The following is a 144,179-nucleotide window of genomic DNA, read 5'->3' as shown; positions in this document are numbered from 1 at the left end:
ACCGATAGACAGGGAGCTGCCTTGTATTCAAAACAGCCACAGTGTCGAATGCCTGTTTTTTTTGTTGTTAGGTACTGAGTACTGTGCTGCCAAGGTAATTTCCATATTCCCTGGTATACTTTTCATGGATCTCAGATGTCTCTGAAATACTCCGTTGTCAGGCTGGGGTTTAGCACAAATAAACTCAGCTTATCCTGTCGTGACCTCAGTCTTAAAAAGCTCCGTTAACCAGGACAGGTTGCTATTCAGAAGAAGGAGAATTCAAAGAAACACGTCATGGAGATGTGTCCTCGCCGGGTTACATTTCAGCACGATGTGGAGGACTTACCCTGTCGTAATGCTGCTCCAGGAACTCTGCACTCAGAATCTTGTGTCTCGTTAGCAAGTCCTGGAAGAGGAAAATATACAGGTATTTTAACCAATGAGCTAAAAATGCAGGCCCTCTATCTAGGTCCCAAGAAACCCACGGTCCTAGGGGGTCTGAGATACTAGGGGGTCTGAGATACTAGGGGGTCTGAGATACTAGGGGGTCTGAGATATTACAGTTCTGAGAAAAACGGCAGTCATTTTGGAAAACTCACTTTAAAAGTGGCGAATGCGTCTGAAGCGATGTCGAACGTGGACATCTCCACGTATCTGAAGAAGTCGTAGAACTGCTCGGCCCCCAGAGTGATCTTGGCCAGCGGCTCGTGCCTGATACACTCCCTCAGCATGATGCCACAGTTCAAAGCGATCTCTGGAGACTCGTACCTACCAGGTGGACATTTGAATAGGAAGGAGGTATCCCGTTATTACGACGCAAGTAGGGTTGGGCGATGTCAACCTTAGTCCTAATGTAATTATGTACCGATAAAACATTGACATACAATGCTATCGCCCCCTATTGGCCACCCCCCCAACAGGTATATAAATATTGAGCACACAGCCATGCAATCTTCATAGACAAACACTGGCAGTAGAGTGGCCCATACTGAAGAGCTCAGTGACTTTCAACATGGCACCATCATAGGATGCCACCTTCCGAACAAGTCAGTTCGTCAAATTTCTGCCCTGCAGGAGCTGTCCCGGTCAACTGGGGCACAAGTGCTGTTATTGTGAAGTGGAAATGTCTAGTAGCAACAACAGCTCAGTTGTAAAGTGGTAGGCCACACAGAACAAGACCGCTGAGTGCTGAAGCGCAACACTCACTACAGAGTTCCAAACTGCCTCTGGAAGCAACGTCAGCACAAGAACTGTTCGTCGGGAGCTTCATGAAATGGGTTTCCATGGCCAAGCAGCAGCACACAAGCCTAAGATCACCAAGCGCAATTCCAAGCATCGGCTGGAGTGGTGTAAAGCTTGGCGCCATTGGACGCTGGAGCAGTGGAAACACCTGCCCCAATGCATAGTGCCAACTGTAAAGTTTGGTGGAAGAGGAATAAAGGTCTGGGGCTGTTTTTCATGGTTCGGGCTAGGCCCCTTAGTTCCAGTGAAGGGAAATCTTAATGCTACAACATACAAAGACATTCTAGATGATTCTGTGCTTACAACTTTGTGGTAACAGTTTGGAGAAGGCCCTTTCCTGTTTCACTGTGACAATGCCCCCGTGTACAACACGACATCCATACAGAAATGGTTTGTTGAGGTTAGTGTGGGAGAACTTGATTGGCCTGCAGAGCCCTGACCTCAACCCCATCGAACACCTTTGGGATGAATTGGAACGCCGCCTTTGAGCCAGGCCTAACGCCCAACATCAGTGCTCGGCCTCACTAATACTCTTGTAGCTGAATGGAAGTAAGTCCCTGCAGCAATGTTCCAACATCTAGTGGAAAGCCTTCCCAGAAGAGTGGATACTGTTATAGCAGCAAAGGGGGACCAACTCCATATTAATGCCCATGATTTTGGAATGAGATGTTCAACGAGCAGGTGTCCACATACTTTGGTCATGTAGTGTAGGTTATAGGACTACATCATGGGCTGGATAGAAACAGTCTACCGTCTTCACAACTGGATAATAATTGCCTCATAAAATAGGAAAATAAAGGTTGTTTCTTCTATCTATCATAAAGCGGTGATTGAAAATAGCCTATGCCTAGTCTTAGGCTATAGACTTTCATTTGTGTTATTTATAAACACCACAACTTTAGGACAACTCCTTGGTAGGCTAGAATATTTGGGAAATAAGCTGATGTTCCTAACTTTAAATTGTCGTAAAGCGTTTAAACCTCGCTTGGAGGGATATTCATGGTCTGCACTGATCATTTCTTTCTTAATAAGCTTAAACTGGTCATTAGATGTTTCTATAGGATATTGATATGCTTTGTTCTCCCTCATTATTAGTCCTCTGGCTAACTTGTGTTTTTAGGCGAGAAAAATGACTTTGAAATGGAACTCCTTTACATTCATTGTTTGATCAGGAGAAAGCCATACATAAAACTATGAAGCATTTCCAACAGTCATTCATATAGCCTATCAAATGGAGAAAGAGAAGAGAATACAGGCTAAGCTTTTTAAAAACAGCTAAGCACAAGATAGTTCAGGAGTGTCCGGTACTTTAAAAAATAATGATCCATTCTGACTGTAAAAACACCAGAAAATCAGTTCCAAGTGATTTTACTATAAGAAATCTGTTCAAGTATTCCCACACATAATAGAGACACATCGTATACAAATGTAAGCAAGGTTTGAAATGATTGTGTATTAGTCACACACATCTGTTTGGGTTTCTTTCAGTAAATTTGCAGTCTACAAATGATTTGTAATTATGTTCTGGCCCCCGACCATCCACTCAATAAAAAATAAAGAAATCTGCCCATGGCTGAATCTAGTTGATGATCCCTGATATAGGACATTGTTAAGTCTCCAGTTATTACTATCAATATCTGCTTTCTGTCAACTTCTGCAATAGCTATCTTTCTATTTCGATGCATTTCATTATTTTGTATTGAGACAATGTGGTAACCAACACAAAAACATGACACCCCAACATGGTAAATGACAGGTTGTAGTGTGAGTTTGGGCACCCCAGGCCTCACCCTTTGAGCAGCATGAAGAGGATGTTCTGCTGAGTACAGAGGTACTCCACCGTGGGCGTCCGCGTCCCGATCTGACGCCTCAAGATGTTGTTGAAGATCTGAGCCACATCCTTCTTACCCTGATGTTGTACAGAAATGACATGAAGCAATGTCAGAAAAGTGTTCAAAATCACAAAGGGTCAACCATAAAGTTTTTCTGAACCTAAATTCTGAATTCAATGTTCTTATACATGTTATGGTGATAAAAACATTCACGTATTAGCACCATTGGTGAATCGTAACATTTCATATTAGTATCATTGCGTTGTTTTTGCACCCATTATCAATTTCAGCCTCCCTATAGCAGGAATAGCTAAGACAGATGTCTCTTCTGATGGGTGAGAATGACCCAGACCAACTGAAGGATGTGGAGGTTGAGCGTGTCAAAGAGGAAGAGGAGAATCACACCACACTGACTCAGTGAAGTCTACACACACACACACACACACACACATTGCAGTGAGGGAAAAAAAACATGTCCCTGTGAAAGCATGTCCATGTGCCAGTAGAAGAGACTGAACACAGTCAGTCTCGACTCTTTCTGTACAGCGACACAAATCGGTCTCTCTCATCTATATCACTCCTCCCAAAGGAGACTCACCTTTCTAGTCAGCATCTCAAAAGAAATCTCTCATATCCCTGCATCTGTCCCAAAGACAAACAAACACAGTGTAAAAGTGTTTCACCTCAAAGTCGATGAGCTGCAGGTCAGCTACGAGGGTGCTGAGCAGGCCGCTGTTGTAAAGCTCCTGGGCCAGCTGGGCCACCGCCTCTGTCTGGGGCTCCTTCTCATTGGTGCCGTACAGAATCTCCTTCATCGCCACGAGGCTCTTAGACACCTCCTCCGTGGCCTGGACACACACAGAGCCAGACACAGATGAAATGAGCTCTCTACATTATATAAGCTAGCTCTCCATCAGTCACCATACTGTTTCCTCTGACCTGGCTAACCCCTAACACGCACCATCCCATGTTGTACTGAGATTATCCCATCATACACTGACCGTCCGGTAGGTTCACACTCCAACCCTGTTCCCAGAGAGCAACCGTCCTGTAGGTTCATGAATGAAAAACTACAGAAGGGTAGCTCTCCAGGAACAGAGTTGGAGAGGCCTGCCTATTCATTTATTTACACTGTAGTCAATTCAAACTCTTAGAGGGAGGGTTTTGAAATTCCCCACTCCATCGCTTCCATAGAATTTCTGAGGTCACTAATCAAGTTAAGAGTAGTGGGAGAGAGGTGTAACTAGGAGGTACTGTCTGTATGTCTTTACCTTCTCAGCCTTCTTGTCAGAGATGTCGTGTTTCTCCAACACCGTCATGTTGTCCTTCAGGTTCTTGACGATGTCCGCCGGCGACTTGTGGGACTTGCCAAAGGGGAACGGCATGGTGGTGGTGGTTACCGTGGTTGACCAAGCAGCGAGTGCACAGTCCTACCTATCCACAGGAAAGAGAGAAAATATAAACTGGAGATGATAAATGAGAAAGAGAGAAAGAAAGGGCTCTGCAGAGAAAGACTAAACCAAACTGTGACAGTTGTTCAAACTGCATCAGTACAGACTCAGAGAGCTCAGTGAGGAGGAGCCAAATCAGTAAAGGCACTAACAATGTGACTCACTATTCATCATGTATCTTTGTATCAGTATGATTCTACTAACTCACAATTCATAACCTACTGACTCACAATTCATAAGTCATACTGACACCAAGATTCATAGTGCTAAGAAACAACAGGATGTAGAGGGGCAGGCTAAACAGATTGATCTGAAGACAGGAAACAGTTAAAAGAGGTGGAAGCAAAATGTTGATCCTCACCCTCATACTGAGATTTGATATTAAGCATTACTCTAATTGTGCATGAGGTTGTTGAAAGGGCAGGCTAACTGCAGGAGTTGTGTTTACTTTAACTATGGATCAAATTGATTGGTTTACTGACCAGTTGCATCATAAGAGGAGGTGACATGGAGACATGACTGATTGGTCAGTGGTAGTCAATGATTACAGAGGTAGAACGTCCACTGCCCTACCCTACTCCAAAGGGGCCTCTACATGACCCCTTCTAGTGTTGTTAAGGTCACAGAAACCTCCATTTACCGGTACTTCTCCCCCTTTCCAGCCTCTCCCCACTAGTGTAAACAACACAAACCCACCACATATCCACCCACCACAAAATGCAGAACTAAGAACAGATACAGTCCTTGGTTCACCCCAGACCTGACTGCCCTCGACCAGCACAAAAACATCCTGTGGCGGACTGCAATAGCATCGAATAGTCCCCGTGATATGCAACTGTTCAGGGAAGTCCGCCAATACACGCAGTCAGTCAGGAAAGCTAAGGCCAGCTTCTTCAGGCAGAAGTTTGCATCCTGTAGCTCCAACTCCAAAAAGTTCTGGGACACTGTGAAGTCCATGGAGAACAAGAGCACCTCCTCCCAGCTGCCCACTGCACTGAGGCTAGGTAACACGGTCACCACCGATAAATCCATGATTATCGAAAACTTCAATAAGCATTTCTCAACGGCTGGCCATGCCTTCCGCCTGGCTACTCCAACCTCGGCCAACAGCTCCTCCCCCGGCAGCTCCTCGCCCAAGCCTCTCCAAGTTCTCCTTTACCCAAATCCAGATTGCAGATGTTCTGAAAGAGCTGCAAAACCTGGACCCGTAAAATCAGCTGGGCTTGACAATCTGGACCCCCTATTTCTGAAACTATCCGCCGCCATTGTCGCAACCCCTATTACCAGCCTGTTCAACCTCTCTTTCATATCGTCTGAGATCCCCAAGGATTGGAAAGCTGCCGCAGTCATCCCCCTCTTCAAAGGGGAGACACCCTGGACCCAAACTGTTACAGACCTATATCCATCCTGCCCTGCCTATCTAAGGTCTTCAAAGCCAAGTCAACAAACAGGTCACTGACCATCTCGAATCCCACCGTACCTTCTCCGCTGTGCAATCTGGCTTCCGAGCCGGTCACGGGTGCACCTCAGCAACACTCAAGGTACTAAACGATATCATAACCGCCATCGATAAAAGACAGTACTGTGCAGCCGTCTTCATCGACCTTGCCAAGGCTTTCGACTCTGTCAATCACCATATTCTCATCGGCAGACTCAGTATCCTCGGTTTTTCGGATGACTGCCTTGCCTGGTTCACCAATTACTTTGCAGACAGAGTTCAGTGTGTCAAATCGGAGGGCATGCTGTCCGGTCCTCTGGCAGTCTCTATGGGGGTGCCACAGGGTTCACTCTTTTCTCTGTGTATATCAATGATGTTGCTCTTGCTGCGGGCGATTCCCTGATCCACCTCTACGCAGACGACACCATTCTATATACTTTCGGCCCGTCATTGGACACTGTGCTATCTAACCTCCAAACAAGCTTCAATGCCATACAACACTCCTTCCGTGGCCTCCAACTGCTCTTAAACGCTAGTAAAACCAAATGCATGCTTTTCAACCGATCGCTGCCTGCACCCGCATGCCCGACTAGCATCACCACCCTGGATGGTTCCGACCTTGAATATGTGGACATCTATAAGTACCTAGGTGTCTGGCTAGACTGCAAACTCTCCTTCCAGACTCATATCAAACACCTCCAATCAAAAATCAAATCAAGAGTCGGCTTTCTATTCCGCAACAAAGCCTCCTTCACTCACGCCGCCAAGCTTACCCTAGTAAAACTGACTATCCTACCAATCCTCGACTTCGCATGTCATCTACAAAATTGCTTCCAACACTCTACTCAGCAAACTGGATGCAGTATATCACAGTGCCATCCGTTTTGTCACTAAAGCACCTTATACCACCCACCACTGCGACTTGTGCTCTAGTCGGCTGGCTTTAATATTCTAGACCCACTGGCTCCAGGTCAAAAGTCCATGCTAGGTAAAGCTGGCCTTATCTCAGTTCACTGGTCAGATGGCAACACCCATCCGTAGCACGCGCTCCAGCAGGTGTATCTCACTGATCATCCCTAAAGCCAACACCTCATTTGACGCCTTTCGTGTACTCTGCTGCCTGTGACTGGAACGTGCAAAAATCGCTGAAGTTGGAGACTTTTATCTCCCTCACCAACTTCAAACATCAGCTATCTGAGCAGCTAACCGATCGCTGCAGCTGTACATAGTCTATTGGTAAATAGCCCACCCATTTTCACCTACCTCATCCCCATACTGTTTTTATTTATTTACTTTTCTGCTCTTTTGCACACCAATATCTCTACCTGTACATGACCATCTGATCATATATCACTCCAGTGTTAATCTGCAAAATTGTAACTATTCGTCTACCTCCTCATGCCTTTTGCACATTGTACATTGTATATAGACTCCCCTTTGTTTTCTACTGTGTTATTGACTTGTTAATTTGTTTATTCCATGTGTAACTCTGTGTTGTCTGCTCACACTGCTATGCTTTATCTTGGCCAGGTCGCAGTTGTAAATGAGAACTTGTTCTCAACTAGCCTACCTGGTTAAATAAAGGTGAAATAAAAAACACAAAAAAAATAAAATAAATATCCTCTCACACCCCTCCCCAGACAAACTGTAAGGTGCTTATAACCGTATCTAGAGCAGTGAGAGCCGGGGGAATACATGAGCCCCTCAGTGGGACACGTTAGACCTTCTCTCACTGAGCTTTTATCTAGGGCAAGGGATGGGCAACTGGCGGCCCTCGAATTCCCAAATTTAACTAGGCAAGTCAGTTAAGAACAAATTCTTATTTCAATGATGGCCTAGGAACAGTGGGTTAACTGCCTTGTTCAGGGGCAGAAAGACAGATTTTTACCATGTCAGCTCTGGGATTTGGGTTACTGGTCCAACTCTCTAACCACTAGGCTACCTGCTTCCCCGGTACTATGCTGTATCACCGCTGTTCAAGGTGTCAATCTGACATCAGTGGTGCTACATTCGTTGAATTAGGCAGGGTTGAACTCACACCACAGAGGGATGGGTGCAGTTTGTATGTAAAGGGTGCAGAAAGGAGACTTACTTAAAATGTCCCCCATTTTAGAACATCCATGACAATGCAGCTAGTCCAAAATAGCTGAGGAACACTCAAGTCCCTTATATTATGGAGTTGAGTTATTAATAACAGGTTGCGTGATTTGATAGCAACACCATTGAGTCCCCTCAGTCGATACTTGTAGGCGTTTTTAAGAATTTAGATTTTTACATTTACCTAAGTTTGTAACTAACTGTGGTTCTTTCACAGGGAATACTGAAATTCATACTTTCATTGAATACAACCTACTTTCTCCTCGTTGTTGCTTAACTGGAGACGCAACAGCCTTGATGTACTACGTAAAACAGATTCAGTTGGCACAAGCGCTTTCACACGGAGTTGAGCAACACAAATCTGGAAAGTAGGTGGTTGTAGTCGATAAAAATATTGATTGATGGCAACTCAATGTTGTTGCAGTCAAATCACACAACCTGTTATCAATAATCAACTTCTCCTCGATATAAAAGAGAAGAGTTGAGCATTCCTCAGCTATCAAAACCCAACATGGATTCCAATAGCACTGTTATGTGTACAGCCAAGACCAGTGAAGTTACTCCCAGAATGTAGTGGATAATGAATGAGACACAGGGTGATGTACCAGACCAGTCAGTCAGTCTACTTTGGCAATCTGTTTCCAGATGTGATCTTCCCCTGACCTGTGAACCCAAACTCTGGCACAGTCTTGCTCAGTCTCTGACCTGTCTTGGCATCTACATTTAGAATTAGAACCCAGCACTGGAGCCAAGAATATAACCAACCAGCACTAAAGCAAGACCTAGCCTGGTCATATCTGATGTGTCCCATGTTAACAGATTAAAATAGAAACACAGACACCCACCCCTGGTTTGAACTGAATCTCTGGGCACCTTTCGACTTCACCAAGTGGTCAATCCATATTTCACTCGCAGGCTTAAGTTAATTAATGTAGGCAGCACTCCTCTACTCCAGGGTTTCCCAAACGTTTTGGGTTTTGCCCTAACACTACACAGTGGATTCAGATAATCAAAACTTGATGGGTTGGTTATTTTAATCAGCTGTGTAGTGTTAGGTCAGAAACCAAAACGTGGATGAAGGGGAGGCCCCAGATCCGAATTTGACCAACTCCGCTCTATTCCAACGTGACCCCCTTTAGTTATTAGAATGATGTAGATAAGCGGACAAAACAGATGTAAAATGTTTAAAGCTGTTGGTTAAGTACTAGATAGAGAATAACGAATTCACAATTGTATCTGTGCAGATTGCATACATAGCCAACTAGCAAGCAGTGTCTTTGGAAACAATTATGGTGCATTTCCATGATGATTTTGGTAACGTTAATAGTACGTTCAACTCGTGCGATAATGGTAGCCTACTAGACTGGTATTGGTCCCTAATTTAACTAGTAGTACGGGCTAGCATTGGAGATAGACATTGGAAAGAAGAGTAGTGTAGCTAGCAAGTTGGAAGACAACGTGTGCAGTTGCGAACTATGAACTACCAAAACATTCTTGCATCACTCGCTCATTGCTAACGTAGCTTAGCTAATATCAGCAAGCGCTAAAACAGGAACCGCCCTCGTTATCCATGCCATGGAGCCTCAAAATAGGGTGTGTGGTGCAGATGTCCGCCAGCGTCTGCGCACACTATTTCGTGTTGGCTAATTGTAAACTGCTAGGTAGTGTCCACAAAGTCGTGCAATCCTGCCAACTGACGTCTCATATTGTGGTCCATACGGGAGGCCTAAATACACAACAGGCCTTTAAATATTACTAGTTAGCTCGCTTGCTAACTTAACTACCACAACGGTAATGCTGTCTGACTAGCTAACGTTAACCAGAAATCTAGTTAGTTGGCTAGCTAACGTTAGCTGGCTATAACAGCGCCGGCTAGCTAGTTACTGTACTAACTACTGTAGTTGAAGATAGTTAGGAAGATCACAAAATGTGCTTGCTATTTTTTAAGTTCAAGGTCTTGAACGTCTCGTGTAGCAGCTAACAAATAACGTGAAAAGCTTTGATAGGCCTCCGCTAGCTGGCTAACGTCGATAGATAACTGCCTGGCGTTAGCGAACATCATTGGCCAATGCAGGCAGGCCAGCTAATTGTGTCATCCAAATGACAAATACAATATCAAACCTTACAAACTCGATCTTATCACTCTCCACGGATGTCTGAAACGCTAACGACTATGTACCGGTTCGTCCCGTTGAATTAGAGGCTCCTTTGTTTTCCTTATTTGTCGCCTCCCCTTGTTTGAAATGTTGTGTATTTCCTAGTCCTTTATGTGTACGAGTGCGACTGGTTTAGCAATGTTGGGCATCGAGGTCTACCGCCCCACGCTGGTCGTGTAACGCTATAACATCTGCACATGGGGCCTCGCGAGTGTCCACAGGGAGGCGCTCATGCACAAGGAAGAGTGCATGAATGACTCCAATTATGTATATAAACATACTGTATGTATATCATAGGAGGCTGCTGAGGGGAGGATGGCTCATAATAATAGCTGGAACGGCGCTAATGGAATGGTGTCAAGCACATGGAAAACATGTGTTTGATGCATTTGGTACCATTCAGCTCCAGCCATTACCACAAGTCCATCCTCCCAAATGAAGGTGCCACCAACCTCCTGGGGTGTATATATAAATTATTGGAATCCACACACAACTAAAGAGGGCTATGTTGAATCCACACACCCTAGACAAAAAGTATGTTTGGTGAGCAATTCTGCATGCAAGCTTTTTCTCTTCATACTTGACTTTCCCTTCAGGCACAACCTTATAAAGCCTCTTGGCTCCAGGAGACAAATGTGTACAGGTCTGCCAGAGTGAAGAGGCTAAATCTTATAAAGTTGTAATGAATGAATAGGACCACTCTATTCTACTAGCTATGGAGCCTTCCCAAAACCAACACTGGACAAAAAAAAAAAAAAAAAAAAAATGACAAGACCTGCCAATCTGAACAAAACAAACAACAGGATGGGATTTTATGTTTATTGAAAAATAGGATGAAATAAATCCCTGGTGTGTATGTGTGTGTGTGTGTGTGTGTATGTCTGTGGGCGCACATTTGTGTGTGTGTGTGTGCGTGTTTTTGGGTCTCTGGTTGCAGTGTGATGAAGATTTCAGTTGCAGCATTTCTGAGAGCAGCCTCCACAGCAAAACATCTTCCTCAGACATCTGATGAAGCTGTGAGGGAGACAGTAACCACTGACATGAATGTAACAATACGGACACTACTACAACACTTCAACATTGTGAGTCACACCCAGTGGAGGTTGCTGAAGGGAGGACGGTTCATAATAATGTCTGGAACGGAGTAAATGGAATGGCATCAAAAACATGGAAACCTTGTGTTTTATTTATTTGATACCATTCCACTGATTCTGCTCCAACCATTAACTCAAGCCTGTCCTCCCATGCCACCAATTTCCTGTGGTCACACCATCCTTTACTACCTCCTTTTATGTGTCCCGTCTGTCTGCTAGCTTTTCCCTCCCTCCACTATATAATTATCTTCTGTCTACTTAAATCTCACTTCTTCTCGAGGGTCTTGCGGCATTTCTTCCGCTCCTCTGTCTCATTCTCCTGTTCCTCCTTCTCCTTTACCTTCATTTCTTCCTTCTTCTCTTGCTTCACTTGGAACCTTTCCTCATCAGGCAGGATGATCATCTCCTCTACCTCCTCATAATCAATCTCATTAGGCAGGATGATCATCTCCTTTACCTCAACATAATCAATCTCATTAGGCAGGATGATCATCTCCTTTACCTCAACATAATCAATCTCATCAGGCAGGATGATAATCTCCTTTACCTCAACATCAATCTCATTGGTTTCTCCTGTCAGATCTCCATTAGTGTCCTGAGAAACACAATACAACATTGAAACATCTTTCCGGTGCAGATATAATCTGACAGATCTACACTAGCTTTCCTCTACGTGACACCATGTGTGTAGATCTGACTGACAGAGAGAGTGGGAGCCTGGTTCTTATCGGGCTTCTTACCAGTACCGGGGTTTCAGTCCTGTCGGTGTTGCCTGTCTGTCCTCCCTCAGTCTGGGTGGAAATGGGTGGCAGATGCGTGGTCTGTGGCCATGCCAGGGTGGGCAGTGGAACCTTCAGTGGGGGCAGGCGATGGGGGAGAGGGAGGGGTGGAGCGGCGGTGGTCTGGAGGCTAGAAGGAGGGATGATAACGGGGAGGAAGAGGGGGGCAGTGGCTGTAGTAGCGGTCCGTGGAGCAGCGGTCAGAGAGACAGAGGTCAAGGAGGTCATAGTCACTGGAGTAGGTGACCTGTAGTTCTGACTCTTGATGGGAAGATTAGAGGTATAAGATTAGTTCACATTATTAATCACAAGATCACAGTGACAAGACACAGCCCACTGGACACAGACGTCAGTTCAAAATCTACTCCATGTTGGTTCAACATAATTGTCTTGAAATTACATGGAAACAACGGTAATTTAACCATTGTGTATCCAGTGGGAGTACATGTGTATCCAAACCTAACAGGTCTCACATGCTGGGAGAATATTGTAGCAGCAGTAATGAATCAGTAATTAATATATGTCTGTATTAATACTGTATGAATCCAGGAAACAACCTACCACTGACTCAAGTGTAGCGAAGTCATTCTGCATGAGAGGCGAGACAGAGGTGCAGGGTTAGATTATGTGGCTAAACCTACCAACTCTCACAATCTCACGTCAGAATTAGACATTCATCCATGTTTATCAAATGTCAACTTTCAAAGTTGTTCCAAATGTCAAATTTTGAAATGTTTAAGGTTAAGTTTAGGCATTGACTCCAAATGGTTAAGGTAAGGCATTAACTCCAAATGGTTAAGGTAAGGGTAAAGTTTGGGATAGGCTTAAAACAAAAATACAAAAAACAACTTTCTATCGCTGGAATCAAACTTGCAACCTTCGGAATCAGATGCTTACACCTATCTGCCATTCCTGTCCGCAACACCCTAGCAAAACTGAAACCTAATTGAAGGTAACAGTGATCAATGTTGCCCCTAGTGGCTGGTTTCCACGTCATCTCAGACATGGATGGACATTGAATACTGACTTGTATAATGGGTGACCTGGCTGGGCTAAACATAACACGCACAATGCATTTTTATAAAAACCTAACAAGCCTCCAACATGAGTTAACCCAATCCAAAATACTGCTGCAATACTGAAGGCTATGAGTTAACCCAATCCAAAATACTGCTGCAATACTGAAGGCTATGAGTTAACCCAATCCAAAATACTGCTGCAATACTGAAGGCTATGAGTTAACCCAATCCAAAATACTGCTGCAATACTGAAGGCTATGAGTTAACCCAATCCAAAATACTGCTGCAATACTGAAGGCTATGAGATAACCCAATCCAAAATACTGCTGCAATACTGAAGGCTATGAGTTAACCCAATCCAAAATACTGCTGCAATACTGAAGGCTATGAGTTAACCCAATCCAAAATACTGCTGCAATTCTGAAGGCTATGAGTTAACCCAATCCAAAATACTGCTGCAATACTGAAGGCTATGAGTTAACCCAATCCAAAATACTGCTGCAATACTGAAGGCTATGAGTTAACCCAATCCAAAATACTGCTGCAATACTGAAGGCTATGAGTTAACCCAATCCAAAATACTGCTGCAATACTGAAGGCTATGAGTTAACCCAATCCAAAATACTGCTGCAATACTGAAGGCTATGAGTTAACCCAATCCAAAATACTGCTGCAATACTGAAGGCTATGAGTTAACCCAATCCAAAATACTGCTGCAATACTGAAGGCTATTATAGTTCACAATGTGAATTGTAAAGAAACCTGAATGCTATTCTTCCCTCCTTGTTCTTGCCATTATGCCAGCTGACCTACAGCATGCTGTGGTTTGTGGTGTTACCTCAACTTCCACAGCGGCTATTTTCTGCACTCTGTCCAGCATGGGTTCGATGCCCTCCTCCAGCTCTCTCCAGTAGTTTCTGAAAGAGCCCACGACTAACTCCTGCTGGAGCTTCCAAGCATCCAACATCATCTGGTCTTGCTTGATCTGCTTTCTGATCATGTGACACATGTCGATGTCTTGTACTTTCTCAAAACCTACAAACACATTTTGGACTTTGTCCATGAACTCCGCAGCCGTTTCCTTGTCAATTTTCACTGGCTGCGCATTTTGACCTCCTTCACTCTCTTCCTCTTCTGCCACCTTTACTATTTGGCCAGCTCTTCTCCCATTCATTACCTTCTTTACTTTTGGGTGTATTGATCTTTTTCTGTCTATTCTTCCTGCAACCTCTAGCGCTGGCTTCATCAATCTCTCACCCTTCCCAAACCTCCTAACCATCCTTTCAAAATCAATCATCTCCTCCAGCTTAGCTTCCTCTTCATTTTTGTTCACCTCCAGAGCTCTGTTCAGGGTCTGGCTTAGGGATCCCAGGTCTTTGGTGACCTTCTCATGGTAGTAAGCCAGATCCTCCTTCAAGTATCTCATGGTTCTCTCTCTGGCTTTAACCAACAGGGCCTTCTCTTTCTCCTTCTCCTCACATAGGGGGACTGTCTGTATCATTCACACACACACACACACACACACACACACACACACACACACACACACACACACACACACACACACACACACACACACACACACACACACACACACACACACACACACACACACACACACACACACACACACACACACAGGGTCAGCAACAGGTAGTTTAGTTTTTGGTGAAAAATAATAAAATCATCAGGAATTCAGCTAAAAATGTTTTTAATTCAAGGAATTTGTTCCCAACTATTCCCACTAATAAAATAAGAGACATACTGTATGTGATCGTGTCTCAATGTAATCAAGGTATGAAATTACTGTTCTTTTCAAATAAAATTTCTTTAGGGTTTAGTTGTGGTCAATTTGCAGTGTACAAATTATTATAATGAGGTGGATATAACAAAATAATAAAAAAATACTCAATCATACACATTACTATGGTATTATGCAAATAGTTACAGCCACATTAAAGTTGACGAACACAGTGGAACACACACACACACACAAACTATAAGGTCATGCTGCAGGACTGGAGTCCTACCTGTGTGTGTGGCAGGCAGTTGATGGTGGTCCTGTCAGGTGAGGGTGGTATCAGGCTCTGTTCCAATGGGTCTCGGTTCTTAGCGATGGGCTGCAGAACACCCGTTGGTGTCATAGTCACCTGAGGTCTCCTGTTCCTGTTTCTGGACACACACTTTCTGGGTTCAAAGTCTGGGTTCCTGACCAGAGGACCTAACTGGGAGCACAATGACATGAGAACAGAACATTACACTCAAATCCATGTATCTAGCATTTGAACACCATTTTTTTGTTTTTAAGCCATAGCATAGGTCCGCTTACCTGATAGGGTAATAAGGAAATCCATGTGTAAATCACACATGTTCAATAATAATAATAATAATAATAATAGTAGGCTATTTTTAAATAGGATAGCACTTTCATTACAGAGTTATCTCAAAGCTCTACTAAGGAAAAACATTACAGAAATGATATACAACAAAAACAACATACATTTAGAACAAAGGCAGGTAGTTTTAGGCCTATATGCCACGTTATATTGCTCTTAATTACCATATAGGGACGACGGGGTCTGCGCACTGGCTTACAGTACCCTTCCTTACAAGCGTCTGTCTGCATCACTGGAGGGAAGAAGAAGGCCCCAAATTACATTCCGGACAGACAAAATTTGTTAATGAAAAAAACAACAACATTTGCTTACTTAAATATTGTGAGAAATTAAACTCAATATTTCTCTAAAGACACCTTGTTCAAATTTGGCAACAAATAATACATTCACTGCCTTACTTTAAAATTGACCCTCTCTACTGCCATCACAAATCAAGCAAGTAACCTACAATGTAGTGTTCTAGAACTCTTGTAATGTTCTACTTGTTATTATGATGCTCTTGAATAATGTATTTATTATGCACAGATGCAGTGTCATCACATGGCTGAGTTTTGGCCAATACAGGAACATGCAACAACGTATTACATTTCTGTGTGCATCTTCTAAATAATGGACAGCTGACTCTGATAGGCTAATGGATAAATTATGTAACCCTAATTTCAAGTTTACTGGGTCAGGGCTGTTCTAGGCTGGCCTATATATTACAACAGAAATGAATGGCTATTTACAAGTTCAATGTGTATTTATGGAATCAATAAAAAAAGAGACCACCTACAATAGGCACGGGAAATAAATATATTTTGGGTTTCAATGCAGAAAACAGCGTGGTGAATAGATGCTAACTGTGATGGTTATGTAGTTAGGCTGTGCCTTGGAGTGCGGACCAAAGGCTCAAAGTGATTTCAAGCACCGATTGAAAATGCCTTTAAAACATATGCGACCAACAAGAAAATGTCCTTAAAGTAGCTAGCCTACATTTGTTACAAACGTAGGCAAATATGTCAAGGTTAGGCTAGCCTATCAATTAATACCAATTAGTAGACTACATTATAACTGGTTTAGCCCATTATTATTCCGTTAAAATAAGGGCTGTCTGTAAAACCATATTTAGCTAGTCTAAAGTTGCAACATATAATTGAATACTGCTACTGAAGCAGGTTTAGGCCTACACACCGGCTGCACCAAATCTTCAGATTGGGCTGGAAATATTGAAACAATTAGGCTAATTCACTTGATCAATAGGTTTCAGTGCAAATGCGATAGCCTACTGCCCACACAACGTTCTTTTCACTTGGACATTCCATAATAGTTCATTGTTAGGCCTATGGAAAACAAGTTTAATCGCCGATTGTTGCATATTGGATCAAATGTGGATTGATCATGTTGGGGAAAACAAGATCCTAATACCCCTGCCATCATTCCATCACCATGCTTAAAAAGTTGAATAACTACAGCCATCAACACTATAAAGGGGTTGCCGCGAATTTGACAGTCACTACAGGCGGCATAGTGGCAAGTAGCTTTCATATTGCAATACATCTACTGTAATCTAAATCCAGTATCAAACCAGGTACTGTGTAATGACTTTATTATACTTCTTTTAAAAAGGACATGCTACCTCAATCTTAATTCATTAATTAACGAATGAATGGCTGGCTGGATGGATGGACGAATGAAATTGATGGAGGGGATTTGGGGTTTGTAAGTCACAGTATTTTACTGTAATAACATGGGATTGCTACAAACAGGTCAGCTGTGAGGTACAACATATCAATGTATATTTGCTGTTTCACTTCCAAGAGGCCTTAACAACGGCATCCAAACTGTAAGTGACTACAGGGCAAAACAGACTAAAAGAACATGGCAAAATGCTCAACCAGATTTAAGGCTTGCTGCCACTCCAATCTGTCCCCTATACATTTTTAAATGATGGTGCACTACTAGCGCATACTTGTTAAATTGTTAGGCCTACAGCACTCTTACCAACAATAGCCTCTTAAAAGACACGTCTCAAAATATGTTAATGAGCCAGCCTATCATGCACCCACTAGGGCCAAAGGCTTTTGGCACTCCAAAAATTCTGTGTATCCTGTGGGATGGAATTACAGTAGCTATCGAAATACAGCAATTATTTCCCTACCTACAACATTTTCCCACAATGCACCATAATTTACAGTATGATGCAGTTTAACATTTGACAGTATTTTACTGTTGATAATACCCAAAATGACCTATAAATAACAGTGTAATACCAGTGTGTTAATACAACACTAAAGTTTTAAATGTTCTCACATTATGAAGAGGTATATTTACTTTAGAAGGATATCATGTTTTTATTCAATTAATAGATAGGCATGTGTAGAGGGATAGTTGTCTAATAGAGGGATAGTAGTCTAATATGGAAAACAGATCATTTCATTGGAAGGATGGATGAAGGGATTGAGACTGACAGGACAGAGAGTAAAGGCATATTTACAGTTGAAGTTGGAAGTTTTCATACACTTAGGTTGGAGTCATTAACACTTGTTTTTCAATCACTCCACAAATTTCTTGTTAACAAACTATAGTTCTGGCAAGTCGGTTAGGACATCTACTTTGGTCCTGACACAAGTAATTTTTCCAACAATTGTTTACAGACAGATTATTTCACTAAAATTCACTGTATCACAATTCCAGTGGGTCAGAAGTTGACATACACTAAGTTGACTGTGCCTTTAAACAGCTTGGAAAATTCCAGAAAATGATGTCATGACTTTAGAAGCTTCTGATAGGCTAATTGACTAAATTTGAGTCAATTGGAGGTGTATCTGTGGATGTACCTCAAGTCCTACCTTCAAACTCAGTGCCTCTTTGCTTGACATCATGGGAAAATCAAAAGAAATCAGCCAAGACCTAAGAAAAGCAATTGTAGACCTCCACAAGTCTGGTTCATCCTTGGGAGTAATTTCCAAATGCCTTAAGGTACCACGTTCATCTGTACAAACAATAGTACGCAAGTATAAACACGATGGGACCACGCAGTCGTCATAACGCTCAGGAAGGAGACACGTTTTGTCTCATAGAGATGAACATACTTTGGTGCGAAAAGTGCAAATCAATCCCAGAACAACAGCAAAGGACCTTGTGAAGATGCTGGAGGAAGCAGGTACAAAAGTATCTATATCCACATAGCCTGAAAGGCTGCTCAGCAAGGAAGAAGCCACTGCTCCAAAACCACCATAAAAAAGCCAGAGTACGTGTTGCAACTGCACATGGGGACAAAGGTCGTACTTTTTGGAGAAATGTCCTCAGGTCTGATGAAACAAAAATAGAACTGTTTGGCTATAATGACCATCGTTATGTTTGGAGGAAAAAGGGGGAGGCTTGCAAACCGAAGAAAACCATCCCAATCGTGAAGCACGGGGGTGGCAGCATCATGTTTTGCTGCAGGAGGGACTGGTGCACTTCACAAAATAGATGGCATCATGAGGAGGAAAATGATGTGGATATATTGAAGCAACATCTCAAGACATCAGTTAAAGCTGTCGCAAATTGGTCTTCCAAATGGACAATGACCCCAAGCATACTTCCAAAGTTGTGGCAAAATGGTTTAAGGACAACAAAGTAAAGGTATTGGAGTTTCCATAACAAAGCCCTGCCCTCAATCCTAAGGAAAATGTGTGGGAAGATCTGAAAAAGCGTGTGCGAGCACGGAGGCCTACAAAACCTGACTCAGTTACACAGCTCTGTCAGGAGGAATGGGCCAAAATTCACCCAACTTTGGAATCTTGCAGAAGGCTACCCAAAACGTTTGACCCAAGTTAAACAATTTAAAGGCAATGCTAACAAATACTAATTGAGTGTATGTAAACTTCTGACCCACTGGGAATGTGATGAAAGAAATAAAAGCTGAAATCAATAATTCTCTCTACTATTATTCTGACATTTCACAATATTAAAACAAAGTGGTGATCCTAACTGACCTAAGACAGGGAATTTTTACTAGAATTAAATGTCAGGAATTGTGAAAAACTGAGTTTAAATGTATTTGGCTAAGGTGTATGTAAACTTCCAACTTCAACTGTATTTCTTCCAATTTGGCCAATATTAAAGGCTTATTAAAAAAAATAAGATAAATGTTGATGTGGTAGTGCATGTCCCTCTATATGCATTTCCAATGCGCATTTAAAATCTGATGTTGCACGTGTGAATTGCCTTATAGATATATGCCTCTAGATCCGGAATAAGTAACCTACAAAAGCGGATGTAGACGGGCACACTGGCCAAACAGGAATGATTGTGATCCTCATAATTAGCAGCCAAAACGAGCGCCGTTTAGGGCGTCTGGGAATGGGAACTATTGTGGCATTGTCATTCTCACGCTAATTCTGATCACGGGGACGCGTGACCAGATGGTAATAGAGAGAACAGCAGGAAAGGGCGCGAGCACCTCTTTACAAGTTGGCCTTTTAATTCGGGCTCTCTGATATTCTCTCCGCTGTTGCCTCAACTATTTTGACCGATTAGTTGATTTTTGGCCCTTCTGTGCCACCAATCCATAACAAGATGGAACTTTCTATAAGTCCCCATTATAGTGCCTGCACAAAAATGTCACAAATTGGCACTCCAACATTGAATAGACAATTGGATCAATTAGGTAGGCCTATATAAAAATGTGATCCACGAAAATGTTTTTGCCTTGTGACACTATATAGATACAGTCCTGTGAACGTAACAAGTTTTTCTGTCTGTGGTCGCTACTTTCTGGAAAAGGACGCATGCGCCGCGACCGTGGGGTATTTATGTGTGACCCTCTGAAGGACGTTTCCTAGTGACGAGAGACAAGCGGCTGACTGCACGTGGGTCGCGTGACCATATGTCCCATTGGGCTTTGTATCGTCAAAGACCTCCCCAAAAGTCACCCAAGTTTTCTGGAGTTTCACAAGAGACCCCACCACTGAATTCATCAGCCACAGCCTCTTCAGAAAGCCACCCATTGTGACTGTATAGGCCTACCGTCTGGATTTATACGTGGTTTAGAAAGTGAACTCATTACGGTCCACTAATTCAAAGCCTTGTACACTTGCCTGTCTTCTGTCAGTGCCAACTGCCTACTGAAGGTTCGTTAAGTATTAAGGCTCCAAGGACCACATTCCTTTTAGTCTAAATTAATCCATCAAATAAAAAACAACAATATCATCCATAGCTCATGCAAAAATAAGGTAAGCTGTTTTGACATGTCATGTATTGTTAATAGGCCACCATTCAGGGTTGGGTCACATCTAATTGATGGCAGCCAATTCAGGCATCAGGAAGCAAACTGAAATTCCAATTCAATTATTATTATTTTATTTTTCAATAACTTCTAATAAACTGAAAAGTAGAAGCTATTTATTTTCAAAAGTTGTACTATTTTTTATTAAAAATTCAAATTACTTCCTGAATTGACTGTCTTCAATTCGAATTGACAACTTTAGGCTACACTGTTTCATGTTTGCAAATTCAACAAGTGTTATGACCACTAATTTCACAACTAGGCCCATATGCTATTCTCATGCATAACAATGTGATATAAAAATATAGCTCATGAATAATCCAAATAAAGTGATCAACGACCACACATAAACTATTGCTCATACTGACGCTTTATTGTGATGCTGACAGAAAAACAGCGGTCAGGGCGCACCTGCCCTAACTTCTCATTAGTCACTTCCTACTCCGGGGCTCACTGAGAGAGAGCCTTCTCCCAGTCTGGACCGTCCACTTGTCCTTCCACAGGGTTTAGTACTCTCTTCATGGTGATTAGGTTCGGCTGAATACCGCCCATTGTTCTGTGGGGTTTCCCACGTTCTAGCGTTCGCCCGGCAGTCGTGTGGCTCAAGTCAAACACAGAGCCACCGCCGTGTGTCCCTTAGCCTAAGGCCGGCTCGCGGGAGGGACATCTGTCCGTGTGGTCACTCTGACATCTGCTCACCCTAACTCGGAGTTAGAAAAATTGACAACATATGTTTAGCTTACAGTTTTCAAACCCTTCCTCTGTCTGGCTCAGGTTAATCAAAGTTGTAAGTAAAAAGAAATATATATATATATATTAATAATAAATCATGATCAATATCCGACAGGATGTTCAAGTCATTTATCCTTGTTGATATTAGACAACCCAAAGAGCATCGAAATTCATGTGGAATTAGGCCTAACTACACTCATCCATATCCCGCACCTGCAGAACCAGTAGGTGATGGGATTTAATTTTATTACAAAGAAATTCAGAACATGAAACAAGCATTTTCAATCGATGTATTGAATTTGAATCAATTCATTCGATTGAAATCTGACCAACTTTAGAAAATCCTTTGAGGAGCCTAAGACCTACTAAATTGCTGAACGAGGGCAGAGTTGAAAATAGTTTGAAATAATCGTCATTAACTTTGAATGTAATTGCTATAGGCTTTTCAGTCATGAACATATACAATATCTCTTGCCATTGCGCGAACATCATTTAGGGTACATCTCAGGAAAAAATATAGGCTACATTCAATAAAAAATATTGACACTTTTCGTTATAGGCTTTTGGCTTAATTTTTCAGAGAAATTAGTTTTGGCTTACTCTTCACTCAGGATTTAGTCACTAAAGTTTCTCATCATCAACACTTCCCTGACCACTTGCCAGTATCGACAACGATACAGACTGATAACAATGACCACAGGGCGTTGTGGGTATTTTTTCTATGTGAGACTTAAGCGGATAGGTTTCGCCTTTTCTCGGGTAAGCCTAACGCTGTCCCATTTCATTGGCAGGAATAGTCAAGGGGTCCCAGGTGGTAACCACGGAAATTACTCACTCTTGTTCGGCCCTGCGAATGAAAATCCTGAGGGGACCCGCACGCTTTGCGTCACGAGAAAGAGAGAGAGAGTCAGAGAGAGCGAAAGGGATAGAGGGGATGGGGGGGTTCAGGGTGGACATCTGTCTCATGTATTTTTTTCCAGGGCGGGTAGCTCGGCTATTGAAAAGAGGCAGTGACCTGTCATCCCTGACTGATGGGAGCGGGCGCTGGGAGCGACCCCGTGTGTGGGAAAATACCTCGGCCAAAGAGCTCGAGCATTCAAATGCTAATTCTGCTCTATAAATAAGAGCGGTGCGTGGTGCGGAGGGCCTTACAGACCCTAGACTCGGGAGAGGAGAGCTATACTCTAACTACACAACTATACCGAGCGTAAAGGATAGATGACAGCTAGCACTATGGCTCACAACGTGGGGAAACAATCGAGTGCCAAGGAGGAGAGAAAGGTATTGCCTTTGTTCCCGCGGATATATATAAACCTAATCAACAGGTGTCTTTTATCGGATATGCTCACACTTAATGATTGTCTGGTCCAATTTGTGACTGTCTGGTCGCCATTAACCCATCGCTTTCCATCTCTAGCTGCGGAAGCCGATAATTGAGAGGAAAAGACGGGAGAGGATTAATAACTGCTTGGATCAACTGAAAGAAACCGTGGTCGGGGCGTTCAGTCTTGATGTGGGTAGGCCTATATACACTGTATTTTAATTGTTATAAATGCTCAATTATATGGAGTGTGAAAGACACAGTGTAAGTTATTTGTTGACCCTAACTTTCCATTTCCCCAAACAGCAATCGAAACTTGAAAAGGCGGACATTCTAGAGATGACAGTGAAACACCTGCAGAATGTTCAGACTCATAGATTCAGTGGTAAGTATCCGATCAAGTGGCTTGACTGAAGAAGCATGCAAGTGCCAGGAGAGTTTTCAAAGTTGTGCCTGCATGTAATACTCTATGTAAGCAGCTGGGGCCGTGTCAGCACGTTGGAATGTTAGACACATTTAATAGAGACTGGTGGGAATATTTTCATCAGTGATTGAATAACAGTCAATAAGAATAATCATGTGAGTGTTAGTACTCATATAGCTTTATTATTTAATTTAGTTTTGATCCATATTCTTTCTTGGTTTAAACTTAAAACAATTGATTAGTCAAGTGTCCTTAATCTTGGTCCAGGGCACTCAAAGGGGTGCACATGTTTTGTGTTTGTCGCAGACCTACACACCTGATTCCACTAAGCAGCTCATCATCAAACCTTTGATTAGTGGAATCATGTGTGTAGTGCTGCAACAAACACAAAACATGTGCACCCCTTTGAGTGCCCGGGAACAGGATTAAGAAACACTGCAGCAATGCATAATGCGAGTGGCGCAGTGGTCTAAGGCACTGCATCTCAGTGCAAGAGGTGTCACTATAGTCCCTGGTTCGAATCAAGGCTGTATAACATCTGGCCATGATTGGGAGTCCCATAAGGTGGCGCACATTTGGCCCAGCGTTGTCCAGGTTTGGCCAGGGTAGGCTGTCATTGTAAATAAGAGTTTGTTCTTAACTGACTTAACAAGTTAAATAAATAAAAACATGATATAATAATTACTCATTTATTTTGGGCAATAGGCCAGTCTGGATGCAATACATCCTGCCACCAACAGATGACGCTATGACCCATGTTTGACCCAGTGTCTCCTCCCATCCACAGCAGACCCCAACTTAGACCTAGATGCACAGCAGAAGTACAGCACAGGCTACATCCAGTGCATGCACGAGGTCCACAACATGCTGCTCAGCTGCGAGTGGATGGATAAAACTCTTGGCTCCCGCCTGCTCAACCACCTGCTCAAATCCCTGCCCCGCTCCAGTGAAGAGCGCCTCTCTCAGGCCAACCCCAACCTCAGGCCTGACACCCACCCACCCAGCCAGGGGCCTGGAGCCCCCACTACACCCCTCAGAGGGGACCCCAGGTCTGGTAGGCAGGGACAGAGGGAGGGGCCCCTGTCCCTCATGGTGGGGCCCCAGGACAGCCCCCTGCTCCTGCTCGGGAGCCCCCAGCTCCTCAGCCCCCACCTGGGCATGCTGGAGATGTGGAGGCCCTGGTAAACTGTACTGGCATGCTGGATCTTTACGTTAGACCCTCCTCTGTTATGTATCTTATAGATATGCTACTCAGAAGACATTGTGTTCGATTGTGGGGCGGTTGTGTTCCTGATCTAGGTGTGCTATATATACAGACCTTTCAGTACTTCCTCTCCAAAGTCTATTTTCCGTAGCCTGCATTGTAGAAGGCGCTTATTCATATTTTTCTTATATTTATTGTATTAACGTCTTTATTTATTAAATAAGAAAAACATTTAGCTTCTTATCTCTAGACGCAAATAGCTTTTGTTCTGCTCCCTTCTTTGTTTATATTATTAACCAATATTAATACAAATGTGTATGCAATTTCTGCAGTTATCTATTTTCTTTATGTGAACACACACACACACACTTTCTCCCTCTTATATATAGAGGGCTGTTTTGATCCTATCAATATCATGAGATTAATCCATGTTAAAAAATATATGAATGATGCTGAGGCCTACAGCTACTACATATTATAGTACATTTATAAATGGTTAAAAATGATTAGGCTTATAACATTCATTGTATTTCATTTATTAGACTCTTGCTTGCAGTGTGAATGAATATAATCAACTGGATTTAGTCATATTAAATTCATTATCTGGTCCAGTTGGACAGGCCATAAATGTACAGGTAACTGTCAAAATAAAGGAAACCCTTGAGTAAACGAGTGTTTGGTTAATCACTGGTAATTATTTGTGTAGGGCCTACTGGTAGTAGAAGAAGGTAACACGTTCATAATTATTTTCAAACGGCAGGGTAGCCTAGTGGTTAGAGTGTTGGACTAGTAACCGGAAGGTTGCGAGTTCAAAACCCCCGAGCTGACAAGGTACAAATCTGTCGTTCTGCTCCTGAACATGCACTTAACCCACTGTTCCCAGGCCGTCATTGAAAATAAGAATTTGTTCTTAACTGACTTGCCTGGTTAAATAAAGGTAAAAAAATAAAAAACCACAGTTTTGGCAAACCATTATTTGTTTACAATAGTGAATCTTTTTTTTTCCGACAAATGAATGTTATTCATAGGCCTACTGGGTGCATTTTAAAGAAATGATTGAATTCGAACATTTAAAACATTTCTGTAGTACATGGTCCCTCTATAATAATAGGCCACAGAGCTAATGAAGCCACCGTGTGGCGGCAGAGAGGGGAGAAAAGAGAAGAGATGGAGAAGTGCGCCCGATCCCTCTGCGTTTTCTCGAACAAAAGCGGGCCGAGACAGCTGCTCTCTCCCCAGTCCAGACCATTAAGAGGAGAGCTGGAGCGGTGCGTGGGGGTGGCGAGGTCCCAAACCCCTCCACTTCAAAGCCTCTGGACACGGCCTGTGTCCATGAAATGGGGATAATGGATAAGAGTCCATTTCTAGACATAACATAACCTGCGTTTACACATGCAGCCCCATTCTGATATTTTTTACACTAATTGGTCTTTTGACCAACCAAATCAGCTCTTTTTCCAATAATTGTGCAAAAGATTAGAATTGGGCTGCCTGTGTGAACACAACCATAATAACCCAATTGTTATTGAACAAAAACCTGAAGCTATTTTGGAGGTATAACTGTAAGCGATGAGCAAATACAAACATGCATGACTTTTAAAGAGTATAATTTAAAATTAAGTCGGGTCTATTTCGCAGGTTTTGGGAACCTATTTGTTCTGTGCGTTTTAAGGGGAATGTGGCATCTGAGAGTGCAGTTGAATCCAAATCAGAAATCACCAAAGGGAGAGAACAAATGAGGCGCAGGCTAACACCTGTCGCTTTCTTTGGGGAAGGACCCTTAATTCCCAGGCTGATTCAGTTTAGGCCCAGGGGCCTCTGCCAGCAGCTGCCAACTGAGGCATCGCGTTACATCCGAGAGCCCGAGCTGGAGAAATCTTCAGAGCCCTGAACAGGGACATACAAAAAAATGGGACTGGGTAGGGCAACAAAATATTAGAAGAGAAAAAATGACTCAGTCTTGAGATAATCAGCAGTCAAGATTTGAAATAAACAAACATATTACAAATACTCCACGTCCAAAGAAATGTCTCTCTAAAAATGTTTTTTTCCCTACCCATGGTATCTGCATAATATCTATCCGTGTTCTGCCATAAACAGTTCTATTGGCCTACCTGGTGAAATACATTGAACACATTGGAGCTTTGATAACCCAAATGAATAATGAATGGTGTCACGTTCTGACCTTAGTTCTTTTGTTATGTCTTTGTTTTAGTATGGTAGTTTTTCTATGATTTGCTATTTCTGTGTTTGGCCTGGTATGGTTCTCAATCAGAGGCAGCTGTCAATCGTTGTCCCTGATTGAGAACCATATTTAGGGAGCCTGTTTTCTATTGTGTTTCGTGGGTGATTGTTTTCTGTTGTGTGTCTGCACCAGCCAGAACTGTTTTCGGTCGTTTCTCTTCGTTATTTCCGTGTTCATTTTAATAGCATGGTATACCACCTTGGTCCTTACTTTCTTCCACCAACAAAGGCCGTTACAAATGGATATATAATTTGTGATAGCAGCTTCTGTCCCATCCTATTCCTTTTCACAGAATTTAGCCTATACTGTACAGTTATGGAGGACACAAACAGATGGTACAAAAGACGTGTTAATAACATGCAATGTACTTGTAAGCTACTTTTGTATTTTTTCCCCCAAATTGTCATTATTAAACTTTAGCCTAAATGAATAGCCTTCGGTTGAACAACAACCAAAAACACTGACGCCGAATACGCAACCCAATATATGAATTATTGTGACCACTACTGATCCTCACCGCGCAGCAAGGGCTGGCCGAAGACAAAGGAAAGGGCTCTGATTGGCTCTCACGGTGTGTACAACGTTGTCCGCTGGCTAGTGCAGACAAACCACACATTCATATGCAAATTAGTCCTTATAAATAGCTACACCAGCTCTTTAGCGCCAGCAGTACGTTTATCGACGATTGTACAATAATCACAGGGCGTTTCGCCTGTCGTGTTTAGATTTTCTCTGACCGGGTCCGTTTGCCAGCTGCTCTCTTTCACGGATCGGGAAAATAGCAGTGGAATACAAACTGGGATCTCAGACTGACTGCACTGCTCGGGCTCAAAACCAACATGGCCCCCTCGGCTCTGCACATCAAGAACGGATTTGGCATGGATGAGGATGACTACTACGGGATTAATAAAGGGGATAGAAAGGTACCGGTCATCTGTGGTTGTAGCGTCGCTGATCCCATTCTATAGAGTAGCCCACCCTAGTAATGCAGTTATTACATTGTTACAACGCACTAACAGCCCAAGTGTCATTGTTACAGGCAAGAAAACCTTTGGTGGAGAAGAAGAGGCGTGCTCGTATCAATGAGAGTTTGCAGGAGCTCCGGACCTTGCTCGCTGACACCGACGTGAGTTTGTCGCACCTCCCCTGCTGTAGACTCACCTGGCGCACCTGTCATACAATAGAAGCGAATGTAATCTAATATTTTTCACTTTGTCTCCCCTCGGTTTCAGTCAAAGGTGGAGAACGCAGAGGTACTGGAGATGACGGTGAAAAAAGTGGAGCATATTCTCAAGGATCGTCCCCAAGGTAATCTGTGAGCAATGGCATACACTATCGACCCTTCCATCCACTCATTCAATTGCATTTAGGCATAGATCAAGTGCTGCTTATCATAACGCCCACAGTGGGAGTGCAATTGAATCTAAGTAGGCCTAATTTCCTTTCTTCCTCAGAGTCTGACATCATGAACCGGGAGGCCAGCGAGAGGTTTGCAGCAGGCTACATCCAGTGCATGCATGAGGTCCATATGTTTGTGTCCAACTGTCCCGGGATAGACGCGACGGTGGCGGCCGAGCTACTGAACCACCTGCTGGAGTGTATGCCCTTGAACGAGGATCACTCCCAGGACATGGTTATGGATATAATATCGGACACTTCCAGCAACAACGGCAGCACTTGGCAAGCCGGCGAGGCAGTGTGCGCGGCACTAGCCTCACCCGGATGCAGGAGTATATCCAGCGGCTCTTCCTCGGCCCTCTCCCCCGTCGCCTCCACCACCTCCAGTGAGGATCTGTGCGAGACAGACAGCGAGCACAACCAGGGCGCTACCGACGCACTGGGGAACCAACAGGCCCAGAGCATGCCCACTATCAGCTACTACAAGTCCATGTGGAGGCCCTGGTAGTGGCCCGTTCTGGTCAACTGTCCGCCTTTGAGATTTAATAGAAACGTTTGGAGTCTACCTGGCCCCAGGTTGTGACATCATCTGTTACATACCTGGAAAGCGCTTGTCGCTGGAAATTCACTTCCTACTTTTGCGCAATTGGGAACTGCTCATGTTTGGTTTTGTAAATATCTTAACATGTAAAGAGGATTTGCATAAGAAAAAGCTATTGTGATGCCTTGAATAGGCTATAAAAAATGTTTCCAGTTAAGATTCGTACAGAAAAGGCCCTTGTTTACTCGCCCTGTAACCTTTAAAAGAAACACGTATATTTCCCCACAACCACTTGACGCTGTAACAATGTGTAGAATGTCTTGTCCTTAAAATGTCAATGTGATTAATAAAATAATTTAATGAAAATGAGTCTTCATGTGTAAAATTAGATTGTTTACACCATCTTACAGAATGATTAAAAAGTGAACCAATTAAGAGGCATTTCAAGCTGAATGACATGTCTGTTTGCATAACATTTTAAATGATTGGCAGAGTACCTAATATCACAAGACAATTGAATCGCCCAATTGACAAACAAAGCAATTAAGAGTAACTGCAGCCTGAAACAAACTAACACTTCAGGCATCTTACTGGCCAGGTAATTAACCAATTGCCAAAAAGGCATTGAAACAAAACGATAGGCCTATGAAAGGCCAGCGCCATGCTCCCATAATCAAAATCCATTTCTTGAGGCCTTTAATCATTCAGTATTTTTAAAGCCCCTGGAAACAGAGTCCACAAATCATATAGAAGTCAATATTGAAAGACACATTTGTGAATTGAATATTAGCGCTAAAGCATAATTACGCACAGCTATCCAAAGCAATTAGCCTACTTGGCCTTTTGACCATGAAAACGCACTCGGCTTCGCTCCTTTGCTCATTGATTTGCTTAGACAGACATGTTTCAATCACAATTACAGTAGACCGACTGTGCCCTAATGAGTGCCAATGATAAAGATTAAAGTCCACTGGAAAGAAACACTGAAATAGCTGGGTGATTTTGCAACTACAGGCACTTTTGGCATTTCTTATAAAAAAACATGTAATACAAGTTTCTTGAAAAATACTTTCATTTACGGATGTTAATTTCTTGTCAAATACACATTAATAGATTCACAGACTGTTGTCATCTTTTGATGAAGGAATGAATGGCTAACGAGTCGGATTAGCGTTGAGCAGCCACAGGGGGTTTGTCGCTGGTAAAACCTGGGCCAAAAAAATTGGCAAGGTGGAACAACCGGCATGGAAGCAGAGGACGCAATGATCAAAGCTTTGGATCGGCAGGCTACAATTTGACAGAATTGCGACAAAGCCAGCGAGTTGAGAGATACTGACACAGACACAGCTGTAGCCTATAGCTTTTGATTCGTCTTTGCACCTGTCAAAGGACATTTCGGAGAGAGAGAAATGTAGACCTAAAGGTTCAAGAGTAGGAAAACACATATTTATCATTTAGGCTAATACAAAACTACTATATCGTTTTTTTAAAATACCAATTCATAGATTTTTGCCATGATGACGTCTGTATCATGAGCCATTTTCCCCATTAGTTTTTCAAAGCCTGTTGCTGCTTGGTAAACCCTTAGTTCAAAATGTGCATAAAGTCTGTTGCATCATTACAGGGACCCCGGGTCTGTTTCCCATCTTTATCATAAAGGCGCATAATTACCATTAATCTAAGGTGACATGTTGGTGATATTACAAAATTAGTTTGAGCGTCCCGTGAATGATAAAGGCAAATTAACAATTGCACAGCATCCTAACGCATCAGCTGCGGATTCGTGATGGTGAATTTCAATTCCGGGGTTAAAGGTTAGTGACCGGTGCCAGTTGGCATGAGGCTTTCAAACGTGGATGGGAGCATATGGTTCTGAAACGGATCCCCTGGGACTCCCAATTCATCCTTGGATGAGTCTCTCCTCTCAACTGTCTTTGACTCTAAAGAATAATCACGGATTGTTATGGATGGCATGGACCAAAACGCAGCATGGTAAGTGTTCATAATTCTTTATTACTCAAACACTGAACAAAAATAACAAAGTGAAAAAACGAACAGTTCTGTAAGGCAAATAAACTATACAGAAAAATACTACCCACAAAACACAGGTGGGAAAAAGGCTGCCTAAGTATGATTCCCAATCAGAGACAAAGAAAGACAGCTGCCTCTGATTGGGAACCACACTCTGCCAAAAACAAATAAAAAGAAAAGATAGAAATAAAGAAACTAGAATGCCCACCCTAGTCACACACTAGCCTAACCAAAATAGAGAATAAAAGTCTCTCTATGGCCAGGGCGGGACACTGACATAACAGAACGCTTCAGCCCTTCACCGCTCTGACAGTTTCTTGAGCTTTCCCCGCTGTGTTTGATGCTTTCACGCACAACACTCATACAAAGATAACCCTCCCAGAGACTGTACTGATTTGAGTCAGGGAAGCCAATATCCCAATAGGCCTATATTAGAAATTGCCTGTTGCTTTTGAACAATAGTCACAATCTTACCATCTGGGTTTTCATCGTCTTCATCAGGTTCCAGCTGACATTCAAGTCAAATGTAGGGTGAAAACCCCATGGACCACCATCCCAACAAAACAAACCCTTTCTTGTCCAGATCAACATTGGGGGGAAAGGAAACATGAACATTTTAATGCACCTACAAAAAACGCAATGAACTGTGCTAAAATATCAGGTTCTCAAAATGGCAATGAGACAAATATACACTGACATATACCATGAGACAAATATACACTGATATATACCATGAGACTAATATACACTGATATATACCATGAGACAAATATACACTGATATATACCATGAGACTAATATACACTGATATATACCATGGGACTAATATACACTGATATATACCATGAGACTAATATACACTGATATATACCATGGGACAAATATACACTGATATATACCATGAGACAAATATACACTGACATATACCATGAGACAAATATACACTGACATATACCATGAGACTAATATACACTGATATATACCATGAGACAAATATACACTGATATATACCATGGGACAAATATACACTGATATATACCATGGGACTAATATACACTGATATATACCATGAGACTAATATACACTGATATATACCATGAGACAAATATACACTGATATATACCATGAGACTAATATACACTGATATATACCATGAGACTAATATACACTGATATATACCATGAGACTAATATACACTGATATATACCATGAGACAAATATACACTGACATATACCATGAGACTAATATACACTGATATATACCATGAGACTAATATACACTGACATATACCATGAGACTAATATACACTGATATATACCATGAGACAAATATACACTGATATATACCATGGGACAAATATACACTGATATATACCATGGGACTAATATACACTGATATATACCATGAGACAAATATACACTGATATATACCATGAGACAAATATACACTGACATATACCATGAGACAAATATACACTGATATATACCATGAGACTAATATACACTGATATATACCATGAGACTAATAATATACACTGATATATACCATGAGACTAATATACACTGATATATACCATGAGACTAATATACACTGATATATACCATGAGACTAATATACACTGATATATACCATGAGACTAATATACACTGATATATACCATGGGACTAATATACACTGATATATACCATGAGACTAATATACACTGATATATACCATGGGACAAATATACACTGATATATACCATGAGACAAATATACACTGACATATACCATGAGACTAATATACACTGATATATACCATGAGACAAATATACACTGATATATACCATGAGACTAATATACACTGATATATACCATGAGACAAATATACACTGATATATACCATGGGACTAATATACACTGATATATACCATGAGACTAATATACACTGATATATACCATGAGACAAATATACACTGATATATACCATGAGACTAATATACACTGATATATACCATGAGACAAATATACACTGATATATACCATGGGACTAATATACACTGATATATACCATGAGACTAATATACACTGATATATACCATGAGACAAATATACACTGATATATACCATGAGACAAATATACACTGACATATACCATGGGACTAATATACACTGATATATACCATGAGACTAATATACACTGATATATACCATGAGACAAATATACACTGATATATACCATGAGACAAATATACACTGACATATACCATGAGACAAATATACACTGATATATACCATGAGACTAATATACACTGATATATAATCATGAGACAAATATACCATGAGACAAATATACACTAACATATGAATTTGTTTTTTGCACGGACATTCCTTGCCCTGGTTCTGTGCACACTCACTGGACTCTACCCACACACTCACACATGCTACACTGAGACTACAACACACACATACAATAGATACGCACACACATACAATAGATACGCACACACACGCTGATGCCGATTGCCTAGTCACTTTTACCCCTACCTTCATGTACATATTACCTCAACTACCCTGTACCCTTGCACATTGACTCTGTACCGGTACTCCTTGTATATAACCTTGTTATTGTGTTACCATTTCTTTTATTACTTTTCAACTCTATATGGTTGGGAAAGAGCTCGTGAGTAAGCATATCATGGTAAAGTACCTGTTGTATTCAGCATGTGACCAATAAAATGTGATTTGATAATGCTATTGTTCCAGGCAGTTTCCTATGCATTCATAACCCATGTTGCTATATGGTTTATGTTCAGCAGCATTGACATGGATCCCTGTTCACTGTATATAGAGCTGGTTTGGTTCCCAATATCCTGTTTATTACAGTATTTGTACTGTGCATGTATCCATAGGAAATACGCTAACTAACAATGCTGTCACGGTTTTCTTCCTGGGAAGGAGAGGCGGACCAAAAAGCAGCGTGGTTATAGTTCATGGTACTTTAATAAGAAAACTCAAACATGAACAAACTACAAAACAATAAACGTGAACAACGAAACAGCCCTATCTGATGCTGTAAACCCAAAGACAGGAAACAATCACCCACAAAATACCCAAAGAATATGGCTGCCTAAATATGGTTCCCAATCAGAGACAACAACAAACATCTGCCTCTGATTGAGAACCAATCTAGGCAACCATAGACTTACCTAGACACCTAAACTGAACACAACCCCATAAATCTACAAAAAACCCTAGACAAGGTGTAACACAAATCACCCATATCACACCCTGGCCTAACCAAAATAATAAAGAAAACAAAGATAACTAAGGCCAGGGCGTGACAGTAACCCCCCTTCCCCAAAGGTGCGGACTCCCGGCTGCACACCTAAACCCATAGGGGAGGGTTTGGGTGGGCGTCTGTCCATGGTGGCGGCTCTGGCGCGGGACGTGGACCCCACTCCACCACTCTTAGTCCGCAGCGACTTTGAGTGGCGAGGTTCACCTAGTAACCCTAACAAAGGGCCCACCTGGACTGAGGGGTGCCTCATTACTGAGGAAGCTCTGGAAGATCCTGGCTGAGGTAGCTCAGGCAGGTTGACAGCTCTGGAAGATCCTGGCTGAATGGCGGCTCTGGCGGATCCTGGCTGAATGGCGGCTCTGGCGGATCCTGGCTGACTGGCGGATCCTGGCTGACTGGCGGCTCTGGCGGATCCTGGCTGACTGGCGGCTGGCTGACTGGCGGATCCCGGCTGACTGGTGGCTCTGGCGGATCCCGGCTGACTGGCGGCTATGGCGGATCCCGGCTGACTGGCGGCTCTGGCGGATCCCGGCTGACTGGCGGCTCCCTGCAGACGGGCGGCTCTGGCGGCTCTGGACAGACGGGAGACTCTGGCGGCTCTGGACAGACGGGAGACTCTGGCGGCTCTGGACAGACGGGAGACTCTGGCGGCTCTGGACAGACGGGAGACTCTGGCGGCTCTGGACAGACGGGAGACTCTGGCGGCTCTGGACAGACGGGAGACTTTGGCGGCTCTGGACAGACGAGGCGCACTCTAGGCCTGGTGCGTGGTGCCGGCGCTGGTGTTACTGGGCCGAGGACACGCACTTCAGGGCGAGTGCGGGGAGGAGGCACAGGGAGTACTGGGCTCTGGACACGCATAGGAAGCCTGGTGCGGGGGGCTGCCACCGGAGGTCTGGTGCGTGTAGGTGGCACTGGATAGACCGGACCGTGCAGGCGCACTGGAGCTCTTGAGCACCGAGCCTGCCCAACCGTACCTGGCTCGATGCTCACTCTAGCCCGGCCGATCCGAGGAGCTGGAACGTACCGCTCCGGGCTATGCAACCCCACTGGAGACACCGTGTGCTCCACAGCATAACACGTGCCTGCCCGGTCTCTCTCGCTGTCCGGTAGGCACAGGATGTTGGCGCAGGTCTCCTACCTGGCTTCGCCATACTTCCTGTGTGCCGCCCCCCAATAAATTTTAAGGACTGACTCTCGGGCTTCCTACCGCGCCGCCGTGCTCGTTTCTCCAACTCCATTCTCCTGTAACCTTCCTCGCACTGCTCCATCGAATCCCAGGCCGGCTCCGGCACTCTCCCTGGGTCGACCGCCCACCTGTCTATCTCTTCCCAAGTTGTATAGTCCAGATTCTGCTCCCATGTCCCGAAATCCTGACATCGCTGCCTCTCCTGCTCCTCGTAATGCCGCCTCTCTGCTTTCGCTGCCTCCAGCTCTGCTTTGGGGCGGCGATATTCCCCTGGCTATGCCCAGGGTCCTTTTCCGTCCAACTCGTCCTCCCATGTCCATGAGTCTTGTGATGCTGGCTGCTTCTCCTGCTGCCTCTCCTGCTGTTGCTGCTGCTGCTTTTCACCACGCCGCTTGGTCCTGTTGTGGTGGGTGATTCTGTCATGGTTTTCTTCCTGGGAAGGAGAGGCGGACCAAAACGCAGCGTGGTTATAGTTCATGGTACTTTAATAAGAAAACTCAAACATGAACAAACTACAAAACAATAAACGTGAAAACCGAAAAAGCCCTATCTGGTGCAGTAAACACAAAGACAGGAAACAATCACCCACAAAATACCCAAAGAATATGGCTGCCTAAATATGGTTCCCAATCAGAGACAACAATAAACACCTGCCTCTGATTGAGAACCAATCTAGGCAACCATAGACTTACCTAGACACCTAAACTGAACACAACCCCATAAATCTACAAAAAACCCTAGACAAGACAAAACACATAAATCACCCATATCACACCCTGGCCTAACCAAAATAATAAAGAAAACAAAGATAACTAAGGCCAGGGAGTGACAAATGCAGAGGTTTAGGAACTCAGTTTTATAAATATTGTTGCTCCACTGAGCTGCCTTACTCTTGGAAAAAACAATACATGACTAGTTTAAAATGGCATCCATTCCTTCAAACCAACAGAACTATGTAGGTGACTGTCCATTGTCTAAGCCAAGTCCACATAATCTCCTATAGGTAAAACCTGAAGACAATAGACTATTACATTTGCAGCCTGTTACACAGGACATTCACAAACTGAAAAAGAGAATGGTGTAACTTTGATTACTTATGAGGATCAACCTGCAGTACCTTACATATGCAAGAGAGTGTGAGACTGCAGAGTCTGGATGAATTAATTCATTTGGCTTTGTTTGAAAGAAAAATAAAACATCTGTAGTAAGTATATATTTATACTGTCTGATTGTCACTGTTGTTCAAGTATGACTGCCAGGGTCAGACTGGGACCAGAAATCGCCCCTGGCCTTTTCTAACATGCAGCCAAATTTTTCCTGCGAGGCCCCCACACAGGCACATTTTTTTCTATTGAGGACCCAATTTTTTGCCAGATAATGAAAATGTTGAGGAAAAACACCCAGGTTAGACAGGACCACTGGGCTAAAAATGGACCAGCTCACTGCTGCGATGACGGACAAATGCAAGGAGCAACAAGCTTCATAACTTTACAGCAGAGAGATCTCAACTCAGTTTAACACCCCGGCCGTCCTACAATCTAAGCTAGATGCCCTCAATCTCACACAAATTACCAAGGAACCTACCAGGTACAACCCCAAATCCGTAAACATGGGCTCCCTCAGATATCATCATGACCAACTTGCCCTCTAAATACATCTCTGCTGTTTTCAACCGGGATCTCAGCGATCACTGCCTCATTGCCTGCGTCTATTATGGGTCCGCGGTTAAACGACCACCCCTCATCACTGTCAAACGCTCCCTAAAACACTTTAGCGAGCAGGCCTTTCTAATCGACCTGGCCAGGGTATCCTGGAAGGATATTGACCTCATCCCGTCAGTAGTGGATTCTTGGTTGTTCTTCAAAAATGCTTTCCTCACCATCTTAAATAAGCATGCCCCTTTCAAAAAAATGTAGAACTAAGAACAGATATAGACCTTGATCCACTCCAGACTTGACTGCCCTTGACCAACACAAAAACACCTGTACTGCACCAGCATCGTATAGTCCCCACAATATGCAACATTTTCAGGGAAGTCTGGAACCAATGTACACAGTCAGTTAGGAAAGCAAAGACTAGCTTTTTCAAGTAGAAATTTGCATCCTGCAGCACTAATTCCAAGAAGTTCTGGGACACTCTAAAGTCCATAGAGAATAAGAGCACCTCCTCCCAGCTGCCCACTGCACTGAGACCAGTAAACACTGTCACCACTGATAAATCCACAATAATCGAGAATTTCAATAAGCATTTTTCTATGGCTGGCCATGCTTTCCACTTGGCTACCTCAACCCCGGCCAACAGCTCTGCACGCCCCTCAGCAACTGGCCCAAGTCCCCCAGCTTCTCCTTCAACCAAATCATGACACTCTGATGCTCTGAAAGAGCTGCAAAATCTGGATCCCTACAAATCAGCTGGGCTAGACAATCTGGACCCTCTCTTCCTAAAATTATCCACATCATTGTTGCAACCCCTATTACTATTCCGTTCAACCTCTCTTTCGTAACGTCCGAGATTCCTAAAGATTGGAAAGCAGCTGCACTCATCCCCCTCTTCAAAGGGGGAGACACTCTAGACACAAACTGTTACAGACCTATATCCATCTTGCCCTGCCTTTTCTAAAGTCTTCGAAAGCCAAGTGAACAAACAGATCACTGACCATTTCGAATCCCACCGTACCTTCTCCGCTATGCAATCTGGTTTCAGAGCTGGTCACGGGTGCACCTCAGCCACGCTCAAGGTCCTAAACAATATCATAACCACCATCGATTATAGACAGTACTGTCCAGCCATCTTCATCAACCTGGCTAATAAGGCTTTCGACTCTGTCAATCACTGTATTCTTATTGGCAGACTCAACAGCCTTGGATTCTCAAATGACTGCTTCGCCTGGTTCACTGACTACTTCTCAGATAGAGTTCAGTGTGTCAAATCGGAGGGCCTGTTGTCCGGACCTCTGGCAGTCTCTATGGGGGTGCCACAGGGTTCAATTCTCGGGCTGACTCTTTTCTCTGTATACATCAATGATGTCGCTCTCGCTGCGGGTGATTCCCTGATCCACCTCTATGCAGACGACACCATTCCGTATACTTCTGGCCCTTCTTTGGACACTGCATTAACAAACCTCCAAACGAGCTTTAACGCCATACAACACTCTTCCGTGGCCTCCAACTGCTCTTAAATGCTAGTAAAACTAATCTCAGCTCACTGGTCACCATAGCAACACCCACCTGTAGCAAGCGCTTTGGCAGGTATATTTCGCTGGTCATCCCCAAAGCCAACACCTCATTTGGCCGCCTTTCCTTCCAGTTCTCTGCTGCCAATGACTGGAACGAATTGCAAAAATCACTGAAGTTGGAGACTTCTATCTCCCTCACTAACTTCAAGCATCAGCTGTGTGCAGCTTGCAGCTGCACACAGCCCATCTGTAATTAGCCCATATGTGTAGGTTAGTACACTATTGACCCACATGAAGACAGACTCATCTCTGTGTGTGTATACATGTGCGTTTGAGTGTGAGGTGTGGGGGTGTGTGTGTGAAGCCTGACATTTGACGTACCTTGACGTTGATGGCCTTGGGCAGACGCCCCCCTCCTCACCCAGGGCTGTTCCTTCACTAGTTCCCTCCGCTGGATGGAGGAGAAATGTGGCTGATTCTTCTGCATCAGTGTCAGCCTCTTCTGGTCCTCCCTCAGCACCTTCTGGATGTCCCTGTAGGACACAGAGAGAGATAGCTCTATTATAAATTATTAACAACCGTGCTTCTCATCTACTCTTCATAGTGTTACCATCATGGCCTTCATAATTAGCTAATAGCCAATTACTAAGTATGATCATAATTCCTATTTCATTACTTGTTATTATTATCAGCAAACTCTAAAGATAAGGTGTACTAGTGTTGGTCAATAGAAATCATTGTCTCTATAGTTTGGGGCAACATTCTGTTAGAATGGCTTGAATAGAACCATCATGGTGAAATATTGTTGTCACAAGCTACTAACAAAAACAGAGGTAATTATAAGCAAAGAGCAAGTAAACATTCACTTCCTTTCAGCCATTGACATTGTTTTCAAGCAAGATTCAATAGGAACAGTAATAAAATACCAATCAAAAACCAAGTCATAAGAAAACACAATGACCCCCTTCTGCTATTGGTGGGTGGTCCTGTCAATCATTTACTATTAGGGCATCTGATAGGTCATCATGATGTCCTCGTCAGCGTTGGCCATGAGCAGCCAAAGGGGTTCCTGGTGGACATACTCGATTAAGTGTTCTCCATCCCCCTCCCCTGGCCTTGACTATAGACTTGGCTCCAGCCTCGGATTCAGCCTCCACCCTCTCCCTGGCCTTAGCCTTGACCTTGGCCTTCGGGTCATTCTCCAGGGAGTCCACATGGCCAAAGTACTTGCAGGTGTCATTGCTACCCTAAAGACAAGAGGAATATTTAAGGCATGAGCCTTGAGACAGAGGAATAATATGAGGTAATGTGAGGTGGAGAGTTTGAGAGAGACACAGTGCTGCAGTTTGGTTGGGCAAGGTGAGGTACGGATGACTGCTGTGTTTGTGCTGACCATTCCTCCTACCAGAGGCACTGCTTGATGTTCCCCTGTCATTGGACCCGGAACCAGAGCAGGACCAAAATCTACACCCAGATCCAGAACCGGAGCCAGACACAGAGGATGAGTCGGTCTCATCATGCAGCAGGATGTCCAGCTGGTCACAGGAAGAGTCCTCACAGTGCAAACGCTGCTGTACAGTGCTGCTTTACTGCTCCACTAGGGGGTGCCATGTTGTCAGCACCCGTCCAGTGGAGGAAGGGGTGGAGGAGAGGGACACTCTCCGGTCTCAATGGCCAGTGCTTTGGGGGGCTCGGAAGGCAGGCCAAAGGGGAAGGCTTGGGTGGGGTAGGAAGCCTGGGGGACAAACTGAGCCTGCACTGGGAAGGAGGGCTGGGGTGAGAAGGCCTGCTGGGTAGTGTAGGCTGTCTGTGCTGGGAAAGGCAGCTGGATAGAGTAGGTGGTTTGGAAGGGCTGCTGGGTAGTGTGAGCCATCTGAGGGGCTTGGAAGACCTGCTGGGGGTTGAAGGTATTCTGAGTGGGAATTCCGGGGGATGGGGATGCTGGGAGGTGTAGGCTGGTTGGGGCTGGTATGGGGGCTGCTCAGGAACGAAGAAAAGTGTAGGTGCTGCAGCCATTTGACCAATCTGTCCCAGCTGTCATATTTTACCCATCTGTCCCATTTGTCCCATCTGAGAGAATATATAGTTGGGCACAACCAACACTCTACTCAGCAAACTGGATGTAGTCTATCACAGTGCCATCCCACCACTGCGACCTGTATGCTCTCATTGGCTGGCCCTCACTACATATTTTTCACCAAACCCACTGGCTCCAGGTCATCTATAAGTATATGCTAGGTAAAGCCCCGCCTAACCTCAGCTCACTGGTCACCATAGCAACACCCACCCGTAGCACACGCTCCAGTAGGTATATTTCACTGGTCATCCCCAAATGCCAACACTTACTTTGGTCGCCTTTCCTTCCAGTTCTTTGCAGCCAATGACTGGAACGAATTGCAAAAATCACTGAAGCTGGAGTCTTATATCTCCCTCTCTAACTTTAAGCATCAGCTGTCAGAGCAGCTTACCGATCACTGGACCTGTACACAGCCAATATGCAAATAGTACACCCAATTACTTCATCCCCATATTATTACTTATCCTCTTGCTCTTTTGCACCCCAGTATCTCTACTTGCACATCATCATCTGCACATCTATCAGTCCCGTGTTAATTTGCTAAATTGTAATTATTTTTCCTTTATGGCCTATTTATTGCCTTACCTCCCTACGTTTGCACACACTGTACATATCTTTTTTCTATTGTGTTATTGACTGTATGTTTGTTTATGTGCAACTCTGTGTTGTTGTTTTTGTCGCACTGCTTTGCTTTGTCTTGGCCAGCTCGCAGTTGTAAATGAGAACTTGTTCTCAACTGGCCTACCTGGTTAAATAAAGGTGAAAAAAAATCACTGGGGCCAAGCTTCCTGCCATCCAGGACCTCTATACCAGGCGGTGTCAGAGGTAGGCCCTAAAAATTGCTAGACTCCAGCCACCCTAGTCATAGACTGTTCTCTATGCTACCACATGGCAAACAGTACCAGAGCGCCAAGTCTAGGTCCAAGAGGCTCCTAAACAGCTTCTAACCCCAAGACATAAGACTCCTGAACATTTAATCAAATGGCTACCTAGACTATTTGAATTTCCTGCCCCCCCTCTTTTTACACTGCTGCTAGTCTCTGTTATTATCTATAGTCACTTCTGATGAGTCCAAATTTGAGACTGCCGTGTCTTTGTGAGATGCAGAGTAGGTGAACAGATGATCTATGCATGTGTAGTTCCCACCGTGAAGCATGCATGGAGAATGCGATGTAGGAGGAGAACTGGTACTTCCTCTTCACCGTGACGGGGTGATGCAGCTCTCCAGATACCTGATGACACTGTCCAGACAGCCGATCTGCTGGTAGGAGTAGACAGTCTGGTCATAACAGGTGAGCTCCTCCACACTGTCAGCAGCAGTAGCAGTAATGTCCTTGACAAGCAGAGGTGGCACCGCTGAGTCCTTCAGAAACGTCACAGGACTCTTATGCTGCTGTGCTCCTGCTGGAGATGCATCTGTTAGCAAACACACACTCTCACAGACACACACACACACACATTTACAAACTCAAAAATGTAAATATTTCCCAACACACACAAACACCACTTTACTGTCTGTGGTTTTCCTGGATTCAGGTTTGGAGGGAGAGGGAATTTAGATCTGCTGGCCCTGACTCTTCAACATGTGGACCCTTTTACAGATCTCCTGGAATGTCCTCTGTAAGACAGAGAGAGAGATATGGTTTGAGTGGGGAAGAGAGACAGAGTAAGTGATCTAGCCGAGAAAATAACAAGACAATGATTTAGAATACTGAAGACAACCAGAAGAAATGCAGAGAGTGGTACCAGCTCATCAGTGTGGATTTTCCTGGTTCATCAACCACATTCCTGTTCTCAATAGTTTTCCCATTCCAGTGGGAACCGTTGCTGCCATGGCTACCGTAACCACTGGAGCCCATGTTGTGGACCGGCTGTAGGAGGACAAGAGCGTGTTGTTATAGAAACACACAGATATGATTTTATTAGGATCTCTTTTTCGTCCTAATTTGAACTAATCTTTCAAGAGTCCTTCAACGTTAAAGGCAACATTACAGGCAACATCCGTACCGAGCTAAAGGCTAGAGCTGCAGCTTTCAAGGAGCTGGACTCTAATTCGGATGCTTATAAGAAATCCCACTATGCTCTCATACGAACCATCAAACAGGCAAAGCGCCAGGACAAAGATTGAATCCTACTGCATCGGCTCTGACGCTGGTCGGATTTGGAAGGGCTTGAAAACTATTATGGACTACAAAGGGAATCCTAGCCACGAGCTGCCTAGTGATGCGAGCCTACCAGATGAGCTAAATGCCTTTAATGCTCGCTTTGAGGCCAGCAACACTGAAGCATGCATGAGAGCACCAGCTGTTCCGGACGACTGCGTGATCACACTCTCCGTAGCCGATGTGAGCAAGACCTTTAAAAAGGTTAACATTCACAAAACCACGGGACCAAACAGATTAGCAGGACATGTACTCAAAGCATGCACAGACCAGCTGTCAAGTGTCTTCACTGACATTTGCAAACAGACCACCATAGTCCTTTTGCCCAAGATAGCGATGGTAAACTGCCTAAGTGATTACCGCACAGTAAAACTCACGTTGGAAGCCATGAAGTGCTTTGAAAGGCTGGTCATGGCTCACATCAACACCATGATGCCGGAAACCGTAGACCCACTCCAATTCGCATACCGCCCCAACAGATCCACAGATGTCTCAATTGCACTCCACACTGCCCTTTCACACCTGGACAAAAGGAACACCTATGTGAGAATGCTGTTCATTGACTACAGCTCAGCGTTCAACACCATAGTACCCACAAAGTTCATCACTAAGCTAAGGACCCTCGGACTAAACATCTCCCTCTGCAACTGGATCCTTGACGGGCCGCCTCCAGGTGGTAAGGGCAGGCAACAACACATCTGCCACGCTGATCCTCAACAATGGGGCCCCTCAGGGGTGTATGCAGAGTACACCCTGTACACCCTGTTAACACACAATTGTGTGGCCAAGCATGACTCCAACACCACCATTAAGTTTGCTGACAACACAACAGTGGTAGGCCTGATCCCTGACAAGGATGAGACAACCTATTGGGAGGAGGTCAGAGCCCTGGCAGTGTGGTGCCAGGACAACAACCTCTCCCTCAATGTGAGCAAGACAAATTAGCTGATCATGGATTATAAGAAAAGGAGGGCTGAACAGCCCAGTACATCACTGGGGCCAAGCCTCCTGAAATCCAGGACCTACAGTACCAGTCAAAAGTTTGGACTCACCTTCTCATTCAAGGACTTTTCTTTATTTTGACTATTTTCTACATTGTAGAATAATAGTGAAGACGTCAAAACCATGAAATACCACATATGGAATCATGTAGTAACCAAAAAAAGTTAAACAAATCAACATATTTTAGATGCTTCAAAGTAGCCACCCTTTGCCTTGATGACAGCTTTGCACACTTGGCATTCTCTCAACTAGCTTCACCTGGAATGCTTTTCCAACTGTCTTTAAAGACTTCCCACATGTGCTGATCACTTGTTGGCTGCTTTTCCTTCACTATGCGGTCCAACTCATCTGAAACCATCTAAATTGAGTTGACTTCGGGTGATTGTGGAGGCCAGGTCATCTGATGCAGCACTCTATCGCTCCCCTTCTTGGTCAAATAGCCTTTACACAGCCTAGAGGTGTGTTGGGTCATTGTCCTGTTGAAAAACAAATGAGAGTCCCACTAAGCCCAAACCAGATGGGTGGCGTATCGCTGCAGAATGCTGTGGTAGCCATGCTGGTTAAGTGCGCCTTGAATTCAAAATAAATCCCTGACAGTGTCACCAGCAAAGCACCCCACACCATCACACCATCCTCCTCCATGCTTTACGGTGGGAACCACACAGGCAGAGATCATCCATTCACCTACTCTGCGTCTCACAGCGGTTGGAAACCAAAAAAAGGCAAATTTGGACTCATCACACCAAAGGACAGATTTACACTGGTTTAATGTCCATTGCTCATGTTTCTTTGCCCAAGCTTGTCTCTTCTACTTATTGGTGTCCTTAAGTAGTGGTTTCTTTGCAGCAATTCGACCATGAAGGCCTGATTCACACAGTCTCCTCTGAATAGTTGATGTTGAGATGTGTCTGTTAATTGAACTCTGTGAAGCATTTATTTGGTCTGCAATTTCTGAGGTACAGTTAACTCTAATGAACTTATCCTCTGCAGCAGAGGTAACGCTGGGTCTTCCTTTCCTGTGGCGGTTCTCATGAGAGCCAGTTTCATCATAGCGCTTGATGGTTTTTGCGACTACACTTATAGAAACTTTCAAAGTTCTTGAAATGTTTTGCGTTGACTCACCTTCATGTCATGTCAACATTTGTAGTGTCATTCCAAAAAGTGATCAAATTCAACATCTACTCACAGTCTCCAACCTTGACTTCCTCTGCCTCTCAGAGACACGGCTCCATAAAAACTCTCCATGTGCTGCTTTGATTGTGATTGGCTACAATGTCTTCAGGAGAGACAGGATTGAAGGAAGAGGAGGGGGTGTGATGATTTACATTAAAGAACATATCCGTTGTAAACTAATTGAGTGGTCATGTGATAATGAACTAGAATATATTGGCCTGAACGTTACACTGTCTCCCCAAATGTATTTTACCCTTATTGGAATGTATAGGCTACCATCCACCAAAAGTGTGTTTTTTGATCAGTTTAATAACATGCTTATGGGAATGTGACTTTGGGAAAGAGGTCATCTTAATGGGAGATTTTAACATTAATTATGAAGACAAGTCTTGTAGGAAAACGGATCACTAATACCTTTGACCTTACACTGCTAGTTAAAGGGCCAACCAGGGTGACTTGTTGCTCTAAAACACAGATTGATTTGGTGTTCACTAATAAACCAGAGAGAGTGACTAAATCATTCAATATGGTTACTGGGCTATCTGATCATAATCTGACACTTATAGCCAGAAAGCTGTCTAAGAGCAGGTTTAACCTCTCTACTGTTAGAAAGACGGATCAACTAAGAATACCTAAGAGTGAATTAAGCTATTTTGAAAACGCAATTAAGGGAATCAACTGGAATGATCTCTTGTCCTATACAGACGTGGAAACGGATAGTCAAGTTTTTCTATCCACAATCCAGACTACAATAAATGGTTTCCTAAAGAAAATCAAATCCAAACCTGGCCAAAAGAGCCCTCTTCCTTGGCTAAATGGAGAAATCTGGAAAGTGATGAAAGAACGAGATGCTCTAAAAATAGCCCTAAGATCCATATTAGAGCATGACAGACGTAGGTTTACTATGTTGAGAAATAAGGTGATGAAAGAAACCAGACAGGCCAAGGGAAACTTTTTTATGAACATAATTGGTGAAGCAAAGGGAAATTCTAAGTTGATCTGGGAGGATCTAAAAAAGTTAACAGGGAAAGACCATAGTAACACTGCAAAAAGACTAGAAATCATGGTGAATAACAATCTAACACAGGATGCAGTCGAAATAGCAATAGCCTTCATTCCTACTTTATTGACTCTGTCAGGGGACTGACACAGAACCCCTTCACTGGATTTTTGGGCTCAGTGCTAGTAAATACACTCAACCTGTCTTCGTCATAAGGGAGGTTTCTGAGTCAAAGGTGAACAAGGTGATTAGCTCACTAAAGAACTCTAAAGCCAAAGATGTGTTTGGGCTGGACTCTACCTTTCTTAACTACAACTTGGAGTCACTCATTGGCCCCATTACTAAGGTCACCAACACATCTATTGGTCTCGGGGTGTTTCCAAGGGTATGGAAGTCGGCCATAATAACGGCCATCTTTAAATCAGGCGACCCTGCTGACGTGAGTAACTACAGGCCCATTAGTATACTACCTGTGGTGTCAAAGGTTGTTGAAAAGTCTGTAGCAGAACAACTGATTGCCCACCTCAACAACAGCTCCTTCTTTTACACTCCATGCAGTTTAGTCAGAGCAAAACACTCCACAGAAACAGACAACTGCTTTCTTCTGGAAAATGTGAAGTCCAAGATGGACAATGGGGGATTTGTTGGGGCTGTGTTTCTGGACCTAAGGAAGGCTTTTGATACTGTTAACCATGAGATTCTCATCATAAAATTGTCCAAGTTCAACTTTTCGTCCGATGCCTTGAGATGGATGAAATCATACCTTGAAGGCAGAACTCAGTGTGTCAGAGTGAGCAATAAGCTGTCGCCCACTCTTAGCTATGATGTGGGCGTGCCCCAAGGGTCAATACTGGGGCCCCTCCTGTTCAGCCTGTACATTAATGATCTGCCTTCTGTCTGTATTGGGTCTGAAGTTCAAATGTATGCAGATGATACAGTGATATATGTGCATGCAAAGAGCAAACAACAAGCTGCACAAGAACCCACTACTGTAATGGTCCAGGTTACAAAGTGGCTCAGTGACTCGTGTTTGCATCTCAATGTGAAAAAAACTTTTGCATGTTGTTCACAAAGAGCGCAACAGATGCTACTGAGCCAGATGTCTGTGTCAGGGGAGAAGCTCCAGGTGGTATCTGATTAAGTACCTTGGCATCATACTTGATTCCAACCTCTCTTTTAAAAAGCAGGTGAAAAAGGTCATTAAGATTCAGATAATTTCCAATTTACACGAAATTGTTTGTCTACAGAGGTAGCAAAACTGTACTTCAAATCTATGATACTCCTCCACTTAACATACTGCTTGACTAGTTGGGCCCAAGCTTGCTGTACAACATTAAAACCTATTCAGTCTGTCTACAAACAGGCTCTCAAAGTGCTTGATAGGAAGCCCAATAGCCATCATCACTGTTACATCCTCAGAAAGCATGAGCTCCTGAGTTGGGAAAATCTTGTGCAATACATCGACGCATGTCTTGTATTCAAGATCCTAAATGGCCTGGCTCCCCCTCCACTGTGTTTTTGTTAAACAGAAAACCCCAAAATATGGCAGCAGATCCACAAGGTCTGCCATGAGAGGTGACTGTATAGTTCCCTTAAGGAAAAGCACCTTAAGTAAATCCGCTTCCTCTGTGAGAGCTTCCCATGTCTGGAATACACTGCCATCAGACACACATAACTGCACCACATATCACACTTTCACAAAATGCATGAAGACATGGCTAAAGGTCAAACAGATTTGTGAACATGGTCCCTAGCTGTGTATTGCCGCTTTCCATGTCTGTAGCTGGTGAGGTGTAGAAACACTTTGTTGCCTTTATGAATTTTGTCTTGCTGCTTTTTGTTCTGTTGCTCTGTCTGTATGCTACGTCTTGCTTGTCCTATGTTTCTCTGTCTGTATGCTACGTCTTGCTTGTCCTATGTTTCTCTGTCTGTATGCTACGTCTTGCTTGTCCTATGTTGCTCTGTCTGTATGCTACGTCTTGCTTGTCCTATGTTTCTCTGTCTGTATGCTACGTCTTGCTTGTCCTATGTTTCTCTGTCTGTATGCTACGTCTTGCTTGTCCTATGTTTCTCTGTCTGTATGCTACGTCTTGCTTGTCCTATGTTTCTCTGTCTGTCTGCTGTACTACGTCTTGCTTGTCCTATGTTTCTCTGTCTGTATGCTACGTCTTGCTTGTCCTATGTTTCTCTGTCTGTATGCTACGTCTTGCTTGTCCTATGTTTCTCTGTCTGTATGCTACGTCTTGCTTGTCCTATGTTGCTCTGTCTGTATGCTACGTCTTGCTTGTCCTATGTTGCTCTGTCTGTATGCTACGTCTTCCTTGTCCTATGTTGCTCTGTCTGTATGCTATGTCTTCCTTGTCCTATGTTGCTCTGTGTGTGCTCACTGCTCAATGATTGTCTATATTGTAATTGTTTTTAATAACCTGCCCAGGGACTGCGGTTGAAAATTAGCCGGCTGGTTAAAACCGGCACTTTTACTGAAACGTTGATTAATGTGCACTGTCCCTGTAAAAATAAAATAAACTCAAAATATTTTAGTGGTACTCCTCTGCAGTTTCAAAGCAAGTTTTATTCAATTCTACACTTTTTGCCATGTGGCAGAGAGAAACATTTGCAGTTTTACAGCCAATAACGGGCAATTCTACATTTCTTGCCATAGTGGAGATCATTTTTTTTGCAGTTTTAAGCTAATTTCCTGCAATTCTACACATTTTACAATGACTTATGGCATGTTAGTATGACATCTGGGTTAGAGGGACTACCAAAGTCAATGGGGGCACCTTAGAGGTCAGGACCCCTAGGCACTTGCCCTTCATGGTCAGATGATTAGATACATTTAGATAGCTGACTAGACTAATTTACCAATCTACATATTTTTAGCTGACATGGGCTAATTTAGTGACTGTCAGTGACTGGACATAAGAGAAAAACTGCTGATGCACAACCAAATCTCGAAATTGCACCTTGTGTATTCTATTATTCTAACTGGCAACAGCAAGTTGAGACCCAGACTGAGTTCTTAAAAATCTAAATACATTGTGACCACTTATTATATGACATTTCTTCCCTGCCTGTATCATCACAGCCTGCAGTTCAACATAAGAACTCTGTCCATCACAAATACAATACACACTATGACACGTATCCTTATCAAATCAAATGTATTGGTCACATACACATGGTTAGCTGATGTTATTGTGTGTAGCGAAATGCTTGTGCTTCTTGTTCCTACAGTGCAGCAATATCTAACAAGTAACACAACAAATACCTAATACACACACATCGAAGTAAAGTAATGGAAAAAGTATATATCATCATATATATGAGCAATGTCAGAGCGCATAGGCTAAGATGCAATAGATAATATAGAATACAGTATATATGAGATGAGTAATGCAAGATATGTAAACATTATTAAAGTGGAATAATTAAAGTGACTAGTGTTCCATTTAAGGTGGCCAATGATTTCAAGTCTGTATGTAGGCAGCAGCCTCTCTGTGCTAGTGATGCACAATCGAGAGCATCCTGTCGGGCTGTATCACCGCCTGGTACAGCAACTGCTCCGCCCACGAGAGGGTAGTGAGGTCTGCACAACGCATCACCGGGGGCAAACTACCTGCCCTCCAGGACACCTACACCATCTGATGTCACAGGAAGGCCATAAAGATCATCAAGGACAACAACCACCCGAGCCACTGCCTGTTCACCCCGCTATCATCCAGAAGGTGAGGTCAGTACAGGTGCATCAAAGCAGGGGCCGAGAGACTGAAAAACAGCTTCTATCTCAAGGCCATCAGACTGTTAAACAGCCACCACTAACATTGAGTGGCTGCTGCCAACATACTGACTCAACTCCAGCTCACTTCAATAATGGAAATTGATGTAAAAAATGTATCACTAGCCACTTTAAACAATGCCACTTAATATGTTTACATACCCTACATTACTCATCTCATTTGTATATACTGCACTCTATACCATCTACTGCATCATGCCTATGCCGCTCTGTACCAGCACTCATTCATATATCTTTATGTAGATATTCTTTCTCTTTACACTTGTGTGTATAAGGTAGTAGTTGTGGAATTGTTAGGTTAGATTACTCGTTGGTTATTACTGCATTGTCGGAACTAGAAGCACAAGCATTTCGCTACACTCACATTAACATCTGCTAACCATGTGTATTTGACAAATACAATTATTTGATTTTGATTTAAGTCTGATGACCTTGAGATTGAAAAACAGCTTCTGTGTCTTACCAGCGGAAGTACTAAGTGACAGAACAGATTTATTTATCCAGAAATCCTCTCCATTTAAAACACACCCCAATATTACTGTAGTAAGTATTGTATTGGAACAATTATGGAAATATATGATTAAGCAATGTCCATATGTTACAGAAATAATTGCTAAAATTATATATACTGAACAGAAATATAAACGCAACATTTTACAGAGTTACAATTCATTAAAAAATCTGTCAATTTAAATAAATACACAATTTCACATGACTGGGAATACAGATACAGTGCTTTCTGAAAGTATTCAGACCACTTGACTTTTTCAAAAATCTACACACAATACCCCATAACGACAAATCAAAATGTTTTTTTTTTCAACTGTCAGCTGGATGGATTAACTTCACTAACCTGGATGGAACATTTCTGGGATATTTTATTTCAGCTCATGAAACATGGGACCAACATTGTGGTTGCACAATCTCTTCTATTCTGCAGGCTTCAGAGGTTTCATTGATTTAATGGACTTCTGATTGATTACTCCATTTCTGGAGCTGCAGGTGACAACCATTACCCACATAAAAGGATCATAGTTAAGAGAGCGTTAAATCAGCTGAACATGTAGAATATGCTGTCATGTTTATGACATGCGCATAGATGTGTAATGTATGATTTATGAACATGCATATTAGATTTGCCTTCCATGGCTCCCTCTGCTGGTCATTCCTGGAAGTCATACCATATCAATGGGAAAAGGGGATACCTAGGCCATTGCACAACTGACTGCTTTCAACCAAAATGTGTCTTCCGTATTTAACCCAACTCCTGTGAGTCAGAGAGGCTGCCTTAATAGACATCCCCGGGAGGTTAACTGCCTTGGTCAAGGGCAAAACGACAGATTTTTACCTTGGCTTCGATCCAGCAACCTTCCGGTAACTGGCCTAACACTCCCACACGCCAGGCTACCTGCTGCCTAATAGATACCCTTCATTTTCTAATACTGCAACTTGTGGAGCATACCCTTGCACATGTATCAATAAGGGTATTAGTTTATTGACAAATTTAATTTAGAGCTTTTTTTGAAGCTCTCAAACCGCTCCACTACAGCCGCACTTGGATGAGGGCGTGCTCAACCATCCGTTTCCTGTAGTCCATGATCAGCTCCTTCGACTCGATGACAATGAGGGAGAGGTTGTTGTTCTGGCACCACACTGCCATGTCTCTGACTTCCTCCCTATAGGCTATCATAGACCATAACAGACACGTTGCACACAGATCTACAGAAGGCAGGAAAGCTCTCTATCCCACAAGCCTCTTCCGTACCCAGGAGACCAAGATTGAGGGCTCTAACCCCATTACCATTCAACGGTGGTGGACATTGAAAAAGAAATTGATGTCAAGCGTGAGTCACTGGCCAAACGCCACAAACACACATCTCATGGCTTGTGATTATTAGACACCCAGTATCTTCTTCTCTGGCTTGTTACATTCACTAATGTCCGGGTTTAAGGCCGTCAATGACCTGTTTGGTATTCACGGAGGTCAACACGGTCTGCTCCAACGACAGTCATTCACCTGATTGTCAACTTTGACCAAGGTTTGGATACATAGGAGAAAGATACAGGCCCTCTGACGTCAAGAGTGACCTACAGCTCTGTTGAGGTGAATATGGTACCGGAGGGAGATTCAAACAGAGCGAGTGGGCCTCCATCATCAGTGCCACTGGAAACAGAGCCATATAAAAGACTAGTTATTTCAACTGGAGGGAGGGGCTATCCACCCACCCATTCCCCTTTTTAATTCAGAGTTCTTGAAGTAAACAACTATTACCCAAGCTAGAGTGCTGGGGAAATGATACAATGGTAATTATTCCATAAATGCTCCATAATTAACCATTGCAGTCAAAGATGACAGCACATGTTGAGTCAATGAGTGTTGCTGACTTGGAACAAGCTGTATGTAATTATATCACTTCATTTTCCCCTTCAGTTATCACTTCTGACCCAATAAAACAAGCTTGTGTCCAACATGACAGAACATAGTGGGTATCTTGGCAACCTCCTGATACCTTTTGCAGAGAAACAACAACCTAATCATGGCATTTGCAGGTATTATCAGCTACATAGCACTGTGACCTGCCATCTCCAGATGGAATCCAGGTAGCTGCTGACCCACAAGGTCTATTCAGGATCCATAACCTGGCAATAAGGGTTATTGGCTACTTCACCATGTATGACATCACCACATGACATCAGTAGAGAGGCATGTTGGTCCCCTCCAGCAGAGCCCCACTGTGCTCTCCCTCCTTCACTCACACAACCACAGTGGAAAGAATGCAGGCTCTCTGGGCCTGGAATCAATCTGCATTCATCACAGTGCCATAGCCACAGGGATCAAATCTGTGCTCGTCCTTGTGCACTGCCAATTTGTTACGCAAATATACCACATCTTATGCACAGACTTGCTGGCACTGCAGTGATTGAAGGGGCACACACGCACAGTCGCACACACACACAGTCGCACACACACACAGTCGCACACACAAACACACAAACGTATTACAAAAGAAAAATGCCGTTAGATGGAAAATAACTTTAATAAAACTCATATGAAAACAAAAAACAGTGAAAGCATAAAAGCCTGTACATTTGACCATATTCAGTGTCAGAGACTTAAGAAGGCTGGCGGTGAGAAATACAGCAGCAATACACATGAACCCACAGTGACAACCATTATAGCCTCAGGCATTAGGGCCCAAGGGTTCATTTACATCATATACATGTAGACTCCTATACGGATATTGCACAAAATCAAAACACAGATACTGGAAGAGCCCCTCATGACAAACCCAGGAAGTAGCTTTGAATCGCAGTGTTACGCCTTCTGCTGGCAAACCCCTCCCACAGGTCCAAAACTCCGCCCATTTCAGCTGATGTACAAAAAAAAAAAAAAAAAAAAATTTTTCCACAAACATTCGATTTTTGAACAGATTATTAAAAACACAGTAAAAACAAACCTAAAACGACAAAGTTCTCTTTTGTTTTGGTCCTAAAAGGCATTTTAGTTACATGCTTCGGTTATTTCTTAGTGAGTTCTTTCATTGTGGTTATCATGTGAGCAGTTTTGTGCTTTGAAAGACTAGTTCTGGCATCCTTAGGCAAGTCTGTCTAAGACAGAATCTCTATGGGGTAGTGATAATACCTCTATGGGGTAGTGTGGTGAGGACTCACCCTTTGTGCCTGTTCTGTTTGCCCAACAACCACCATGGTTTGATAAAATGGAACACAGGAATGTTACATCCACATTCCAAAGCAGGAACACAAAATAAAGTTTTAGAAACATTTTAAACTCTCTCTCTCCCTCCGTCCTTTCTTCAAAATGGTGCCAGTGTTTGATGGTCCAATTCACCCCTTTTCTCAAAGACAAAAGCTGCGTGAACAAATTGAACCGCCCCACCCACATGGATGCCTCTTCCCTAGAGCTAAACCACCAAATCAATCTGTGAATGTTAACTCGGCCAAATCTTTCCCTAGAGTTTGTTTTATTCCAAGTAGGATAGCAGCCTTCATGAGAAATATTATAATATTGGTTACCATCTGGATGTCACCGGGATGGTGTATTCAGTGTGTAGCGTACAGCATGCACGCCAAATCAGTGTTCTTTGCCCCAGCTTGCTGAGCACTGCTTTCCCGCAGTTCTGTTAAGGTTACAGCGAGGGAAATAACTAGCTAGCTACTAGGAGGGGACAGGTTGAAAAACCTGCACATAAACTTTTCTTTAGCTGTCGGGAGGAGGCGTCCAGAGAATTTGGTCATGAGTGACTCTTTCTCAAGACCACAGGATCAGAGGGTCTCTCTCTCGCTCTCTAACTCTGTCTCTAGTAGTCTGGCACATATACATCTTAAACATCTTAGATAGAATTAAATCTTAAATGGCAATAAAATAAAAACAAGAAAAAAAAACCTAAAAGATACAATCTGTTCCAGTTTTTAGGCACACTTTCAAGATGGACTGGAGCCTCGTGAGGAAAAGTCCAGTAAGACCCACTTCCTCTGGCCATGTGCACGTTTTGGTGTCATTTAAAGACACGCGGGTGAGCCGCTTTGGTCCTCAGTCTTTACACACCCAGTCTTTACGTGTGCTGTCAATCAAACTGTCTGGTGCAAGGCCTGGAGTGGGTGTGATCAACCCCAACCTCTCCCTTTAAGTCTAACACGAGGCAGATCAGAAGTCCTGCTGATAACCACCCCTGTCCCCTTCCTCATTAGTTCAGTCTAGTCCAGGCTCCAAGGGGGCAGTCCATTTACAACGGGGGGGGGGTCGGAGAAACCACACTATTCCTCAGGTGTTGGGCTCTGACTCTCACTGAGCGAGTGCAAAACACGCAACCACATTACCCACAAATATGTCACAAGATCAGGGAGAGACAATGGGACTGCTGGACTGGCTGGAGGCAGACAGCAGCTTCAAAAGCCAGAGGAAAGGCAAAGGGAGGGGGATTTTAAGCCTGTAAGAGCATGTGTGTTTAAGATGGTCTTCTAGGTTCCCTTCTTTAAGGCCAGAAGTCCAGTCCTGTCTGGTGTTCGCCCCTTAGCAACACCTTAGCCCGCTCAATCACAGTTGTCCAAGCCCTGGATAGACCTCAGACCCTCCTAACCCCTGACCTTTAACCCTCCAGCTTCAGGATGTCTGTCTGTTCTAGGAGCGGTTGTCCTTGACCACGTTGTGGGCCATCCAGTTGACTTTGGTGGTCCAGCTCTCTCTCAGTGCCTCGTCAAACTTCTGGCGGAACTGTTTCAGTGCCTCGTCGTCAGTCTTCCCCAGGGCCAGAGAGTCCTACAGGGGAGAAGGGAGGAGACTTAACTACTCTTATCATAACAGATGACTTCTGTAGCCCATGTAAACTGTAGCCCATGTGACGTGGCCAACTATATACTGTGTGTGTGTGTGTGAATTACTTTTAGGTACTGTATATCCTTGACCGAGGTGAGCTCTGGCAGTCCAGCAGTCAGCATGAGGGCAAACAGGGTGATGAAGAGGTTCCCATTCCGCCTCAGAATCAGGTAGGCTTGTTCACAGTAATTACGGAAACTAGGCACAACACACACATTCAGTTCACTATACATTTACTCAAGTAGATAATTGATAAAAGCTAGGCAACAGATAGTGTTCCCGGCCTGGATCACCCGAGTAGTGAAAGGGGACAGAAGCTCACCTGCCAAACTTCTCAGTGTTGCCCGTCTTTCCCTGTTGGATGACGTGGATGAAGTCATGGGTCAGGATGAAGGGGACGCGTTCCCTCTTGATGCCAAACTTGGACTTGAAGTTCCCCAGGATATGCCCAAAGTCTATGTGGAAGAGCTGAGACACACACACAATGTAAGAACTTGATTCCATTAAAAGAGTCCATAAATGAACCTCTGTGATTTAGCCTGTCGTACAGGGGAGCACCTCAACCCACCTGTCCAGTGCTGCGGACCATGATATTGTCACTGTGGCGGTCACCTATCCCCAGGACGTAGGTGGCCACGCAGTAGCCTGCACATGACAGGGTGAACTCCTCGATCGCCTTCTCCAGAGCATCTCTGCATAGTACACAAACACAAAATAAAGTGTTGGCCAAGTGGGAGCTTTCACTGGGTTTGCACCGCCAAAGCATAGCAGCTCACTAACATGTTGCCTGTTATATACATACAGTTACATATCTATGAAATAGGTCAGTAATACACAGAACTTTTGGAAAGTCACATTGAGAAAGAGCCCTGGTGTAAGAAACAAACAAACCCGTTGGCAAAGTGTGGTTTTACCCAGAGTTCTTCTCTTTGAGCCAGTTGAGCAGTGCGTCCTTGTTGAAGGCTGCGGCGGCCGCCACGTTGCTACTGGTCAGCTGGATGTTGGCGATGGTATCCGCCGACGACACCACCTCGATCAGCCCGGACCGGTCACCAGTCGCTAGGCAACCGTAAGGCACAATTCTGCACAGACACATTTTGTTCCAATGAATCATCATCAACACCATTGAGATGCACCCTATAATTATCTCCATGTTGTTTCCTTTCTCCCCGGCTCGGTCTCAGCATGTGACCAGAATGTACGCATGATCACACATCACAGTGGTTTTATGACCCTGTCTGCAGAGCTCCTTCTGCTCGCTGAGCCCTTGTCCCGGTAACCTAACAGCCTGCCCCCCAGCTCAACTGTCAAAACAATCCCACACACTGCTCAGCTCCAGATGTGGTAGACTGTGTGTGTGTTAGAGTATGAGAGCGAACGAGCGCTAGTGTGTGTGGATTTGATTAGGATGAGAAGCGGGTAATGGGTGTGTGATGCTGGGGGTATGGATGTGGGGAGGTTAGAGGTCAGGCTAGCAGGGGGTGATTAAGGGTCCCCCCCACACAGCTTCCCCTTCCCTACAGAGAACAGGAACAAACAAGCCTTACTGACAGAGTCTGACTGAGGACACACACCTTTTATATTAATATACACACCTAAGGTCCAGATTGGCCTCCTTCCATAGCAGGTCCATCAACCTCAAGATCTGCAGTGTCAACATGTCTTGTCTCAGGTCTGGAAAGAGAGAGGAGTCTTTCATTCATCCTTCCAGCTTCAAACCACCTTCCATAATACACATCCCTCCATCTTGACCTCACTATTCTTCCCTCGCTCTCTCCCCCTGAACTTTAGTGATCTTACATTTCATCACTTAGAGGATGGTAGCCTAGCGCTTAAGGGCATTGGGCCAGTAACTGAAAGGTCGCTAGTTCGAATCCCCCAGCTGACTAGGTGAAAAATTGATTGATGTGTCCTTGAGCAAAGCACTTAATCCTAATTGTTCATGTAAGTCTCTCTGGATAAGAGCGTCTGCTAAATGACTAACATGTCAATGTTAGATCCAACCCCCTCGTACCGTCTCCATTCTTGAAGATGATTCCCAGGGTGTCTCCCCCCAGCAGCTTGTTGTTGTAGACGATCCACAGAGGCTTCATCTTAGAGTCCATGTACCGACACTTCTCCACACTGGCAGGGATGAAAGAGGGGAGGAATGGGGGAAAAAAGCAAAACAAATTGAGCAAGAGAGAGTCAAATCATAGTCATCCACATCCCCCTCTCCACTCCCATATAACCCTCTCCCCCTGGTCCTTACTTGATTCCAGAGAGCAGGACACTGGGATTGAGAGGGGAGTGCAGGTCAGAGAGGGTCTCTGTGTAGCCACTCTGTCTCAGACAAGTCATCATGGCCTCTTTGGTGAGCATGGCCTCCTTGGTCTTACTGCGGGCGTTCTTGATGGTGCCCAGCTTGATCAGCTCATTTACAGACTTCAGCTTGCTCAGAGCCTCCACCTATGGAGAGAGGGGGCATAATGTTGTTACAACATAGAAGAAACACAATGTAATAATGATGAAATTACACCACTGCTGTATTGCCTTTTAAATCTGACACAGATGCTACGCATGACAGCATGGGCTTCCTGAAACATCTCAGTGTGGTAGTTCATTCCAAAACAGGAAGGAGAGCAGTGAACAGGAAGTGGGAGGAAGCTGCCAGCAGTGTGGATGTCAGGGCTAATACAGTAGAGGTCAGAGGTTAGAAGTCAGGCTGCTGTCATCTGACTTCTTTATAAATAACCCCATTCTGAACTGAAGGGAAACTATAGAATTAGAGGTGGTGACAGAATTAGATATACTGTAGTGATTCATTCACAGGTTAAGGTTGGGGTCAGGGCGTGAGCTCGCCCGTGTTGGGGTCCTTACCTGTTTCTTCAGGACCTCAATGTGAGGGATGCTGCCGCGACAGTAAGCCTCCAGAATGAGAGAGAACTGGACAGCGACTGCTGGCATGTGCATCTCTGACCTACAGGGGGCAGCACAGTCACCCTACAGTTACAGTGGCAGTCATACCTGGGGTGGGTTAATGCACATGACCTCACAGAACATACACCAACAAAAAATACAGCCTGTGTAGAGGAAAATGTATTTTAAATCTTTACACCCACGCACCCACCCTTACACAGGCACCCACCCTGACACAGGCACCCACCCTGACACACGCACCCTTACACAAGCACCCCGAGCCTCCTTCACTCACGCCGCCAAACTTACCCTAGTAAAACTGACTTTCCTACCGATCCTCGACTTCGGCGATGTCATCTATAAAATAGCTCCCAATACTCCACTCAGCAAACTGGATGCAGTTTATCACAGTGCCATCCGTTTTGTTACTAAAGCACCTTATACCACCCACCACTGTGACCTGTAAGCTCTAGTCGGCTGGCCTTCGCTACATATTTGTTGCCAGACCCACTGGCTCCAGGTCATCTACAAGTCCATGCTAGGTAAAGTTCCGCCTTATCTCAGTTCACGATGGCAACACCCACCCGTAGCACGCGCTCCAGCAGGTGTATCTCACTGATCATCTCTAAAGCCAACACCTCATTTGGCCGCCTTTCCTTCCAGTTCTCTGCTGCCTGTGACTGGAACAAATTGCAAAAATCGCTGAAGTTGGAGACTTTTATCTCCCTCACCAACTTTAAACATCTGCTATTCGGAGCAGCTAACCGATCGCTGCAGCTGTACATAGTCTATCGGTAAATAGCCCACCCAATTTACCTACCTCATCCCCATAATGTTTTTATTTAGTTACTTTTCTGCTCTTTTGCACACCAATATCTCTACCTGTACATGACCATCTGATCATTTATCACTCCAGTGTTAATCTGCTAAATTGTAATTATTCACCTACCTCCTCATGCCTTTTGCACACAATGTATATAGACTTTTTTTCTACTGTGTTATTGACTTGTTAATTGTTTACTCCATGTGTAACTCTGTGTTGTCTGTTCACACTGCTATGCTTTATCTTGGCCAGGTCGCAGTTGTAAATGAGAATTTTTCTCAACTAGCCTACCTGGTTAAATAAAGGTGAAAAAAATAAAATAAATTACACACACACACCCACCCTTACACACCACATCTCACTCTCGCTCACCTGAGATGCCAGAAGAGAAAGTGTCCTATGTTGCGGTTGCACTGGGCTCTGTTCAGTAGGAAGCGGGTGAGGGCACAGTCATAGTAGGGTTCATAACGTAACACCTGGACCAGCTGGAGCAGGTACTGAGACAACTCCTCATCACTGGAAGGGGGAGAGCAGGGGGCGGAAAAGGGGTGAGAGGAAAAGAGAGGGGGAGAGCAGGGGCAGAAAAGGGGTGAGAGGAAAAGAGAGGGAGGAGAGCAGGGGCAGAAGAGGGGGTGAGAGGGAGAGCAGGGGCAGAAGAGGGGGTGAGAGGGAGAGCAGGGGCAGAAGAGGGGGTGAGAGGGAGAGCAGGGGCAAAGAGGGGGTGAGAGGGAGAGCAGGGGCAGAAGAGGGGTGAGAGGGAGAGGGGGAGGAGGGGGGAGAGGGGAGCAGGGGCAGAAGAGGGGTGAGAGGGAGAGGGGGAGAGCCAGAGCGGGAGTGGAAGAGATAGTGAGTAAGACATTACAACAGTAAGTGAACTAGGAATAGTTATGTGTGAGCGTGTCTGTGAGCGTGTGGACTACCTCATATCCCTCAGGCAGCCCACAGCGTACTCTCTGACGTACTGGTCTGGATAGTTAAAGTCAAGCAGCTCCAGAGCGTCCCTGGGACTCAGCTTGGGCCAGATCTGCAGCAAGGCCTGGAGCTGAGAGACAGATCATTCACTATGATTAATAACCAATACAGGAGCACAGCAGATCTTTGAAGGGACTGATGAGGGGCATAGTGGTATGGGCTAGGGGTTCATTTAGGATCTGACCATTGAGGCACACTAGTTTATTGCCCTTGAGAAGAAATTGTGTTAAAAAACACTATCAATACACAAGACAGGTTCACGTGGCACAGTATGTACCTGGGCCATGTCCTCATGTTTGCTCCACTTGACGGAGAGCAGCAGTTTGGGCAGTGACTGGGGGAAGTTCTCCATGCAGTCGTAGCGTAGTGTCCAGATGAGGTCCTTCTCATTCTCACACAGCTGGGACAGAGGGTCCCTCTCCATGATCTCCTTCAGCTCGATGTGGAACTTCTTACCGCCTCGGCCCTGTGGGGAAACAGCAGAGGTGGTAAGTTACCACTAGGTGGCAGCACAGAGTAAGAAATCACATTACGTACAGAGGAGTAGCAAGGGGTGCTAAAGGTAGAAGTCACCATTAACCACAGATCTGCAATCAGAGTACACTGCATGTAATCCTATCCACCATCAGAGAGATACAAATAGATCTGTACTTGCATGTTTGATTGCTTTATGGATCAACAATGAAACATTGTTAGTCGACACAGAATAAGAGCTTGAAGCTTGAGACCGTAAGAACACTATGTAAGTACGCTACGGTCACAAGACGCAGGCCTCCTAATTGTCCCTAGAATTTCTAAGCAAACAGCTGGAGGCAGGGCTTTCTCCTATAGAGCTCCATGTTTATGGAATGGTCTGCCTACCCATGTGAGAGACGCAAACTCGGTCTCAACCTTTAAGTCTTTATTGAAGACTCAGCTCTTCAGTGGGTCATATGATTGAGTGTAGTCTGGCCCAGGAGTGTGAAGGTGAACGGAAAGGCTCTGGAGCAACGAACTGCCCTTGCTGTCTCTGCCTGGCCGGTTCCCCTCTTTGCACTGGGATTCTCTGCCTCTAACCCTATTACAGGTGCTGAGTCACTGGCTTACTGGTGCTCTTTCATGCCGTCCCTAGGAGGGGTGCGTCACTTGAGTGAGTTGAGTCACTGATGTGATCTTCCTGTCTGGGTTGGCGGCCCCCCTCCTTGGGTAGTGCCGTGGCGGAGATCTTTGTGGGCTATACTCGGCCTTGACTCAGGATGGTAAGTTGGTGGTTGAAGATATCCCTCTAGTGGTGTGGGGGCTGTGCTTTGGCAAAGTGGGTAGGGTTATATCCTTCCTGTTTGGCCCTGTCTGGGGGTATCATCGGATGGGGCCACAGTGTCTGACCCCTCCTGTCTCAGCCTCCAGTATTTATGCTGCAGTACTTTGTGTGTCGGGGGAATAGGGTCTGTATGTTATATCTGGAGTACTTCTCCTGTCTTATCCGGTGTCCTGTGTGAATTTAAGTATGTACTCTCTAATTCTCTCGGAGGACCTGAGCCCTAGGACCATGCCTCAGGACTACCTGGCATGATGACTCCTTGCTGTCCCCAGTCCACCTGGCCGTGCTGCTGCTCCAGTTTCAACTGTTCTGCCTGCGGCTATGGAATCCTGACCTGTTCACCGGACGTGCTACCTGTCCCAGACCTGCTGTTTTCAACTCTCTAGAGACAGCAGGAGTGGTAGAGATACTTTTAATTTTTTTAAATTTTACCTTTATTTAACTAGGCAAGTCAGTTAAGAACAAATTCTTATTTTCAATGACGGCCTAGGAACAGTAGGTTAACTGCCTGTTCAGGGGCAGAACGACAGATTTGTACCTTGTCAGCTCGGGGGTTTGAACTTGCAACCTTCCGGTTACTAGTCCAACGCTCTAACCACTAATGATGATCGGTGATGATAATGATCGGCTATGAAAAGCCATATGACATTTTTTCCTGAGGTGCTGACTTGCTGCACCCTCGACAACTACTGTGATTATTATTATTTGACCATGCTGGTCATTTATGAACATTTGAGGTTTCTTCCTAGGTTTTCGCCTTTCTAGGGAGTTTTTCCTAGCCACTGTGCTTCTACACCTGCATTGCTTGCTGTTTGGGGTTTTAGGCTGGGTTTCTGTACAGCACTTTGAGATATCAGCTGATGTACGAAGGGCTATATAAATACATTTGATTTGAAAACCTCTACCACACACACACACACTTCCCTGCAAGGGACATGTTTTGGCAAGCCCTCTGCTTCACATGGTGTTACATAACTGTGTGTCCTGTTCCACAGGGGCTTTAGGATGGGTGAAATGCCATTACTAGGTCAAATGCTATTACTAGGGGGTTTAGGGTTAAGGTTAGAATTTGTGTTAGGGTTAGAATTACGTTAAAAGGTTAAGGTTAGATTTTTAGGTTAGGGTTAAGGTAAGAGTACAGGTAAGGAATAATATGATTTTGAATGGGACTGAATTGTGTGTCCCCACAAGGTTAGCTGTACAAGACTGTGTGTGTGTGGGGGGGTGGAACAGGAGGGCTGATCTTAGCCTCAGATTCCTCCGAGACACACTATTGTGACAGTGCACCAGCCTGCCAACACCACCCTGGATCAGGACTGACTGGGTTGCCCTGGAAACCAGTCATAGCAATATCCTCCCCTCTGACACATTTGGTGTCTGCTTTCTGTCCTAGAAATGCTTGCAACATGCCTGGCGCCTGCTGCTCTGGAGTAAAGGGAGCACTTGTGTGTGTACGTGTTTGAGTTGTTGGAACTCACGACAGTACCATGGGCAAGCAGTCGCTTGACCCGGCGATCTCTGCAGCTTTCTCCAGAATCTGCAGAGGTAGACCACACACACATCCATGTCAGTGGTCGAGATACTTCATAATGATAACCATGTTTGAATACGTCAGGGTGGGCGTGTCCTCACCTTGTCGAAGGGGGGGAACAGGATAGTGTGGGGGTTGTAGTCAGGGAGGTGGATGTGGAGTGCTGTCGTGTTCTCAGTGTAAGGGTTGGTCTGGATGGTTCCTATGGGGTTCAGCATCTCTTCAAGTTCATCTGGGGGACACAGAAAAATCACTCAAACATGCCACTAACATTTAGTGTATAAGTATGTAGGTGAGTTTCAGAAGTGTGTGTGTGTGTGTGTAGGTGTGAGCGTGTATAGGTTAATTAAAGTGTTTGTAAAATGCATGAAGGTGTGTGTGTAGGTGTGTATAGGTTCATTAAAGTGTTTGTAAAGTGCATGAAGGTGTGTGTGTGTGTGCGCTCACCAGGAAAGGAAGACCAGCTGTGAAGGATGATATCTCCAGTCTTCAGCTGTCCTTTATAGTCAAACACCATGGTGTTCACCCAGGCTACAGGGTAGTGCTGCAGAGAGAGACAGGAGAGAGAAGGAGGGGACAGATAAATATCTGTATGTGTGCGCGCATGCCTGTGCTTTGTGTGTGTGTGTGTGTGTGGGTCATACCACTTTGCCAGACTTGCGGATGGTCTGGTACTTGTTGATGTGGGCGTTCTTGGTGGACTTCTGCTTCTTGACCTTGTCCATGACGGCGTAGACGGCAAAGCAGAGGCGGGCCATGCGTGGCAGGTCGCTCACGGTAATGTCGAACTCTAGCGTGCGATTCCACACGTGTTCAGAGCGTCCGCTGCTCTCGCTGCTCACCGCTGGCTTACACAGCAGCTCTGTGCCATGGAACAAGCCTGCACGTACCTGGATCTGAAGAGAGAGAGGGGTTTAGTTCACCATAATAGCATCATAGTGAGCGCAAACAGGGATCTACTGTCCATGGGTTATAAATACAGTTGAAGTTGGAAGTTTACATACACTTAGGTTGGTGTCATTAAAACTTGTTTTTCAACCACTCCACAAAATTCTTGTTAACAAACTATAGTTTTAGCAAGTTGGTTAGGACATCTACTTTGTGAATGACACAAGTCATTTTTTCAACAATTGTTTGCAGATTATTTCACATATAATTCAGTGTATCACAATTCCAGTGGGTCAGAAGTTTACATACACTAAGTTGAGTATGCCTTTAAACAGCTTGGAAAATTCCAGAAAATTATATGTCATGGCTTTAGAAGCTTCTGATAGGCCATTGACATCATTTGAGTCGATTGGAGGTGTACCTGTGGATGTATTTCAAGGTCTACCTTCAAACTCAGTGCCTCTTTGCTTGACATTATGGGAAAATCAAAAGAAATCAGCCAAGACCTCAGAAAAAAAATTGTAGACCTCCACAAGTCTGGTTCATCCTTGGGAGCAATTTCCAAAGGTAACACGTTCATCTGTACAAACAATAGTATGCAAGTATAAACACCATGTGACCACGCAGCCGTCATACTGCTCAGGAAGGAGACACATTCTGTCTCCTAGAGATGAATGTACTTAGGTGTGAAAAGTGCAAATCAATCCCAGAACAACAGCAAAGGACCTTGTGAAGATGCTGGAGGAAACCGTTACAAAAGTATCTATATCCACAGTAAAACGAGTCCTACATCGACAGAACCTGAAAGGCCGCTCAGCAAGGAAGAAACCACTGCTCCAAAACCGCCATAAAAAAGCCAGACTATGGGTTGCAACTGCACATGGAGAAAATATCGTACTTTTGGTACAAAATCATACAAATGACCATTGTTATGTTTGGAGGAAAAAGGGGGAGTCTTGCAAGCCGAAGAATACCATCCCAACCGTGAAGCACGGGGGTGGAAGCATCATGTTCTGTGGGTGCTTTGCTGCAGGAGGGACTGGTGCACTTCACAAAATAGATGGCAACATGAGGACGGAAAATGACGTGGATATATTGAAGCAACATCTCAAAACATCAGTCAGGAAGTTAAAGCTTGGTCGTAAATGAGTCTTCCAAATGGACAATGATGCCAAGCATACTTCCAAAGTTGTGGCAAAATGGCTTAAGGACAACAAAGTGAAGGTATTGGAGTGACCATCACAAACCCCTGACCTCCATCCTATAGAACATTTGTGGGCAGAACTGAAAAAGTGTGTGTGAGCAAGGAGGCCTATAAAACTGACTAAAACTGACTCAGTTACATCAGCTCTGTCAGGAGGAATGGGCCAAAATTCACCCAACTTATTGTGGGAAGCTTATGGAAGGCTACCCGAAATGTTTGACCCAAATTAAACAATTTAAAGGCAATGCTACCAAATGCTAATTGAGTGCATGTAAACTTCTGACCCACTGGGAATGTGATGAAATAAATAAAAGCTGAAATAAATCAATCATTCTCTTTACTATTATTCTGACATTTCACATTCTTAAAATAAAGTGGTGATCCTAACTGACCTAAAAGAGGGGATTTTTGCTAGGATTAAATGTCAGGAATTGTGAAAAACTGAGTTGAAATGTATTTGGCTAAGGTGTATGTTAACTTCCGATTTTAACTGTACATCCCAGAGCAAACAGTGAAAATGCAACATCAATTCCAGGTTTGCTATCAAGTAATCATCATCAGTGGTTACCTTGGCCGTCTCCTCAGCGTTCACCTTGCTGCCTTTGATTAGGACGATCTTAAAATGGGTAGACACCTCCCATACACACGTATTCACTTGCTAGAGAGAGAAGCAGAGTAACAGAGGAAAGAGGGGTGAGAGAAGGAGAGAAACAACGGGAAGAGGAGAGAGAGAAGGAGAGAAACAACAGGAAGAGGAGAGAAACAACAGGAAGAGGAGAGAGAGAAGGAGAGAAACAATGGGAAGAGGAGAGAGAGAAGGAGAGAAACAACAGGAAGAGGAGAGAGAGAAGGAGAGAAACAACGGGAAGAGGAGAGAGAGAAGGAGAGAAACAACGGGAAGAGGAGAGAGAGAAGGAGAGAAACAACGGGAAGAGGAGAGAGAGAAGGAGAGAAACAGCGGGAAGAGGAGAGAGAGAAGGAGAGAAACAACGGGAAGAGGAGAGAGAGAAGGAGAGAAACAACGGGAAGAGGAGAGAGAGAAGGAGAGAAACAGGGAAGAGGAGATAAATATTTTCATGAGTAAGCAAGGAAAACAGTATACTTTACTGTAGGAATATTCAACACACATACACTGAAGGGTGAGTCACACTGTTGTCAAGCAGAGTAGACTTGCCAAGGTCAGCACAGCAGGAAAAACACTCCACATGACTGGCCCTCAACTACAGACCACAAACATGAATAAACAGCAGACTTCCTGTGTTGTATGTGTATGTGTGTGTATATGTGTGTAAACGAAAGTATTATTTTTGTAAGTGTGTTTGTGAACAAGAGTGTTTTTGAAGTTAAGCGTATGTACTGTGTATCAGTGTGTGTATTTAAGTGAGTGCTTATGCGACAGAAGTGTACATGTATATTTTTGTAACGTCTGACTAGAGTACACTAGAGTACACCACAAGAACAGTCTATCCTCTCAACTAGAGGTCGACCGATTAATCGGAATGGCCGATGAATTAGGGCCGATTTCAAGTTTTCATAACAATCGGAAATCGGTATTTTTGGGGGCCGATTTTCTCTTTTGACCTTTATTTAACTAGGCAAGTCAGTTAAAAACACATTCTTATTTTCGATGACGGCCTAGGAACAGTGGGTTAACTGCCTTGTTCAGGGGCAGAACAACAGATTTTCACTGGGTCAGCTCGGGGGATCGTATCTTGCAACTTAGTCCAACGCAATAACGACCTGCCTCGCTCTCGTTGCACTCCACAAGGAGACTGCCTGTTATGCGAATGCAGTAAGCCAAGGTAAGTTGCTAGCTAGCATTAAACTTATCTTATAAAAAACCATCATAATCACTAGATAACTACACATGGTTGATGGTATTACTAGATATTATCTAGCGTGTCCTGCATTGCATATAATCTGACTGAGCATACAAGTATCTAAGTATCTGACTGAGCGGTGGTAGGCAGAAGCAGGCGCGTAAACATTCATTCAAACAGCACTTTCGTGTGTTTTGCCAGCAGCTCCTTGTTGTGCGTCAAGCATTGCGCTGTTTACGACTTCAAGCCCATCAACTCCCGAGATGAGGCTGGTGTAACCGAAGTGAAATGGCTAGCTAGTTAGCGCACGCTAATAGCGTTTCAAACGTCACTCGCTCTGAGCCTTCTAGTAGTTGTTCCCCTTGCTCTGCATGGGTAACGCTGCTTCGATAGAGGCCGTTGTCGTTGTGTTGCTGGTTCGAGCCCAGGGAGGAGCGAGGTGAGGGACGAAGCTATACTGTTACACTGGCAATACTAAAGTGCCTATAAGAACATCCAATAGTCAAAGGTATATGAAATACAAATGGTATAGAGAGAAATAGTCCTAGAATTCCTATAATAACTACAACCTAAAACTTCTTACCTGGGAATATTGAAGACTAATGTTAAAAGGAACCACAAGCTTTCATATGTTCTCATATTCTGAGCATGGAACTGAAACGTTAGCTTTCTTCCATAGCACATATTGCACTTTTACTTTCTTCTCCAACACTTTGTTTTTGCATTATTTAAACCAAATTGAACATGTGTCATTATTTACTTGAGGCTAAATTTATTTTATTGATGTATTATATTAAGTTAAAATAAGTGTTCATTCAGTATTGTTGTAATTGTGATTATTACAAAAAAATATATATATATATAAAAAAAAGGCAGATTAATCGGTATCGGCTTTTTTTGGTCCTCCAATAATCGGTATCGGTATTGAAAAATCATAAGCGGTCGACCTCTACTCTCAACCTCTCCTCACAACCTCGAACAAAGCTCTACCATCCAGGAGAGCTGCTGGGTATACAGGCCTGTTGTGCTTCAAGTCCTACTCACTTCTCCTTCTGTCAATGGCCCAACTACCACAAGACATCACTGTCTGACCAGTCTTTCTTCTTTTCAGATCAGATAGTCTTGTTGATGTTGACATTTAGTTGTAACTATTGACATTTGAAGCATTGACTGACAGATGTGTAAATTACTGTCCAATGTCACCTGTCACTGTGGAAAAGTCGTCATGGTACCTTGGCAATTAAGCTCTAATGAGCAATTAAACTCTACCTGGCCTTTAGAACCAGACGGAACGTCAGAATGACGTCAGAGTGCACCTGCTAAGAGCGGCTAGCAATGTCTGGAGAAAATGCTCACAAACATGCACCTACTACACACACACACACAGTTTGACTGACCGAGGGCCCCCTCCTCTTGGGGGGCAGGGGTAAGGGGGGGTTGGAGCTCTTGCGGTTGACCACAGCTCCGATGGCCGAGATCTCCTTCTCGAACATGGCCTGGACTGTGCTGACCTGGACCAGGGTCAGGTGGGGACACTCCTTAGCCTGGAGACAGGCTTTGATGTACTGGGACAGAGAGGAGAAGACGTGTTAACACACAGAAAGTACTATTCTGTATGCAGTCTTTGGTGCACACACATCCAAACTGAATTTCTTTTAAATGTTTTTTTTTTGTAATGTAGCAGATGCTCTTATCTAGAGCGACTTGCAGGCGCAATTAGGGTTGAGTGCCTTGTGCTCAAGGGCACAGACAGATTTTTCACGTAATGAAATTTAAATTCTAACCAGCGACCTTTCGGTTACACTCTTAACCACCTGCCGTCCCTTACAAATGTGAATGGTGGACAGACAGACAAGTCTAAATGTTCTGGAGAGATGACAGAAGAGGGAGAATACACAAACCGAGGAGGGATGAGAGGTCAAAGAGAGGAAACCAGACACACAGATGGAAGGTAACCCATATCTAATGTACAGACATGATTCCTGGATCTAAACACTGGGTCACAAATAGGACTCAAACAGGACCCTTTTCTGCAGGGTGTAATGGTCACAGTCGGCTTCATCACACACGGAAACACGGACACACACTCATACACAGATGGATTCAGTCATGCACACATACCAGGTCTGTGAGTAACAGTAATGTGTTCCAGGAAGACAGTGTTATTAATGAGGCGTTATTAGGACAGCAGTCAGATGACTGTTTCTGGATCACTGCGTCTCATTTATGGTCAACGAGACATTCCTAAACCCACTCCCTACACGCTCTGACCTTGGAACATTTACCGTAACGGTCGAAGACTGTATACTACTTGTGACATTAATGATTAAGGAATGGTTGAGATAAACAAGGTCACTGTCAGAGGAGAGTTGAGGTCAGCACAGCACATGTAGAGGGTAAGAGAATGAGAAAAGGAGCAGTTTGATGGTAAGAAAGCACTCTACAGAGGGTTTGGGGGTTAAAGGTGAAGGGGTCAGAGGGCATCATTAGGGTCCCTTTGCACTGTGTGCACTGAGGATGAGCCTAAGAGTAAAGAGTCACCTTGTACTGTATCAGGGGGTGGTCTCCACAGAGGAACTCCAGCTTATCGCTGACCCTCAGAACGTACTGCTCGGCCTGGCGTCCCTCCTCCTCGGGGCCGTGGGTCGTCAGCCATTTCCTCAACGCCTGTTCCATCAGCTCACTGGGACTGGTGCTGGGCCACACCTTCAGACTGGCTGTGTCCTGGAGGGAGAGAACATTATCCTCATTAACGTCAACACACAGAGACATGGTGTGGTGTACTTCAAATGTTCTATATATTAGTGAAATCTCATGATAGTGAGGTGAGAGGACAAGGGGGGGACAGTAAAATAACAGAGAGAAAGACAGGGGGGGGGACATAGATTACCCTGCAGTGTGTGACAAGGTTTAACACACAATCCCAGCAAGGTTTACAGACACCGAAGGCTTACAGAGCATTCAGACAGAGAAACACATACACCCCTACCCAACCTGCCTTGCAGCCTGGCGCCAAACCTGGTCGTGAGGGCACAGCCTTCACCCACTCACAATGCTATGACAACCACATACTGCACATCACCATGGTGACACCACCCAGAGTGGTCAAGTTCCAAATAGAGCGGTAATAATTATTCAAATGATTTCACACTGTCATTACAGCCAATACATTAGGACTATGGTGACTATGGCTACTTTCAGGTAATTGCCTTAAATAAAATGGTAACTATAGCACCTTGTAGCTTCAAGTGCATGAGTGCTGTTTCACAATGTAATGTCCAAGTAAATATCATGTTTACAAGTAGTAAAATAAGGGTTTGTTCAGTCAACTGAAAACCAGGGCAACCAACCAATGGAGTTAAGACTAGACAATAAAAAGGTCCACTTCCTGTGCCTAATGTGGACGCCTAAATAACACACTGACTTCCTGCCACCATCCACCTGGACAGAACACAGACGGTAAGGGTTTGGGCCATGTAGTGTGCAGTGGGCTATGACCCTAGCGTGGTGGTGAGCTGAGCTCATTTGTTGACATACCACCGAATCTATAAAAACAAAGTCGCACACTCCATATGTATAACTACCAGTGATTTATTGAGTAAATGCCACCGAATCTACACACACTTATTTCAGATAGAACACACAGTAGTTTGTAGTGAAGTGAGAGGTGTGTTTGTGAGAGAGAGAGAGAGAGGGAGGGAGGGCAAGCGAGCGATACAGAGTCTGCGTCCTCAAATGTCCTCTTTTTACATGTTTTCAATCAGTGGAGAGGCCCTTTGGTCAGGCGCATGTGTGTGTCTGTGTGTGTGTGTGTGTGTGTGTGCGCGCATGTGCATATATATGAGTGTGTTAGGGGCTTCAGTGTCTCGGTGTGGATGGAACTGTGACTGATGGTGGTGGTGACCCATTTAGTGCCGTCACTGCCAGTCTGGCTCAGTCACATGACCCGGTCCCATTAGGGGCCAGCCAACTGTCACATGACCCGGTCCCATTAGGGGCCAGCCAACTGTCACATGACCCGGTCCCATTAGGGGCCAGCCAACTGTCACATGACCCGGTCCCATTAGGGGCCAGCCAACTGTCACATGACCCGGTCCCATTAGGGGCCAGCCAACTGTCACATGATCCGGTCCCATTAGGGGCCAGCCAACTGTCACATGACCCGGTCCCATTAGGGGCCAGCCAACTGTCACATGACCCGGTCCCATTAGGGGCCAGCCAACTGTCACATGACCCGGTCCCATTAGGGGCCAGCCAACAGAGGAGATAAAAGAGGAGAGAATATCTGTGTGTGAGAGAGTTTGTTTACTAGCCTGTAGCCTACGGAGTATACCAAACACTAGGAACACCGTCCTAATGTTGAGTTGCACCCCCCCCCTCAGCCCTCAGAAAAGCCTAAATTTGTCGGGGCATGGACTCTACAAGACTTCGAATGCGTTCCACAGCGATGCTGTCCCATGTTGACTCCAATGCTTCCCACAATTGTGTCAAGTTGTCTGGATGTCCTTTGGGTGGTGAACCATTCTTGATACACCTGGGGAAACTGTTGAACATGAAAAACCCAGTAGCATTGCAGTCCTTGATACAAACCGGTGCTCCTGGCACCTACCACCATACTCCGTTCAAAGGCATTTAAATATTTTGTCTTGCTCATTCACTCTCAATGGCACACATTACACAATTCAAGTCTCAATTGTCTCCAGGCTTTAAAATCCTTCTCATCCCCTACATCTACACTGACTGAAGTGGATTTAACAAGTGACATCAATAAGGGATCATAGCTTTCACCTGTTTAGGTTGTCATGGAAAAAGCTGGGGTTCTTAATGTTTTGTATACTCCATGTCTGTATACTGTTGTCTGTATATGATGACTACTGATTGATGACAGCTGAGGGTGTGTAGTATTGTAAATGTGATGACAGCTGAGGGTGTGTAGCATTGTAAATGTGTCTACTGATTGATGACAGCTGAGGGTGTGTAGTATTGTAAATGTGACGACAGCTGGGGGTGTAGTATTGTAAATGTGACTACTGATTGATGACAGCTGAGGGTGTGTAGTATTGTAAATGTGATGACAGCTGAGGGTGTGTAGTATTGTAAATGTGATGACAGCTGAGGGTGTGTAGTATTGTAAATGTGACTACTCATTGATGACAGCTGAGGGTGTGTAGTATTGTAAATGTGACTACTCATTGATGACAGCTGAGGGTGTGTAGTATTGTAAATGTGACTACTGATTGATGTCAGTCAGTAGTCAACTTCTGGACTTATCTCTGTGCTGTTTGTTGCTCCATGCCAAACTCAGTTTTTACTTTTAATACATTTACCAATGTCTTAGTTTTTCCTTGCTCAACTTATTCACCCCCTTGCTGTTTTTCCTATTTTGTTGTACCACCAAGCAAGCAGCACTATGAAGACCAAGGAGCTCTCCAAACAGGTCAGGGATAAAGTTGTGGAGAAGTACAGATCCGGGTTGGGTTAAAATAAATATCAAACTTTGAACATCCCACGGAGCACCATTAAATAAATTATTTTTAAAAATAGAAAGAATATGGCACCACAACAAACCTGCCAAGAGAGGGCCGCCCACCAAAACTCACAGACGAGGCAAGGAGGGCAGTAATCAGAGGCAACAAAGAGACCAAAGATAACCCTGAAGGAGCTGCAAAGCTCCACAGAGGAGATTGGAGTATCTTTCCATAGGACCACTTTAAGCCATACACTTCACAGAGCTGGGCTTTACGGAAGAGTGGCCAGAAAAAAAGCAATTGCTTAAAAGAAAAAAAATAAGCAAACACGTTTGATGTTCGCCTAAAGGCATGTGGGAGACTCACCAAACATATGGAAGAAGGTACTCTGGTAAGATGAGACTAAAATGTAGCTTTTTGACCATCAAGGAAAATGCTATGTCTCACACAACCAAACACCTCACATCACCCAGAGAACACCACAGTGAAGCATGGGTGGCAGCATCATGCTGTGGGGATGTTTTTCATCAGGGGACTGGGAAACTGGTCAGAATTGAAGGAATGATGGATGGTGCTAAATACAGGGACATTCTTGAGGGAAACCTGTTTCAGTCTTCCAGAGATTTAAGACTGGGACGGAGGTTCACCTTCCAGCAGGACAATGACCCTAAGCATACTGCTAAAGCAACACTCGAGTGGTTTAAGGGGAAAAATGAAAATGTCTTGGAATGTCCTAGTCAAAGCTCAGACCTCAATCCAATTGAGAATCTGTGGTATGACTAAAAGATTGCAGTACACCAGCGGAACCCATCCGACTTGAAGGAGCTGGAGCAGTTTTGCCTTGAAGAATGGGCAAAAATCCCAGTGGCTAGATGTGCCAAGCTTATAGAGACATACCCCCAGAGACTTGCAGGTGTAATTGCACGCTCAAGTTCTGTTTTTATTTCACAATAAAAAATATTTTGCATTTTCAAAGTGGTAGGCATGTTGTGTAACTCAAATGATACAACCCCCAAATTCCAGGTAGTAAAGCAACAAAATAAGAAAAATGCCAAGGGGGTGAATACTTTTGCAAGCCACTGTAAGTAGTAACATTAACACTATGCCATCTAATTGCAGTCGCTATACTCATAATATACAGGAGAACTATCACCTTATAAGCCATGTGGCAAGCACAGCTTCAGATGCAATCGTTAGGCAAAGGCAATTTAAGTGTAGGAGAGTATGAAACAGCGTCTGTGCCACCAGTAAGTACAGATAGTAGTATAAATCCCCCGCACAGTCCTCACAAGCCGGGCAATTTTCAACACTTCTGGAAAGAAATGCAGAAACTTTCAACCGGTTCTGCACAATGAGTCGGAGGCCGAGCTTCCTCAGGTCTCTCCTCCACCTGTCTTGGGGTCTGAGCCGCCAAAGCCTCCCACCATTAACTCCCTTCAAATTGAAAACCCCAGTCATTGGCGACTCCATTACCCGCAGTATTAGACTTAAAAATAATCATACAGCGATCATACACTGTTTACCAGGGGGCAGGGCTACCGACGTTAAGGCTAATCTGAAGATGGCGCAGGCTAGGGCTAAAACGAGGGTAGAGAGTATAGGGATAGAGTTATCCACGTCGGCAACAATGATGTTAGGATGAAACAGTCAGAGGTCACCAAGTGCAACAAAGCCTCAGAGTGTAAATCAGCTAGAAAGATGTGTCGGCCTCGAGTAATTGTCTCTACAGCAGTCTCAACTCAATTGCTGGTTGAAAACGGTTTTCTGCCCCCTCCCAAAAGATAAATATGTAGATAATTGGCCCGCTTTCTGGGACTCACCCACAAACAGGACCAAGCTTGGCCTGCTGAGGAGTGACGGACTCCATCCTAGCTGGAGGGGTGCTCTCATCTTATCTATGAACATAGACAGGGCTCTAACTCCTCTTGCGCCACAATGAGATGGCCTGCTGCCTGGCCTGCACCCTGTTAGCCAGCCTACCAGCTTAGTGGAGTCTGCCACTAGCACAGTCAGTGTAGTCAGCTCAGCTATCCCCATTGAGACCGTGTCTGTGCCTCGATCTAGGTTGAGCAAAACAAAACATGGCGGAGTTCGCTTTAGTAATCTTACTGGAATAAAGACCTCCATTCCTGTCATTATTGAAAGAGATTGTTATATCTCATATATCAAAATAGGGTAACTTAAATGTTAGATCCCTCACTTGACAGCAAATTTCAATGTCTCTGGAAGTACGTATTGCCACAGTCATACCCTGGATCTAGTTTTGTCCCATGGAATAAATATTGTGGTGCTAAATGTTTTTCCTCATAATCCTGTACTATCGGACCACCATTTTATTACGTTTGCAATCGCAACAAATAATCTGCTCAGACCCCAACCAAGGATCATCAAAAGTCGTGCTATAAATTCTCGGAAAACCCAAAGGCTCCTAGTTGCCCTTCCAGACTCCCTCCACCTACCCAAGGACCTCGGAGTACAAAAATCAGTTAACCACCTGATAATCTTAATTTAACCTTGCTTTATACCCTAGATGCAGTCGCACGCCTAAAAACCAAAAACATTTGTCACAACATATTTGCTCCCTGGTATACAGAAAATATTCAAGTCCTGAAGCAAGCTTACAGAAAATTGGAACGGAAATGGCGCTACACCAAACTGGAAGTCCTCAGACTAGCTTTGGAAAGACAGTACCACGCAGCATCAAAGAGCCCTCATTGCTGCTCGATCATCCTAATTGAGGAGAATAAGAACAATCCAACATTTATTTTTTCATACTGTTGCAAAGCTAACTAAAAAGCAGCATTCAACAAGAGGTTAGCTTTCACTTCAGCAGTGATAAATTCATGAACTTCTTCTTCGATGAAAAGATCATGATCATTAGAAAGAAAATTAGACTACTTTGAACCTGCGTATTTCTCCAAAGCTCAGATGTCCCGAGTCTGCACAAAACTGCCAGGACCTAGGATCAATGGAGACGCTCAAGTAAAAAAAAAAAATCCTGTATCTCTTGACACATTCATGAAAATAGTCATGTCCTCTAAACCATCAAGCTGCATACTGGACCCTATTCCAACTAAATTACTGAAAGAGCTACTTCCTGTGCTTGGCCCTCCTATGCTGAACATAATAAATTGCTTCCCTATCCACCGGATTTGTACCAAACTCACTAAAAGTGGTAGTAATAAAGCCTCATGAAAAAGCTAAACCTTCACCCGGAAAATGTAAAATAAAATAAAAATATATATTTTTAAAATCGGTCTATATCAAATCTCCCATTCCTCTACAAATGTTTGGGGAAAAAGCTGTTGCGCAGCAACTCACTGCTTTCCTGAAGGCAAATAACATATACAAAATGCTTCAGTCTGGTTTTAGACCACATCATAGCACTGAGACCACACTTGTGAAGGTGGTAAATTACCTTTTAATGGCATCTGTCTTCATGCTCCTAGACCTTCGTGCTGCTTTTGACACCATCGATCACCACATTGTTTTGGAGAGATTAGAAACCCTAATTTGTCTAAAGGGAGAAGTTCTTGCTTGTTTTAGATTTTATCTGTAGGAAACATACTATCAGTTCGTCACTGTGGATGGTTTGTCCTCTGACAAATCAACTGTAAATTTTGGGCGTTCCTCAAGGTTCTGTTTTAGGAATACAATTGTTTTCACTATATATTCTACCTCTTGGTGATGTCATTTGGATACACAATGTCAACTTTCACTGCTATGTGGACAACACCGCTGTACATTTCGATGAAACATGGTGAAGCCCCAAAATTGCCTACCTTCGAAGCTTGTGTTTCAGACATAAGGAAGTGGATGGCGGAAAATGTTTTACTTTTAAACTCGGACAAAACAGAGATGCTTGTTCTAGGTCCCAAGAAACAAAGATCTGTTGTTGGATCTGACAATTAATCTTGATGGTTGTACAGTCGTCTCAAATAAACCCGAAGGACCTCTGCCTTATTCTGGACCCTGATCTCTTTTGAAGAACATATCAAGAATATGTCAAGGACAGTTTTTTTCCCCATCTTCGTAACATTACAAAAATCTGTAACTTTTTGTCCAAAAATTATGCAGAAAAGCTAATCCATGCTTTTTTCATTTCTAGATTAGATGACCGAAATGCTCTACTCTCTGGCTCCCCGGATAAAGCACTAAATAAACTTCAGTTGGTGTTAAACACGGCTGCTAGAATCCTGACTAGAACCCAAAAATGTGATCATATTACTCCAGTGCTAGCCTCCCTACACTGGCTTCCTGTTAAGGCAAGGGCTGATTTCAAGGATTTACTCCTAACCTACAAAGCACTACATGGGCTTGTTCCTACCAATCTCTCCGATTTGGTCCTGCCATACATACCTACGTTACGGTCACAAGACCTGGCCTCCTTATTGTCCCTAGAATTTCTAAGCAAACAGCTAGAAGCAGGGCTGTCTCCTATATAGCTACATTTTTATGGAATGATTTGCCTATCCATGTGAGAGACGCAGACTCGGTCTCATCCTTTAAGTCCTTACCGAAGACACATCTCTTCAGTAGATCCTATGATTGAGTGTAGTCTGGCCCAGGGGTGCGAAGGTGAAGGCAAGGCACTGGAGCGACGAACTGCTCGTGCTGTCTCTGCCTGGCCAGCTTCCCCGTCTCCACTGGGATTCTTTGCCTCTGACCCTAATACAGGGGCTGAGTCACTGGCTCACTAGTGCTCTTCCATGCCGTCCCTAGGAGGGGTGCGTCACTTGACAGGGTTGAGTCACAGACGTGATATTCCTGTCTGGTTTTGCACCCCGTCGGGCTTGTGCAGTGGAGGAGATCTTTGTGGGCTATACTCAGCCTAGTATGTTTGTGGTCTGTTGATATCCCACTAGTGGTGTGTCCCCTGACCCACCCGCCTCAGTCTCCAGTATCTATGATGCAATAGTCTATGTGCCGGGGGACTAGGGTTAGTCTGTTATATCTGGTGTAATTTTCTTGTCTTATCTGGTGTCCAGAGTGAATTTAAGTGTGCTCCAATTCTCTCTCTCTCCCCTCTCAGTGGACCAGAGCCCTAGGATCATGCCTCAGGACTACCTGGCCTGATGACTCCTGCTGTCCCTAGTCCACCTGGTCGTGCTGCTGCTCCAGTTTCAACTATTCTGCCTACGGCTTGGGAACCCTGACCTGTTCACTGGAGGTGCTACCTTGACCTGCTGTTTTCAACTCTCTCGCACCTGCTGTCTCGACCTCTGAATGCTCGGCTATGAGAAGCCAACTGACATTTACTCCTGAGGTACTGACCTGTTGCACCCTCTACAACCGCTGATTATTATTTGACCCTGCTGGTCACCTATGAATGTTTGTTCTTCAAGATGTTCAATCTGGCCTTAAATGGTCATGTACTCTTATAATCTCCACACGGCACAGCCAGACGAGGACTGGCCAAACCTCAGAGCCTGGTTCCTTTCTAGGTTTCTGCCTTTCTAGAGTTTTTCCTAGCCACTGTGCTTCTACATCTGAATTGCTTGCAGTTTGGGGTTTTGGGCTGTATAGCCTAAAACTGTATAGCACTTTGTGACATCTGCTGATGTAAAAAGGGATTTATAAATACATTTGATTGATCGATTGATTACAGCTGAGGGTGTGTAGTATTGCAAATGTGACTACTCGAAGACAGCGACATTCACCCCATTGTTGGGCATATGTTGCTCTCTGAGTGTGTGTGTGTGTGTGTGTGTGTGTATTTCTGATGGGAAATATTGTGCTCCCAATGTGTACTGTTAGGTACCTGGGACTGGTCGAAGTGCATGGTGACTTTGAGGCTGGCCTCGGCCTGTTTGTCGTTGACACCGTCTGTGACGGGTGTGGCTCCTCCCCCTGGCTCCAGCTGCGGAGAGAAGCAGGCCTGCAGCCACTCGCTCCAGGTCATCAGCTGTACCCGCTGCATCTTCTCCTCGCTGATACGGAACATCTTACTGCGGAAGTCCTTCACCTCCTGGTCCTGCAGAGCGTCCAGCTCGTGGAGACCTGTGAATGGTTCATGAAGCTTCGTAAGTGCTTCATGACAGCTTTATAATCATTGCATAACGACTTTGCAGGTGATCGGGAGTGCATAACAAGGCCACAAGAGGTTTTACAGCATTTTATACCAAAGATGTATTTTATTGATTGTGTTCTGTTTGTGAACACCTATGAGCAGTCATTAAGCTATATAAGCACAGTGTAAGAGGTTCTAAGAGGCCACACACACACACACACACACACACACACACACACCATAATGACATGTAAAACCTCTACATGATACATGAGTGGGTCTAACGGCACTACATTAAAAGGCATTACCATTCATGTTTAATGCACTCCCTCTGACTGACACATACCTGGCATGGTAACAAGTAGCAATTAATGTTTATGAGGGATTACAAATGACAATCCAATCTCAACAGTGTTGAACTCTAACCTACTGTTTTCATTGAAATACAACTGTCACTGGGTATAAAATCTAGATCCTAAATTCATCATATCTACTAGTTGAACAGAGCTCTGTATTTTCGGGCCGTCAAATGCTTTGAATGATAAAAACATGTTGACATTTAAAACCATTAAACATTCATATGACCCTCGGCTCTCAGAGGATGCCTCTGGTCTGCATTATTAGCTTGTGTGTGCCTGTGTGTGTGGCTGGCCAGAACTCCCTCAGTGTGTGTGTGGCTGGCCAGAACTCCCTCAGTGTGTGTGTGGCTGGCCAGAACTCCCTCAGTGTGTGTGTGGCTGGCCAGAACTCCAGTGTGTGTGTGGCTCAGTGTGTGTGGGCTAGCCAGAACTCCCTCAGTGTGTGTGGCTAGCCAGAACTCCCTCAGTGTGTGTGGCTAGCCAGAACTCCCTCAGTGTGTGTGGCTAGCCAGAACTCCCTCAGTGTGTGTGGAACTAGCCAGAACTCCTCAGTGTGTGTGCCAGAACTAGCTAGCCAGAACTCCCTCAGTGTGTGTGGCTCCTCAGTGTGTGTGGCTAGCCAGAACTCCTCAGTGTGTGTGGCTAGCCAGAACTGTGTGTGGCTAGCCAGAACTCCCTCAGTGTGTGTGGCTAGCCAGAACTCCCTCAGTGTGTGTGGCTAGCCAGAACTCCCTCAGTGTGTGTGGCTAGCCAGAACTCCCTCAGTGTGTGTGGCTAGCCAGAACTCCCTCAGTGTGTGTGGCTAGCCAGAACTCCCTCAGTGTGTGTGGCTAGCCAGAACTCCCTCAGTGTGTGTGGCTAGCCAGCGCCTGAGGGCTGTTTTCAGTACCGCTCACTGACAAAAGCCTTTTACAGATCACATCTGACAAAAAAAAAGCAGAGCCAAGAGGGAGAATATCAACATGGGATGAGTCTCCTTCAATTACTATCACTGATTCCCTCTCTGAACAGGCCTGGTTGGCCAGCAGCCTAGGGGACCTCCATAGACCCCTACCATCTATGTCCCCAAACACCCTCAGGCCAACACGACTGTGTGTGTTTGTTCACACACACCCGCAATTGCTAATAACCCATCCGCAACCACCCGACTATATGTGAACTAAATAAACCCCTATATGAAGACTAAATAAACCCTTGCTCAACAGAGTAATGTAATAGATAGATAGCATGAATACTTCAATCTAGTTGACGTCGGTAAAGTTCTCTCTGTCATCATTGGCAGAGCAAAGACATTTAGGGGCTGGGGAGAAAATACAATAACGCAGCAACAAAAATATTTTCTGTGCAAAATATCCAAATAACATTAATTTGACTGGTTGTAAAGAAAAAGAAAGCTGTGAAAACAACCCAAAGTGTTTCTGATAAGATTTCAGTTCGGCTTGGATGCATATTTTATGTGGTTGAAATATCAGCTTTTATGATGAAGATACATATTATCTGTAGAGGTACTAACTGAGCATTGCATTCCCTCAAGATGCAGAAAGAAAATCACATTTCTCGACTCCTGTAAAAATGTTGCCTACATTTGGTGTATCATTTTACTGCAAGAAATGCTTAATCCTACAGTCAGTGTACAGGTTCCAGTTTCCATTTAACCCATCTGAACAGTAGGCTACTGTGACGACCCTCCCACTCTGTCTGCCGTATTCTCTTTGTTGTTTCCTTATTAGGATGTCGGTGGGCGGAGTTGGGAGGGTCGTCAGCTACATGGGAAACACCTGGGCCAGGTGTCTCCCAGGATAAATACACCACTTCCCCATTCATGGAGGAGACTCTCTCCATGCAGACACCTTTATGGATTTTGTTGTGTTTCTTGGTGGTTTTTGAGTTGTTTGCTTTAGCATCTTTTCAACACCCTGCATTATCACATTCATGCATGCAAAACACTCACTTACACTACTGATTACTGATTACACACACCATTGTATATTTTCCTTAGTTGCTTTAGTTAATAAATATATCTTTTGTTACTCCTTATCTCCACGTTGTCTCCCTTTTGTTACGGGCTTTGAGCCGGTTCGTGACACTACTGTTCCCTTGACGTGCCATAGGCCTATTTGAATTCTCTGTCTAGTTACTGTCAAATTTGTATAGCGCCTCACAATCATCACACAGCCGCACTGCTATCATCCTCTTTTACCCCTTTACCAACTATTTCCTAAACTGTACTTTTCTGGCCTTCCCACCTCTTTATTTTCAACTCTCCTTTCGGCAGCTTTTGTCTTATTGAATTAAACTTCGCCAATTTGATTTTGAAAAATCAAATTTTGTGGAATACAACAAGTGTAGACTTTACTGTGAAATGCTTAATTACAAGCCCTAAACCAACAGTGCAGTTCAAGAAGAAGAAACGATTTAGCTTCTGTATTGATGTTAACCATCTCTGTCTGTTCCTAAAGCATTATTTGGCGATTGGCTGTGTAGGCTCTTCGGTACGTGTACAGTCCAGCCCTAAAGCTTAGGCTCATGACAGCCTAAAATATTGAAAATAAAATGTATATCCATCTGCTGTATTGACAATTGTTTTTACAGATTGAATTAAGAGAAACAACCTGTACGCCACCCAATATTTAATGACCTTTAATGACCCTAACCCCGTCCGCCCTGGATATAACCGTGGGGAGCGCGGGTAATGAGTAAAACCGCATCACCAGTGTGTAAGCGTGCATGCATATACATGTGTGCAATAATATTTATTTTTGTGTGTATCAACTCAATAGACTGACCGTTCCACCCAGGGGCTTTATCTTTCCTACCATTACCGTGGTGGTCTGGCTTGCCGCCTCCACTCAGCACAGCGCCTTAGCACCACCACAGATACTACTGAGTGACAGACGATGTAACAGACATCAGGAGCCTGTCTACTCTAACCAGATTGTTTTGCATCCGACGGGCCTGACTTCAGCTGATATTGGGATGATGACATAAAACATCTGAAAAGACGACTCACATCTGACAGCCAAGGCAAAGATATCAATATACTGGAGACAGAGATTAACCGGTGGTGGTGTGTCTGCAGAGTGTGTGTGTGATCACTATCTAGGAGCATCACTACTCTGTTCAAACCACAGTGTGGGGGTCTACTGTAGCTGTGTGTCAGAGTGTGTGTGTGATCACTATCTAGGAGCATCACTACTCTGTTCAAACCACAGTGTAGGGGTCTACTGTAGCTGTGTGTCAGAGTGTGTGTGTGATCACTATCTAGGAGCATCACTACTCTGTTCAAACCAGTGTGGGGGTCTACTGTAGCTGTGTGTCAGAGTGTGTGTGTGATCACTATCTAGGAGCATCACTACTCTGTTCAAACCAGTGTGGGGGTCTACTGTAGCTGTGTGTCAGAGTGTGTGTGTGATCACTATCTAGGAGCATCACTACTCTGTTCAAACCACAGGTCAAACATCAGTGTGGGGGTCTACTGTAGCTGTGTGTCAGAGTGTGTGAGTGAGAGAGTAGGTGTCACCTTTTCCGATGAGCACGCCGATCTTGGAGTCGAGTAGGCGTTCGGCGCGGCCACAGTTACGTGTGACCAGTTTGAGCATGGGCCAGAAGGGCCTGACGTCACAGAGGCGCCTGGTCTCATCCTCCAGCTCCTCGTGCACCGCTGCCTGGTTCACACACTCAAACATGTGGCCCTCCATCTCCCCCAGAGAAGGGAACAGGGGGTATGACTGGGCCTGCTTCCATAGGAGCTATGAGGAAGGAGGAGGAAGAAGAGGGGGATAACAGAGTTATTACAGAAACTATGGCAAGACAAGTTGACAATCTACCTGCATGATCACAGGCGACACAGAGACAGGCTCAGCCTCTACAATATAGGATCTACAACAACAAGTGGAACCTCAATTATCAGCCAATAGCATCATGACTCACATCACAATAATACAGAGTCTAAAGCCAACAGTAGTTCTAAGAATCAGCATGACTGAAATGTTAACAACCAATGGATGAACAACAACCATATGATGATGACAGGGAAATATAAACATGACACAGGTCCTGAATAAACCAATCAGGACATGAATCATACTTCCACAAACCAATCAGGACATGAATCATGTCCCGTTGCGCAGTCACAGGGTGTGTTTGTGTTTGAGCCAAAAGGTCACCAAGAATATAAACATGGGGACAGAGTAAAGACAAGGAGTCATGTCACCTCATTTCATACAAACAAGTTAAACCCCTTGCCACAACATTCTTCTGCCATAATCAACTTACTGATCATAATATCAGGCCAAGTCCCCGAAGTATAGACCTATAGAGGCTAAAACAAAAATACTCCCGGTTTTCACCGCATCCTAGATTGAATTACTGTTTACTATTTGACTGTCCTATGTTCACATGACAAATAATTGCTGTTACTTAACAAATGTGTTGTTATCATCCATTGTGTGACATCTAATTATCTGTCACATTTAACCACCATGCTATTTGTAACCAACCAGAGACCACATGATCACTACTGTTAACTAAAATGACACTCCCTCTTAGAAGTCAGCACCTTGAAGCAACAGAATAACTTGAGACATTTTATTACAACTTCATTTCTTTCAACAGTTTCTTTAGAATATTTTTGTCTTACATTCAGTTTATTTTTGATTTCATACACATTGGATGGGTATGCAAGGTAACAATGTATTTTTTCCCTAAAACGACACTTATTGGGTACAAGTCACAACGGTTCCTGTGCTGTTGGCTAGTCGAGGACAAATATCAGGCCACATATCCTTATATTAGAATAAAAGTGAAAGATTAGGTATTCTAATGGTGGCTGAGCGGATGTGCCATTGTGCCCCTGATAAATGTCATGCCCACGTCCTGTCTGAGCTCCACCCAGCTACTGTGTTGTCTAGAAAATAGTGTCTGGGTGGGGTTTATTAGCTGGCTGGCAGGCCTTTTGTCTGGGGACGTCTCTATTCCTAAACATCTTTAGTTGGGGGAAATACATCTCCCCCTCCCCCAAATGGCTTTATTATTAGCATGGGAAACATATGTTAACATTGCCAAAGCAAGTGAAGTAGATAATATACAAAAATGAAATAAACAATCAAAATGAACAGTAAACATTACACATACAGAAGTTTCAAAAGAATAAAGACATTACAAATGTTATATTAGCATATATATAAATACATACACACACTGTAACGATGTACAAATGGTTAAAGTACAAAAAGGAAAATTAATAAACATAAATATGGGTTCTATTTACAATGGTGTTTGTTCTTCACTGGTTGCACTTTTCTTGTGGCAACAGGTCACACATCTTGCTGCTGTGATGGCACACTGTGGTATTTTACCCAGTAGATACGAGAGAGTATCAAAATTGATTTTTCCCCCCCTAATTCTTTGTGGGTCTATGTAGTCTGAGGGAAATATGCGTCTCAAATAAGGTCATAAATTTGGCAGGAGGTTAGGAAGTGCAGCCTAGTATCCACCTCATTTTGTGGGCAGTGTGCACATACTTCTCTTGAAAGCCATGTCTGCCTAAGGTGGCCTTTCTCAATAGCAAGGCTATGCTCGCTGAGTCTGTACATAGTCAAAGATTTCTTTGAATTTTGGGTAGTCCCAGTGGTCAGGTATTCTGCCACTGTGTACTCTCTGTTCTGGGCCAAATAGCATTCTAGTTTACTCTGTTTCTTTGTTAATTACTTCACACATGGGAAATAATTCTATTTTGGTTCTCTCATGATTTGGTGGGGTTTAATTGTGTTGCTGTCCTGGACCAGCTTGCTTAGGGGACCCTTCTCCAGGTACATGGCTTTGTTATGGAAGCTTTGGGAATCACTTCCTTTTAGGTGCTTGTAGAATTTAAACAGCTCTTTTCTGGATTTCAATAATTAGTGGGTATCGGCCTAATTCTGCTTTGCATGGTTTATTTGGTGTTTTATGTTATACATGGAGGATATTTTTTCAGAATTCTACATGCAGTCTTAATTTAGTGTTGGTCCCAATTTGTGAATTCTTGGTTGGTAAGCGGACCCCAGACCTCACAACCATAAAGGGCAATGGGTTCTATAACTGATCCAAGTATTTTTAGCCAGATCCTAATTGGTATTAGAGGTCGACCGATTATGATTTTTCAACGCCGATACCGATTATTGGAGGACCGGAAAAGCTGATACCGATTAATCAGCCGATTTTTATTTATTTATTTGTACTAATGACAATTACAACAATACTGAATGAACACTTATTTTAACTTAAAATAATACATCAATAAAAATCCATTTAGCCTCAAATAAATAAACATGTTCAATTTGGTTACATAATGCAAAAACAGTGTTGGAGAAGTAAAAGTGCAATATGTGCCACGTAAAAAAGCTAACGTTTAAGTTCCTTGCTCAGAACATATGAAAGTTGGTGGTTCCTTTTAACATGAGACATCAATATTCCAAGGTAAGAGGTTTTAGGTTGTAGTTATTATAGGAATTGTAGGACTATTTCCCTCTATACCATTTGTATTTCATATACCTTTGACTAGTAGATGTTCTTATAGGCACTTTAGTATTGCCAGTGTAACAGTATAGCTTCCGTCTCTCTCCTCGCCTTTACCTGGGCTCGAACCAGGAACACATCGACAACAGCCACCCTCGAAGCAGCGTTACCCATTGCTCCACAAAAGCCGCGGCCCTTGCAGAGCAAGGGGAACAACATCTCCAAGTCTCAGAGCTAGTGACGCTTGAAACGCTATTAGCGCGCACCCCGCTAACTAGCTATCCATTTCACATCGGTTACACCAGCCATTAGGCTGATAGGCTTGAAGTCATAAACAATGCTGTGCTTGTGAAGAGCTGTATGAAAGTGCTGTTTGAATGCTTACGAGCCTGCTGGTTCCTACCACCACTCAGTCAGACTGCTCTATCAAATCATAGACTTAATTTAACATAACACAGAGAAATAGGAGCCTTTGGTCATTAATATGGTCGAATCCGGAAATTATCATTTCGAAAACAAAACTTTTATTCTTTCAGTGACTCTGCGTGCAATGAACGCAAGAGAAGTGACAATTTCACCTGGTTAATGTTGCCTGCTAACCTGGATTTCTTTTAGATAAATATGCAGGTTTAAAAATATATACTTCTGTGTATTGATTTTAAGAAAGGCATTGGTGTTTATGGTTAGGTACAGTCATCCAACGATTGTACTTTTTTTTGTACTAATGCAAATGGGCTTTTGTTAAATCATCCCCCAGAGTTGCATCGATTATATGCATTGGAAAGCTGCTGCAGTCATCCACCTCTTCAAAGGGGGTGACACTCTAGTCCCAAACTGCTACAGACCTATATCTATACTACCCTGTCTTTCTAAGGTCTTCAAAAGCCAAGTTAACAGATTACAGACCATTTCGAATCCCACCATACCTTCTCCGCTATGCAATCTGGTTTCAAAGCTGGTCATGGGGTGCACCTCAGCCACGCTGGTCCTAAACGACATCATAACCACCATCGATAAGAGACATTACTGCGCAGCCGTATTCAGCGACCTGGCCAAGGCTTTCGACTCTGTCAATCTCCATATTCTTATTGGCAGACTCGACAGCCTTGGTTTCTCAAGTGATTGCCTCGCCTGGTTTACCAACTACTTCTCTGAAAGAGTCCAGTGTATCAAAGCGGGTCTCTCTGCGCGCGGGTCTCTCTGCGCGCGCGTCTCTGCTGACCTATATCTATCTCTCTGCGCGCGGGTCTCTGCGCGCGCGGGTCTCTCTGCGCGCGGGGGTCATCTCTCGCGCGCGGGTCTCTCTGCGCGCGACGGGTCTCTCTGCGCGCGCCATGGTCTCTCTGCGCGCGCGGGTCTCTCTGCGCGCGCGGGTCTCTCTGCGCGCGCCAGTCTCTCTGCGCGCGCGGTCTCTCTGCGTCTCTCTGCGCGCGCGGGTCTCTGCTGCGCGGTCTCTCTGCGCGCGGGTCTCTCTGCGCGCGCGGGTCTCTGCGCGCGGGTCTCTCTGCGCGCGCGGGTCTCTCTGCGCGCGGGTCTCTCTGCGCGCGCGGGTCTCTCTGCGCTCTGCGGGTCTCTGCGCGCGGGTCTCTCTGCGCGCGGGTCTCTGCGCGCGGGTCTCTCTGCGCGCGCGGGTCTCTCTGCGCGCGGGTCTCTCTGCGCGCGGGGTCTCTCTGCGCGCGGGGTCTCTCTGCGCGCGGGTCTCTCGCGCGCGGGTCTCTGCGCGCGCGGGTCTCTCTGCGCGCGCGGGTCTCTGCGCGCGCGGGTCTCTGCGCGCGCGGGTCTCTGCGCGCGCGGGGCGCGGGTCTCTCTGCGGGTCTCTGCGCGCGGGTCTCTCTGCGCGCGCGGGTCTCTCTGCGCGCGGGGTCTCTGCGCGGGTCTCTCTGCGCGCGCGGGTCTCTCTGCGCGCGCGGGTCTCTCTGCGCGCGGGTCTCTCTGCGCGCGGGTCTCTCTGCGCGCGCGGGTCTCTCCGTGCGCGCGCGGGTCTCTCCGTGCGCGCGCGGGTCTCTCCGTGCGCGCGCGCGCGGGTCTCTCTGTGCGCGTCTCAGACTGGTGGAAAAACACCAGGAGGGAGAGGGATCTCACCAGAGGGTAAAAAAATAAAAATAAATAAATAAAAAGCATCCTCCAAAGTATTTACACTTTAAACTATAATCATTAAAAAAACACTAATTGTGACCAAAATATGACACCTTAAATGACAGTAAAAACTACAGTGCATTGTTACATTGCTGACCTTTGGCCTCCATCTCACCCCACCTCTACCCACTAGCCAGGTCACACATGATGTCATAGCATTATTTGCATGCAGTGAGTGCAGCTCAGAGACAAACAAACCGCGCCAGCCGCCAGCTGTGTCATAACACCCATTAGACAGCGTCTGTCTGGACTGTAGAGGAGACAGCAGTCTACAGCAGCCTACAGCTTGTTCTAGTTGTTATGATGACCTTTTACAATGGCTCAGAACCAGAACTTCAGCCAGTCAACACAATCTTTAAAACCATCCTAACCAATCTGCGTTAAACTAATGGTTGTAAACTAATGTGTTGCTTTCTCTTCTAATTGGAGAGATAAAAAAGCCTGTAAGGTTGAAGATGCTGTAGAGCTGGGAAGGCAATGTGGATAGAAATCCATAGTATTAGAACTGTACTGAATTCTCATGAGAAAAACATCTTGATGCACAGTAGGCCTTTTCTAGGAGTCTATACTTTCCAATGCTGCTCTAAATGGCAACTGCACTGATTTGACTGCTGTCTGAAATGATTAAACCCAAGGATAGACACTCCTGTTAACTACAGACAACCCAGCAAAAATACCTACAAGCGTCATAAAATCACGTAATTCCACTGACACACACATACCCACTCCCCCAAAACACATACCAATTCCCCCAAAACACATTCATACTCGAGCCTACCCCGTCCCCCTCCTACCAGTTTGATGTGTTGTATGGTGGCCTCTCTGGGGACGTCCATCTGAATGTAGATGCCGGTGGGTAACAGGAAGTCTACAGTGACCAGGTCCTCTCCAGACAGCTGGGAGTGGGCTGCCCACAAGTCCATGAGGTTTGTCATGGCAGGAGGCATCGCAGGGACCAACACCCAGCTCAACCATAAGGACCTGGGATGAGGAAAGAGGACCGTTAGGGGGAGTAACTATGAACTGCTGAAGAACCACACAACCGCATGGTACACAACTCAGACTTCTTCCAATTCCTATTGTCCTATTGAGAGGCAGGCATAATCTGATGCCCTTTACTAATGACTAAAGGTTGGGTGGTGTCTGGCTGAGGAGCCTGTCATACTCCATCTTCACCCCCGGGGGGAGCCCTATATAAAGCATAGACTGGCCATGGTTGGGTGAGCGCCAGCCCTCAGAGGAATGCCCACTAAGCAAACACAGGAACAAAAGGTCACCAACCTCTCCTCTCACCCATGACAACATGCTCTGGTTCCCCCCCTCGCCTGGACCTGAGGCCGTTGCCAAGGCAATTATCAAGTAAACGGGGAGTCAAGGTAAATTTAGCTGCCATTTCTCAAATCCTCCTGTGAGTGTGCAATGACAGATGTTAGTGTGGGACTAGAGTTGCCAGGTTTTCAAAATTCCTTTCTAAAATGTAACGGATGTGATGTTTCTGGTTTTAGGGGGTGGTTCAAGTACCACCGCCCAAACACACACAAACAGTAAGTGCTTCAGCAGCTTTGGTAAAGAACCACATGCTTCCCACTCTGGCTCAGTGTTTCACCACAATAGACCATCCACACTCACAGTTGCCTTTCTGTAATGACCTATTCCTAAAGATCTTGTGTTTAAGTGCTCTAGCAGACCACAGTTCAATCTCCATTTTGGCTCAATAACACTAGGCCAGTAAATCAAGCAGCAGCCCCATTGTCTCTAATGGTGTTAAGTGCTTGGGTCCATTTTGGCTCTGCAGCGAGTGCAGGATCATGCCCATTTGGAGCCACCATCTTGGCCACTTAACATGATCAGCTATGCAGATACAACTGTTCTTTGACTGTCATTCAACACTCTGAACTAGAACTGGGCCATTCTCTCAGGGAGACAATTACTGAGCCACCAAGACAGGGCTCAGTAAACACACACACCGACCCATTGGTAAGTTGTGGAACTAAGCACTAGAACGATAAACCAAAAATGATCAACAGCGACCATATCGATCACTTATCGCAGGCATTGTTCTGATTTGGTTCATTATGATAAGTAGCCTATACTAGAGAAATGTGAAGTGTGAAATGAAATAAGTTTGCTGATATGGGTGATTGTTAATGGGACAATTGATGGTGGTACAACCATCAAACTAGTAGTAGAAGTTTAAACGTATTGCTCTATTTATCGTTATCTCATCAATTCAGGTAATTCATCGTCCCATGGATTTTTGTCCATATCCTCCAACTCTACTAAGCACCTCGTCAAATGTGCAGTTGAACGCCTGTCTCAGACAAACAATGCAGGAAGCCAGAGGGTGACGTCATGAAGGAGCCCAGTTACACACATGAAAGGAAACATGACACCACAGTGCGTCTGTCTGACGCAGTCACAACTAACATGAGGAAACACACACTGGACATCAGTAGACTGGCGGCAATTGCAATGGGTGTGCTGTACAACGACATACTATGGCATGGATGGAGCTGCCTGAGATGTCTGCTCCTGCCACACACACACACACACACACACACACACACACACACACACACACACACACTCTAGGTGAGCAGGGTTACCAGGTGCATGATGGAAGCCAGCCAGAGGTCTGATTCTGGGTCAGGTTTCACAGGGAGAGGGAGCTTACACCAGCCCCTCCCCCCAGGCCTGTCCTCTGTTGAGAGGGGGGGCTGGTGTGAGAACAGAAGACAGGCCTGGGGGGAGAGGCTGGTGTGAGAACAGAGGACAGGCCTGGGGGGAGAGGCTGGTGTGAGAACAGAGGACAGGCCTGGGGGAGAGGCTGGTGTGAGAACAGAGGACAGGCCTGGGGGAGAGGCTGGTGTGAGAACAGAGGACAGGCCTGGGGGAGGCTGGTGTGAGAACAGAGGACAGGCCTGGGGGAGAGGCTGGTGTGAGAACAGAGGACAGGCCTGGGGGAGAGGGGAGAGGCTGGTGTGAGAACATAGGACAGGCCTGGGGGAGAGAATGGTGTGAGAACAGAGGACAGGCCTGGGGGAGAGGCTGGTGTGAGAACAGAGGACAGGTCTGGGGGAGAGAATGGTGTGAGAACAGAGGACAGGCCTGGGGGAGAGAATGGTGTGAGAACAGAGGACAGGCCTGGGAGGAGAGAACAGGGAGAGGCTGGTGTGAGAACAGAGGACAGGCCTGGGGGACTAGAACCTCACATATCTGGTTATAAAAAGACACAGAATATCTGGGAAAAAACAAATGGGCAAATTAGAGTGGTCAGAGCATTGGTGTGTGTGAGGACAGGCATGGCCTGCCCTAGCCTGGTTATAAAAACACACAGAATATCTGTGTGCAAATGGGCAAATGGCCTGCCAGAGCATTTTGGTTGGTGTGCGCGCATGGCCTGCCCTAGCCTTTTGGTTGGTGTGCGCGCATGGCCTGCCCTAGCCTTTTGGTTGGTGTGCGCGCATGGCCTGCCCTAGCCTTTTGGTTGGTGTGCGCGCATGGCCTGCCCTAGCCTTTTGGTTGGTGTGCGCGCATGGCCTGCCCTAGCCTTTTGGTTGGTGTGCCTGTCATGCCAGAAAGTATCCCTCCGCGTCACAATGGGATTCAATAAACAATTAGCGTTCTTTGCTATATAAACGGTGTGATGACCGAATTCTAGAGATTACAGCAAAAATTACATTATTTTCATCCCCACTATGTAAACAAAGCTGATTGTTGCAACAATTAAGCTGTTTAAACTATTTTTGTTTAGCTAAAAAGATGACAGTATTTTGCATGACAGGCCCACCCACCTCATGGGCGAAACCTTTTAGTGGCCCCCCTCTTGACGGGCGACAAATATTTTTTTTAAACTAACAGATTTCAAGTCATTTTCCTACAGTTCTACACATTATTCCACGAGGTGGAGCAAGCTTTCTGAAAATGTGCATTTTAACAGCTAACTCCCTGCAATTCTACACATTCTACTATGGGGTGGAGAGATTTTAGTTTTACCTTTATTTAACCCGGTAGGCTAGTTCAGAACAAGTTATAATTTGCAACTGTGACCTGGTCAAGATAAAGCAAAGCAGGTCGACACACAGAATTACACATGGAATAAACATACAATCAATAATACAGTAGAAAAATCTATATACAGTGAGTGCAAATGAGGTAGGATAAGAGGGGTAAAGGCAATAAACAGGCCATGGTGGCAAAGTAATTACAATACAAGCAATTAAACACTGGAATGGTAGGATGTGAAGAAGAGTGTGCAAGATGATAAATAAATAAATAAATACAGTATGGGGATGACGTAGATTGGATGGGCTATTTACAGATGAGCTATGTACAGGTGCAGTGATCTGTGAGCTGCTCTAACAGCTGGTGCTTAAAACCTCTTGGTGTTATGGGGCAGTATTTTCATTTTTGGGAAAAAAACGTTCCCGTTTTAAAACAGGATATTTTGTCAGGAAAAGATGCTAGAATATGCATATAATTGACAGCTTTGGATAGAAAACACTAACGTTTCCAAAACTGTAAAGATATTGTGAGTATAACAGAGTGAGTATGACAGGGTGATTAACAAAAGGCTAAGCTGTGTTCCAATATATTTCACTTGTGATTTTCATGAATAGGAATATTTTCTAGGAAGATTTATGTCCGTTGTGTTATGCTAATTAGTGTCAGATGATAACGGTCCCATTCACAGGCTGGGCGTCACGACAGGTTAAAGCTAGTTAGGGAGGTATGGGTCTCCAGCTTCAGAGATTTTTGCAGCTTGTTCCAGTCATTGGCAGCAGAGAACTGGAAGGAGAGGCGGCCAAAGGAAGAATTGGCTTTGGGGGTGACCAGTGAGATATACCTGTTGGAGTGCGTGCTACGGGTGGGTGCTGCTATGGTGACCCGTGAGCTGAGATAAGTCAAGGCTTTACCTAGCAGAGACTTGAAGATGACCTGGAGCCAGTGGGTTTGGCAACGAGTATGAAGCGAGCGCCAGTCAACAAGAGCATACAGGTCGCAGTGGTGGGTGGTACATGGGGCTTTGGTGACAAAACGGATGGCACTGTGACAGACTGCATCCAATTAGAGTGTTGGAGGCTATTTTGTCAATGACATCGCCGAGGATGGGTAGGATAGTCAGTTTTACGAGGGTATGTTTGGCAGCATGAGTGAAGGATGCTTGGTTGCAAAATAGGAAGCCGATTCTAAATTGAATTTAGGATTGAAAATGTTTAATGTGAGTCTGGAAGGAGAGTTTACAGTCAAACCAGACACCTAGGTATTTGTAGTTGTCCACATATTCTAGGTCAGAACCGTCCAGAGTAGTGATGCTGGATGGGCGGGCAGGTGGGATTAGCGATCGGTTGAAGAGCATGCATTTAGTTTTACTTGCATTTAAGGGCAGTTGGAGGCCACGGAAGGAGAGTTGTATGGCATTGCAGCTCATCTGGAGGTTAATTAACAGTGTCCAACGAAAGGCCAGAGGTATACAGAATGGTGTCGTCTGCATAGAGGTGGATCAAATAATCACCAGCAGCGAGAGCAACATCATTGATGCATACATAGAAGAGAGTGGGCCTGAGGATTGAACCCTTTGGCACCCACATAGAGACTGCCAGAGGTCTGGACAACAGGCCCTCCAATTTCACATACTGAACTCTATCGGAGAAGAAGTTGGTGAACCAGGCGAGGCAATCATTTGAGAAACCACGGCTGTCGAGTCTGCCAATAAGTGATTGACAGAGTAGAAAGCCTTAGCCAGGTCGCTGAATACGGCTGCACAGTAATGTCTCTTATCGATGGTGGTTATGATATTGTTTAGGACCTTGAGCGTGGCTGAGGTGCACCCATGACCAGCTCTGAAACCAGATTGCATAGCGGAGAAGGTACAGTGAGATTCTAAATGGTAGGTAATCTGTTTGTTAACTTGGCTTTCAAAGGCCTGAGAAAGGCAGGGTAGAATAGATATAGGTCTGTAGCAGTTTGGGTCTAGTGTCTCCCCCTTTGAAGAGGGGGATGAACACGGCAGATTTCCAAAATATGAGAATCTCAGATGATACGAAAGAGGTTGAACAGACTAGTAATAGGGGTTTTAGAAGAGGTTCCAGATTGTCTAGCCCGGCTGATTTGTAGGGGTCCAGATTTTGCCATTCTTTCAGATCACCAGCTATCTGGATTTGGGTGAAGGAGAAGTGGGGGAGGTTTCGGCGAGTTGCTGTGGGGAGCGCAGGGCTGTTGACCGGGGTAGGGTTAGCCAGGTGGAAAGCATGGCCAGCTGTAGAAAAATGCTTCTTGAAATTCTCAATTATTGTGGATTTATCGGTAGTGACAGTGTTTCCTAGCCTCAGTGCAGTGGGCATCTGGGAGGATGTGCTCTTATTCTCCATGGACTTTACAGTGTCCCAGAACTTTTTGGAGTTTGTACTACAGGATGCAAATTTCTGTTAGGAAAGCTAAGGCAAGCTTTTCAAACTGCCTGTGTATATTGGTTCCTAACTTTCCTGAAAAGTTGCATATCACAGGGGCTATTCTATGCTAATGCAGAACGCCACAGGATGTTTTTTTGCTGGTCAAGGGCAGACAGGTCTGGAGTGAACCAAGGGCTATATCTATTCCTAGTTCTAAATTTTTTGAATGGCGCATGCTTATTTAAGATGGTGAGGAAGGCACTTTTAAAGAATAACCAGGCATCCTCTACTGACGGGATGAAGTTAATGTCATTCCAGGATACCCCATCCAGGTTGATTAGACAGGCCTGTTCGGTGAAGTGTTTTAGGGAGTGTTTGACAGTGATGAGGGGTGGTCGTTTGACCGCAGACCCAATACGGATGCAGGCAATGAGGCAGTGATTGTTGAGATCTTGGTTGAACACAGCAGAGGTGTATTTGGAGGGCGAGTAAGTTAGCATGATATCTATGAGGGTGCCTGTGTTTACGGATTTGGGGTTGTACCCGGTAGGTTCATTGATCATTTGTGTGAGATTGAGGGCATCAAGCTCAGATTGTAGGATGGCCGGGGTGTTAAGCATGTCCCAGTTTAGGTCACCTAGCAGCACGAGCTCAGAAGATAGATGGGGGGCAATCAATTCACATATGGTGTCCAGGGCACAGCTCGGGGCAGAGGGTGGTCTATAGCAAGCGGCAACGATGAGAGACTTGTTTCTGGAAAGGTGAATTTTTTAGAAATAGAAGCTTGAATTGTTTTGGTACAGACCTGGATAGTAAGATAGCCTACAGAGTTCTCTCTCTGCAGTAGATTGCAACACTGTCCCCTTTGGCAGTTCTATATTGGCGGAAAATATTCTAGTTAAGGATGGAAATTTCAGGGTTTTTGGTGGTTTTCCTAAGCCAGGATTCAGACACGACTAAGACATCCGGGTTGGCAGAATGTGCTAAAGCAAACTTAGGGAGTAGGCTTCTCATGTTAACATGCATAAAACCAAGGTTTTTACGGTTACAGAAGTTAACAAATGAGAGCACCTGGGGAGTAGGAGTGGAGCTAGGCACTGCAGGTCCTGGATTAACCTCTACATCACCAGATGAACAGAGGAGAAGTAGGATAAGGGTACGGCTAAAGGCTATAAGAACTGGCCGTCTAGCACGTTCGGAACAGAGAGTAAAAGAATCAGGTTTCTGGGCACGATAGCATCGATTCAAGGCATAGTGTACAGACAAAAGGTATGGTGGGAAGAAAGTACATTGGAGGTAAACCTAGTCATTGAGTAATGATGAGAGAGATATAGTCTCTAGAGACATTTAAACCAGGTGATGTCAACGCATATGTGGGAGGTGAAGCAACATGGTTGGTTAAGGCATATTGAGCAGGGCTATAGGCTCTACAGTGAAATAAGACAGTAATCACTAACCAGGACAGTAATGGACAAGGCATATTGATATTAGGGAGAGGCATGCGTAGCCAAGTGATTGTATGGGTCCAGTGAGTGGTTGGGCTAGCTGGGTACACAGCGATTCAGACAGTTAGCAGGTCGGGGCTAGCAAGCTAACATAAGGGCCTTAGAGGGATGTCGCGACGGGGCAAAGTCTGTTCTTACCTCTTCGTGCGGTGATGTCGATAGACCAGTCGTGGAATTAGTAGGGTTCTAAGTAGCAGAGGGGTCCGAGTCCAATTGGCAAAATGGGTATAGTGGTCCAAGAAACTGGCCGATGGATCAGCTAACAGTCCAATATGCTATAGATAGCTAGCAGGCCGCGGTTAGCAGAATGGGCCTTCAGGTGACATCGCGCCTGAGGGCCTGTTGGGCTCCTCGGGCAGATTATGTCGGTATTCCAGTCGTGAAATATTGGCGGGGTTCAGTCGGAGGTAAATAGAAATACTTTAGAAAAAAAAACAGATCCACACCACATTGGGTGAGGTGGGTTACAGGAGTGTATTTTTAAGTTGCACTTTAGGAAAAATATTAAAAAGAATGCAAAGAAAAATATATAAAAAGATATATACATGGGACGAGACAAGACAAGACGTCTGACTGCTACGCCATCTTGGAAAGATATTTTTTTTGCAGTTTTAAAGCTACATTCCTTGAAATTCCACCTGCAGCCTTAAGCCTGCACCTGGAGCCGGCCCAGGGTGCGTATTTCGGTAAGAAATTTAACACTGGGGACTGAATCCAATACCTGTGATACATGTGTCCCAAACATAGCTAAATGAACATAGTTGAAGTCGGAAGTTTATATACACCGTAGCCAAATTTAAACTCAGTTTTTCACAATTCCTGACATTTAATCATAGTACAAATCCCCTGTTTTAGGTCAGTTAGGATCACCACTTTATTTAAAGAATGTGAAATGTCAGAATAATAGTATAGAGAATGATATATTTCAGCTTTTATTTATTTTATCACATTCCCAGTGGGTCGGTCAGAAGTTACCATACACTCAATGAGTATTTGGCCTTTAATAGTTTAACTTGGGTCAAATGTTTCAGGTAGACTTCCACAAGCTTCCCACAATAAGTTGGGTGAATTGGACCATTCCTCCTGACAGAGCTGAAGTAACTGAGTCAGGTTTGTAGGTCTCCTTGCTCACACACGCTTTTTCAGTTCTGCCCACACATTTTCTATGGGATTGAGTCAGGGCTTTGTGTTGGCCACTCCAATACCTTGACTCGGTTGTCCTTAAGCCATTTTGCCACAACTTTGAATGTATGCTTGGGATCATTGTCGATTTGGAAGACCCATTTGTGACCAAGCTTTAACTTCCTGACTGATGTATTGAGATGTTGCTTCAATATATCCACATCATTTTCCACCCTCATGATGCCATCTATTTTGTGAAGTGCACCAGTCCCTCCTGCAGCAAAGCACCCACAGAACTTGAGGCTTCCACCCCCGTGCTTCACAGTTGGGATGGTGTTCTTCGACTTGGAAGGTTTGCAAGCCTCCCCCTTTTACCTCCAAACATAACAATGGTCACTATGGCCAAACATTTTTTTATTTTTTTTTCATCAGACCAGAGGACATTTCTTCAAAAAGTTGAATCTTTGTCCCCATATGCAGTTGCAAACAGACTGGCTTTTTTATGGTGATTTTGGAGCAGTGGCTTCTTCCTTGCTCAGCGGCATTTCAGGTTGTCGATATAGGACTCATTTTACTGTAGATATAGATACTTTTGTACCGGCTTCCTCCAGCATTTTCACAAGGTCCTTTGCTGTTCTGGGATTGAGATGCACTTTTCGCATCAAAGTAAGTTCATCTCTAGGAGACAGAATGTGTCTCCTTCCTGAGAGGTATGACGGCTGCGTGGTCCCATGGTGTTTATACTTGCGTACTATTTTTTGTCCATATGAACGTGGTACCTTCAGGCATTTGGAAATTGCTCCCAGGGATGAACCAGACTTGTGGATGTCTACAATTGTTTTCTGAGGTCTTGGCTGATTTCTTTTGATTTTCCCATGATGTCAAGCAAAGAGGCACTGAGTTTGAAGGTAGACCTTGAAATACATCCACAGGTGCACCTCCAATTGACTCAAATGATGTTAATTAGCCTATCAGAAGCTTCTAAAGCCATGACAACATTTTCTGGAATTTTCCAAGCTGTTTAAAAGGCACAGTCAACTTAGTGTATGTAAACTTATGACCCACTGGGATTCTGATAGTGAATTATAAGTGAAGTAAACAATTGTTGGAAAAATTACTTGTGTCATGCACAAAGTAGATGTCCTATCCGACTTGCCAGAACTATAGCTTGTTGACAAGAAATTTGTGGAGTGGTTGAGAAACTAGTTTTAATGACTTCTTGGCCAGGTCGCAATTGTAAATGAGAACTTGTTCTCAACTTGCCTACCTGGTTAAATAAAAGGTGAAATAAATAAATAAAAAATAAAAATAACTTTAAACTCCCGACTTCAACTGTAGCTAAATGAACATAGCTAAATGCAGATCTCACAGGTCGAGTAAACCTGATGAGATTTCCCTGGGATCGTGAGTTAATGATTGTGTGTGAGACATACAGGTGTGATTTCATTATGACAGTGTAAAGGGTATGGGAGAATGTGTAGGGTGTCTGAAAGCAGAGGAGTCACTGCAGAACTAGGACATTCTAGTCCATATTAATTACCCGTAGCAAATGACACACGTATTACACTGTCACACTTTATTAAATAATTCCATTATGGTCAGTGTGGAAAGAAAGGACTGTTGTCAAGGTAACACTGTTCTATTGAAAAGGTCTCCAACGACTTTGTGACTAATACTTTATGATTATTAACACGTATGTCTACGTAAACTGTCTCACAGAGTCTCACTCCAGTACTCTAGTCTACAGTGGGGCAGTGTGTGTGTGTGTGTGTGTGTGTGTGTGTGTGTGTGTGTGTGTGTGTGTGTGTGTGTGTGTGTGTGTGTGTGTGTGTGTGTGTGTGTGTGGGTATGAGGCCGCTGTGACAAAACTATTATAGTAAGTTAAGAAAGAGGATCTACCCCCCCCTGCTCCAATACAGTACTGGTGTAAATGAGGGAACATTCTCACCTAGTGCAGCCTAAGTCAGCGTTTCCTCTAGCTGAGGGAGTGTTCAGGAGGGGAAGGGGGCTTAGGGACTGTCCTGACCACATCCAGTCACACTGGTCCACATCAGCCCACATGTTGCTATGTCATACCCCTTCCTGCTCTGAACATGTTAACTCCCCTTGTGAGTGGGGAGGTAAATGGTGCGTCTGTGTGGGGGGAAATAGAGTGTGTGTGTTGTCAGCAGGGCACTCAGTGGGGGGGAATAGGTGTGGTCGGTAGGGCGATGAGTTGTGGAAGTGTTGTGGTACACAGTGGTAGCACTTGTAAGTGACTAGAACACATTCTGATGTAGCACTGGTATATGTGTAAACCTGTGGTTCTGACTCAGTGAGGCCTGACCTAACAGGTGTGCGTGTGTGTATGAGGGTTGTGAAAGGTGTGTGTATGTGAAAGTCCCACCCTCACTGCTGCTCAAACATGACAGAAAATGTAGAAAATCACTAGACGGTCCTATTTATGGATTTAGTGTGGCTGTAGACTTCAGACAGGATATGATAACAGGAAATGATAGAAAAAAACTGAAGAGGATAAATACCCTTTACTGTAGTTCACATGTAGACCTACTGTAGCTAAATCAGTGGTCAATCAAATGGAAACAGTAGGCCTATTGAGGATGTGTATGGTACATGGTGGAGATAAAATCATTGTGTGTGCAAGGCTTTGAATGTATTTACTCAAAAACACACACACTGCAGTTTCCCCTCTGTTCCTCTCTCTGTGGTAAACATCAGTGTCATCTCTTGTATTTGTCCAACTTAGGGGAAATGGCCCAGGATATTGGATTTACCACTCTCTCTACAACCCCCCTCTACCTCCTCTCTGCTCTGTCCCTCTCTCTCACCCCTGTATCAGAGGGTACTGATGTGGCCAAGAGTTATGGCCAGGCAGACATCACAAATCATCGTGACATCATAAATCATCCATTGTGACGTCATAAAGGCCTGTTCTAAACTCCCCCCCCCCCCACTTATGGCTGCAGGGTGACTGTGTGTATAATAGTACTACTGAGATTGGGGATGGCGATGCAGGTTCTGATTGGAAGGGGTAGGGAGTAGAGGGAAGGATAAACCTTTGAAAGGAGCAGCACAGCCTAAAGTTCACATACCACATGTTCAGTATTCAGGCGTGTGTTGAGCATCACTCTACCAATCATCTCCCACTCTTTGAAACTGTTCCGGCAACACTGCTAAGCTTGTGTGTGTAATGACAGTTGTGTGATGCAGCATCACTACAGCAGGGAGATGAGGTGGATTGTGCCAGTGTGTCATATCCCCTCTGAGACACAAGTCTGGCACCCCCCCCTCCTCCGTGGTATGTGAACACATACACCTACTCATAAACAAGGACCATTCACAGACGGCTAGGAGATACAGATACAGTAGTGAACGCTCTATCCAGACACACAAGCTCTCCACAGCCAGACACACGAGCTCTCCACAGCCAGACACACGAGCTCTCCACAGCCAGACACACGAGCTCTCCACAGCCAGACACACGAGCTCTCCACAGCCAGACACACGAGCTCTCCACAGCCAGACACACGAGCTCTCCACAGCCAGACACACGAGCTCTCCACAGCCAGACACACAAGCTCTCCACAGCCAGACACACAAGCTCTCCACAGCCAGACACACAAGCTCTCCACAGCCAGACACACGAGCTCTCCACAGCCAGACACACGAGCTCTCCATAGCCAGAAATGGTTCTTATATCATGTAGTCTTTGGAATCCACTCAGTGTGCAGCGTGGCTGCACTTGACATGAACCTGAGGCCTCTGGGAGAACATTTGGGTGGAGGCAGAGAACTCACTCTTGCCAAACATAACGAATGGAGAGAGAGAGAGAAAGAGTTACAACGAGATGGGGAGGGAATGAGGAGAGAGGAAACAGCAAGAAAGAATATTGAGAGATGGCAAAACATGATGTTAATATGCATTTCTCTCTGTGTGGATGCACACCCCTCCAACGCCTGTGTCATAATTATGACCTTGTGACCCCAACATGGCTTTTAACATGGCTACTGGCAAACATACTGCGAAGTATAACACAGAAACACAGAGAATATTAAACCCTGGCAGGATGACACAGGGGCTGCTGGAAGTCACCTCGGATAATCAACACATGCGATAGAAATAGGCCAATGGTGTTAAAACAAAGCTACACCTACATTACGATCATAGGAGCTTTAATGAAAAAAAAGAAGCCATTGTTATGCTAATTAACAAATTCACTGTAAATATAATGAAATATTCATAGTTGCACATAACACAGCCTGCCACCTTATAAAGAAAGATCTCGGTTGGAGGAGAAGTGCCCAATTGTCCTTTAATCCAGTGTACTTTGTGTTTTTGTTTATGCATGCATGTGTATAGATGATGTAATGCATTATAGATGATGCCTATAACATGTTTGACTATGTTTTTTTGTATCTCAAAACCCAATTTGAGTGGTCCAATGTGGTTTAAGTTTCTTTAATTCTTATCATTTTATTTTTTGCTAACTCCACATATTTTGTCACTGGGCTGAGAAAAAAAAAAACGTTTTAACGCTAATTTCCTTAAAATTCTACACATTTTGCAATGGTGCTGAGAGAAAATGTGCAGTTTTAAAGATAATTGAATGTAATTCTACAGACTTTGACATAGCTTCTGGTGATTGAAAAATATATTTGAGAACTAGCAATCATATTTTTGGTAGTGGCGGTAACAATGTAGCAGCAGTGGCCCACCACTGCTAAATGGATATAGGGAAAAGACTGCACACACACTCACAGCAAAGGTCACAATAACAAGCAGCTCTTCTATCAAGGGGCTCTCCATTACTGAGAGTTTTAGAATTTTCACACCTCCCTCAGGGAATGAGCGGGAGAGAGAGAGGGGGGAGAGAGAGAGAGGAGAGAGAGAGGAGAGAGAGAGAGGGAGAGAGTGGAGGACAGAGTGATAGCAAGAGGAAAATAGAAAAAGAGGAGGAAAGGGCAAAAGGAGTGTAGAGTAACAGAAGAAGCATACTTTTATTAAGCAATATTATTTCAGGATTAAAAGTTGCAACAGACAGGGAATCAGAGATAGAGGGAAGAGGAGAGAGAGTTGTTTATGGATGGAGGGAGAGAACAAGAGGGTTAAATGGGGATGGTGCTGGCAATAGAAGGAGAGAAAGAGGAAGAAGAGAACAGAGAGGGGAAGAGAGCGAGGATAGAGAGGGAAAGAAAGCGAGAACAGAGAGAGAAGGGAAGAGAGAGATGGGAGTTATAATGTTTGCCTGTGGCGGGCGAGCTGACCTGGGTCTCTACAATAGTCCTCTGTCCCCCGTCAGCTCAATCATCTGTGTGTGTGTGTGTGTGTGTGTGTCTTTCAGAGTGTCAGTGAAGGCAGTCCCGTGCCCCATCCCACACAAACACTGGCCTTGTGTCAACCCTGCCCCCACCCCTCTCACCTCATCAGACCCGTTGCATCCCCCTGCAGGAAAAACAGTTAGGCCACAAAAGCCAAACAGGCCACTACAACCCAGCAAAACAAGGGCCACAGAGATCGGTTACGATGGCGCCGGATGGGAGGGCTGTAGTCTTATTGACTTTTTTTGCGTTGTTCGTAACTTGTTGTTTTACATAATGTTGCTGCTACTGTCTCTTATGACCGAAAAAGAGCTTCTGGACATCAGAACTGCAATTACTCATCTCTAACTGGACGAGGAGGTCTTCTTCAATGAGTCGGACGCGAGAGATATACTACAGACACCTGACCAGGCCCAGATCCTCGCAAGTCACTGGAGAAGGAAACACAGATTTAGTGGGAGAAGATTAGGGTGCCTTGCAAGGATCAGGTGACGAGTGACTAATCTGCCCTTGTCTTCCGTCCAGCTAGCTGATGTTCAATCGCTGGAAAATAAAGGGGACGAGCACGTATATCCTACCAACTGGACATTAAAAACTGTAGTATCTTATGTTTCACTGAGTCGTGGCTGAACGACGATATTAAGAACATACAGCTGGCGGGTTATACACTATCAGCAGGACAGAACAGCAGCCTCTCTTAAGACACGGGGCCTATGCATATATGTAAACAACAGCTGGTGCACGATATCTAATGAATTCTCAAGGTTTTGCTAGCCTGAGGGAGAGTATCTCATGACAGTGTGGTCCACAGTTTATCTACCTAGAGAGATTTCATCTGTATTTTTTGTTGCCGTCTACATTCCACCACAGACCGATGCTGGCACTAAAACCACACTCAATGAGCTGCATACCGCCATACGCAAACAGGAAAACACTTGGAGGCGGCGCTCCTAGTGGCCGGGGACTTTAATGCAGGGAATCTTAAATCACTTTTACCTAATTTATCTCAGCATGTTAAACGTGCAACCAGAGGGGGGGGAACACAAAAAAAAAAAAAACTCTGGACCACCTTTATTCCACAGAGACGCATACAAAGCTCTCCCTCGCACTACATTTGGGAAATCTGACCATAATTCTATCCTCCTGATTCCTGCTTACAAGCAAAAATGAAAGCAGGAAGCACCAGTGACTCAGTCTATAAAAAGTGGTCAGATGAAGCAGATGCTAAACTACAAGACTGCTTTGCTAGCAGACTGGAACATGTTCGTTCCGGGATTCTTCCGATGGCATTGAGGAGTACACCACATCAGTCACTGGCTTCATCAATAGGTGCGACGAGGACGTCGTCCCCACAGTGACTGTACATACAAAAAGGGAAGCACAGCCGAGAGTTGCCCAGTGGCACGAGCCTACCAGACTAGCTAAATAACTTCTATGCTTGCTTTGAGGAAAGTAACACTGAAACATGCATGAGAGATCACACTCTCCACAGCTGATGTGAGTAAGACCTTTAAACAGGTCAACATTCACAAGGCCGCAGAGCCAGACGAATTACCAGGACGTGTACTCCGAGCATGTGCTGACCAACTGGCAAGTGTGTTCACTTACATACCTTAAGGGAACAATTTATTTTCAACCTCTCTGTCTGAGTCTGTAATGCCAACATGTTTCAAGCAGACCACCATAGTCCCTGTGCCCAAGAACACTAGGTGACCTGCCTAAATGACTACCAACCAGTAGCACTCATGTCTGTAGCCATGAAATGCTTTGAAAGGCTGGTCATGGCTCACATCAACACCATTATCCCAGAAACTCTAGACCCACTCCAATATGCATACCGCCCCAACAGATCCACAGATGAAGCAATCTCCATTGCACTCCACACCACTCTTTCCCACCTGGACAAAAGGAACACCTATGTAAGAATGCTGTTCATTGACTACAGTTCAGCGTTCAACACCATATTGCCCTCAAAGCTCACCGCTTAGCAAGGACCCTGGGACTAAACACCTCCCTCTGCAACTGGATCCTGGACTTCCTGACGGGCCGCCCCCAGGTGCTAAGGGTAGGTAACACATCTGCCACACTGATCCGCAACACGGGGGCCACTCAGGGGTGCATGCTTAGCCCCCTCCTGTACTCCCTGATCACTCATGACTGCATGGCCAGGCACAACTCCAACACCATTACGTTTGCTGATGACAACAGTGGTAGGTCTGATCACCGACAACGATGAGACAGCCTATAGGAGGGTCAGAGACGTGACTGTGTGGTGTAAGAACAACAATCTCTCCCTCAACATGATCAAGACAAAAGAGAGGATTGTGGACTACAGGAAAAGGAGGACCGAGCATTCTCATCGACGGGGCTGTAGTTGAGCAGTTTGAGAGCTTTAAGTTCCTTGGCATCCACATCAACAAACTAACGTGGTCCAATCACACCAAGACAGTCGTGAAGAGGGCATGATAAAACCTACAAAGGGTAGTGCGTACGGCCCAGTACATCACCAGGGCCAAGCATCCTCCAATCCAGAACCTCTATACCAGGCGGTGTCAGAGTAAGGCCCTAAAAATTGTCAAAGACTCCAGCCACCCTAGTCATAGACTGTTCTCTCTGCTACCGCACGGCACCAGAGCGCCAAGTCTAGGTCCAAGAGGCTCCTAAATAGCTTCTACCTCCAAGCCATAAGACTCCTGAATGGCTAATCAGATGGCTACCCAGACTATTTGCATTACCCCCCCCAGAACGCTACTGCTACTCTGTTATTATCTATGCATAGTCACTTTAATAACTCAACTTACATGTACATAGCACCCCAATTACCTCGACACCGGTGCCGCCGCACATTGACTCTGCACTGCTACCCCCCTGTATACAGGCCCGCTATTGTTATTTACTGTTGCTCTTTAATTATTTGTTATTCTTATGTTACTTTTTATTCTTTTTCCCTTCTAGGTATTTTCTTAAAACTGCATTGTTGGTTAAGGGCGTGTAATTAAGCATTTCACTAAGGTCTACTACACCTGCTGTATTTGGCGTAGAGGTCGACCGATTATGATTTTTGAACGCCGATCCCGACAATTGGAGGACCGAAAAAGCCGATACTGATTAATCAGCCGATTAATTTTTATTTTATTTGTAATAATGACAATTACAACAACTGAATTAACACTTATTTTAACTTAATATAATACATCAATAACATACATTTAGCCTCAAATAAACAAACATGTTCAATTTGGTTTCAATAATGCAAAAACAAGTGTTGAAGAAAGTAAAAGTAAGTGCAATATGTGCCATGTAAGAAAGCTAACATTTAAGTTCCTTGCTCAGAACATGAGAACATATGAAAGCTGGTGGTTCCTTTTAACTTGAGTCTTCAATATTCCCAGGTAAGAAGTTTTAGGTTGTAGTTATTATAGGACTATTTCCCTCTATACCATTTGCATTTCATTAACCTTTGACTATTGGATGTTCTTATAGGCACTTTAGTATTGCCAGTGTAACAGTATAGCTTTCGTCCCTCTCCTCGACCCAGGAACAACGACAACAGCCACCCTCGAAGCAGCTTTACCCATGCAGAGCAAGGGAAACAACCACCCCAAGGCTCAGAGCGAGTGACGTTTGAAACGCTATTAGCGCGCGCTAACCAGCCAGCCATTTCACTTCGGTGACACCAGCCTCATCTCGGGAGTTGATAGGCTTGAAGTCATAAACAGCGCAATGCTTGACGCACAACGAAGAGCTGCCGGAAAAACGCGCGAAAGTGCTGTTTGAATGAATGTTTACGCGCCTGCTTCTGCCTACCACCGCTCAGTCAGATACTTGTATGCTCAGTCAGATTATATGCAACGCAGGACACGCTAGATAATATCAAGTAATATCCTCAACCATGTGTAGTTAATTTGTGATTATGATTTATTGTTTTTTATAATATAAGTTTAATGCTAGCTAGCAACTTACCTTGGCTTACTGCATTCGCGTAACAGGCAGTCTCCTTGTGGAGTGCAACGAGAGAGATGCAGGTCGTTATTGCGTTGGACTAGTTAACTGTAAGGTTGCAAGATTGGATCCCCCGAGCTGACAAGATGAGAAAATCTGTCGTTCTGCCCCTGAACAAGGCAGTTAACCCACCGTTCCTAGGCCGTCATTGAAAATAAGAATGCGTTAACTGACTTGCCTAGTTAAATAAAGATTAAAAAGGTATAAAACCATTTTTTTTTTAAAAACAAGTACAAAGTCGGCGCCCAAAAATACCGATTTCCGATTGTTATGAAAATGTGAAATCGGCCCTAATTCATCGGCCAACCTCTAATTCGGAGCATGTAACATTTGATATGATTTGATCACACAGCACTGGGACCCACACCGGACTAGTGTAATGTGTGTACTCTGTGTGGTTTATTTTGGCATGAAGCTGTTGGACTCCTCTTCTCCTGCTGCCACGCAAACACACCCAAGTATATCCATATATATATATATATATACATACATATACATACACACACATATCTATATATATATATATACACATATCTATATATATACACATATATATATCCATCCATCCATCCATACATCCATCCATCCATACATCTATATAATATAAATATATATCTATATAATAAATATATATCTATATAATATAAATATATAATATAATATATATATATATACACATATATATATATATATATATATATATCAAACACTGGCTACACATACTGCATGTATTTTGTGGACAGTGAGCACATAGCCGGTCTTCTTGAGAGCCAGGTCTGCCTACGGCAGCCTCTCAATAGCAAGGCTATGCTCACTGAAACTGTACATAGTCTGTCCCTATTTCCCACGTTTTAGGCCACGCCCCATACCCTGACTGTCAAATGAGCATCAAGCAGACACCCACTGACTAAGTGGCTGCTATGGCCCTTCCGTTTCGTTGTGATCGCGGTTGAGTCTTCACAGCAGCGCGTCGAGGGTTGAAACAGGTTCAGCTCTGTCCTCTGACAATCAGCTCATTTAACAAAAACGAACATTGAGGAAGTACCCCCCCTATGAGCAAATGTGGAAACTATGACGACAAAAGAGGAAATATGATGAGCGATAGAGCCATGAGGCTCAAGACAAGGGCTGCATGGTGATAGTTCCTCAATAGTCTCCTCTCCTTAAATCATATTCACTCATCTAGAAAATAAAGGTAAGTGAAAGAAATATGACGGAAGACTCAAGCTGATTAAGCACCTATGTCCAGAAGTTTATCTATTTGTCCTTCCCATTTTACCAGGAGAAATCAAGGAGAAACAGAGACTGATAGCCTACTATTCTTAGGTAGAAATAGGTAAGGCAGGAACAGGGAAGTTGAGCTATCCTCTTTCAAAGCAAGACTGATGAAGAGGTATTCTAATGTCACTGTCAAAGCACAATGCTAGGAGTGTCTTCAAACCAGTCGCTGGCTCCAGACTAGCTATAAAGAAGTCCCAAACTGTCTCTGCTCCCGATAATGCTCAGACAGAGAACACTGGGAAAAAAACGTATAAAAATAACACCAAGCTGTCTTGAATGTAACACAATGCACACACACACTCTCTCCCTCTTCCTGTGTGCGTGTCTCAAACAAAGGCACGAACAGGCTCCAGGTGACTATTGCCAGGGACACTGTGCTCTAGTAAGCAATACTTTAGTGTCCTTCCGATAGTCTGTCTGTCGGTGTCTCTCCGTCTCAGTCGGTCTTGGCCTTCCCTGCAGGTTTTAACTTTCCAACTCTGTCAGTCAGTCTGAGCTCTTTTACATTAAAACCAAACTGCACGGTTGCTGTACATACATTGAATGAGAGTACAATAACATACATCAACAATAATATGGAAACCTACCCCTATACTGTATACAGAGCATTCTGAAACTATTCAGACCCCTTGACTTTATCCACATTACAGACTTATTCTAAAATGGATGAAATAGCTTTTTTCCCCCCTCTATGTGCACACACACCCCATAATGACAAAGCAAAAACTGGCTTTTGGAAATGATTGCAAAAAAACTAAACAAATGAAATACCACAGTTATATAATTATTCAGACCCTTTACTCAGTACTTTGTTGAAGCACCTTTGGCCATTATTACAGCATCAAGTATGTTTTGTTTATTTTAACTAGGCAAGTCAGTTTAGAACAAATTACTATTTACAATGACGGCCAACACCGGCCAAACCCTAACCAGGACGACGCTGCGCCAATTGTGCGCTGCACTATGGGACTCCTGATCACAGCCGGTTGTGATACAGCCCGGGATTGAACCAGGGTCTGTATTGACACCTCTTAGACCACTGTGCCACTTGGGTATGACACTACAAGCTTGGCACACCTATATTTGGGGAATTTCTCCCATTCTTCTCTGAAGATCCTGTCAAGCGCTGTCAGTTAAGATGGGGAATGTCGCTGCACAGCTATTTTCAGGTCTCTCCAGAGATGTTCGATCGGGTTCAAGTCTGGGCTCTGGCTGGGCCATTCAAGGATATTCAAAGACTTGTCCCGAAGCCACTCCTGCATTGTTTGGCTGTGTGCTTAGGGTCATTGTCCTGTTGCAGAAATGTTTTGGTACCCTTCTCCATATGCACCCTCGACACAATCCTGTCACGGAACTCAACGGACAATTCCTTCGACCTCATGGCTTTGTTTTTGCTCTGACATGCACTGTCAACTGTGGGACCTTCAATAGACAGGTGTGTACCTTTCCAAAGCATGTCCAATCTAAAAACATGTTTTCACTTTGTCCTGATAGGGTATTGTGTGCAGATTGATGAGGAAAACAAATAATGTAATCCATTTTAGGATAAAGCTGTAATGTAGAAAATGTGGAAAAGGTCAAGGAGTCTGAATACTTTCTGAATGCACTGTGTATAAACTCAGCAAAAAAAGAATGTCACTTTTCAGGACCCTATATTTCAAAGACAATTCGTAAAAATCCAAATAACTTCACAGATCTTCATTGTAAAGGGTTTAAACACTGTTTCCCATGCTTTTCAATGAATTATAAACAAATCAAATCTATTTATAAAACCCTTCTTACATCAGCTGATATCTCAAAGGTCTGTACAGAAACCCAGCCTAAAACCCCAAACAGCAAGCAATGCAGGTGTAGAAGCACAATGAATGAACATGCACCTGTGGAACGGTCGTTAAGTCACTAACAGCTTACAGACGGTAGGCAATTAAGGTCACAGTTATGAAAACATAGGAGACGAAAGAGGCCTTTCTACTGACTCTGAAAAACACCAAAAGAAAGATGCCCAGGGTCCCTGCTCATCTGCGTGAACATGCCTTAGGCATGCTGCAAGGAGGCATGAGGACTACAGATGTGGCCAGGGCAATAAATTGCAATGTCTGTACTGTGAGACGCCCAAGACAGCGCTAAAGGGAGACAGGACGGACAGCTGATCATCCTCAGTGGCAGACCACATGTAAAAACCCCAGCACAGGATCGGTACATCCGAACATCACACCTGCGGGACAGCTACAGGATGACAACAAAAACTGCCTGAGTTACACCAGGAACGCACAATCCCTCCATCAGCGCTCAGACTGTCTGCAATAGGCTGAGAGAGGCTGGACTGAGGGCTTGTAGGCCTGTTGTAAGGCAGGTCCTCACCAGACATAACCGGAAACAATGTTGCCTATGGGCACAAATCCACCGTCGCTGAACCAGACAGGACTGTCAAAAGTACTCTTCACTGACGAGTCACTGTTTTGTCTCATCGGGGGTGGTCGGATTACCATTTATCGTCGAAGGAATGAGCGTTACACCGAGGCCTGTACTCTGGAGCGGGATCGATTTGGAGGTGGAGGGTCTGTCATGGTCTGGGGCGGTGTGTCACAACATCATCGGACTGAGCTTGTTATTGCAGGCAATCTCAACGCTGTGCATTACAGGGAAGACATCCTCCTCCCTCGTGTGGTACCCTTCCTGCAGGCTCATCCTGACCCTCCAGCATGACAATGGAATGTCAGTGTTCTGCCATGGCCAGCGAAGAGGCCAGATCTCAATCCCATTGAGCACGTCTGGGACCTGTTGGATAAGAGGGTGAGGGCTAGGGCCATTCCGCCCCAGAAATGTCCGGGAACTTGCAGGTACCTTGGTGGAAGAGTGGGGTAACATCTCGCAGCAAGAACTGGCAAATCTGGTGCAGTACTTAATGCAGCTGGTGACCCCACCAGACACTGACTTACTTTTGATTTTGACCCCCCCCACCCCCTTTGTTCAAGGACACATGATTCCATTTCTGTTAGTCACATGTCTGTGGAACATGTTCAGTTTGTCTCAATTGTTGAATCTCATGTTCATACAAATATTTACACGTTAAGTTTGCGGAAAACAAAACGCAGGTGACAGTGAGAGGACATTTCTTTTTTTTACTGAAATAGATCTACCATAGTCCTTTATAAATACTGGCTAGTCTCACATGCAGTACAATAACCTTATGGGTAGTGGCCACACTGTAGTGACGTGTTAATAATACCACCAAAACAATAAGAATAGGCACCACAGAAGGGTTTCCTAGGATTGTATGTGGAAGGGTTCATGGTAGCACACCACATATCACCCAAAAGGCATTCCAGTGAAAAGAATCCAACTATAAATCAAAACACAAATAAAACTATTCTTGAGAGAAAAAACAAGTTTGAACTCCAAATCCGGGAATGGCCAGTGCCATGCCATTCCACTTTAGCGCTTAGACAGTCAAAAAAGGTTTGTGCCACCGTCGTAACCATTTCTTGTGCTCTAGGGTGATGGCCAAGGTAGGAAGACGGGAAGAGCGACAGGACCAAAGAGACAGGCTGTACCAGAGATAATAGAATCGGGGTCTTTTTCCACATTATTCTGAGTGGCAACAGATGAAGAGAGCTCAGCTGAAGAGAGAGGGAGTAGGTTGAGAGAGGGAGTGAGAAAGAAGGAAGAGGAGCAACAGAATGCTAAAGGGAGAGAAAAGCGGGGTTGACAACATCCGCTCCTCATCCACTCAGCCTACGGAGCCCGCTGGTTCCACCCAGCCTACGGAGCCCGCTGGTTCCACCCAGCCTACGGAGCCCGCTGGTTCCACTCAGCCTACGGAGCCCGCTGGTTCCACTCAGCCTACGGAGCCCGCTGGTTCCACTCAGCCTACGCTTTGACCTCTTTCTCCCCTCTCTCTCTAGATGAAAACCTGCGACTAGTCAGGCTGTCTGACCTGCCTGCTCGACTCTATCCCCTCCTCCCTTCTTCAGACCATCTCTGGAGACCTGGAGACCTCCACACTTCCCTCATCCCTGACCACTGGCTACGTTCTCAGGACTTCAAAATGGCCACACTCGACCCCTCTGACATCTAACTACAGACCAGTATCCCTTTTTCCTTTCAAAAACACTTGTGTGCCGTCGCTGACCAACTCTTGCTATTTCTCTCAGAACAATCTTCTTGACCCTAACCAGTCAGGCTTCCTCTGTGTTACAGAGGCTCTGCACACTGCCAAAGGCTGACTCTCTTTCCTCTGTTCTCATCCACTGCATTCAGCAAAGTTAACCATCAGGTCCTCCTCTCCACCCTCTCGAGGCTGGGCCTCCCAGGATCGTTTTAATTTTATTTTTTATTTCACCTTTATTGAACCAGGTAGCCTAGTTGAGAACAAGTTCTCATTTGCAACACCGACCTGGCCAAGATAAAGCAAATCAGTTTGAGACAAAATAACAGAGTTACACATGGAATAAACAAAACATACAATCAATAAAAGGTAGGAAAATATACAGCATGTGTAAATGAGGTAGGATAAGGGAGGTAAGATTAATGTGCAAGTTGAGATACTGGGATGCAAAGGAGCAAGATAAATAAATAAAAACTATGGGGATGAGGTAGATTGGATGGGCTATTTACAGATGAGATATTTACAGGTGCAGTGATCTTTGAGCTGCTCTGGCAGCTGGTGCTTAAAGCTATTGAGGGAGGTATGAGTCTCCAGCTCCAGAGATTTTTGCAGTTCGTTCCAGTCATTGGCATCAGAGAACTGGAAGGAGAGGCGGCCAAAGGAAGAATTGGCTTTGGGGCTGACCAGTGAGATATACCTGCTTGAGCGCATGCTACGGGTGGGTGCTGCTATTGTGACCAGTGAGCTGAGATAAGGCGGGGCTTTACCTAGCAGAGACTTGTAGATGACCTGGAGCCATTTGGCGAGGAGTATGAAGCGAGGGACAGCCAACGACAGCGTACAGGTCGCAATGGTGGGTGGTATATGGGGCTTTGGTGACAAAACGGATGGCACTGTGATAGACTGCATCCAATTAGTTGAGTAGAGTGTTGGAGGCTATTTTGTAAATTACATTGCCGAAGTTGAGGATCGTCAGTTTTGCGAGGGTATGTTTGGCAGCATGAGTGAAGGATGCTTTGTTGCGAAATAGGAAGCCGATTCTAGATTTAATTTTGGATTGTAAACGTTTAATGCGAGTCTGGAAGGAGAGTTTACAGTCAAACCAGACACCTAGGTATTTGTAGTTGTCCACATATTCTAAGTCAGAACCGTCCAGAGTAGTGATGCTGGGCGGGCGGGCAGGTGCGGGCAGCGACCGGTTGAAGAGCATGCATTTAGTTTTACTTGCATTTAAGAGCAGTTGGGAGGCCACGGAAGTAGAGTTGTATGGCATTGAAGCTCATCTGGAGGTTAGTTAACACAGTGTCCAACGAAGGGCAAGAGGTATACAGAATGGTGTCGTCTGCGTAAAGGTGGATCAAAGAATCCCCAGCAGCGAGAGCGACATCATTAATGTATACAGAGAAGAGAGTCGGCCAAGAATTGAACCCTGTGGCACCCCCATAGAGACTGCCAGAGGTCCGGACAACAGGCCCTCCAATTTGACATACTGAACTCTATCGGAGAAGAAGTTGGTGAACCAAGCGAGGCAATCATTTGAGAAACCAAGGCTTTTGAGTCTGCCAATAAGAATGTGGTGATTGACAGAGTCGAAAGCCTTAGCCAGGTCGATGAATACGTCTGCACAGTAATGTATTTTATCGATGGCGGTTATGATATCATTTAGGACCTTGAGCGTGGCTGAGGTGCACCCATGACCAGCTCTGAAACCAGATTGCATAGCGGAGAAGGTACAGTGAGATTCTAAATGGTAGGTAATCTGTTTGTTAACTTGGCTTTCAAAGACCTTAGAAAGGCAGGGTAGAATAGATATAGGTCTGTAGCAGTTTAAGTCTAGAGTGTCTCCCCCTTTGAAGAGGGGGATGACCACAGCAGCTTTCCAATCTATGCGAATCTCAGACAATACGAAAGAGGTTGAACAGGCTAGTAATAGGGATTGCAATGATTTCGGGCAGATAATTTTAGAAAGAGAGGGCCCGGCTGATGTGTATGGGTCCATATTTTTTAACTCTTTCTGAACATCAGCTATCTGGATTTGGGTGAAGGAGAAGTGGGGAGGTTTGGGCGAGTTGCTGTGGGGAGCGCAGGGCTGTTGACTAAAGGGCAGAGGTAGCCAGGTGGAAAGCATGGCCAGCTGTAGAAAAATGCTTCTTGAAATTCTCAATTATTGTGGATTTATCGGTAGTGACCGTGTTTCCTAGCCTCAGTGCAGTGGGCATCTCTTGAGGAGGTGCTCTTATTCTCTATGGACTTTACAGTGTACCAGAACTTTTTTTGAGTTTGTACTACAGGATGCAAATTTCTGTTTGAAAAAGCTAGCCTTAGCTTTTCTAACTTCCCTGAAAAGTTGCATATCACCGGGGCTATTCGATGCTAATGCAGAATGCCACAGGATGTTTTTGTGCTGGTCAAGGGCAGACAGGTCTGGAGTGAACCAAGGGCTATATCTATTCCTAGTTCTACATTTTTTTGAACGGAGCATGCTTATTTAAGATGGTGAGGAAGGCACTTTTAAAGAATAACCAGGCATCCTCTACTGACGGGATGAGGTCAATGTCATTCCAGGATACCCCAGCCAAGTCGATTAGAAAGGCCTGTTCGCTGAAGTGTTTTAGGAAGCGTTTGACAGTGATGAGGGGAGGTGATTTGACGGCAGACCCATTACAGATGCAGACATTGAGGTAGTGAGATCTTGAGTGAAAACAGCAGAGATGTATTTGGAGGGCGAATTAGTTATGATGATATCTATGAGGGTGCCTGTGTTTACGGATTTGGGGTTGTACCTGGTAGGTTCATTGATCATTTGTGTGAGATTGAGGGCATCAAGCACAGATTGTAGGATGGCCGGGGTGTTAAGCATGTCGCAGTTTAGGTCACCTAGCAGCACGAGCTCAGAAGATAGATGGGGGGCAATCAATTCACATATGGTGTCCCGGGCACAGCTGGGGGCAGAGGGTGGTCTATAGCAAGCGGCAACGGTGAGACTTGTTTCTGGAAAGGTGAATTTTTAGAAATAGAAGTTTGAATTGTTTTGGTACAGACCTGGATAGTAAGATAGCCTACAGAGTTCTCTCTCTGCAGTAGATTGCAACACCGCCCCCTTTGGCAGTTCTATCTTGGCGGAAAATATTATAGTTCGGGATGGAAATTTCAGGGTTCTTGATGGTTTTCCTAAGCCAGGATTCAGACACGACTAAGACATCCGGATTGGCAGAATGTGCTAAAGCAAACTTAGGGAGTAGGCTTCTCATGTTAACATGCATGAAACCAAGGCTTTTATGGTTACAGAAGTCAACCAATGAGAGCACCTGGGGAGTGGGAGTGGAGCTAGGCACTGCAGGTCCTGGATTAACCGCTACATCACCAGAGGAACAGAGGAGAAGTAGGATAAGGGTACGGCTAAAGGCTATAAGAACTGGCCGTCTAGCATGTTCGGTACAGAGTGTAAAAGGAGCAGGTTTCTGGGCACGATAGCATCGATTCAAGGCATAATGTACAGACAAAAGGTATGGTAGGAAGAGAGTACATTGGAGGTAAACCTAGGTATCTTCACATGGTCTTTCCTATCATTGCTATGTGGATGACACTCAACTACTTTTCTTCTGACACCCAGGTTGCGACACACATCTCTGTGTGCCTGGCAGATATCTCAGCTTGGATATCGGCCAATCACCTCAAGCTCAACAAGATGGATCTGCGCTTCCTCTTGGGGAAGGCGAACCCACTCCAAGACCTCTCCATCATGGTTGACAACTCCATGGTGCCCCCCTCCCAGAGTACAAAGAACATTGGCGTGACCCTGAACACCCTGTCGTTCTCTGCAGACATCAAAGCAGTGACCCGCTCCTGTAGGTTCATGCTCTACAACATCCGTAGAGTACAACCTTACCTCACACAGGAAGTGGTGCAGGTCCTTATCCACGCACATGTCCTCTCCCATCTGGACTACTGCAACTTGCTGTTGGCTGGGCTCCCCGCTTGTGCCATTAAACCCCTGTAACTTACTACTAGACCATCCACTATTAGACCATGGAACTTTCCCTACAAAGCAGCAAGAGGAAATTCCCCTCCTTCCTTCAGGCTATGCTCAAATTTCTTGAACTGCATAGTTGATTAGGAGCTTCTAAGTAAGCATTTCACAGTAAGGTCTACACCGGTTGTATTCGGCACATGTGACAAATAAAATTTGATACCGTACAACCCAACCGGAATATTTAGTTCTGCCACCTCTCGTCTCGCTCATCCCCACGGGAGGGCAGCTCCCACTCATCCCAGTCAAAACTCTTCTCTGGCCTGGCCCCCCAATGGTAGAACATTCATCTTCTGGAAACATCTGAAATCCTACCTCTTCAATGGGCATCTTACATAATCCCACAGTCCCCACCTTTCCACAACTAACACCCCCCCCAACACTAGCACTGAATTTGCTTATAGCTACTTTGAGGAAAATTTTTACTATAATAGATGTGGTTGTCCCACATAGCCATCTTAAAAATGTATTAACTAGAGTCACACTGGATAAGAGTATCTGCTAAATTACTCAAATATAAAAAACGGAAAAGATACATGTCCCAGAGAATAAAAACATGTTTGGCTTTACATTACATATTTCTCTCACACAAAGCTCTCAGACAGACCATTGCTTATTGAGTTCATTGGATTCAATAAATGTTGCTAGGAGCCAAGCAGAGGCACAGTGTCACCATTTACCACAGAACACTACTTTGGTATGTATACAGCCATCTATGTACACAAGCACAATTATGGAGTCAGTCATAGCCCCATAGTCACAGACTCAGTCATAGCCCCATAGTCACAGACTCAGTCATAGCCCCATAGTCACAGACTCAGTCATAGCCCCATAGTCACAGACTCAGTCATAGCCCCATAGTCACAGACTCAGTCATAGCCCCATGTTACTACAAAAGATTCTAGAACTCTTAAGGAGACACTATAGTTCTTCCATCCTGGTCCTGGGGATTCAAAAAACAGACATCTAAACACAGGCCAGAACTAGGGATGGAGAACAGTGACTTACTAGAGCAGTGAACTAGGCCAAAATTTCAGGTTGTAGTTAGACATCAAAGCGAAACTGCATGGTGGCTAGGCTACGTAGTGTTCACCTAGCAGATTTTCCCAAACTATGCTGGTGGATTTCCAACATTCTCCGCCTGTCGGGACACTACCCTACCAGATTCCAGCACACTGAGCGCAATGCATTCCAGAACACGCACGCAACCACACACATGCAAACACACACACGCAACCACACACATGCACAAACATTCGCAGGTGTCCTTTACAATCATTTTGCATTTTCTTTACCGTAATGTAGGTGGGAAAAGCACATTCTAACTTCCCAAACAATTTGGCTATGACATGTTCCCTTGGGGCTTTCCCTAAAGACACAAACACATGCAGGTCTTACCTATAGTCTCCTGGAGGCTTTTATTCCCTGTGGCTCTCCTCCATGCTGGGGGTGTCAGGGGAGGGACACTGCATCTGTGGGTCAGAAGGAACAACATCAGTGTGTGTGTGGTAGTGTGAGTGAGTAAAAAAAGAAAATAAATTACAAGCAGTTTCACAGAATCTGATAGGGCATGACTACTTTGCGTGTGTGGTTTTCCCTGGAGTGTGTGTGGGGTGATGCTTTGAATAATGATCTTTGACACACACACACACAAATATACATACGTATACACATACATATACAGTGGGGCAAAAATGTATTTAGTCAGCCACCAATTGTGCAAGTTCTCCCACTTAAAAAGATGAGGTCTGTAATTTCCATCATAGGTACACTTCAACTATGACAGACAAAATGAGGGGGGGGAAAAAATCCAGAAAATCACATTGTAGGATTTTTTATGAATTTATTTGCAAATTATGGTGGAAAATAAGTATTTGGTCACCTACAAACAAGCAAGATTTCTGGCTCTCACAGACCTGTAGCTTCTTCTTTAAGAGGCTCCTCTGTCCTCCACTCATTACCTGTATTAATGGCACCTGTTTGAACTTGTTATCAGTGTAAAAGACACCTGTCCACAACCTCAAACAGTCACTCTCCAAACTCCACTATGGCCAAGACCAAAGAGCTGTCAAAGGACACCAGAAACAAAATTGTAGACCTGCACCAGGCTGGGAAGACTGAATCTGCAATAGGTAAGCAGCTTGGTTTGAAGAAATCAACTGTGGTGGCAATTATTAGGAAATGGAAGACATACAAGACCACTGATAATCTCCCTCGATCTGGGACTCCACGCAAGATCTCACCCCGTGGGGTCAAAATGATCACAAGAACGGTGAACAAAAATCCCAGAACCACACGGGGGAACCTAGTGAATGACCTGCAGAGAGCTGGGACCAAAGTAACAAAGCCTACCATCAGTAACACACTACGCCACCAGGGACTCAAATCCTGCAGTGTCAGACGTGTCCCCCGGCTTAAGCCAGTACATGTCCAGGCCCGTCTGAAGTTTGCTAGAGAGCATTTGGATGATCCAGAAGAAGATTGGGAGAATGTCATATGGTCAGATGAAACCAAAATATAACTTTTTGGTAAAAACTCAACTCGTCGTGTTTGGAGGACAAAGAATGCTGAGTTGCATCCAAAGAACACCATACCTACTGTGAAGCATGGGGGTGGAACATCATGCTTTGGGCCTGTTTTTCTGCAAAGGGACCAGGATGACTGATCTGTGTAAAGGAAATAATGAATGGGGCCATGTATCGTGAGATTGAGTGAAAACCTCCCTCCATCAGCAAGGGCATTGAAGATGAAACGTGGCTGGGTCTTTCAGCAACGAAGCAACGAAGGAGTGGCTTCGTAAGAAGCATTTCAAGGTCCTGGAGTGGCCTAGCCAGTCTCCAGATCTCAACCCCATAGAAAATCTTTGGAGGGAGTTGAAAGTCTGTGTTGTCCAGCAACAGCCCCAAAACATCACTGCTCTAGAGGAGATCTGCATGGAGGAATGGGCCATAATACCAGCAACAGTGTGTGAAAACCTTGTGAAGACTTACAGAAAACATTTGACCTCTGTCATTGCCAACAAAGGGTATATAACAAAGTATTGAGATAAACTTTTGTTATTGACCAAATACTTATTTTCCACCATAATTTGCAAATAAATTCATTAAAAATCCTACAATGTGATTTTCTGGATTTTTTTTCTAATTTTGTCCGTCATAGTTGAAGTGTACCTATGATGAAAATTACAGGGCTCTCATCTTTTTAAGTGGGAGAACTTGCACAATTGGTGGCTAACTAAATACTTTTTTTTGCCCCACTGTATGTACGTAAATACATACATATATAAATAATCAGTTAAAGAGAATCGATGGGAGGTGTCAGTGTTATTTGTCACATGCGTCGTAAACAAGAGGTGTAGATCAACAGTGAAATGCTTACTTATGGATCCTTTTCCAACAAACTAGAGTAAAAAACAAACAAAACAAAGAATGACACGTAATAACTATAACATGGCTATATAGAGCGAGTAGCAGTAGCGCCGATGTGTCGGGAACAAGGTAATTGAGGTAGCCATGTACATAAACATATCAACAAAAGTATGTGGACGCCCCTTCAAAATTAGAGGATTTGGCTATTTCAGCAACCCCCGTTGCTGACCGGTGTATAAAAAATATATATATATATTTTAAATGGAGCACACAGCCATGCAATATTCATAGACAAACATTGGCAGTAGAATGGCCTTACTGAAGAGCTCAGTGACTTAACATGGTACCGTCATAGGATGCCACCTTTCCAACAAGTCAGTTCATCAAATTTCTGCCCTGCTAGAGCTGCCCCGGTCAACTGTAAGTGTTGTTATTGTGAAGTTGAAACGTCTAGGAGCAAACAGCTCAGCCGCGAAGTGGTAGGCCACACAAGCTCACAGAACCGGACCGCTGGGGGTGAAGAAAAAAAAAAAGTCTGTCCTCAGTTGCAACACTCTCTACCGAGGTCCAAACTGCTTCTGAAAGCATTTGATTAGCTGTTTAGCAGTCTTATGACTTGGGGGTAGAAGCTGTTCAGGGTCCTGTTGGTGCAAGGCGATGCTGTGCCCTCTTCACAACTGTGTAGGTGTTTGTGGACCAAGGGTTGGAACCAGTTCAGGGATATGAACCGAAAACTGGATTTTTATTTATTTATTGAGGAACAGAACCCAAATCTGAAACTAAAGTGATCCATCTTCCGGGAACAGAACCTTAATTTTAAAAAGCATGGAAAACTTAATAGCGTTCCAGAAATGTTTTTCCAGTCCGACAAAAATTGTAACAAGTGCCTGCGCAAAGCCTTCACTGTCAATCAGAAACGTATTCCTGCATCTGCCTGCCAGCTGGAAATCTTTGCCAGTGGGTGTGTGGGTGTGCATAGGTTACCTGCCCCTCCCCTGTGAAGCATAGGTTATTGTAGCCTACAGACAACATTACAAGTGTTCAGAAATTAGGGAGAGATGTTTAATTAGAGAAGAACAAATTCACTTTAACGTTTGTTAAGGATACTATAGTCATGTTTCACATTGGATTTATTAACTACAAAAAAGGTAAGACGTGTTTTTAATTCTAGTGCTGCGCTACACACAAGCTTATTAGCTAGCTAGCTGGTCCAACATCAAACCAACTCGAAGGTTCAAAGGCATTCAAAGTTCCTCCATAAAAGTCACTCCTCCGTAGGTATAATTCTATGGGCCTAATTCAGATAATGCATGTCATAACAAGATGCCCAGTGCTTCAAGGCAAGCTTTCTCAATTCTCTCTCCTCACCTGCAAAATTTCAGTTACATCACACCCTACGCTGACTGGCAGCACAGTGAGTGTCTTTCATTATGATTCAACAATGTTGTTACGGCAAAATACAACTTTCCTATCTATACAGACTAAATCGCTTACCCATCTATTTCAGAAAGGAACAATAAAAACCAATACTTTGTCCCCCGTTAGAACAGGTTCAGAACTTTATTTTGCTGGTGTGAAAATTCGAACCGAATTTTAAAAAAAATATGGTTTTGTTCAGAACGAAAACGATTGGAAAATGATTTATGTTCCAGCCCGTGGTGTGGACCATGATAATTCCTTAGTGATGTAGACACAGGAACTTGAAGCTCTCGACTCGCTCCACTACAGCCCCATCGATCAGCTCCTTTGTCTTGCTCACATTGAGGGAGATGTTGTAGTCCTGGCACTGCCAGGTCTCTGACCTCCTCCCTATAGGCTGCCTCATCGTCGTCGGTGATCACGACCACTGTCGTGTTGTCAGCAAACTTGACGATGGTGTTGGAGTCGCCCCCGTGTTGATGGTAGGCATGGTGGATGGGTTGTTGCCTACCCTCAACGCCTGGGGGCAGCCATCAGGAAGTCCAGGATACAGTCGCAGAGGGAGTTGTTCGGTCCCAGAGCTCGGAGGGGATTATGATGTTGAAGGCTGAGCTGTTGTCAATGATCAGTATTCTTACATTGGCATTCATTTTGTCTAGGTGGGTGCATGCAGTGTGGGGTGCAATAGAGATCGTGAAATTTGTGGACCTGTTGGGACAGTATATGAATTTGAGTGGGTCCAGGGTGTTTGGGGTGGTGGTGTTGTACATGTGACATTCAAATTTGAAACTGATGTGAGCCTTTTAAAACATTTCATGGCATAGTGACAGTCATTCAGGCAGGTTACCTTGGTGTTCTTGGGCACAGGGACTATGGTGGTCTGCTAGAAACAAGTTGGTATTACAGACGGGATTAGGGATAGGTTGAAAATGTCAGTGAAGACACTTTCCATCTGGCCCCGCGGCCTTGCGAACGTTGACCCGTTTAAAACGTTGACCCGTTTAAAAAAGGACTTACATCGGCTACAGAGAGCGAGACCACATGGTCGGTGAGTGTTTGAGAAGGAATGAGAGGAGAGAGATGTGGTTCTCTGAGTGTGAGACTATATGTATATATCTATATGCACTTTAACCAAAGTGGCATTTCACTCCCCCTCTTTCCTCTCCAGCCAATAGTAGACAACAGGTATTGCAAGCACCTCAACTCAGATAATCCTGCAGCTCACCCTTCCTCCTCTCCCCCACCCCCCCCAAAAAAGGAAAAAGGTGTTCAATTAGTTAAACAAAGTATATTAATTCTAAATTGTACATAATATACTCAGTACGCACATACCACACCATTACCCTGCTGTTTACATAAAGCACATGTATTACACCACCTCCGTCATTTAAAGGGCTATATCCCCTCACTATGGGCAGAGGAAATGTAAACTCTGTGGTATGGTAGATAAACATATTGCAGGCACACGAGGAGGAAGGCTGCAGACTTCCTGTGTTTTCCCAATGGCAAAGATGGCCAATCTTGTTAAGGAGGGTGTGACCCTGGGCAGCCCAGGAAAACATGCCAGAGTTTAGTTGTGTGTTTTTGTCTGTCTGTTCACTACACAGTGACACTCAGGATGGAACACGTCAACCACCTTTAAGGTACTGGATAAATTCACAGAAAGAGAGCGATGAAATGGTCGTAATCAAATATACTGCACGCAGTCACACACACACAGTCCATTCTGAGGTTCTCCAGAATAGGGTTTGGAAATGGACAGCTAAACATGTCAAACAAACAAGCAGACACACACACACACACCGTAAAAAAACCTACAAGTGGCAGACTCATGCTCATTCCAGGAACTGTGTGGCTGTAGCAGTACTGATACGATCTTGTAGTCTGGAGAGTCAATGTTTAACTGACTGAATGGATTCATAGGGATCTGGGCTTATCAAAGCTCTCACATCACATGACCCAATACATCCAAGAGCTGTGTGTTCCTCAGTCTGTCAGTGTCTTCTTTTATGTGTGTGTCTGAATGAGTATACGGTTCATTGACATCTGTGCGTCTGTGTCAGTCTCGGCCTGTATCGCTCTACCAGGAAACCCTAATGCTAAACGCTAACCAAAACGCCAAATCCCTAGCAACACAGCCCACAAATCAAATGTTATATTTGTCACATGCTTCGTAAACAACACTTGTAGACGAACAGTGAAATGCTTACTTATGAGACCTTCCCAACAATGCAGAGAAATATATAGAAAACATTAACAAGGAATAAATACATAATGAGTAATGATAACTTGGCTATATACACTGGTACCAGTACTGAGTCGATGTGCAGGGGAATAAGGTAATTTTGGTAGACTTGTACATATATGTAGGGGTAAAGTTACTAGGCAACAGGATAGATAGACAGTAAGAGCAACGAATAATTAGTGCAAAAAGGGTCAATGCAGATAGTTAAATCAATAGCTACCAGGACTAACTATACAAAACAAAAATAAAAACAACATTATTCCCATGAGCTGAAATAAAAGATCCCAGACATTTTCCATACCCACAAAAAGCATATTTAACATTTGTTTACATCCCTTTTAGTGAGCATTTTTCCTTTGACAAAATAATCCATCCCACCTAACAGGTGTGGCATATCAAGGAGCTGATTAAACAGTATGATCACTAAACAGGTGCAGTTGGTGCTGGGGACAATAAAAGGCCACTAAAATGTGCAGTTGTCACACAACGCAATGCCACAGATGTCTTCAAGTTGAGGGAACGTTCAATTGGCATGCTGACTGCAGGAATGTCCACCAGAGCTGTTGGAAGAGATTTTAATGTTCATTTCTCTACCATAAGCCACCTCCAATGTCATTTTAGAGAATTTTCCAGTACGTCCAGCCAGCTTCACCGCCGTAGACCACGTGTAACCACGCCAGCCCAGGACCTCCACATCCAGCTTCTTCACCTGCAGAATTGTCTGAGACCAGCCACCCGGACAACTGATGAAACTGTGGTTTTGCACAACCGAATCATTTCTGCCCAAGCTGTCAGAAACCAGGGAAGCTCATCTGCGTGCTCGTCATCCTCTCCAAGGTCTTGACCAGACTGTAGTTCGGCGTCGTAACCGACTTCAGTGGGCAAATGCACACCGTCGATGGCCACTGGCATACGGGAGAAGTGTGCTCTTCACGGATGAATCCCGGTTTCAACTGTACTGGGCAGATGGCAGGCAACGTGTATAGCGTCGTGTGTGGGCAAGCAGTGAGCTGATGTCAACATTGTGAACAGAGTACCCAATGGTGGTGGTGGGGTTATGGGGTCACGGACAATGAACACAAATGCATTTTATCAATGGCACATAGATACTGTGACGAATTCCTGAGGCCCATTGATCGTGTCATTCATCTGATACCATCACCTCATGTTTCAGCATGTTGCAAGGATCTGTATTCAATTCCTGGAAGCTGAAAATGTCCTAGTTCTTCCATGGCCTGCATACTCATCAGGCATGTCACCTATTGAGCATGTTTGGAATGCTCTGGATCGACAGGGTGTTCCAGTTCCTGTCAATGTCCAGCAACACAGAGCCATTGAAGAGGAGTGGGACAACATTCCACAATCAACAGCCTGATCACCTCTATGTGAAGGAGCTGTGTCGCGCTGCATGAGGCAAATGTTGTCACCCCAGATACTGACTGGTTTTCTGATCCCCGCCCCGAAAATGTTTTTTTTTTTACGGCATCTGTGACCAACATACTGTATTGACAGTCATGTGAAATCAATAGATTAGGGTCTAATTATTATTTTTTCCTTATATGAACTGTAACTCTTAGTAAAATCTTAGAAATGTTATCATGTTGCGATCAGCATAATTAGCAGTCTTATGGCAGAGACACAGGGGCGCAGTTATTGATCCATTCCTGTAAAACAGCACACCCCTCTACTAGAGAGGAGGAGACTAGAAATAGATCCACCGTCCGTCTAATCTGCCTGGAACCCCAGTAAAAAGGGGCATTGTTCAAGCGTGCTTTGCAGGCTAAAATAACACTGGGCTCTTCACTGAATCAATGGCTAACTAGCGGGCAGGCTCATGGCACTAGTCGAACAACGACAGCGTGACGTAGCACTATGCACAAAGCCGTGGTGGATGATGCAGGTCTGGGTGCTGCGTCGGTGCTCTGAGCGTAGATGCTTACACAGACAGAAAGCTTTAACACACACCCAGTATACACTTCTTCAAAAATAGTCAGAAATAATCTAAGATAACTTGAGAAATATGCCATTAATGTTTAAGTTTTTGCAGAGGAGTTCTTAGTTGCTCAATTTTGCATCTGACAAAGATGTTTGGTGCAGTATTTCTCAAGTGAAAAAATATGCATGAGGACAAATCGTCTCTCGTTGAATGACAGGCACTTCCTTTAAGAATCCCTGCTGTTGACCAATCGCGGAAGAGGGAGGTCGTAGACTTTGGCTTCCCTCAAGAAAAAAAAAGGTGCTCAAACAGTTCAAAGCAAACAAAAATGTCACAAAATCTCATAATATACGAACAAACTATTCCGAACTGTTTTGGCTGAGAAGCATGCAGACACCTTCATCCAATTGAGTTTTTTAAATACTTTTTCTTAAATTAGGAACATTTTCTATAACTTTGACTTCGGAAATGTGGAGTAGATCTGGAAAAAAACCACAAATTGAATCACTTCTTAGATTAAGTTCATGGGGGTGTAGAATTTCCATAGGCACTAAGTAACAGCCCATTTTTCACCTTGTCTAGAGAAGACTGCCTACATGACATGAAGACAGACCCAGATCAACTGACTAGATCTGAAGACCCACCAGCCAGACACACCACAACCTAATCTGCCACCTTTAAAGAATTCCCAAACTGTTCCACTCTTATCACTGTACCAACACCACACTGGCAGCCTGGCTCAGTCAAACCCTTTCTACCACTTACCTTTCCCATCACACACCCCCTTCATCTCCTCCACCCATCCCCTTTGTGGTATGCAAGGAATGTAGATTCTGAGGGGTGAATCACACCCTCCCCACCCAACTCTGTCTCCCTCTCTCCACCTCCCCACTGACCCCGCTCCCACTTCTTATCCATGTCCTGCTACCCCCCACCCTCAGAACTATACCACCCCCTTTCATTACATTACAAAATGGCACCCCCTGAGGTGCAGTATCACCATCTCAACACTGTGGAATTGTCTTCTTATATCACCAGAGGCTGCTGAGGGGAGAACAGCTCATAATAAAACAAGGCCTCAATACACACTTAGTGTTGATAGTACCTTCAAACCATGAGTGTCTCAGAGTACAATGATCCACTTACTGTTATCTCAAGCTAGATATGTTGTCCTTCCACCTGAGAGCCATTGGGGATCCATTCAAAATGCTGCACTTACAACAATCTCCATTGAGCATGCTTTAAGACCAGAACTAGGCTTAATATCTGGGTCTGAGTTAGGGTTATATATCTGATAACTGAGTCTCAGTTGAGCATGTTTTAAACCAGGACTAGTCTAGGTCTGAGTTAGGGTTATATATCTGATAACTGAGTCTCAGTTGAGCATGTTTTAAACCAGGACTAGGCTTAATATCTGGGTCTGAGTTAGGGTTTATATCTGATTCTCAGTTGAGCATGCTTTTAAACCAGGACTAGGCTTAACCCTAACTGGGTCTGAGTTAGGGTTATACATCTGATAACGGAGTCTCAGTTGAGCATGTTTTAAACCAGGACTAGTCTAGGTCTGGGAAAACTGGCCCTAGTAGTTGTACTCTTCACATCCTCTCAGCAACAACTAGACAAGATGGTGCCGGCAGACATGGCAGCTCTGCTTCTAGCTCCTAAGCAACTTTAAACAAGCATTCCGCTACACCGCAATAACATCTGCTAAATATGTACATTACCAGTCAAAAGTTTGGACAAACATATACATTGAAGGGTTTTTCTTTATTTTTACCATTTTCTGCCAAGAGTGTGCAAAGCTGTCATCAAGGCAAAGGATGGCTAGTTTTAAGAATCTCAAATATATTTTGATTTGATTAACACTTGTTTACTACATGATTCCATATGTAATTTCATAGTTGATGTCTTCCCTATTATTCTACAATGTAGAAAACAGTCAAAATAAAGAAAAACCCTTGAATGAGTAGGTAGAACCAATAACATCTGCTAAATATGTATGAACTCAGCCTCCCGGGTGGCACAGTGGTCTAAGGCACTGCATCTCAGTGCTAGCTGTGCCACCAGAGACTCTGGGTTGCGAGCCCAGGCTCTGTCGCAGCCGGCGGCAACCGGGAGGTCCATGGGGCGACGCACAATTGGCCTAGCGTCGTCCGGGTTAGGAAGGGTTTGGCCGGTAGGGATATCCTTGTCTCATTGCACACTAGCGACTCCTGTGGCAGGCTGGGCACAGTGCATGCTGACCAGGTCGCCAGGTGCAGTGTTTCCTCCAACACATTGGTGTGGCTGGCTTCCGGGTTGGATCCGCGATGTGTTAAGAAGCAGTAAGGCTTGGTTGGGTTGTGTATCGGAGGATGCATGGCTTTCGACCTTCGTCTCTCCCGAGCCCATACGGGAGTTGTAGCGATGAGACAAGATAGTAATTACTAACAATTGGATACCATGAAATTGGGGAGAAAAAGGGGGGTAAAATTCACACACAAAAAAGGCTCCTTTAATCTTAATCACACACTGATCTCAGTGATCAAGAGCACGCTCTCTCACACACACACACACTCACACACACACACACACACACGCTCTCTCAAACACACAAACGCTCTCACACACACAAACACAGGAATGCAACATAGCACACATTACGCTCTCACCAAACACACAGGTCCTCAAGGGGGCTTTACAGAGGACCCTGCGTCATCAAGGCCTGGCCGTAAACAAAAGACTGTCCATCACAAGCACAATACACAGCCACACTGGGACACTTATATTGCAGCTCTATTACACACTTAAAGTCCATACATTTGAATGATCTAAGAGAACTGTGATGATGGTGTGAGAGGAATGTGTGTTTCACTCTTTACCTTAACCCCTGTTCTCCCAGATGGGAGGGGGCTGTGTGTGAGGGGGATATAGTTGTCAAAGTACCCCTGTTCTCCCAGGTGGGAGGGGGCTGTGTGTGAGGGGGATATAGTTGTCAGAGTACCCCTGGACGTTGTAAATCAGTTACCTTCTGCCTGCCTGACTGAACAAAGCTCTGGCCCAGCCTAGGTCATGGTGCAACACACACACACACACACACAAGGGTGAGAAGGAGGAGTAGCAGACATTTCCATGATGTCCATCTATCTGGTTTCTTCACCTTAATTAATACAACTAGAAAATATCCCATTGTCATCAACTGAAAATGTCCCTGACCTGTACATACACAGAATAGGTAGGTGGCAGGTAGCCTAGTGGTAAGAGCGTTGGGCCAGTAACCGGAAAGTTGCTGGTTCGATTACCCGAGCCGAAAAATATATGTCTGTGTGCCCTTGAACAAGGCACTTCACCGTTATTTGGCTCCAGGGGTGCAGTACTACTATGGCTGACCCTGCAAAATGACACATTTCACTGCAACTATTTGGGTCACATATGACAGTATGTTTTGTAAGGTTCACTAAAACTACAGTACATACATCTGTGTGTAGAACAGCATCTGTGTGCGTAACTGTAGCAGTTATGTAGCAGCCTTAAGGCGGCGTTGTCAGGGTGAGTAGGGCAGTGTCACTCCCTCAAGTTACAGAGAAGTTTAAACCTCCAGGTCAGGACCACATCCCTCTTCTCTACCTCAGTCTAACCTTGCCTGACGACTCAAACTGAATTCTTCCACTACTCTATGTTCACTACAGACTTCAGTCAGAGACTGCCATCGTTGAAGTCATTTGCAGTGATGTCAAAATGAGGAGTGTTGTACAAAACAAATCCATTGGATCATCTAACCAGAGTATCAAAGTCAATCACGAATTTACAAAACAGCGCTTTACTCGCAGGTGTCCTGGCTTTGGCCCAACCCATTTGTTTCTGTGACCAATCAAAATTATTAGAATGTGTCTGCATTCTAGAAATTGTCAGGGAGGTACTCAGATTCAGACTCATTGCGGAGAATAAACTAACGTCCGTGGGCATAGCATTTGGCCAGAGCAAGGAGTTTGGGTAGCCTGGGAAAGTCTACCCCTCCTCTCATCAAGCTCTTCTTCTCTAACTCTACTTGCCTCACTTCTCTTTCTCTACAGTATAGCCATCCAACCCCAATCTACACCAAGCAAATCTCAATCCAACCCCCATTCTATACTAACCCTCAATTCAAAACTAGATCTGTCTATGCCCATCTGCATCTTTCTTTCCTTCCATTGACCTCTCAACCTTTCAACTTCTATTTCCTCTCTCCTTTACAAAACAAAGTAATTAGAGGTCGACCGATTAATCGGAATGGCCGATTTCAAGTTTTCATAACAAATCAGAAATCTGTAATTTTGGGTGCCGATTTTGCCTATTTAAAAGAAAAATCACACCTTTATTTAATCTTTGTTTAACTAGGATAGTCAGTTAAGAACACATTCTTATTTTCAATGACAGCCTAGGAACGGTGGGTTAACTGCTTTGTTCAGGGGCAGAAGGACAGATTTTTATCTTGTCAGCTCAGGGATTCAATCTTGCAACCTTACAGTTAACTAGTCCAATGCTCTAACCACCTGCCTCACGAGGAGCCTGCCTGTTACGTGAATGCAGTAAGAAGCCAAGGTAAGTTGCTAGTTAACATTAAACTTAATCAATCATAATCACTAGTTATAACTACACATGGTTGATGATATTACTAGTTCATCTAGCGTGTCCTGCGTTGCATATAATCGATGCAGTGTGCATTCACGAAAAAGGATTGTCGTTGCTCCAACATGCACCTAACCATAAACACCAATGCCTTTCTTAAAATCAATACACAGAAGTATATATTTTTTAAAACCTGCATATTTAGCTAAAAGAAATCCAGGTTAGCAGGCAATATTAACCAGGTGAAATTGTGTCACTTCTCTGATGAGTCAGGCGAACTAATTTGCCAGAATTTTACGTAATTATGACGTAACATTGAAGGTTGTGCAATGTAACAGGAATATTTAGATGCCACCCGTTAGATAAAATACGGAACAGTTCCGTATTTCACTGAAAGAATAAACGTTTGAGATGATAGTTTCCGGATTCGACCATATTAATGACCAAAGGCTCGTATTTCTGTGTGTTATTATGTTATAAGTCTATGATTTGATAGAGCATTCTGACTGAGCGATGGTAGGCACCAGCAGGCTCATAAGCATTCATTCAAACAGCATTGCACTGTTTATGACTTCAAGCCCATCAACTCCCAAGATTAGGCTGGTGTAACCGATGTGAAATGGCTAGTTAGTGGGGTGCACGGTAATAGCGTTTCAAACTTCACTCGCTCTGAGACTTGGAGTAGTTGTTCCCCTTGCTCTGCATGGGTAACGCTGCTTCGAGCCCAGGGAGGAGCGAGGAGAGGTACGAAGCTATAGTGTTACACTGGCAATACTAAAGTGCCTATAAGAACATACAATAGTCAGGTATATGAAATACAAATGGTATAGAGGGAAATAGTCCTATAATTCCTATAATAACTACAACCTAAAACTTCTTACCTGGGAATATTGAACACTCATGTTAAAAGGAACCACCAACTTTCATATGTTCTCATGTTCTGAGCAAGTAACTGAAATGTACATAGCACATATTGCACTTTTACTTTCTTCTCCAACACTTTGTTTTTGCATTATTTAAACCAAAATTAACATGTTTCATTATTTATTTGAGGCTAAATTGATTTTATTGGTGTATTAAGTTAAAATAAGTGTTCATTCAGTATTGTTGTAATTGTCATTATTACACATACATTTATAAAAATAAAATAATAATATATATATATATATATCTCCCCCCCCTTTTTTTTATAAATCGGCCAATTAATCGGTACCGGCTTTTTTTTTTGTCCTCCAATAAATCGGTATCAGCGTTGAAAAATCAAAATCGGTCGACCTCTAAAACTAATGTACATTAACCTCCCCTTCTATCAGTCTTTATTGTTTGCCTGCATAGCTGTACCTCTCCTTTCTGCATCTTCCTTTCTCCCCGATGTTCATCGCTCCTCCTCCCTCCCTCCTCTCTGAATTCCTCTGCAGGTCTTGGCTTGTGAAGCAGGAAAGTGGATAATTCCTCTTTCCTGGCTTTTCTCTCTGGTTCTCTTACTGGACATGTCATACTTCCTATATGTCTGCCTGTCCTGTATATACTCATTAGATATTTAAGCACCACTATGTGTAAACCATATATATATATATATATATATATATATATATATGCATGTGTCCTCATCTGAGGATATTAAGCCACAGAAGGTAGTTGGCTCGTGGGATACAACTGTTTGATGGGGCATGACACACACCCACCCCAAACATACACACACAGGAGCACAGCTGCTCACACACTGGCTTCCTTTCAGATTTCCAAGAGGATATTACACAAGCCATCAATGGCTGTGAGGGGTGATTCCATTTGACTGTGACAGCAAGAAGTGTGTGTGAACCAGTTAGGGAGCGAGGGGACAGTTGAGGAGGATGGTGGCAGCAGTATTTGCAGACGCAGGTGTCTCATTCCTTTAACAAGAACACTGACTACTGTACAAAACACACCCGACCTCAACTGTATTGTATAAACAGGCAGGTGGTGAGTAAATTTCCATGAAGAGTACTTGATACATTGGAAAGACTTAACAAAAACACAGAAATACAATGCTATTTGGCCCAAAACGGAGAGTAGACAGGAAAGCTTTGACTATGTACAGTCTCAGTGAGCATAGCCTTGCTATTGAGAAAGGCCGCTGAAGGCAGACCTGACTCTCAAGAGAAGACAGGCTATGTGCTCACTGCCCACAAAATGAGATGGAACCTGAGCACCACTTCCTAACCTCCTGCCAAATGTATGACCATATTAGAGACACAGATTTCCCTCAGATTACAGAAAGAATTTGAAAACACACCTGATTTTGATAAACTCCCATATCTACTGGGTGAAATACCAGTGTGCCATCACTGCAGCAAGATTTGTGACCTGTTGCCACAAGAAAAGGGCAACCAAGTGAAGAAGAAACACCATTGCAATTACAACCTATATTTGTTTATTTATTTTCCCTTTTGTACTTTAGCTATTTGCATATCATTACAACACTGTATATAGACATGACATTGTAATGTCTATTCTTTTGGAACTTCTGTGAGTGTAATGTTACCTGTTCTTTATTTCACTTTTGTATATCATCTACCTCACTTGCTTTGGCAATGTTAACATGTTTCCCATGCCAGAAGAGGAGACACACACACACACTGCAACTGGCTAATTTAAAGGTGTAGGAACCGTAGAAACCAGTCCTTTTAGCTATCACTGTTCACTATGAGGAGATCAAAGTTCTCATGTGACGCAGATCTTTTAATAACTTTTACTCCGTCATTAAGTTTCTTAGGAGAGGCCTGGTTGTGGAGTAAATAGCAGGTTGTCTAAAGGGCTGCATTGTTAAAGAGACTGACGTCAGCAGCGTTATCAGTGCCCCCACCACACCACACCACCTCAGAGGGGGCTTGAGAACAGCCCCGCCCAACATGGGGCTGCCTGGCCCGCAGCCAGATTAAAAATCTCTCCTGTTTCCCACAGGGTTAACAGACCAACTCAAAATAACATTATCCTTCAAGAGAGAACTAAATACAAGTCCAATTGATTAGTAGACATATTTCAATGAGAAGCTACAGTAAATACTTAACATTATCTGTGTACAATCAGAGCTCCAAATGTCAACTTAATCATGACGTGTTCACCAATGATCCTCGCTTTCTGCACTATTGAACACAGTACAATCATGAGGCTACACACAACCCCTTTTAATAGTTTAATATTATCACTCAAACAGACAATTCAGATCCAACCTTTCTTTCCGATAAGTGCATTAAAGCTCTGAAATATAACTTGTTGGCCACCCTCTGGGAAAACTCTTAAAATAGTGTGTGTATAGAGCACAGCTACTATAACAGTGTGTGTGTGTTTCTGTGTGCGTGTCTGTGCTTGTGTACTGTATGTGGAAATAAGTCAAGTGTGTGTATTAAGTGTTTATGCAGACAAATTGTCCCCTCGGAGGAACAGAGTTCTCTCTCACATGACTGAGAGAAATGCTCCATTCATGGCTCTAGTCGCCACCACCTCTCCCCCAGACCCCGTGTGTTAGTGCTCCGGGGGCTGTGTGTGTGTGTGTGTGTGTGTGTGTGTGTGTGTGTGTGTGTGTGTGTGTGTGTGTGTGTGTGTGTGTGTGTGTGTGTGTGTGTGTGTGTGTGTGTGTGTGTTGTAATTTGCTCTCATAGCCACACTATAGTTGACACACACTCCTATTTGTGTCCCCGACGGTCCCCTGACCTGTGACATCATGGCTCCCTCGTCTCGGCTGGGAAGCTTACTGACTTATTGTCACATGGTGCTTCGGTCCCAGCCAGGCACTGATTCACAAAACCAACACCACTGCAAACACACACAGTCTGAATCCAATGATTATTTTGACAATAATAGAGCAATGGGATGTGTGTGTGGAGTGAGATGGTAAAGAAAGAAGAGAGAAACATGTCTGAGTTGTAACACATGTCAATTCTGTTATCTTATCTTGAATGGGAGTGAAACGGGTGTGTGGACCAAATGTACACATCTCAGTCATACAGTGAAGCTAAGTCACATACTGTTTGTATCCACTTTAACCACTATAAATAATTAGACCTGGCCTACTTAAAAATGCATTATTCACAAATCACTCCACCATTTCCTGGTCGCTAAAATTCAAATAGTTTACCTAATTTCAGTATGTGACAAAACAACCAAGTATAATCATTGTGCCATCTAAACCAATAAAATATCTTTACCATAACCAAAAATATAGCATTTTCAGCTGTTTAAAGCTGGTGTACACAACCTAAAGTAAAAGATGCAAAAATGAAACTTAAGACAGAAGCATAGAAATAGTGCACATAGGACGTCTTAGACTTGTTGTCAACGGGAATGACAGATCTATAACTTATATTTCTGTGAATTTCGTCAGGTCGCCCAAAAGGTTAATATTGCTGCTTAAGGGAGAAAATCTGAGATACAGACATGCTCAAACTTGCATGAGCATTTGAGTTCATGAAATATAAGTAAAATTGCGACACTTAATTCACTAATATTTTTAAAGACAGGTAAGGTGCGTCATCACATTGGCTAAGCAATAACTATGTCAAAGTCTCAAAGACATAGGCCGCTTGGAATTATAGTACTATACATTGTTTTTGTCACCAAGTGTGCTCGGACGTAGCCTATCCAAGTGCTGGCAGAGGCCTATAAACTGACAAAGTGGGACAAAAGGCCTGGCGAAAATGACAAACAATGTGCTACAACAATTACTTGAATAACATATTCATACATTTTTGGGGACATGTCAGACAGTCATCTATAACGGCATTGACAGGCAGGCAGTCATGACTCTACTCCAGAAATGCACTATCCACTGGTCAACTGCTAAATTCTACCCAGCCTCACCAAAAACTTCCCGGTTTTAAAACTACCGCGAGACAAACGTCGATGCGACTTGCCCTATTTTACCACTCTGCCAATGTTCCACGGCGGGATTCCCTTCCGTTCGAGAACGCGAAGGCATAGATTACATAAAAAATAAATCATGACATAACCGACAGCAAAGAAAAGCTATGCTATCAAGTGTAGCCTAAACGTGTCCCCATCGTGTCATCCGTAGCCTAGAGTCAAACCGTGGTTCTGTATAGACTGAGATCAGGCGAAAAGCAGCAGCGACTGAGTCAAACCAGAGTTTTAATGACAAGTCACCAAAGAATATTATACAAAGACACCTAACATACCCGACCCAGCTGCATTGTAAATAAATAGCCTAATCATTTTGAGACCAAAACATGTCGCTGCTTACAAAGGCCCATATTAATAAACGACTACAATCCGGTGATATTTTGCATAGTCTACCTAACTCGGGGGGGTTGTAGTTCACATGGTCCCTGGTGTGGGCGAAACTTACGGATGAGAACACTAGGGATAAGGCAGAAAGCGTCATTGGGTGCTCAGAGAGCAAACCAATCATGAAACTCGTTTCGAAACGTTGCCTATTGTTTGACAAAAATAGGAAACTAATATTTTCCCGACAAAAGTGCAAATGTAGCTTATAACTTCAAACAACAATCTGGGTGAGGTCTCGACACAACATAGCACTTCAACTCCACCTCGGTCGACTTGCTCAATGACTCCATGTAGGCTAGCCTACTAATTCGAGGAAGCGATGGAATAGTGCCAGGGACTTACCTTGAGTTATATTCTTGTTGGGAATATGAAAATAACGACCGTACGAATGAGGAAATAGGCCTAGTTAAAAGTTGTTTTCTCTCGATTGAATCCACAAGAACGACAGTTTTTCTCGCGTTTGAATCCACAAGAACAAGAGTTGGGCTTTAGAAAAATAATATGCCGATGCGTGGCAAGAGCCGTGAGAGCCCGCTGTCTTCTCCCTGCAGGACAATGCGGCCAGGTAGGCAGATCGGCGTTGGCTTCCTGTTTTTCAGAAGGTGAAAAACGCACAGCTCAGTTGCTGTTCGTTTTTTTCTTATTCTCTCCCTTCCCTTTCTCCCCCTCCCTGCGTAGCCTACACCGTTCTTGCAGCCGCCTAGTGCTCAGCCGGCTTTGCATCTCCTATGTTCATATCCCCGGCATGTAACTTCGGGCTAGGGATTTCACCCGGAAACACAAAGTTCTGAAACCTCTCCAACTAATTGAGATGGGAAAAAAACGCGAGTGGAATTTGGCAGTTGAAACATTCCAACGCTGCCAAAGACGCGTCGATTATCCCGGTGCATTATTTTGGGAGGGGGTCGCGTGTTGACTTGAGCCAGTCATTATACAGGACTTTCTGTGCCAGCTGGTGCCTGCCTGGTTGTGATGCTGTGTTTAAAAAAATAGGTACACTATGCCTTATTTTGAATGCTAATAACTGTAAAGGCAGTGCATTAATATATAGCTTAGCCTACTATGAATAGGCCTACATAACCAACATGTAGCCCCATAGGCTAATAGTCCACATTAAACTAGGCTACATGATTCATCATGGTTATGACTTAAACCGTCTCAAAGAAAGTAATGATAAGCCAGGGGTATTTTATTAGATATTATCAATTGAATAATAATGTTTGCACCATGCAACACAAGTCAGTTGCCTCATCATCAATTGAAGGGGCAGCAAGTTGACCCTTTGGCAAGTTGGTCGTATGTCCTCTGATCCATCATATTTTGTCAAGCACAGTGGCAAAACGCAGGAAAAAAATATTATTTGGTCAGATACATTAGTCCACCGTTGAAGCAGGGAGAAAAGTAACCGATTAATGAAAGAGCTGTGACGCCCCCTGCTGGCTTGGTTATATAAACGAAAACATTTTCTTAGGTCATTCTTGACCGAGAACAGGGGTGCGTTCAGTTCGATTCAATGTTTGCTACGTTGAGGGAAGGTTTGTAATGAACGACGGGTTTCCCCAAAACAGTGAGCACCGTTTAACAGTCTTTGAGGTACGTTTTCTCCCTTTTGGTAAGTTTGCAACAAAGTGTGGCCTTATTAATATGCGTATGACCATTTGAAATAGCAAAACCCATGCAGCGTACCATATGGTAATCCCCCTCTGGACCACCATCAGATTTTCAACTGGTTGTTCAGTACCGTTTCCGTTGAATTCAACGTTGCACACCGTCATACTGAACACACCCCATGAGTGAGTTTAGGAAAGGAGATAATGCAGAACTAACCAGTAGTGTTCCAGAGATGGTCAAATGCTGTGCACTGTATGGGGAATAGGATGTAATGTGTGGGTGATGATCACACTGATTGAGAAATAACATTACTAAAGTTATCTGACCTATAACACTGAAATAACATTACTAAAGTTATCTGACCTATAACACTGATTGAGAAATAACATTACTAAACTCATATGACCTATAACACTGATTGAGAAATAACATTACTAAACTCATATGACCTATAACACTGATTGAGAAATAACATTACTAAACTCATATGACCTATAACACTGATTGAGAAATAACATTACTAAACTCATATGACCTATAACACTATAACATGAATTCAGACAAACTGAATTGGTCCACTCACACAGACAGCATCGTGAGGAAGGCGCAGCAGCGCCTCTTCAACCTCAGAAGGCTGAAGAAATTCGGCTTGTCACCAAAAGCACTCACAAACTTCTACAGATGCACAATCGAGAGCATCCTGGCGGGCTGTATCACCGCCTGGTATGGCAACTGCACCGCCCTCAACCGTAAGGCTCTCCAGAGGGTAGTGAGGTCTGCACAACGCATCACCGGGGGCAAACTACCTGCCCTCCAGGACACCTACACCACCCGATGCTACAGGAAGGCCATAAAGATCATCAAGGACATCAACCACCCGAGCCACTGCCTGTTCACCCCGCTGTCATCCAGAAGGCGAGGTCAGTACAGGTGCATCAAAGCTGGGACCGAGAGACTGAAAAACAGCTTCTATCTCAAGGCCATCAGACTGTTAAACAGCCACCACTAACATTGAGTGGCTACTGCCAACACACTGTCAATGACACTGACTCTACTCCAGCCACTTTAATCATGGGAATTGATGGGAAATTATGTAAATATATCACTAGCCACTTTAAACAATGCTACCTTATATAATGTTACTTACCCTACATTGTTCATCTCATATGCATACGTTGATACTGTACTCTATATCATCGACTGCATCCTTATGTAATACATGTATCACTAGCCACTTTAACTATGCCACTTGGTTTACATACTTATCTCATATGTATATACTGTACTCGATATCATCTACTGTATCTTGCCTATGCTGCTCTGTACCATCACTCATTCATATATCCTTATGTACATATTCTTTATCCCCTTACACTGTGTATAAGACAGTAGTTTTTTTTTTTTTTTTTTGGAATTGTTAGTTAGATTACTTGCTCGTTATTACTGCATTGTCGGAACTAGAAGCACAAGCATTTCGCTACACTCGCATTAACATCTGCTAACCATGTGTATGTGACAAATAAAATTTGATTTGATTTGATTTGATTTGACACTGATTGAGAAATAACATTACTAAACTCATATGACCTATAACACTGATTGAGAAATAACATTACTAAACTCATATGACCTATAACACTGATTGAGAAATAACATTACTAAAGTTATCTGACCTATAACACTGATTGAGAAATAACATTACTAAAGTTGTCTGACCTATAACACTGATTGAGAACTAACATTACTAAAGTTGTCTGACCTATAACACTGATTGAGAAATAACATTACTAAAGTTGTCTGACCTATAACACTGATTTAAAAATAAAATTACTTAACTCATATGACCCCAGATTTCATAAACATGTGGAATATGTGAGACATTTCTCCTAGAGCTTTAATCTGATGGATGGAAATGTTTACCATTTCCAATGCCACTTCAGTCTCTCTCTCTCTCTCTCAAACACACACACATTATTGAACTTCAAGAAGCACTTTCATTATTTGGTGTAGTATAATATTTAATTCCAGAAGAGGGCGGTACATAGCATCCTAGAATGTGCATCAACCTTTATCCCAAAGACCTCTAAATATATTTTGTAGGGCCAGGTTCACGGCCAAGAGCATGCCTAGTTTTCATTCAGTAAAAGTCATGAATTGAATGTAAGCTTCCCTCATTGGCTGAAACCTAAAAAATATACCCCTACCCCTCATTATTACATTTGTAAAATAGTAAGCCTAATAATGTGAATATGTATACAAGCATGAATAGAATACTGTAAGTATTACCAAGTCACTTGGCGACTTTGGTTCCACCACATCAGCATGGGAGACAGCAGCCTACAGTGGGAATGTAATGCATGCCTCTAAAACATCATAATAAAAATGACACCAATTTGAGGACAGCCCCACTGAATACAATACCCCAATTGAACCCCTGTTGGTTGATAAAGTGGTGGTTATATACAAGCAGCCCTCACATGCAGCTTTCCAAACCGTTCCCAGCCTCTGGGGCAAGCTGGGAATATGACTAATGAAATAGATTGTCTTTCAAAGGAAACCTTCTGCTCTGTGAAGCTGGCCAGAGCCATGGACAGGCTGTGTCATGTGTCATATGGCCTACATAGGCAGCCCCCCCATAACATTCTCATTATCTTAAATTTGCTAAACATAATCCGGGCTCAAAGGGAATGGCCAGATCGCTGTATGGCTGACTCCAGCATGCTTCTATTACGGAGTTATTCTCCTCTTATTCAATTAAATGTACCGTAACTCAATCCAAACCTGCTCGCTGCATAATCTCATAACACGAGATAAGCGTGTAATAAAAAGCACATTGGATTTGAAAGGAGACCTCATGCGAATGCGTATAATTACGGGTATCAAAATGTAATCATTTGTTTAATTGTGAGCCCTTGCCAAGAGGTATGTAATTGTTTGAAAGGAATACGTTGTTTCTGTGGCTGAAATTGGATTGTACTGTGATGGGATCTGGGATGTGACGAGGCTACGCATGATTGGAGAGTCGGAGACCCAGGGTCAAGCTTAAGGCAAGCTTCCTGTTTTATGCACATACACAGCCAATGGAGAGAAAGACTCACTGGAGAGACATCCTCATCGTTTTCGATGTTACAGTACATAAATAAATGACATTACTCATGAAAATCATGTTGTAATCAACATGCAATTATATGCATTATTGTGTTTTAACTGGGCTAGTTAAATCACCTGCATAGTGCCATGTCACTACATCCTGGCCCTATACCTCTAGCCTGGATATGCTGGTCATTTTTCTAAATAATTCCTGTATCCGTGATGTTTAATGAAGCATTTAATGAACACAGAATGGAACCATGCGACGTGTAATGGTTTACAGGGGTGTGCCCCTAGAGAATGGATGTGGCCCTAAACTGGCATGTGTAAACAGACTCTTTCAGGGGTACAGAAGGAGTGAATTGGAAACACTGACCAGCACCCCAGCCCTAGGACAACAACATTCAAAGTCAATATATTATAATTGTTGTGGTAGAGGGGCACCTAAGGATATAAGAATTTGTTCTTAACTGACTTGCCTAGTTAAATAAAGGTAAAATAAAATAAATAAAAATGCTTGTTTTAGTATGTTTTATCCTTATACAAAACCCCAAGTGAGCCTGGCAACCCCATCCACATTGCTCCAGCCAACTGACGTTTCTTCTCAATGATCAGTCTCCATGAATTTGTAGAATGGGAACACATTCTGTACTTTCTGATTGGTCCCAGAAACCAATGGGTGTGGCCAGATTTACATATTCAAGTTATTCACTTTGATGCTCTGATTGGTTAGATTTGTTAGAGATTATTTAATCGCTGATTAATTGGTTTTGTACAACGCCCCTCATTTTAAATTCACACAAACGACTTCTAGAATAGCAGTTTCAGACAATGTGTGTAGGCGGTAGGATCGATAGAGCTGAGAAATTAAATTGAGTCGTCAGGCAAGTCTAATATGTCATATTTCTCAATGAAAATGGATGTAGACACATACCTGAAACTAAACAATACAAATATGTAATTAAAATTCTGTTTAGCAGGTGTTGAGCTATAATGGGCCCCAAGGGTCCCAGGTTTCACGATTAATCCGTGGAAATTAGAAATGGCCCCGGAGAGCTGCTTAGCCTACTCTTGCCAATTCACCAGAAGTTTTCTTAAAGCACAAAGAGGGGAAGAGGTTAAAAATAGCCTCCATCAACGGGCACTATGGGAAAAGGATTCGCATTTAAAAACCGACAAAGCAATTTAGAGCTCATAATCAAGAGAAGGGGAAGTGTTTTTTTTAGAGTGTATCGCATTTCCCTTTGCAGAAGCGGCCTGCCACTTCTGCCATTCAGAGGTAAACCAGTTGTAATTCAGCAGATTGTGTGAAGGTACAATTCAAGCAGTTTGAACATGGTGATACATGGATTTATCCTAAACTAGCCTATATTCCATTGAATTTCAGATGGTCATATAGCCCAGTCCCAGGTATGCAACTATTTGAAGTTCTACAATTTCAACCTATATGACAATTATTTCTGTAAATGACAAATAGGAAACATTTATGAAATGCACATAAATGAATCACCTATAAGTATTCCGTTACAGTGTTACCCCACATTTCTGGAGCTCCAGACTTATTTGTAGACACGCGCGGAGCACCATAGCCTATAAACGATGCCCTGTTCCTTGGCAGTGGTGCGAGGTGACATTTTGGTGGCCCCATTGTGGCGGGGAGAGAGAGAGGTCGGTGCGTGATGTTACCCTGGGCACACGGTTAGTCATTCTCCCTGAGTGGATGGCAACTCATCCTGCGTTTTTATAGTCACGTATTAATTATATACGTTTCATTCACTTCTGTCTTCTTTTGGCCGAGGGTCCGGTCAACAAACCCGTGTGTGTATTTACTATTTATAATCTATCGTGCTGTATCAAAACACATCGTCATTATTATTTTGGTGGATTCGGTTATTATTTCATGTAATTTATTGTTTCTCTGGCTTTTCATTAGGATAAAAATCCACTGTAACTGAAAACGTCACGTAGATCAGTGTGACGAGTAGATTACATTGGAGATCCACCAAGGGATGCTCAGAAAAAAAACTAAAACCGTGTTTGCAATGTCATATAAATAGGACAAAGCTTTTGGACCGAATTAACTTTTAGTATTTCTGGTACAAGGGAGGGGAAAACTCACGCTGATCCTAACAATTGCCGGATTTTCTGCGAATCAAATCTTTGCATATTTTCCTGTTTCGAGCTGGTGTATACCAAACAGTGGTGACCCCACTCTCCTTTTCAATGGGTTTGGGGTGATGTGCGCTGCGTCCTAATGGAAACGGTTGCGCTTAATTCTCAAACATTCCCAAGAATGCCATAAATTCAATTGTGTGAGAGCATTGGGAAACTGGCAACCTGTAAGTGACTCGGGTTTCCGGGGGTGCCCTGGCGTGCGCAGCTGCCGCACTCGCCTGTCACCTCACGAGCCGGGGATGAACGCACGCACACTGGCGTTCCCAAAACGTGTTCAGGTACGCCTGGCGTAGAGGGGTTCGATGGAGGAGGAACTTGAGGGTCAAATGTGTTCTGTGAGAATGATTTGACCTCATTCGTCTTTTTGATTATAATCTGTCATCTCTGAGAGCACAACATAGGATACAATCACGGTTGTTCACTGGGTGCTCAACGGAAAGACACGCAAAAACAAAACCAAACATTGTGCGAAACCTTTTCACCTCATCATGAAATAATAAAGAAATAATAAAAACATCCTTTCGACCCCCATTGGATGCAAGGCATGTGTGTACCCCCATTCCTCTCACACCGACACACACACCAGTGGTGTAAAGTACTTAAGTAAAAATACTTCAAATGTGTCTACTACTTAAGTATTTTGGGTCGGTATCTGTACTTTACTCTATTTTTGACAACTTGTACTTTTACTTCATTACATTCCTAAAGAAAATAATGTACTTTGTACTCCATATATTTTCCCTGACACCCAAAAGTACTCCTTACATTTTGAATGCTTAGCAGGACATGCAGGAAAATTGTCCAATTCACCACTTATCAAGAGAACATCCCTGGCTGTCTCACTAAACACACATGCGTTGTTTGTAAATTAGTGTTGGAGTGTGGCCCTGGTTATCCGGAAAACAAAGAAAATTGTGCCTTCTGTTCCTGTTGCAACAAGACACTTAAGTAATATTGCAACAGAAAAAATAAGCAAAGGCAAAATCCTAGAGTAAAACCTGGTTCAGTCTGCTTTCCAACAGACACTGGGAGACAAATTCACCTTTCAGCAGAACAATAACCTAAAACACAAGGCCAAATATACACTGGAGTTACTTACCAAGACAGTTTTGACTTAAATTGGCTTGAAAAGCTATGGCAAGACTTGGAAATGGCTGTCTAGCAATGATCAACAATCAACTTCACAGAGCTTGAAATATTGTACAATCCAGGTGTGCAAAGCTCTTAGAGACTTATCCAAAAAGACTCAAAGCTGTAATCGCTGCCAAAGGTACTTCTACAAAGTATTGACTCAGGGGTGTTAATAGTTATGTAAATGAGATATTTCTCTAATTCAGGCTGTAACACAACAACATGTGTAATAATTCAAGGGGTAGGAATTCTGAATGCACTGTACCAGACATATAGGCTATCCTGACGGACAAGCTAAGGTTGTAAAAAAAAAACAGATTTGTGCCTGACTTGAGTATGAGGCTCTTCATCATCATCATACAAATAAAAATAAACGTTTTACTTCATGATAAAGGCTTTACGAGTTGTGATTTAACTACACTCCATACTGAAATGTTGGCTACATTGGGTGCCTACTCAGAAGAGCACGCTCAATAGCCTTGTTTTGCAGAAAGTTTATGATTAGGCTAATTTACATGGTGTACCAATATGATTATTTATTTTGGTTTTGTAATAGTTTTCATCTCTTATTATTATGGTATCATAATTAGTGTAATAGTGTGCATAAGCCTCGCATAGCTTAATAGGTTTACACATTTTTGACGTATGCTAATTCAATTCGATTCAACGCTCCATAATGCTGAGCAAGACTCTCCAGCTAAGATACAGTGAATTCCTGATATAAGCAACTGTTTTGAATTCATGTATATGAGAAACTTACAGGAATAATATGTACTGCATTGCAATTAAAGGTATCGTATACATTTGAAATGGGGATATAATTTGGACTCCACGTGAGGCCTATTCAGATGCAATCCTCAGTAAAGTGATGCAAGCATTGTTGTGATAGTTTTACACGTGCCACCATAATAGTTTGTGTGTTTTAATGTTTTAAGTTTATATGTTTTATAAGCACTCACGTGTTTCGTGCTTTCTGTTGGTAATATGGATCAAATGTTTATAAACAGTTATTTAAACGCCAGGCTACTATGGTACCTAATTTTTGCCTACTCCGTAACCCAAGGTATGACATGTTCGGGACCTACATATCTCTCCTAAATTATCAAATCAATGAGCTTCCAATAGAGATTGAATACGCCTGTTAGAGCACTGTACATCGAGATCCTTTTAAATTAAATTATATATAAACTATAAACTATATATTATATATTTTATTCTGAGTCCTAATTAACTGGCAATTACCGCATCTGCATGTTCCATATAGTGTGTAAAAATACACTTTGTATTTTTACGCTGAAGGAGCGAGGAATTCCTGATTCGAGCTATTCTTATCTCCCGCAGCCGTGGGGACATCTTGCATGCAGGACCACTGTTCCAGCGCGTCTGGCTCAGCTCAGCTGAACTGGCAACCTTTCTGCTAAAATGCACACCTGTCGCAACCACACACTGAACAAAGACATGCATGCGCCCCATGCACCGCAAATGTGTGTGTGTGTGTTCAAATAATCTCACGGCTTTCCCAAATTTACTTCAGATTCTGATGTTTATCCACGTTTCTCCAAACGTCAAATTTCGAAGTTGCTCCAAAAGTCAAAATTCGAAGTGTTTTTGACATGTTAGGTTGACGACTCCTGCATCATTCAATTTTTCCAAATGTGAAATTTCGAAGTTAAGGGTTAAGGTTTTGGATATGATTAAACCATTATGTTTAGGGATTCATTCCTAATATTTAAGTTAAGGGTTAAGGTTTGGGCTATGCTAAAAAATAAAAATAAATAAATGAGCGTCTACCACTGGGATTGAACATACAACCTTCGGATCTGGAGTCATGGGACTGTTTTTGACACCCTTGGTTGACTCCCCTTGCTCAGTATCATTTCGTTTCTCCAAATGTCAAATTTTGAAGTTAAGGTTTGGGATAGGATTTTTTTAAATTATACCACTGGGACTGAACATGCAAGTTTAGGCATTCATTCCCAATGGTTAAGTTAAGGGTTAAGGTTTGTCCACAACTCCCAAAACACAAGCCTACTTGAAGGTAATAGCGCTCACTGTTGCCTCTAGTGGCTGGTTTTTAAGGCATTTCCTGACTACTTCAGGACATGGACAGAGGTCCAATTTCTAAGTCAATCTTGAGCGATATGCTTGGTGTGTTATACTGTATCTGTGCATACAATGTTATTGGGTCTGGTTTTATGCACAGACATACAGTGCCTTCAGAAAATATTCACACAACGTGACTTTTTTTCCGCATTTTGTTGCGTTACAAAGTGTGATTAAAAATGATTTAATTGTTGATTTTTTTTGTCAACGATCTACACAAAATACTCTGTAATCTCAAAGTGGAAGAATTTCTAACATTTATATAAATAAAAATAAAAAATACATTAAAAACGAAACATTAATATATCTTGATTACATACAGTAAGTATTGAACTCCCTGAGTTAAAATCACCGTTGGCAGCGATTACAGTTGGCAGGGAGCTTTCCACAGTCTCTAAGAGCTTTCCACTGTCTCTAAGAGCTTTCCACAGTCTCTAAGAGCTTTCCACAGTCTCTAAGAGCTTTCCACAGTCTCTAAGAGCTTTCCACTGTCTCTAAGAGCTTTCCACAGTCTCTAAGAGCTTAGAGCTTTCCACAGTCTCTAAGAGCTTTCCACAGTCTCTAAGAGCGTTCCACAGTCTCTAAGAGCTTTCCACAGTATCTAAGAGCTTTCCACAGTCTCTAAGAGCTTTCCACAGTATCTAAGAGTTTTCCACATGATCTAAGAGCTTTCTACTGTCTCTAAGAGCTTTCCACTGTCTCTAAGAGCTTTCCACTGTCTCTAAGAGCTTTCCACACCTG

The 144,179-nt window shown here is 44.0% G+C and overlaps 4 protein-coding genes across 7 annotated transcripts in view; 2 read left to right on the top strand and 2 right to left on the bottom strand.

Moving 5' to 3' along the window:
* The window catches only part of LOC112267267 (calcium-binding protein 39), a 13,374-nt gene extending 3,023 nt beyond the window's left edge, over positions 1 to 10,351 (bottom strand). The window contains exons 1-6 of one of the 4 annotated variants that reach the window (XM_024445519.2): positions 10,222 to 10,351; positions 4,328 to 4,490; positions 3,740 to 3,904; positions 3,015 to 3,133; positions 582 to 750; positions 329 to 388 (exon numbers count right to left, since the gene is read on the bottom strand). In XM_024445519.2, the coding sequence (XP_024301287.1) occupies positions 329 to 388; positions 582 to 750; positions 3,015 to 3,133; positions 3,740 to 3,904; positions 4,328 to 4,441 (627 nt within the window). In that variant the 5' untranslated portion in view covers positions 4,442 to 4,490; positions 10,222 to 10,351. The other 3 variants (XM_024445517.2, XM_024445518.2, XM_024445520.2) reach the window with 3 other exon arrangements.
* Positions 10,352 to 22,433: 12,082 nt separating this feature from the next.
* LOC112267617 (transcription cofactor HES-6-like) lies at positions 22,434 to 24,988 on the top strand. The gene is made up of 4 exons (XM_024445816.2): positions 22,434 to 22,753; positions 22,890 to 22,985; positions 23,100 to 23,178; positions 24,005 to 24,988. Exons 1-4 carry the CDS (start codon positions 22,691 to 22,693, stop codon positions 24,400 to 24,402), a joined length of 636 nt encoding a protein of 211 aa, XP_024301584.1. The 5' UTR covers positions 22,434 to 22,690; the 3' UTR covers positions 24,403 to 24,988.
* Positions 24,989 to 27,251: 2,263 nt separating this feature from the next.
* On the top strand, positions 27,252 to 28,971 carry LOC112267618 (transcription cofactor HES-6). The gene is made up of 4 exons (XM_024445817.2): positions 27,252 to 27,589; positions 27,706 to 27,792; positions 27,899 to 27,974; positions 28,121 to 28,971. Exons 1-4 carry the CDS (start codon positions 27,506 to 27,508, stop codon positions 28,570 to 28,572), a joined length of 699 nt encoding a protein of 232 aa, XP_024301585.1. The 5' UTR covers positions 27,252 to 27,505; the 3' UTR covers positions 28,573 to 28,971.
* A 23,541-nt stretch (positions 28,972 to 52,512) lies between these two features.
* On the bottom strand, positions 52,513 to 134,137 carry LOC112267269 (phosphatidylinositol-4,5-bisphosphate 3-kinase, catalytic subunit beta). Its single transcript, XM_024445524.2, has 24 exons — positions 133,671 to 134,137; positions 115,889 to 115,962; positions 87,527 to 87,713; positions 81,622 to 81,850; positions 77,494 to 77,732; positions 68,806 to 68,988; positions 67,662 to 67,829; positions 65,013 to 65,102; positions 62,997 to 63,248; positions 62,800 to 62,896; positions 62,454 to 62,584; positions 62,308 to 62,358; positions 59,799 to 59,987; positions 59,470 to 59,591; positions 58,922 to 59,065; positions 57,688 to 57,787; positions 57,080 to 57,276; positions 56,843 to 56,952; positions 56,424 to 56,502; positions 55,743 to 55,910; positions 55,397 to 55,520; positions 55,151 to 55,296; positions 54,894 to 55,026; positions 52,513 to 54,771 (listed from the first exon to the last, which is right to left on the bottom strand). Exons 3-24 carry the CDS (start codon positions 87,677 to 87,679, stop codon positions 54,634 to 54,636), a joined length of 3,243 nt encoding a protein of 1,080 aa, XP_024301292.1. The 5' UTR covers positions 87,680 to 87,713; positions 115,889 to 115,962; positions 133,671 to 134,137; the 3' UTR covers positions 52,513 to 54,633.
* Between the last annotated feature and the right edge of the window lie 10,042 nt (positions 134,138 to 144,179).

This window comes from Oncorhynchus tshawytscha, linkage group LG14, assembly GCF_018296145.1.
Source record: "Oncorhynchus tshawytscha isolate Ot180627B linkage group LG14, Otsh_v2.0, whole genome shotgun sequence".
NCBI classification, from domain to species: Eukaryota; Metazoa; Chordata; class Actinopteri; order Salmoniformes; family Salmonidae; genus Oncorhynchus; species Oncorhynchus tshawytscha.
Note: the sequence above shows the minus strand (reverse complement) of the source record. Positions and strands in the feature narration are given on the sequence as shown.

Coding starts and splice junctions, on each gene's coding strand:
- LOC112267617 (XM_024445816.2), top strand. CDS start 22,691: ATGACAGCTAGCACTATGGCTCACAACGTGGGGAAACAATCGAGTGCC. Junction 22,754..22,889: donor GTGCCAAGGAGGAGAGAAAG/GTATTGCCTTTG, acceptor TTCCATCTCTAG/CTGCGGAAGCCGATAATTGA. Junction 22,986..23,099: donor TCGGGGCGTTCAGTCTTGAT/GTGGGTAGGCCT, acceptor TTCCCCAAACAG/CAATCGAAACTTGAAAAGGC.
- LOC112267618 (XM_024445817.2), top strand. CDS start 27,506: ATGGCCCCCTCGGCTCTGCACATCAAGAACGGATTTGGCATGGATGAG. Junction 27,590..27,705: donor TTAATAAAGGGGATAGAAAG/GTACCGGTCATC, acceptor TCATTGTTACAG/GCAAGAAAACCTTTGGTGGA. Junction 27,793..27,898: donor CCTTGCTCGCTGACACCGAC/GTGAGTTTGTCG, acceptor CCTCGGTTTCAG/TCAAAGGTGGAGAACGCAGA.
- LOC112267269 (XM_024445524.2), bottom strand. CDS start 87,679: ATGCCTCCTGCCATGACAAACCTCATGGACTTGTGGGCAGCCCACTCC. Junction 77,733..81,621: donor CGGCGTGCTCATCGGAAAAG/GTGACACCTACT, acceptor AACCATTCACAG/GTCTCCACGAGCTGGACGCT. Junction 55,911..56,423: donor GAGGCCAATCTGGACCTTAG/GTGTGTATATTA, acceptor GTGTCTGTGCAG/AATTGTGCCTTACGGTTGCC.